We start from the raw sequence: 138,715 nt of genomic DNA on the forward strand, positions 1-138,715 counted from the left end.
AGATGGTGCCTATAGTAACAGTGGATAATAGTCTCTGGGAAGGGAGTGTGACTGTGGGATAGCAGGTATAGTAGGGAGAGATGGTGCCTATAGTAACAGTGGGGATAATAGTCTCTGGGAAGGGAGTGTGACTGTGGGATAGCAGGTATAGTAGGGAGAGATGGTGCCTATAGTAACAGTGGATAATAGTCTCTGGGAAGGGAGTGTGACTGTGGGATAGCAGGTATAGTAGGGAGAGATGGTGCCTATAGTAACAGTGGATAATAGTCTCTGGGAAGGGAGTGTGACTGTGGGATAGCAGGTATAGTAGGGAGAGATGGTGTCTATAGTAACAGTGGATAATAGTCTCTGGGAAGGGAGTGTGACTGTGGGATAGCAGGTATAGTAGGGAGAGATGGTGTCTATAGTAACAGTGGATAATAGTCTCTGGGAAGGGAGTGTGACTGTGGGATAGCAGGTATAGTAGGGAGAGATGGTGTCTATAGTAACAGTGGATAATAGTCTCTGGGAAGGGAGTGTGACTGTGGGATAGCAGGTATAGTAGGGAGAGATGGTGTCTATAGTAACAGTGGATAATAGTCTCTGGGAAGGGAGTGTGACTGTGGGATAGCAGGTATAGTAGGGAGAGATGGTGCCTATAGTAACAGTGGGATAATAGTCTCTGGGAAGGGAGTGTGACTGTGGGATAGCAGGTATAGTAGGGAGAGATGGTGCCTATAGTAACAGTGGGATAATAGTCTATGGGAAGGGAGTGTGGCTGTGGGATAGCAGGTATAGTAGGGAGAGATGGTGCCTATAGTCAGGCCTGGATTTGTGGAAAGGCCACCTAGGCCTGGGCCTAGGGCAGCTGGAATTAGAAACGTTTCTCACATCTTTCCTAAGCAGAAGAACATTAGAGCAGCCTCTTTCTTTCTCCTGACAACTTCCCAGGGCATTATAGACAGATTGCGGGGGACCTTTTTCCCCATAGAAAAAACAAAATGATTATACTTTAAATGCAAGAAAGTTACTTAAAGGAAATATGAAGATATGGGTATGCTAATGGTCAAAATATTGCACCTAATACATAGACAAATTTACCTTTTATTGACTCCCCAATGACCTTGTGGGTTAGGTCAGTGACTTCAGTCCAACTCTTGCCCTGATCTAAGCTTCTCACACAGCAGAGACGTGCCGCATTCTGTCCAGTATTGATCTGATAAGATTCTGTTGTCCTGCCTAGGACTGCGATGAAGAAGAGGAACAATTGTCCAGTGACGTCATCATAGACTGGACAAGGATTCATGGAACGGTGGCCGGGCAGGGAAGCTCTCTCCACTACATGCATGTCCTCCCACTGTAAGGAATACACAATGATTTGGCTTACTCCTTAAGGTGGCCATATACGTTAAAATCCTTAGATCTTTACCCGATATGCCCACCAATTGTAGGGCGATATTGAGTTAATCCGAACAATCAGCCCTAGGGTCAAACGATTGAATTACAATGAAGAGAATGGGCACCAACAGGACAAGGACCGCATCTACTAGCCAATGAGGTCCTTGATGTCCAGATATCGATTGGGGAGACCCGCTGCCGAATCGGTCTAAAGGACTGATATTGGGTGCTTTAATCTGCCCGGGTATGGCCTTCTTTACTTAGTGCTTATACCGGTGCACAGGGCACAGCAATGCTAACAAAGTCAATAGCACATTTTGAGAGTTAAATATGAGACCTCCTTTTTGTTTTCTTCCTACAATTCACCTGAACCTTGAAAGCAGTGTTTGTTTAGCCTTCCCTGTTCTCTAGATCTGACTTAAAATAAAGTAACAGAAATCAGGTCCCCTCCAGGTCTTTTAAGAAGCTGACTTGCAGCAATGTTTCAGTAGTCAGACAGATGATGCTTCAACTGCAGTAAAAACCAAGAGGAGAAGGGTGTAATCCTGTTTAATTTTATTTATACTACGACATTTTTATTAAATGTAAAAGAAAAAAAACTCCTGAAATAATTCCATATTTAATTAGGCACCTAATGCTGACCTCCACATAGTTGCGGTAAAATATTCCACGTCGTAGGACAAGCAAGTTAGCATGGGCATCATCTGCACTTAGCCTCTCCTCTGCAAAGGCCAAGAGGGTGAGCCAGCGTGGGATGTACAGCAGGGCTGGTACACGGTATGTCACTCCATTTTTCTCCTTCTCAAAAAGTACTGTGCGTGCAGGGACATGGCGGGACCCCATGGGCAGTGGCTGTGGATAAAGACTGGTACATTTAGTTGCAGTATACAGCTGACCGTAGGATTCTGAGTCGTGCAGTCCAACAAGAGCCAGAGAATACATACCTGCTTATGCACACTGAAGGTCAATTGTTATACCCTGTATGTGCTGTGTAGTCTCAGCTAAGCCACTTTTTTATGGAAAAACATACTGGCCTTCCTGTATTTTTATGTTTTTTTAATGTTATAACATTGGCATCAAGAAACATTTCTAGTGGCTAGGCTGGTAAAATACAGACTAGGTGGCAACCCTAACCCTAGCTAGGAATGGCTCCCAACTTGCTACTGAACAAAACACACTAGAAAGCAAAGTTCTTTTCTCCATTTTCCTGATGGCTTTTATTTATTTTATTTTATCTTATACTTATTAGCTTGACATGGATGTGAGCTCACTCTCAAGTATCTCTAGATATGCTCAGACTTGCTCAGCATAAGCATCTCGCAGCTGCAACTGGGATGCTGAATGGTAGTCCAGCAACAACTAGAGACCCTCAGGTTGAAGATCAATAGATGATGCCCTTTGTAGTAGTGATGTGCAGGTCAGGAAGAACTCGCACCTGCCCTAACCCACGAAGTGTTCATTGTAGGGCCCACGCCCAACTGTACCTGCGTCATCTTGCTTTGCCTAATCTGTATGTATGTGGATTCTGTCTTTTCATCTTCATCTTCATTTCAATCTCCTCTTATTGTATCGCTCCCAGTCCCACACTTATTGGCTAGGATTCTTTATCCTTCCTAACCAACATCTACTGCCCAGTTGATGGCTGAGAAGAGTCTCAACCAATATGTATGGCCAGTGTGTTACTCTTCCCCCTCTATATGTCAGTTGGTTACTACCCTTGTGTCCCTCCCTACAAAGTTCCAAGACTCCTTGTACTCCTTGTACAGCTCTGTGCAGCTCTGTCCTTGAATCCATACCCAGTCAGTACCTGAGTGCAATGATCCAGATGCCCTTCTCTGTATATCTTTTCAGCTGGTTTCTACCGACTCATGCAGGGTCTCTTCCTAAACATCCTCTGTCTTCTGTAGGTTTAAACCTCTCTGTTTAACAACCTCCCTGGCATTGCTTTATCTTCTGGGGCTTTCTACCTACCTAGATCATGTGAGCTGACATACAAAGGACGCTGCTAGTGACCCAGAAATTCTATCCCAGTCAGCAACCACAGCCTGTCACTGTATCATCCTCACAGAGCTGTTTTTGTTAGGCTTGTTTAGCATTCTCCCCATTGCCCGCTGAAGCTAAAGCTCCTGGGAACACAGCACGATGCCTGTGAATCCATTATACAGCATCTGACTATGTGAGCGGATTCACGATTAGAATGCTTATTGCATATTTGCATCTGAAAGTCACTTTTATAAAGGCGTCTGCAGGTACTTGTTTCCCACACAACCTTCTCTAAGGCAGAATCTACCTCTTTAAAAAACAAACAAACATTGGCGCTAGGGCCCCCATAGAATATTTAAAAAAAAAAAAATGGTGGCCAGGGCCTACATAGTATTAAAGGGGAAAAATAAAGAAGGTAGGTAGCACCGTCCATTGAGAGAGATTTTGTCCAAACTGTGGTGTGCAAGGTCAAATATCATATATAGTTAGTTAGAAGCGGAGAAAGGAAAAGTATGACCCATGGTTTTGCACCATCCCACTCTTTTGATCTGAAGTCCAAATGACAGACAAATAAATAAAACCTAACTTTAATTATTAACCTCTAAAATGAATACCGAACGAAAGAAACGTGTTGCATATATTAAAAACAAGGTTAGGTACTGAAGCTATATAGACACGTAGTCGGTAGCTATTAGACAGTTTTCCAAAAATATGGATAGTTATATGGGTTTCGATTCACAGTAACGACTGTTTACCCACATCTAACTTAATCAGCAGCAAGGTGCTGGTGTTCAGCGATATGTGACCGGACGGAATGGATTGGGTTAAGCCAGAGTGTGGCAACATACAGTTCACAGTAACTATGCTCGTGTACAAATGTATAAAGGTGACCTGACCGTCACAGTGAATTTACAACGAGGAGGGACTGATAAACCCAATGTTCATCACCCTCCCCCACCTCCCGTAGCAGCGCCTCCCTATGTCGAGGCTATAGGGAAGTGGCGGCGTGATCGAATGAAGGAACAAACCAAGTTGCAATCGCCTCCCACACCACCCTTCCTTTACCATTCACCCGGAGAGCTATGCGCTGTTATCCAACTAGCGCCAGGGGTTAAGCCCAAGTAATTTGACCTAGTGCGCCAGGCCACCCTTCCGACCTTCCACCCTTCCACCCTTCCGCCCGTTCGCCCACCAGTCTCTGCAAGTAACCGTCCCTTCCTAACAGTTAAAATTGAATGAAGCGCCTGACGCGCGTTTCGCTCGCAACCTGCGGGCTTTGTCAAAGGCTATTTTTTGGCGCTAAGGAATGCAGGTTTAAGTAGGGAGGCAAGTGCCTCTCAAAGTTTGAAATGGCCAATCATGACACTGGGGGCGGGGCACTATTGTATGCCTTCCAGTAGACCTGTGTTCATCCAGGGAAACTGCTGGATGTGTCAAAAAATGGCAACATAGATTAATGGTAAATTCATACTGACACAAAAGTGTCAAGCTGGATAACTCTGTCGCTGGATTCGCAACATATAATGAAACAACTAACATTATGTTACTGAAGGCGACATTTTGCACAGTATAATGACATGATTCTGTGTACTAGCTATCAAAAAATGTGTATTGTATATAGTTACTGTGAACTGTATGTTGCCACACTCTGGCTTAACCCAATCCATTCCGTCCGGTCACATATCGCTGAACACCAGCACCTTGCTGCTGATTAAGTTAGATGTGGGTAAACAGTCGTTACTGTGAATCGAAACCCATATAACTATCCATATTTTTGGAAAACCGTCTAATAGCTACCGACTACGTGTGTATATAGCTTCCGTACCTAACCTTGTTTTTAATATATGCAACACATGTTTCTTTCGTTCGGTATTAATTTTAGAGGTTAATAATAAAAGTTAGGTTTTATTTATTTTTCTGTCATTTGGACTTCAGATCAAAAGAGTGGGATGGTGCAAAACCATGGGTCATACTTTTCCTTTCTCCGCTTCTAACTAGTATTAAAGGGGACCTGTCACCTGAAATAAATTATTCCAAATCCAATTTTATCATGTTAGTCAAGCAAAATGAACTTTAATTACACTGTATGAATTATTTGAATCTTGTTTCCTCCAGTCTGGGAATTCATACTGTAATTACAGCAAGCAGACAGGAGCCATTTTGTGGACACTGTTATTAAGACAAGCCTTGTATCATCTCAGAATCTTGTTTGTGCACCAGAATGGGGCACCTGATGTCCATCCCCATACCCTGGCTACACAATTAAATATTTTAGAGAACTGGGGGAATGTGGGGACAGCAGCGATTTCTAGGAAGTGCTGAATGGAAAGTGAAAGTAATTGCCTGCCCCACCTCTATGCTTAAGGCATAGAGGAGGGGCAGGCAATATTTGATTGACAGCTGAGATATTTAAATGAGTTTACAACAGCTATGAATGCTTTAATTAAGAATAAGAATTTGGATTTCATGTTTAATTTTAAAAGGACTTTTAATATACAGCTTTTTATGTCTGGGTGACAGGTTCGCTTTAAAATATTACATTGGTGGCCAGGGGTTTAAATAAAAAATAAATAAAAAAACACATTGATGTTCAGTGGAACTTACCTTAGGCTCCTTTCGTGGCTTCAGGTCTTTTTGCGGCTTCAGGACTTCAACTTCGGGTTTTTTGTGGCATCAGGTCTTTTTCGCGGCTTTGGCTCCGTTTGCAGCTTCGGGTCTTCGGCCTGTGCCAGCTGTGTATTAGGGACAATGCAATTTACACAATCCCATGTACTAAGCATTTGGCCTCTTATCATAGCAACAAATAATGAAATATAAATAGGGAATGTTGTCTCCCCTATTGTAAAATATATTGATGTTAGAAGCCTGATGTTCCACCGAGGGTCGCTACCTGTTTGGTTTTGAGCCGAAATGTTTGGTTTTTCTAAGGCCTGTTTGGGTCTCCTGTTTCTGTTCTGTTTTCAGCCTTGTGAAACCCGAACAATAACCTGGCCAATATGAATTAGTTATTATCAAGTGCAGTTATTTTTTTTTTCTATTACAGAAACTAAAAAAATACAAATCAATGAAAAATAAGTTTTTTTTTCTTAATTAGCTTTGCTCTATATCAGAGCTTTCTGGATATAATAGATCACATACCTGTAATTAAAGGATTGGGCTAACTCATCAGACAGAATATAGAAAGAGATAGCATTGCTTCCCAGTGTGGTTTTGAACTGGATATCTCAGTATTAAAAAACTTGACAGAAATCCAGCCAGTTGCATCTAAGTGAGGCAATACTCCGTGCTGGTGTCATAACTCCACTGACATCATTGTGCCATCCTATGATGTCATCATGCCCATCATGCCGGCTGGGGGGCCGACCAATGACATTGGGGGAGGGGTGGAAGATGTTGGGTGGGGCTGATGGCCTGGTGATCAGTGATTGGATAATCGCCTTATCATTTATTTCAATGCCCTGCCTGGATTTTCTAATATGGAAATCCAGACATGCACTTTTCACCCGAACAGCCCTTCCAAAATCCGGGCTGTCCGGATACTGTACTGTCTGTACTTTGCATCCCCTGTGTTGGAACTGCTAAAAAACAGCCTGAATTGGTTCATTGCAAACCTAGAGTAAGATGCTTTCCCAACCTCCATTTCCCTGGAGAAAGCTACTTCCTATGGGCAGCAACCTTACCATCTGTCCATACTGTGGGTGTGTGAATGTGATAGGGAGATTGCAAACTCCACTGGGGCAGGGATTGGTGTGAAGGATGTATAATCTCTGTAAAGCCTTCTGTTGACCTGATATAAATATGAAATAATAATTTATATTTAAAACAAACTCCTTTTAAAGTGTTACTGACAGTCTCTTTGGCTTATTATAATAAACAATATATAATGTGGCTTAAACTGAAGGCATAGAAGGTCCTATAAAATGCTAGCTAGACTATACTGGAAAAGATATTTACGTTATCCTCTGTCAATGTATCTATTTTTGAAAAATAAAAGAGATTATAAAAAAAAAAATGCTAGCTAGAAGTGCAAAAAGTTGTGGATGACCTGTGTTATTTACTGTGTGTTTCACATGACCTGCAGTCACCCCTGCGGGTCCCAGAGGAATCATACTTGGAGCCCCCAGCAGCCACGGCTTCTGCCTCCTCTATAGTTAAACCACTCGGAGTAGTGAAGAGGTTTCCAGTCTGTAGAATGTTGAAGGTGAATTCTGCTAATTTACTATATTGTACTGCATCACAGCAATGGCTTAATATGTCTGAACTCTTGTTTTTAGCTAAAGGGGACAAAATGCTGGACTGAAAACAGGGATCGAAACCTTAGAAGACTTCTGCTGAAACAGTTCCTGAAGCTCAGATCAAAAGTGAAGTGCACCAGTCAGCAAGTGCAAGCTCTTGGACTCTAGGCAGGGACACTCATCTGTACTTACACACACTGCGCACATGCACTGGCTTTGTCAATAGGACAAAACTTGTTAGTGGAATAATATTCACAAAGGCATGGAGAGCATAGTGAGTGCTTGCACAGGGCATGCTGCATAATAAACTGACTAGCACCGTGTAATTCAACACTTTCTGCTTAGGCCACAGTGTTATTCGGTTATACTGTATATGTAGACTCAGTGAATTAAATAGCAAATCATATCCAAGCAGGAATAATAAAATTCTGCACTTTATATTGTGAAAGACATTTGTCTGAGACAATAAAGTGCCATATTAGATATTGTGGGAAAGAATATAAAGTTGTATTGTATGCTTCCCGTGATAATGTGATGGAGAACAATGTGCTGGCAAAAAGAACATAATTATGTCCCAAGCAAATAAAATGAAGTTTGATGTGCAGGTTGGGAGACTATAGTTTTGTCTGGTAGAACATCATACTGAGCTGTGTGCTAAACAGGAGAATATAATGGTGCAATGTCGTATTTCTATTCATACTCGCTCTACTGATAGATCTTTGGAACAGGTGAGATGAAGGGGAGGAGTCTTAAACATTTTTTTATATCTTGTGACAATAAGGATAAATAACGTAAGAAAGAGAAAAATCGCCATTAATACAGAGAACGTTTAAGGACAGACAGCTGATTAAAGTAACAGGGAAGAACTGGGAAACAATTACTTTGTGACAATGATGTGGAAAAGCAGGAGTGTCTGCAGGTAAGTACAAAACCAGATCTCTTTAACTGACCCTCCCAGCAGCACAACATCATTCTCCAAGAACAGGGTCCTGTCATTCAATGAGGACATGCCATAAATTCAACATATTTTGGTGTTATGTGTAATATGGGAGTTTTCTAGATCTATACAGTATTACATAAATTCTCGTTTCGCAAACTTTTCGCGGATTTTTCGTGAAATTTGCGAATTTCATGCCAAACCGAAATGGGACAAATTCACCCACCACTAGCCCCTTTGTCTGCAAGATTCCTGTTTCATATTATACTTTTACATCTTTAGATTGTAAGCTTTTGGGAGCAGGGCCCTCTGGGACAGGTAGAAGCTGTGTAGATTTGCGCTCTGCCTGGCAATCCTTTTTTAATTTTCATGCATCGATCCTCTCACAGAGATGTACCAATCATCCCAGAATATCCACTAAAAAGCTTACAAGAGAGGAGAGCACTCAAACGCAGATTAACTGCTTGTGATTATTTATTCATGCTGCTTACACACCTCTGGGACAGGTGGTTTATTAAAGCTAAATGCTAATAAAGGCCAAGCAAACCACAGTACATTACTGTAATAGCCTCTGTCTGTCAAGGACTCCCTGTATCTCCAGCAAGTTATGTAGAGCTTACATTCATTTATAACAAACAGGAATCTTACAATAACTTAACAAACAAGGACTACAAAGTAAATATAGGATCAGAGGGCCTTGCTCCCAAAAGCTTACAATCTAAAGATGCATAAGTATAATATGAAACAGGACTCTTGCAGACAAAGGGGCTAGTAATGGGTGAATTTGTCTTGTTTCATTTTGCCATGAAATGATCAAATTTCCTGCGAAATTCGTGAAACGTCAATTTAGACCCCTTTGTCAATTCATTGGTGTCAAAATTGTCGCTGATGACAATTATGATGCTGGCGACATTTGACGCGCATTCAATTTAATGGGCATCTGTTAATTGACGCCGGCATTGAAATTGTTTATTAAAAAAAGAAAAAATGTTCTCACATTTATTCGCCGGCGCAAAATGCGTAAATTTGCCCATCACTAAAACGGAGTTGGTAATTATGCTGGGCAATGTGCAAAAAGCAAACTGGGGGAAATTACCATGTTTGTTTTTTGGTTATAATAGACTTTTCTCAGCATTCCAGTTTGATTGGGCTAACTGTACACAAATCTATGTCTGATGATGAAGATCAGCATCAAGTCATGAAAAATGTATATTGCTAATTTTATAACAACAGCGCCACATGCTGGTCAGTTTTCACACTGTGATCTGGTCGGCAAAACCTGTAAATAGAAAGCAAGAGAACAGTTCTGATGTTGCTCTGCACTGGAAAGACAAGATAAAAGTCTGATGTGTCTAAACTCTTTCCTAAAGAGAACAACATCAGAACAATTCTCTTCTTCTGCTGATGGGATCAGAGTAGGAAAACGGACCAGCAGGTGGCACTCTTGTTACAAAATTCATCATATTAGAAGTTTATATTTTACTTAATTTCTTGGAATCTTAAAAAGAAAGAAAATGGACATCTGGTCAAAAATCAGCCAGATATTGATCGATGTTGATTGACTGATTGGCAGGTTTGATTTTCCCTGTGATCAAGGAACTTATCGGGTAGATGATACAGTCATTTTCCTTTCTGCACCCGTATCACATTGTTGTAATGCAATCGTTTGGCCCTAGGGCCGAATGATCGAATTAGCCTAATATTCCCTGCCTTGGGTGGCCATATTAGGAGAAAAATCTGCTCATAAAGCACTCAGCAGGCCTGCCAGAAACAACAAAGATTAAGTTAAGATTAATTGCCCCGGAACACTTGCTATTGTTTAATGCAGTCCAAGGTCAAAGACTTGACAAAATATTTTGGGATGGGCATACACAAAGAACTTAAGGTGGCCATAGACGTAACAATTACAATCTTTCCAAGTAAGATCATAGTTTCAATACACACGTGTAGAGCTGAATCATCAGGTTGAAACAATAGAATTCTACCTGTATCTGATAAATCAGCACTAACAATGGCCGATGTTTGGATACCTTCAAAGGCACCTGATCAAAATTTTCCATCCAGCCCGATCAATGAACAAACAGATTTCCAAGTCTTCTGCCAATATCGGTCGTCTCTTTTCCCACCATACACGCACCGAATATCGTACGAAAATTTGTTTTGTATGATATTATCTGTGCGTCTAAGGCCAACTCTTGTCAGGGCCGGATTCCTGTCTTCGGCACCCGAGGCCTCTTCATGACACAGGGTCCGATCGCCCGGCACCGTCGCACCGCAGGGTCCTAGCAATTTCGAGCTCAAGCCGCTGCAGAAGTGTGTGTGCTAGCCCTGAAGCGCTGGCAATTAGCACCTTTTCAAATGCAACTGGGCAGCATGCTGTCCATTTTAAGACTGCTGTTTGGAATTATAGAAGATTTAGACATTTGTTCCCAGTTGTTTTGTGTGTTGCAAACAGAAGAAGTACACAGTGTAAATATACACAACAGTGTTCTGGTGCAAGTATCAATATTTTGGACATGACTGTACAAATGGCAATTTTTAACTGATGTTCTTTATGCCTTTAGCTTTTTCTCCTTATAAAAACCCCTTGGTTCCAGACCAGACGGTTGAAATACACATGGATTTTTTTGTGATGGCTTTTGAAATTTTGTAAAGCTTTTTAGTTTCAATAAACAAGTTAGAGTGTGTCATGAGTTTCCTATTTTGTTGCTTATTTGCTAGGGCACAGTCCTTAAGTAACCCGTCCTCATATTCCATTGAACCATTTTACTTTGAAAGTACACTGTAAACTAGGGATGCACCGAATCCAGGATTCGGTTCAGGATTTGGCCAGGATTCAGTTGAATCCTTGTGCCTGGCTGAACTGAATCCAAATCCTAATTTACATATGTAAATTAGGGGCGGTAGGGAAATCAGGTGACTTTTCGTAGCAAATTTTTTTCCACTTTTTCCTTTCTTGACCCAAATTTGCATATACAAATTAGGATTCGGATTTGGTTCGGTATTCGGCCGAATCATTCGACAAGGATTCGGGGATTCGGCCAAATCCCAAATAGTGGATTCTGTGCATCCCTACTGTAAACACACTGTTGATCAGTGCTGAGGGTTATCAATGGAAATGACTATAATGTAAAACAAGGAAACCTTGTCTAAACATCATAGAGACTTTTGAGACTAGGAAAGAAATTATTTTAGGAGAGATGCACAAGGCATGGAACATAGGGCACTGAATGTATTTAGGGTTGCCATCTGGCCAGTATTTTACCGGCCTGGCCGGTAAAAATGATGCTTGATGCCAATGTTATTAATAGAAAAAAATGGCAAGAATATAGGAAGGCCTGTATTTTTTTCCAGAAAAGGTGGCAACCCTAAATCTATTGGACCCTTATTTGCTTCATAGGACTCAATTTACTCAATCCTCACATTTGAGATGCTGGGACTGATTTACGTACATAGCTGCTAAATTCCAACTGTGAAGCCACCCATAGCAACCAATCAGATCTTCGCTCTAACATGTAACAGACTGCCTAACGTTAAGTGGTGATTGGTTGCCAACGGCAACTGCACCCGTGCAATTTAGTACCTATGTTAGTAAACAAGCTCTTCTAGCTTTCGATACTCAGCACAGAAATGTACAGCACGTAATGAGTTTGTGTCTCTCTCCTTTCCAACAGAGAACAAACACTTCCCTGATATTTATGGCTGACTTTGTTAACTGGTATAAAAAGTCACACAGTCCCAGCTACTTAAGGTTAATCTGAACTTAATCAGATAATTTATTCAGTACAAGGAAATGTACATGCCAAGGTAACATTGCAGACCTACCCGTGTAACTGCTGCATAGCAGCTTATAGCATTACCCGCCTGAGCAATACACGTATGTTACCATTCTGAATAATCAGTGTTGTTTGTGATTTCACACTGTCTTAAAGGAGAAGGAAAGCTACCAAAGCAGTTTATTGCCAATAGATTAGCCACAATAGTGCAAGCTATAACACTATATTTATTCTGCAGAATGCTTTACCATACCTGAGTAAGCAGCTCTAAAAGTGCTCGCTGTTTGTTTAGGATAGCAGCTGCCATATTAGCTTGGTGTGACATCACTTCCTGCCTGAGTCTCTCCCTGCCCTCTCATAGCTCTGGGCTCAGATTACAGGAGGGAGGGGGAAAAGGGAGGTGGAGAGGAGCAAACTGAGCATGCTCAAGCCCTTGCCCTGTAGGTTTATGCTGAAAACAGGAAGTCTGATACAGAAGCCCATGTGTACACAATAGAAGGAAAGAAATGTGGTGTTTCTTTTGACAGAGGACTCAGAGCAGCTTTACTTTGAGGGTTTACTAGTGTATTTATATAGACCTTTATATAAACCTAAAATTACTCTAAACAGTTAATAACATACCTTTTCCCCTGGATTTAGATTTATTTTATTTCTCTATTATAGCCAGTTCAACTGCAGCTCTTTTTATTTAATTCCTTGTCTAGTGTGAAGCTCCTCCAATTTTGCTTTCTAAGCAGTCCATGTCTCTCTCTGACTATGAAAAAGAGGTGCCTAGTGTGCATGCCTGATTGATTTCCATTAGAGCAGAGGCAGTGAGCATGTCCAGCAGGCGCCTCTTTGAGGTTTTCATAGTCAGATAGAGGAGTGCTTAGAAAGCAAAAGGGGTGGTGCTTCCTGCTAGACATGGAAGTAACTAAAAGAGCTACAGTTGAACTGGCTGTAACAGAGAATCAAAATAAATCTGAATGCAGGGAGGAAGGTATGTTACTCTAGGGGCTTGTTTAGAGTAATTTTAGAAATAAAGTTTACTTATTTGGTATATGCCAATTGTGTGGACACAATTAATGGCAGTCAGCATTTCCAAATGACAACTGTCTGGCCTGCGAGTGCATAAACCTATAAGGCAGAGACACATGGATTCGGGGAGATTAGTCACCTGGCGACAAATTTCCTCTTCTTCTGGGAAACTAACTCTCCCCAAACTGCCTACCCCTGCCTTTCCACCGCTTACAATGTAAATCGCCGGCGGGATGGCACCCTGATCGATTTGTTTTCCAAAGTCGTCCAAAGTTGCCAAATGAGGAAACTTTGGGCGACTTCGGAAAATGAAGCGTTCCGAGTGCCAACCGGCCGGCGATTTACATTCTAGCCGGCGGGGAGGCAGTTCGTCGAGATTAGTCGTCCTGAAGAAGAGGAGATTTGTCACTGGGCGACTAATCTCCCTGAATCTGAGCGTGTGTCTTCCTTTACACAACACAAAACCGATTTGCATCTAATGAGTCACACACTGATACTGTTCTGTGAACATTGGCGAGGCAGAAATCATGTCATTCCCACTGATCAGCACCCCCTTCACCTGCTTATCTGTCCTATGTGGGTTCCAGGGGAGGCTGCAACACTAGTGAAAAAACTGAAATTCAGCTCTTAAAGGTACCAGGAGCAGCTGGTAAACTATTTGGCGGTACCGTCAGACGCACATTTTTCAACTCTTCTCATTGGAGCAGTGACCCTGTCGGATTCTCCTAAAGCATATTTTGTCCAAAATGCAAAGAACAAAAAGTAGATATTTTTCATTACATTTGGTTATGTGATTAGACTGCTATGGAAAAGTATTCAGTCAAACATTAGGAATATTATCCACTCAAATATTAGATTACTCCCACAGTTTTCTTCATTGGATCTTAGAGATTATCTTCAAGTGAAAAACAGAAACTCACCTCCATCTTTTTTTGATAATGTATTGAACTTGAATTTTTTTATTGAAGCAGTGCGGCAAATTTTTGACCGCGTCCATTTTTGCGGCAACACCCCCTAATTACCATGTTCATTTTACAAAATTTGGCAGGTTAAAGTTTGAGCATATTTCTGTGCTTTTCTTCAGTAATTACAGTTTTGCTAATGAAGGTGAATTGCCCTTTAAGCTGTGAGTCTAACTTCTCCAAAGAGACCTGTTATCTTATATTGTTACAATTACTTATTTGCTTATCTCAAAATTGTTACAAAAGTATCTCATCTGCAACTGAGGTTGGTCTGGGCTCTCTGCCAAAGCCAATTAAGTTAAGAACATTGTTTCTTTTTCTGGCTGTTCAGTGCAGAGAAAATCTGGACTTTCCAGTACAAACGAGGGACTGCGGGTTGAGCTGTCAAAAGAGGGACTGTCCCTCTAAAAACGGGACAGTTGGGAGGTTTGACCATTGATTATAGAAGGCAGCCCTCTAAATAGAAATAAATACCAATTTCTTTTTAGTGTTTGTCAATGTTTTTATTCTAGAAGAGGTAAAAACCTTAGTTAAAAACAGAGAAGAAAAGAGAAAGGTTTATGTATATTGAGGCAATGAACCCTGTTTGTGTTGTGTTTTCAGGAGCACTGTTTGCCTGAAGCTGCTTTGTGTTGCTCTGATTGTCACTGGGGTTGTATTTACCACATTACAAATTCTGGATGTCAGTAAAAAGAAGAGGTGAGTGACGAGGGCTACTGAAAATGGGCACCAGGGTCAGAGTAAGAGATGAGGGGCCTTCGCAGTGTCGGACTGGGATGCCTGGGGCCCACCAGAAAACCTTAGACTGTGGGCCCACCTTAGACCATGGACTCACTTTCCAAACTATTATTCCCACTTAACCTCTTTATTATCCTAGTCTTTTATATCTACTTAATATATTCTTCTATTAAGCATTTGTTTCCCATAAAGAAATAGGGGATGACCATAATATATGCTAAATGGTTAGAAGCAAGAGGGCCCACTGATATCTGGGCCCACCAGGAGTTTTCCTGGTATCCCGGTGGGCCATTACGACACTGGGACTTCGAGCCAATTAAACAAGGCTATAACCCGAGTGTGGGGCAAAAGGTGACCCAAGATGGAACAATTTTGGCTGTCAAGATCCACTGTCACAATGTCCAGTTTCAACAACAATGTGGCTGTTTGGAATTCACCCTCCCAAGATCCTGTTTGACTCTTGGCATTATAGGAAAACTATACCCCCAAAATGAATATTTAAGCAACAACATTTTCTATTTATGATTACCCAATGGCACATACTACTAAAAAAGTATATAATTATGAGATTTATTTACATGAAGCAGGTTTTACACATGAGCTGTTTTCTGCAATATCTTTTTATAGAGACCTACATTGTTCGGTGGTCATAGTTTTCCTTTAACCACTAGGTCTCTGCCTGACACGGACCAATCCTAATTAGTATTTCAGCCTTTAAAGGGGACATAGGCCTTCTCTAAATCTTTTATTTGCTCCTTAATTCTCCAAAGTAGACACCTCAAGTTTAATTACTGATGCAAGAGATTTCTCCAGTGAGGATCATCCTTACTACCACTACGTCAGTCAAATCTAAAGTTGGCCATAGACGTAAAGGTTTAATAATACTAATCTTTGTTTCATGCTATTTTGTGTGTGGAGCGTCCCGTCATTTTTCATGCCACGTCGATCGGTTGTACAGACGATCGACAGTTTAGAAGATTTCTGTCAGCTAGTGATAATCCTCTGCAGGTATTGTCTATCTGACAATATCAGTGGGAGACTGTCATCTACTTTTGTCGGACATAACTATCGTACGATTGCTGTCAGGGGCAGAACATCGGCTGATCTGTTCTTTTACTACTTTATTTGATCTGAATGGTTAGTGGCAGGTCGGGAAATTGCACCCCGTGATCGTTCGTCCGATATTGAAGATATAGCTGCATGTCTATGGCCAGCTTTAGACATGCTTTCCTTGTGGTTGCTGTACTACAGTTCCCATCATGCTTCATCCTGCAGAACAGTAGAAGTTAATTGGAAAGAGTCAGCACAGAGGAACACAAGGGGAAACACACTTGTTTAAGAGCCCTGATGGTTTGGGGAGATCTGTTACCCCAAGTATGTACCTTACATAAGTTACAATACTAGAAACTTTCCCTTAAACAAACGTACAAGTAAGGCTTAGGCCAAAATATGTATGACTAGACCAGTAATCCCTGACCAGTAGCTCGTGAGCAACATGTTGCTCTCCAACCCCTTGGATGTTGCTCCCAATGACCTCAAAGCAGGTGCTTATTTTCAATTCCAGGCTTGGTGCAAGTTTTATTGTATAAAAACCAGGTGCACTGCCAAACAGAGCCTCAATGTAGGTTGACAATTCACATAAGGGCTACCAAATGGCCAATCACAGCACTTATTTGGCACCCAAGAACATTTTTCATGCTTGTGTTGCTCCCCAACTCCTTTTACGTCTGAATGTTGCTCACGGGTTCAAAAGGTTGGGGATCCCTGGACGAGACTATGAGAGTACAGGGCTGGGACTGTACTAAGGCCTTCCCAAAGGGACCTGCTAGGAGGGCTGCAAGCATGGTGTAAGGGTGAGACTAGGGTTGCCATCTTTTCTGGAAAAAAAATACCAGCCTTCCTATATTCTTGCCTTTTTTTCCTATTAATAACATTGGCATCAAGCATCATTTTTACCGGCCAGGCCAGTAAAATACCGGCCAGGTGGCAACCCTAGGTGAGACCTCTGCAAATTTTGCTTTGAGGCCCATATGTCCTTATCTGTACCACTGGCCCAAACCTTAAAAGCCCCTGTAATGCAATTTAAAATGCTACAAACAAGCATATTTATCTAAGTTGTTGTAGACGTATAGTTTAATAGGCACGCAGGGGCAATATAAGGGCCCTCCTGGCAATGCTGGGGATCCCTTCTAAATCAAGGATATCCAGCTTGAAGCCTTCTACCTGTTGTTGAATTTGTAGCATATATATATAAATATATATATATATATATAACAGCTGAGGCTGTCGGGATGCTGGTAGATTCACTTCAGCAGCAGCTACAAATACGATAAAATAATGATTTTACATTCCCACATTTTACACTGATTTATTTTTCACATTATCCAGAAGGTTCTGAATTAAGGGAAGGTCATCTCTCATTTTAATCAAATAATTAAATGTTTAACAAAATAGTTTAGTTTAACAAACTAAGATATAAATGATACTTATTGGAGGAAAAACAATCCTACTGGAATGTTTAAATGGTGTTTTAGTAGACTTAAAGGAATTGTTCAGTGTAAAAATAAAAACTGGGTAAATAGATAGGCTGTGCAATATAAAAAATGTTTCTCATATAGTTAGTTAGCCAAAAATGTAATGTATAAAGGCTGGAGTGATTTCATGTATAACAAGTCAGTCAGAGCACTACTTCCTGCTTTTCAGCTCTCTTGGTTTACACTGACTGGTTGCCCTGGCTACCAGACAGTAACCAATCAGAGACTTGAGGGGGGGCCACATGGGTCATTTCTGTTGCTTTTGAATCTGAGCTGAATGCTGAGGATCAATTACAAACTCACTGAACAGAAATGTCCCATGTGCCCCCCTTCAAGTCACTGACTAACTCAGAGTTATAGAGCTGAAAAGCAGGAAGTTGGATTCTGGCTGTTTTATTAGACATCCAGTCACTCCAGCCTTTATATATTACACTTTTGGCTAACTAACTATATTAGAAACATTTTTTATTTTGCACAGCCTGTCTATTTACACAGTTTTTATTTTCACACTAAACTATTCCTTTAAAGGGGAAGTAAAGTCTAAAATAGAATAAGGCTAGAAATGCTGTATTTTGTATACTAAATATAAACATGAACTTACTGCACCACAAGCCTAATCAAACAAATAATTTATGCTTTCAAAGTTGGCTACAGGGGGTCACCATCTTGTAACTTTGTTAAACATCTTTGCAAGACTAAGACTGTGCACATGCTTGGGTCCTGTGTTGTCATGTAATTTAATATGGATTTTATACTTTTTGTATTGTTTAATACAAACTTTCTCCAACTCTGCAGAACCAGTGGCTGCAGCAAAATAATCCTCCAAATAGAATCCCAGTTTATCTGTTTAAATCTGGCTCCATGATCTTTGTCCCTGCAGCTGGAGTTGGAAACAGTAAAGGGGATGTAAAGGCAAAAATAAAATCTAATACAAATCTCTAAACAGTCGCTGACTGCTCTACAGGGAAACAAGCACAGCTCCCCCTGCTGTACATAAGTATGATTGTTTCCCTGCAGAGAAGTTAGGGACTGTCTGATGATTCCTATCCACAGCAGTAAAAGGGGAGAATTTCACTGCATACAGTCAGGTTTCTTATAAAAACTGTACACATTTTAAAATTAAAGTATATTGGAGATAGGTTTCTTTTTCATTAAAAAAAGTAAAAATGGGATTTATTTTTTGCCTTTACATGCCCTTTAATGTTAGGGTCAGACTGGGCTGGAAGTACTGGGTAAAAACCACGGTGTGCTGGAGCACCCGCCCACCCCATTCTGCGCAATATATACCAAATGTGGAAAGCCAAACTACAAATAACTAGAGAACAGCACACAGACCCCTGTACCCCCCTTTGGAATAATATTCATATTGTGGCACATGGGCAATATGAAAACTTGGTCTAACAGAGGTATTTCAGCAATTGGGGTGTCAAGTTATGATGCAAGATTTGTTCAATAAATTTTACCTGACATTAAAAAAACAAACAAAGCCTGGAGCTGCACCTTTTTACAGCCCCCTTGATCTCACCCCCTCCAACCCAATCCCACAGATTGATCAGATTATGGGAAGATCCCTTATCTGGAAAACCCCATGTTCTGAGCATTCTGGATAAGAGCTTCCATACCTGTAGTCAATAAAGGCATTAGCAAGAACAATGAAATCAGCAGGGTGAGCCTCTATATAGCCAACTGTCTTATATACGTGAATGCTGTACAGTCATCAGCAGAGTATTTTCAGTTGAGTACTTGGAATGTGCATGAATGAGTAAGTGTAGGGTGCTGTTCTATGGGTGCCACCTCTATCACGTGTTATTGATAAGATAAAGCCTTCTAGACATTTCACTTTGCACAATATATTTTTTTGAATAGGAGGATTGAGCAATGGGATCCCCTCATGACCCAGTATGTGCCCATTCTGTACCCTACAAGTGCAAGCAGGGGAGAGCATCCGAATAGTGAGAATAAAGACAGAGGGACCGACTCCTGTAAGGCCCAAACCAACATCTTTTTTCTAAAAACCCACAAGACTGCCGGCAGCACCATCATGAACATACTGTTCCGCTATGGAGAATTTCACAACCTGACGTTTGCCTTGCCCTTACAAACTAAATCACATTTCTTCTACCCAAAATATTTCACTGCCGCATTAGTGGATGGATTCTCAGCAAAGAGCAACAAGACCTATGAGATTATGTGTCATCACATGAGGTTCCTGCTCACTGAGGTATGTCTCTATGGACATGGGGGCTATTGGCACAACTTGGATGGGACCTTTTAAGAAAATAGTCTAATTATTAACAGAAGTATTAGGCTAGATGCCCCCCTAAATCTTTATATCTTCATGTTCCTATTGGTGGCATCACACAGCACGCAAAAAACACAAATAATAAAAAATGAAAACCAATTACAAAGTTTCTCAGAAAATCACTCTATACATCAAACTACAGTTAATACCCTTCACCCCTAAGGGCCGAAGAAGAAGTGATTTGTTGCTGGGCGACTAATCTCCCGAAATAGCAGTGTGTAACATTACCCTAGGGTCCCCTGACTTCCCCCGGCTAAAATGAAAATTGCCGGCAGGATAGCACTCGGAGCGTTTAGGTTTCCGAAGTTGCTTTACGAGGAAACTTTGAGCGACTTTGGTAAACAAATCGATCCGAGTGCCACCCCACCAGGCGACTAATCTCCCTGACTCGCCCTGTGCGCCCTTAATGGCAAGCATGCAGCACTCCTCCTTAAGGGCTAGTCCACACGGGGAGATAGCGACGCGTTTGCGGTCGCGGCGACAAAGCGCCGCGACAGTCGCCGCGACCGGCGCAGGCGACAGTTTTGTATGGGCGCCTATGTAAAAACGCCTGTGCTAACCACACGAGGCGATGCGCTTTTCAACAGTCGCCTGAAAAAGCCTGGCGAGGCATTTTCAGGCGACTGTTGAAAAGCGCATCGCCTCGTGTGGTTAGCACAGGCGTTTTTACATAGGCGCCCATACAAAACTGTCGCCTGCGCCGGTCGCGGCGACTGTCGCGGCGCTTTGTCGCCGCGACCGCAAACGCGTCGCTATCTCCCCGTGTGGAATAGCCCTAAATGCAGCAAAGTCCATTCAATATGATGGGACACATCTCCTAACAGTGTAAGTCATTCCAGAGGAGCTTCCAGGAGATATTGAAAGTTATGACCAACCAGAGGGTACATATCTCCAGATAAGGTCCAGTACTATAGCAGATAAAGTAATAATCTGAAATAAAGTTACATTTAAGGCAACGGAAACTTCTATTATAAGAGCAAAATCATAATCACACCAAGTATCCAATTTTATGTTTTGTTTCTGTAGGTGGAAAAGGTGATGCCCAGTAATACATTTTATTTCACCATTTTACGAAATCCGGTGTCTCTCATGGAATCGTCCTTCTCTTATTACAAATCTACCGCCTCCTTTATTACAGCCAAAAGCCTGGAAGATTTCCTCAACAAAACATCTTATTACTACAAAGGCAACAGCTATGCCAGGAATATTATGACTTTTGACCTGGGCTTCGATCACAACGGGAAAGAATCCCCAAAGCACTTTCAGCGGGCTGGGAGAATGGTGGAAGCCATATACGACCTTGTATTAATCACGGAGTACTTTGATGAGTCTTTGGTGCTGCTTAAAGATGCCCTGTGCTGGACACTTGATGACGTGCTTTCATTTGCCCTAAACATGAGAACTAACAGCACTAAACTGGCTATTTCTCAAGAGACACAAGGAAAGATAAAAAGTTGGAACCAGCTGGACTGGCAGTTGTACATTTACTTCAACAATTCCTTCTGGAATCGAGTGGAGAAGTTTGGAAGGGAACGGATGCAGCGTGAGGTGGAAGAGCTTCAGAAAAGAAGAACACAAGTTGCTAAAATATGCCTAAAGAATACAGTAGAGATGAACAAGATCCAGGACAAATCTTTAATACCATACCAGTCTGGCAAAGCAAAAATTCTCAGTTATAACCTGAACTCTGGCTTAGGAAAGGCTGAGCAGCTCCTTTGCCAGCGAATGGTGACCCCAGAAATACAGTACACAAATTTATTATGGGCCAAGCAGAGAAAGTCTAAATTTAGTTCCAGAAACTCAAAGATAATTCAATTTAGAAAGCAAAAGTAACACAAATTGAAGTGAATACTTGTTATCATTTTAAGGAACTATATTCGTACGTGATTCCTGACCATATCCTTCCAGAAGAACTAACCAAAAAGAGAAGTGCAGTGCACAGAGCCTGCTGAGCCCTTTGATGTAATTCCAGTTGTGGTTGTAGGGTTGGGCCTCAGAATCAAACCAGAAATTCTAGTAAAAAGACACATTTCATTGGGTAACAGCTGCTGAGATCATTTCATTTGTGTCTCATAGAAATGCTTTAAGTGGTATAGGGTTCCCAGTTTGGCCACATCTCAGTCTTCCAAAATCCAATGTGACTGTAAAGATTGGGACAACTGAACACAAATTTGAATATAAAAATGGGGGCTGGAATTCAATTCAGTGGATTTTTTTGGGCATGAGTCTGTATTATAAAAAGTATGTATTCGTTTAATCTCTAATTGTTTTTTTTTGTTAAGGAATAGTTCATTGTTACACAGAAAGGTAGGTCCACAGTCTACCCAAAGTGGGTTGGTTGGATGCTGTTAATAATCGGAGCTTTGAAAACTAAAGATGGAAATAGAGACACAGCGCAGGAATCGATCCCTGCCGTCCCAGCACAATTACCAGAACTTGAAGAGAAGTTGTGACCAGGGCCCTGTAGAGAAGCTTCAAAGAGGAGCACACCTTCAATGGGTAGTGTTGGACTGGTCCTCCTAAGGCCATGTAATAAGTGTTCTATAAGTTTATGGTGGAAATAGGGATGGGCTGATTGACACTGGCCTTGTCTTGTGCCCTCTAGGGCCAGGGTTCTGTAGGCCAGTCTGACCTTGCAAATAGAAAACCTGAAAGTGCGGCACTCATCAGACCCATTTTGCAGGAGAAGAATGAGACTTTTCACTTTCCCACTAGCACCCCACTTTCTGTAGCAGCCAGGTAGTGGTTTGGTGGCAATTAATAGGAGAGAATCCGCATAGATACATTACAATAAAATCTACCTGTAGGGTTGTCAGTAGAAATCATGTGGCCCCATAAAACTAAATATTTGGGTCTGCCGGTGACCAGTGCAGTGGGGCCTTGTAGGTGTCACAGGGGCCCAGATATTGTCTCACCTGTCCCAGAGTGAAAGAGGTGTTGGACTTGGACTTTTGACTTTAAAATAGCAACACTGATTGGTATCCCTGTATGTATGTATATATATATATATATATATATATATATATATATATATATATATATATATATATATATATATATATATATGTATTTAATCCTTATTTAGCCCAAACTATAGGTAGAGGTCTGACGATGTCAGATGAAATAATCTTAATATTGTTTAAGAAAAAAGAAACCCCACCAGATAGAGGGTTACTATATCTATACCAAGTAAACTCACAACAAAAATTACAAAACCAAAATAATCAATGAGGATAGTAATTCATTCATAAAGGTGCTGACTAATAAATTAAGTAAAGTGCTAGTGCAGTTAATTAAAGTGAAGCCGAACAGTCAAAGGACTGATAACAATTAATTATTCCTGAATCAAAAGGGTATATTACCCCACCAATAGATTCCAAAAATACCCCTTAATAAATAAATTCATTAATTAGTTGATATATAAAGTGTAGTAAATCCAAATAGATTAGGCGAAATGGTTTTGCAATGAATTACACCAATAAAGTGCAGTGCAATAAATAGGCTAAAAAATGAGGCTTGGTAATTGATTAAATGGTTAAAAAGGATTTGGTAAAAAATGGCCATATATAAGAAATCCTTTCTTCTGGCCATTTTTTACCAAATCCTTTTTGGTAAAGCGGAGGCAGGGGACGGAGCTCTTTACACATACTGTTCTTTGCCGGTATTGCTCCCATCCCAGCAGCTCCACGTATCTTTCACTGACAGCAACGAGCAGGCAACTTAGCTCAGTCTGGGGACTTTGGCAGCCGGTTTTGTATTTCTCTCTGCGGGGACCCTCAATGCGACTAATTGTCCTAGAAGCCCAGGTCTGCAGGGAGCAAAAGAAGCAGACAATCAAATACACACGCTAGGATTGTTTGCCGTTATCCGCATTGTATGAAGCGATGGGAAGGATTTCACACACAGACAAGTATTTTACACTGCACTGTCTGCTTCTTAGAGCTCCGTCCCTGCCTCCGCTCACACCGACTCCTAAATCACTACCCACTCTGTGCCCCGCAGCTGCTGGTGAGGAGAGCGAAGGAGGGAAGTCGATCCATGGGGAAGGAGAGACACAGCTGTTGCTGGACGCCGGGAGGAGGAAGATGCCTGTCAGTGAATATCCAGGAAGGAGAAATCGATTGCTGCAGTGTGGATGGTCGCCTTTTCGCCGTTTCTGAAGAGGACAGGAAGTGGATTTTCTGTAAGTTATTTCTTAATAAAGGCTTTGCTTTTTAAAAGATTTATTTGTCTTGGTGTTTATTTTTCGTTGTGCACTAACGAATTTTTAAACATTTTTTTTTTATGTTACTGGTCCTTTAAAACCCTCATATTGTTGGCGTTACTGTTCCTTTAAATGGAAGGACCTTTAATTAGAGGAAGGCAATTATTTAATTTGTCGCTATAGCTAGACAATTGTCGTTGTAGGTGGGCAGAGGAGGAACTGGATGTATGGACACCATCAGTAAAATCCTCAAAACAAATGAATATAAAATTGCTCTTTTCTAAACACTTCTGCAGTTTACATTAATTTTTTTGAACTATTCCAGATATTACCCATAGTTACCCAGTTAATAGGAAGAATTTGTAACAACAGCGCCACCTGCTGACCATTTCAGCCAATTAGCTACAGCTACAGCAAGAAAAACGTGTGAAAAGGTCACACATCTCCTGCTATAGATGAAACCTTATCTCAAACGCAAGTAAAGGAGATAATGCCTTCCTGTTTACACAAATATATGTACACGTACATGTAAGTATCTACAGGTGGTTACTCTTCACAAGGTTCACCTTATCTAATAGTTATGATAAACTCAATTGATTATGGAAACTAGTGACTGGAACAGTGCCGCTGCTATGAGGCAAGGTGAGTGCGGCCAATAACAAGGAGCAGCAAAAAAAAAAGCCGCCTCTTGTAACTTTAAAGGAATTGTTCAGTGTAAAAATAAAAACTGGGTAAATAGATAGACTGTGCAAAATAAAAAATGTTTCTAATATAGTTAGTTAGCCAAAAATGTAATGTATAAAGGCTGGAGTGACTGGATGTCTAACATAATAGCCAGAACACTACTTCCTGCTTTTCAGCTCTCTTGGTTTCCACTGATTGGTTACCAGGCCGTAACCAATCAGTGACTTGAGGGAGACTTGAGAGATATGGGCCATAACTGTTGCTTTTGAATCTGAGCTGAATGCTGAGGATCAATTGCAAACTCACTGAACAGTTATGTCCCATGTGGCCCCCCTTATAGTCACTGACTAACTCAGAGTTAGAGAGCTGAAAAGCAGGAAGTAGCGTTCTGTTATGTTACACATCCAGTCACTCCAGCCTTTATACATTACATTTTTGGCTAACTAACTATATTAGAAACATTTTTTATTTTGCACAGCCTATCTATTTACACAGTTTTGATTTTTACACTGAACTGTTCTGGAAATTCGGCTCCGCTAGTGCAGAGAGCGCCATTGTGTTCATTACACTAGCGATGCAGCCCCCCCTTGACCCGCTCTGATGTTGATTTTTGCGCGGGTGGGCGGCAGCAGCCCCAGAATCTCCCCTGGACTGGAACGCAAAGGTATACACTGTGTTTATGTCCCCTGAATTATAACTGTGAGAGGCAATCCCAGAGAGACATGCTTGTAACAAATAAACACAAATTAAACAGTGCAGCAATATTCTAGTGTTACTGTCATTTGAAAGGTATAAAATGACTTGTGAGCTGCTGCTAAACACAGTTTAATACCAAACATACAGGGGCAGATTTATTAAGGGTCGAATTTAAAATTAGAGCTACCAAAATATTTTATGGTCAAAACTGTCAAATTCGACTAGGGAATTATCCAAAAGTTTTTAAAAAAATTGTAATTTGATTTTCGAGATTTATCATACTCTGGCCCTTTAAGAATTCGAATTTGAATATTCGCCACCTAAAACCTGCTGAATTTCTGTTCAAGTTTATGGGTCAATGTTTGCAGCCTTCCTGACACTAGAGGTTTTTTTCGGAGTAAAAACTCGAGTAGAGTCTGATCCAATTCGAGTCAGATTTGATTCTAGTTTTCGGGTTTAAATTCGTCCAAATTTTAATAATTCGATTAAATTAATGAATTTCGACAGGTCGCATTTGAATTAATTCGAATTTAAGAGGGTTAAAAAAAACCTCATTTTGAAATTTGACCCTTGATAAATGTGCCTCTTAATCGATGTCAAAAAGGACCAAACATAACGGTTGTTGCAAGCTCTGTTTATCCCTTTTATATCAACAACATTCAACACTTCATGCGGGACCTGTAGTTACATATTTCTAACAATAAAAAAACAATAGCAAATCAATACTTTCTGAAAATCAAAGAGATTCATTCCCTTCTTCCAAAATTCTTCCAAAAGGATGTTATGACTCTTATGTTTCATTCTCCCGTCATCATCCCTCTGATGTTTAGCTGCTTCGTTTCTGAGCTGGTAAAGTCGCTGCTTTCCTAGACACATCTGGCGCAGCTTTCTTCTCAGGTGCTTTTCTCTTTTGAGGAGATTTGAGATTATCTGAAGCTTTTGCTGTAGAGGCTTGAAGGGCTTTTGTCTTTGGAGTTTTGTATTTGCCCTTCTGGGAGTACAGCAGGTTTCTCTGAAAGAGCAGGGGGATGTTGCCTTGATACAGAAAGAGGGCCAGCACCATGCCTGAAAAAAGAACATTCAACTACTTATTATTATGTCAATATTCATGGTGCAACATACAGTGCCTGTTCTCCCCATCAATGGGGCATATTTACTAAAGGGCGAAGCGAAAATTTGCCAGCGTGGCATCATATTGTTGATTTACTAACGGTCGCCAGTGTATATTCGCTAGCGAAGGAGATTCTAGCGGTACTTTGCTCCCTAACGCCTGCCGAATTTGCGCTCTGGTGAATGGACGTAACTACACAAATACACTAAGATGCGGATTTTACTGAACGTTACCTCTTGCGCCAGACTTGCCTTCGCCACGTCAGACCAGGAGAAGTGCAATAGAGTAGATAGGACTTAAACAATAGTTGAAAAATGTCCTAAAAAACGCTGGCGTCTTTTCCTTTTTTTAGGGTGATAGGCTGCAAAAGAGCAGCCCTACATTTCCTAACATGGAACATAAACTATACACTGGGCTCATGTGTAGGGCAATATACACATCTTCTGCTATAGAGTATAAATCTCGAAATTCGAATTAAAACTCAAATCAAGTTTGGGTGATTCACAATTCAAATTTGAGAGTTTTGACCATAATTTTTTTTTTTTCGAAAATTCGATTTCAAATTTTCAATTCGACCCTTAATAAATCTGCCCCTTAATGTATATTAATATTTTTAAAAACAGTTTTGTAGTGTCAGTATCACTTAAATGTCATAAAATGTAATATTCCCTTAGCTATAGTTTTGAAGCATATACTCCAGATTGGGAAACCCCAAAAGGCACCTATGAGATGTCAGAGCCACCTACAGTATAACACAAGAAGGTCCCAAAACTATCTATGACCTATAAAGGTTACAAGCCACTAGTTCAAACTGCTGCGTTCATGAATAAAACTTACATGTGCTGTAGTACTACCATTTGTGCCAGCAATTGTCTGCCAGGCCAATGGCACGAGGGCTTTTGGGTTTTAGGACAGATGTGTTTTCCACCTGATAAAAAGGTTAAAAAAGCTCCCCAAAAGTGGCATTTTAAGCGTCTCTCTGTTGGAGGCAGTGTGCAGAGAATATGAATTCGGCAGAAAAAAAACAGAGCAATCCAAATCCTTAGGTTCGCTTTATGTACCATAGGTTTAAAAGTGCTCTTACATAGACATACATCAACTGACACAGTAGATATTGGTACTATATTAAAATCTGATCAGAACATTTTTTGATATCCATGTTGATGACCAAATCTCAAAGTATCTAGCTGGCAATCTGTGGGTTCTGGCAAATGCCGGAGGGGCTGCCATAGGAAGCTACTATTTAGTGGGCTGGTGGGGATCTGATTGGGCCAGAGCCGGGCCACACTGGGCAGGCGCCCTAGGCTACCAGGGCCGACGCGGCGCCGGCTGAGTGTACGCATGCGCAACTTGACGCTGGTGCACATGCGCAGAATGGTCAATCGGCGTGCGCACATACGCAGAACCATCAATCGGCGTGCAGGAAGATGGGGAGTGAGAGGACCGGACATGGGGTAGGCGACAGAGCAGGTACGTGCCTAGCGCCCCCCCAGCTTTGCGCCCTAGGCACGTGCCTACTCTGCCTACCCCTAGTTCCGGCCCTGGATTGGGCCTCTCTGTACTTGGAATGCCAGGGCCTATTTTGACTCCCAGTCCAGACCTGCTGTTAGCCCAGCATGAATTAATGTAAACGTAGAGTAGAAATAAAATCTACAAGAAAACTATTTGTATTCTGTTATTCAGTCTTCAGAATTCTTTTGAAAAACAATCGGTAATAACCAGCTACGGCAAAATACTCACCAGTCAAAGGGCCACAGCAATACACCAGTGAATATTCTGTCAGGGTGTTCCCAGAGCATTGGAAGGTCAGTGCGGCCGCCAGAGTGGGGTTAAAGAAAGCTCCAGTGTACGATCCAGCTAAACCAAAGAATTGGAGTAAACTGTGAGTAACAGCTATGCACCGATGTTCAATAACAATGTTTATTTGGAAATAGTAATTGATTGAGTCTTGGCTAGGGCCACATAGACAAGAATTCAAAAAGGCTGGCAAGCGTAGGTCTTATCTGATGTTATTAGCTCTGGTTACTTCTAGGGATGCACTGAATCCACTATTAGATTCGGCTGAACCCCTGCGAAAGATTCAGCCGAATACAGAACTGAATCTAAATCCTAATTTGCATATAGAGGGAAAACATTTTTTACTTCCTTGTTTTGTGACAAAAAGTCACGCGATTTCCCTTCGATCCTTGATTTGCATATGCAAATTAGGGACGGGAGGGAAATCACATGACTTTTTGCCAGAAAACAAGGAAGTAAAAAATGTTTTCCCCCTATATGCAAACTAGGATTCGGTTCGGCCGGGTAGAAGGATTTGGTGCATTCCTAGTTACTTCTAAATATACCCATTTTAAAATATAGAGCAAATAACTACAAAGAAGAAAAGGGTACAATTATACATAAATGCTACATACTGGGGAGATGTCAACTAACTCCATAACCATAAGGGGATGCAGATGCAGTCCTAGATTTTCTATAATGTAATTCTTCTTCACCAAAAATGTTAGCATGATGTTCTCGAAGTGGATCTCTGTCACCTTAATGGTGGCACTTACCTCCAAGCTGTGGGCCGTGCATGCTCACGTAAATGTTGATAAATTGTGGTGTGCACAACGACATATGTGTGAGAACATATACTTTTGTAATTAAACTGTCCTGCACACACCAGTTATTTCAAAGAATGCACAGAAGAATTCCTTATGCACACAGGAGGAGAGACATTGGTTGGTGGACAACTCTGCTTAGAAGTTAAAAGGTTTGTATACAAATACTACCAGGATAAGGGTGTAAAATGGGCAAAATACACAATTATCGAAACAAAAGTTATTAAGAGAGCCCAACACATACCACCCCAAATTATGTATTTTGTGTGGAATTGAAATTAATAATGTAGCCATGGTTTAACTGGACCTGCTACAGGGGGTACAAAGATGGCACAGGGGGTACAAAGATGGCACAGGGGGTGTGCAGGGATGTAGGCAGTATTAATGGAAGCAGATTTGGAAAACCAACATATGGAAACACGGGGTCAGTTAACTGTTTATGCTTAACCTTTACCTACTATAAACATGGCTCACTGGATAGAGAGGCTCCTTTATAATAGGTGGTTGGCATTTGCGTCATTACAGTAAGTTATTACTGTAAATTGTACTGTAAGTCAAAGAACCATACTTTTTTTTGTTAAAGGAAAAAAACAGAAGTTCTCCAACCCACAGTAGGTGACTGAAGCAAAGCTAGCGAGTCCCAAGTGCAATAGTGTTTAAAGGAATGACAATTAAAAATATGCTAGGAATTGGGCATTCTATAACATAGTAAACCACTCCTTTAAAGGAACAATAACACCAAAAAATGAATTGTTTTAAAGGAATGACAATATAATGTAGTGCTGCCCTGCTCTGGTAAAACTGGTGTGTTTGCTTCAAAAAACTACTATAGTTTATATAAACAAGCTACTGTGTAGCCATGGGGGAAGCCATTCAAGCACAGTACACACAGTAGATAACGGATAAGCTCTGCAGAATCCCATTGTATACTACAGTATGGGACCTGATATCCAGAATGCTCAGGACCTGGGGGTTTCAGGATAAGAGATTCTTCTGTAATTTGGATCTTCATACCTTAAGTCTACTAGAAAATCATGTAAACATTAAATAAACCCAATAGGCTGGTTTTGCTTCCAATAAGGATTAATTATATCTTAGTTGGGATAAAGTATGGTTTTATTATTACAGAAAATTTTTTTTTTTTTAAAAAAATTGGATTATTTGGATAAAATGGAGTCTATGGGGGAAGGCCTTTCCATAATTCGGAGATTTATGGAGTTTCCAGAAAACTGATCCCATACCTGTACAGAGCTGATCTATTATCTGCTGTGTATCCTGAGACTTTTCTCCTTTTCCAGCTTGAATGGCTGCCCCCATGACTACACAGCAGCTTGTTTATATAAACTATATTAGTGTTTTTAATAGCCTTTTGCAAATAAGCTTTCCAAATATTCCCCCCCCCCCCACAATTCTAGTTCTGTATTTGGTTCCAATGAACCTCAAAGCTATTACAAAAAACAAAAGCTGCTATAAGTTGTGAACCATGGCTGTGATCAACAATTGCCATTTACCATTAACCTTAAAGGGGTCGTTCACCTTCAAACAATTTTTCGGTTCCGTTGGTTTCAGATAGATCCCCAGAAATAAAGACTTTTCTCGATCACTTTCTATTTGTGACCGTTATTCTAATATTGAAGTGGAAAGTTTAATTCAATTCTTCACCTTCTGAAGCAGCTCTGGGAGGGGGGTCGCCGACTCTTTAACTGTTTAAATTGATCCATTTAGTTGATGCATATGTTATCTTTTTCCCTGCTGAGCAGAATCAGAGTTTCATTAAAGGCAGCTGTTAGAATTGATGCAATAGTTGCTGATATTCCACAGATGTATCAACTAATTGTAGCAACTAATTGTAGCAACTAATTGTAGCAACTAAATGTAGCAACTAAATGTAGCAACTAATTGTAGCAAATAATTGTAGCAACTAATTGTAGCAACTAATTGTAGCAACTAATTGTAGCAAATTGTTACAGTTCAGATGCTCCTGAATCACTGAGCTGCCTGACTGAAACACTAGAGACACGAACATTAAACTTTAAACTTATATTTTGGGGAAACAGTAAAAAATAAAAGATGGAAAGCATTTGAAAAAAGTGTTTGTTTATGATGAACAATCTAAAACAAATTAACTGGAAAAAGTGTTAGGAAGGCGAACAACCCCTTTAAATATGTGTACAAACATTCGATTTATGTAACAGGCATTATTAATAAATAAATACACAACATTATTTTTTATAACTTGCCATTATAAGATGCCAGAAGAGTTCTTACCGGTGTAAGACAGGAGAGACACAGTAAGTGCAACTATAGGAACCCTGTAGATCAGCCTTGTGCTCTTGAAGCGAAGGATCACCAAATGGAAGCAGAAAGCGCACAATCCTTCAACAAAGACGCCATGAGCAACGGAGGTTTGCAGAGACGAGCTGCAGTCCTGAGCCATCAGATTCTGAATCATGTGGAATTCTGTGAGCTCCAATGCCCAGTATTGTTTCGTTAGAACTTTTGCAGCTTCCATGCCCATGTACTGTGCCAGTAACTTAGCCACAGTGTCTAAAAGAGGAGAGTCACGGAGAAGGAAATCCTGCAGTGACACTGCAGAGTTGCCTGATGCTTTATTAAAAGTGAATCCATGGGCAACGAACAGAAGAAACAGCAGTGTTGTGACTACATCAGGGCCATATCCACCTCCCCACATACCAATTTCCAGCAGCATCCGCAGCTCCAGACAGCAAGCACATAACTGAAATGAACTGGCCAACTCACTGGCCGTGCACTGATAGAGCCGATCAGGCAGGAACCTTCTGCTAGCCCAGCGAAGAAGCTGGCACAGGGCTACGGTTGATGCAAAGAAAGCCACCAAGATGTTGAGTCCAGCCATGGCTGTACTGAAACACAAAGCAGCTGTGAAAAAGAATATGAACCCTGTGCTTCTCTTGTTATATACGTGTGCTGGAAAGTAAACGTGGCCAAATCTACAGCCAGTTAGTGCAAGGTCACATCTGGGAAACTGCAGGTGAGCAGCTCTCTTCTTCCACCAGCACCTTAAAAGTGTGACTCCTACAGTTATTTTGGCAATCATTAATGGTCACTTAAAAGATACAGTTGTGTTCAGTATAAAAGCAGTGTGACATCACTAACCAGATCAATCACCGTTTTTGGTAGAAATGTTTCTACATGGCAAATAATTGACTAGTAGGCGTAGTAGAGTAATAGAAACCAACAGACATGACATGCACTCTGCTCATTGTGCCATTGATTTAATCATTGAGGCTTGTTCCAAATAACAGCAGTGGTCAAAATAATAATAATAGCTTGTTCCAAATAAAAGCAGTGTGGAGTTCAATTAGTGAGAGCATTTATTGTGTGAAAAAACAGGTGTCAATTCCGGCCCTTATATTAGGAAGGAAGGAGAAAATGTTGCGTGTGGTTATAGTGCATTTCTCTCTGAAAATCGGAGTAAAATAGCTCGTTCCAGACATTGTTCAGTAGAACAGAGTACTTTGATTAAACAGTTGATTGGAGAGGGGAAACATATAAAGAAGTGCAGATAATGATAGGCTGCCCAGCTAAATGATCTCACATTTTTTAAAATGGCAACCAAAGCCTGAAAGATGAGGAAGAAGGAAAACGACTATTGGAATGAATAGAAAAATAGCCAAAATACCAAAGACTCAGCCAATGATCAGCTCCAGGAATATCAAAGAAGGTCTAAAGTTACCTGTGATACTGTTACAATTAGAAGTTGAAACAAAGATGTGCTGAAGAGCTTACAATTTGCCAAAGAACACATTGACTGGCCTAAAGAGAAATGCGACAAAATTTTGTGGACTGATGAAAGCAAGATTGTTCTTTTTGGGTCCATGGGCAGCAGATAGTTTGTCAGACGACTCCCAAACACTGAATTCAAGTCACAGTACAGAGAGAAGACAGTGAAACATGTAGGCACAAGCATCATGATATGGGGATGTTTCTCATACTATGGTGTTGGGCCTATTTATCTCACATCAGGGATCATGGATCAGTTTCAATACATCAAAATACTTGAAGAAGTCATGTTGCCTTATGCTGAAGAGGAAATGCCCTTGAAATGGGGGTTTCAACAAGACAACGACCCCAAACACACCAGTAAAAGAGCAACACCTTGTTTCCAGACCAACAAGATTGACATTATGGAGTGGCCGCCCAATCCCAGACCCTTATTCCAATTGAAAACTTGTGGGGTGACATCAAAAATGTTGCTTCTGAGGCAAAACCAGGAAATGCATTAGAATTGTGGAAAGTAACAGGTGCCAGAAGTTGGTGGACTCCATGTAACACAAATGTGCAGCAGTTCTCAGAAACACTGATTATAAAACCAACTATTAGTTCAGTGATTCAAAGGAAAGCAAAATCTTGAAACATTTTTCAGATTATACAGTGAATGTTTGAGTTTGTAAAGAACAATACACTGCTACTTAAAAAACAAAAACCTGCCTAATATTCTGTTTTCTTCCATTTCTGTAAAGGAATAACACAAATTTGATAGATGTTCCATCATGGGTTGACTTGGAACAGAATGTGCAATGTTTCCAATGCATTAGCATGAATGGAAATACAGGTTATTTTAAGGATTTTGAGTTTAATTCTCTTTTAAACACACTGTTATTATTCTGAACACAACTGTATCTGATTCTTGCAAGGATAATATTTTGCTTCAACACAATCAAAGAAATAATGTGAGATTAGCTTTGTTTCATGTAAAGGTGCGTTTCACCTGTATCATATATTGCTCTTCCTATAGCAGTGGGTTCCCATTCATTGTTGGCACAAGGCCCCCCTTCCTAGCACTTACATTGCTCTGCAGAAGAGTGCAGCCATATGTGTGCAAAACAATCATGTCCTAAAAGTGAAAAGGGAGTGTAGAGAAAGAGCAACATGCACTTAAATACAAAATACCCTCCTTTTTGACATAACCTCACTCAGCTGAGATCATGTAAAATGGTGTATAAACACCATCACTGCCAAAAAGGTAAAGGTCGCGGATACTGCTGCTGAAAGCCGCTAGGTACAGTGGTGCTGTGAATTCTCTGGCCAGACCCTTGATGCTCCCAAAGCATTTGCCCAGGGTTCAACTGGCCAGCAAAGTCACTGGTAGACAACCTGGTTGGGGCCTTCTAGCCCTGATACACAGGGAACCACTTCCCACATTCCGCGCCACTTTGCCAGTCACAAATTCATTATCACTATGCCAATTCACTAAAACGAAGTTGCGTCTCAGCAGCCGAATTTTCGCTAGCGTTACTACAGCTGGGCAAGCATTTCATAGCAAGTTTTCGCTAGCATTTATGTCATAGTTTATTTTCGCTAGCACTCTTAGGTTAATTTGAATAGGACGAGTACCTAAAAGTCGCATAGTCGTCTTTATTAGTAATGTTGGTGCACCAAGAAGTGGCCACTTTTTTTTTTTTAAAACAAATGTCCAATGAGCCATAATAAAGACAGAAGAGATCCTCTAGATATGAGCCCACCCTCAAACTAATGTGGCATGCCCTCAAATTCGTTTTGAATAATTGTTCACACATAAATCTTTAATAGACTTTTGAAGGCAATCCCGCTTTAAAAAAATGAAGTCGGCAGCGTATTTTTTTTTTTTTACAACTTTAATGCATTTCCTGCAGACAGGATATGATGTCACTGACATAAGATTGAGGAGGATGCAGCTTCATTTTATCAGTTCACCTGGTCTGAGGTGCGAAGTAAACGTTGGCGAAAGAGTTAAAGGAAAACTATACCCCCAAAATGAATACTTGAGCAACAGATACTGTCAAATTACTGTATATACTCGAGTATCAGCCGAGTTTTTCAGCACCCAAAATGTGCTGAAAAAGTCTACCTCGGCTTATACTCGAGTCAGTATAAATATATACCTAGCTGATCGACGCGAATGGCTGCGCTTCTGACCGGAGTCCCATGCCCCTGATCGCCGGGTTCTCCATGGCGTGTTGCGAGTGATGTCACCGGCTGCGCATTACGTGTGACATCACCGACCAGTGCATGCTTGTTTTCCATTCGATTAGCCCCACACGCACTCCCAGGTAAGCCCTGCGCCCCACTCTCACACAACAGGCTTATATTACAGCCAACCTACTGCATGTCAACAGTTGCTGAAACAAAACTCCCAGCATCCTGTCGTGGGTTTCTAGGATTCTACTTGTTAAACATTGATATAATATCTTTAATTGCACTGCTTTCAACTTTCCCTGCTATATCAGCTATATCCCGCAGTGCTTACCTTGGCTTTTTGGCACAAAACAATGCACATTTTTACCATGGTTTTGAGCATTCACTTGCTCTTTCAGCTAAAAACTGCTGCATTTCTCACCCTAGGCTTATACTCGAGTCAATAAATTTCCCAAATTATATAGGTAAAATTAGCTACCTCGTTTTATACTCTAGTATATACGGGGAAGTGGCATATTAAAAAATCTAACCAAACTGGTATATATATTTAAGTAAATATTGCCCTTTTACATCTCTTGCCTTGAGCCACCATTTTGTGATGGTCTGTGTGCTGTCTCAGAGATCACCTGACCAGAAATACTACAACTCTAACTGTAACAGGAAGAAGTGTTTGAGCAAAAGACACAACTCAGTCTGTTAATTGGCTCATGTGACCGTGAATTGTAAGATCCCAGGGGGCAGCCCTTCATTCTTAAAATGGCAATTTCCTATTTATGATTACCCAATGGCACATACTAGTAAGTATATTATGAAAATGGTTTATTTACATGAAGCAGGGTTTTACATATGAGCTGTTTAATGCAATATCTTTTTATAGAGACCTACATTGTCTGAGGGGCATAGTGAATCTTAGTGAATTTGCGGAGTAACGACCACTCGCCAGAGCAAAAATGGCGATAGGGTGCGAACAAATGCTAGCAATGGTCTCATTCGCTAGCGAATTTTCCTCTACGCCAATGGCCCTGCGGATGAGATTTCTGGCGAATTGTCGCTAGCGAAAGCCACTTTGCTCTTTAGTGAATCTGCCCCATGGACAACACAATGCCAGAAGAAGCTGGGAAGGCAGTGAGCCAGAAACATTTTCATTTCAATACAGTTAAATATTCTTCATGATGATTGTCACGTGCGCTGAAGAAACACGATTGATCCTGCGAGGTATATAATACCAACTGCTTGTATTACAAATAAAATGAAACCAAAATGATTCTAGTAAAATACAACAAAAAAAAAGTTTATTTTAAGCCAAGACAATGCAACACAAATGATTCAGTAGTAATTGCCGTAAAATTAACAATTAAATAAAAGGATGGGGTTAAATTAAACAGACGGGCAGAGTAAGAGCAGCAGAAAGAGAGAGAGAGAGAGTCCCATGAAAATATAAAACATCAGCATGCAAGGAATACACCGACCGAGAAAGAGGGACCTGAGGAGAATCCACATAGAAACAAATAGGCAAGATGGAATAGCTCTGCTTCTGCAGTACAGATCCTGAGCTTGCACAGCTGGAAGGGTTTATCCAAACAGTAACATTATACATATATATATTTACATCCATTTCCCCATAAATCGATAGTAAAGTACAAGGCAATCATTAATTGTGCACATAATGCTTTTATACCAGTGTTTTCATATACATACCTATACATGTGTGCATTGGGGGCTGCCATATTTCATGCCTTGGCACTCTCCCCAGACTGTAATTATTACAGCTGCCACAAAGAAAATAAAGGTGGAGATAAATACAGGGATGGGACTCGTTATCTGGAAACCCGTTATCCAGAAAGCTAATTTCCCATAGACTCCATTTTATCCAAATAATCCAAAAACTTTTAAAATTATTTCCTATTTCTCCATAATAATAAAACAGTAGTTGATCCCAACTAAGATACTGTATAATTGGAGGCAAAACCAGCCTTTTGGGTTTATTTAACGTTTACATGATTTTCTAGTAGACTTAGGGTATGAAGATCCAATTACGGAAAGATCCATCATCTGGACAACTCCAGGTCCCGAGCATTCAGGATGACAGGTCCCATACCTGTATCTAGTATCATAGAGCATGCCACAGTAGGGGTAAAACATAATAAAGCTCCCACTCACATGTATAAATACAAATATGCAGAAAACAAATGTTCTGCCAAAGCAACAGTCTTATACTGTACCGTCGATTTAGGGAAGTTGTTGTGCTACGTCTTGAGAAACAATTTGGATATCCATGACAAGGGCCAAACTCATTTTCCCATCAAAAGAGCAAGTTTTTCAAAGCAAAGAGTAAATGGCGTTCTGCTAAAGTGGAAGTTCACCGTTATATAAAAAGTTATGGATTGAACTATTCAAAGCAACTTTTTACTTGGTCTTCGTTATTTTGTTAATAAAATGAACACAAAAAAATACTATCGGTGGTTTTTGAATTACTAGCCTATTATTCTGCTCCTTTGTGGCCTGTCGGGTCACTGACCCCAGCAACAACAACAAGCAGCACACATAAGCAGTAAGGCTTCAATTGCTCGGTTATTCTTATATTGTATTCATGCCTCTACTAGTCATCTTCCATATTGAGTTCCAAACTGCTCTCTGGTTGCTAGTAGGGATGCCCTGAATCCACTATTTTGGATTCGGCTGAACCCCCGAATCCTTCGTGAAAGATTCGGCCAAATACCGAACCAAATCCTAATTTGCATATGCAAATTAGGGGTGGTAAGGGGAAAACATTTTTTACTTCCTTGTTTTGTGACAAAAAGTCACACGATTTCCCTCCCGTTCCTAATTTGCACATGTAAATTAGGATTCGGATTCGGTCCAGCCAGGCAGAAGGATTCGGACGAATCCTTCTGAAAAAGGCCGATTCCCGAACCGAATACTAGATTCGGTGCATCCCTAGTTGCTAGTGTAATTAAGATAAAGCAAAACAAAAATAAAAGTTCCAAAAACAGAAAACAGATTGACTGCATATTGTCCTAGAATAACACGGTCTACAACATACTTAGTTAATTTTACGGTGAACCTCCCCTATAAACTAATCCCACATTGCTGTGTTCACAGCACTGGTTCCGTTGAAATTTCTAACCCAGAGTTTCTGAAGAGCAAACGATAAACCATTCCATACAAGACACTTTCCTTGGCTGCACCTTACACTTAAGGGAGGGAGAGGGCTGAATATTCACAACTATACACATCATCAGGATAACTCAAAAACCTCTCCTCTTCCCTTGTTAAAAAAAAATAAAGGATAAAAGACTTCACAAAGCAATGCCCCATTAATGTTAACGCTTCCTCCAATCGCAACCACTAGACTATTGAAACTAATCTTGAGTTTGTACGTTCCTTTATTCACTAATAGAACAACTGCTTACAGATCAGCCAGGTCAAACTGTCACATAACTGTCACTCTCCTGGCCCATGAGAGAACATACCAGACATAATACCAGACATAAATTTATGCAATCTATAAGACATTGGAAAGGGGAGATGGTATAGTCTTTAAAAGAAGACATGACCTTGGCTTACAGTTTTCCTTTGAAGAAAGAAGCATTTTATTGACCAACAAACGTAAGTCATCTCGTTCAATAACAGATTTGGTTACTATTGATTTGGATTGGGGGAAAAAAAAGACAACTTGAAATATTATTGTGGTATGAAGTAGGGATGCACCGAATACACTATTTTGGATTCGGCCAAACCCCTGAATCCTCCGCAAAAGATTTGGCAGAAAACCGAACCCGAATTCTAATATCCATATGCAAATTAGGGGTGGGAAGGGGAAACCATTTTTTACTTCCTTGTTTTGTGACAAAAAGTCACGAGATTTCCCTCCCTGCCCCTAATTTGCCTATGCAAATTTGGATTCGGTTTGGCCAGGAAGAAGGATTCGGCCAAATCTGAATGCTACTGAAAGAGGCCGAATCCCGAACCGAATCCTGGATTCTGTGCATCCCTAGTATGAAGTAAATGTGTCAGAAATAAGCAGGTGCCATGCTTCTGAAAAACACAAAAAGAAATAGTTGCAGCAATGCCAGGTAAGATGCTAGGGCAGTCCTTTATGGGCATGGGGCAAACTATCCAGTGCAGGGCCCCCAAATTGATGAAGCAGTCAATAATAAGCAGCCAATTGTGATATCAGCATGTGGGAGCTGCTCCCATTTGCCAACCCTATAATGCAGGTACAGGATTTTATCTCTGAACCCACTAAGGAGTAAATGTCCTTGCCCCTCTGGTACTAGAACTTTGTGGAAGCTGCCCATGAGTAAAGAGGTGATTTACTATAAAACAAGGAGCCTGAGCAAATCTGGGCATGTATGGCTATAGCTTTAGAACTGCTCTGAGAGGTCACAAACAGCTGGCAGGCTACAAGTCACTTAGGCTAATCACAGCCACACTGCCCAAACATCTGGGACATCAGAAATGTTTCAAACCAAGAAAGGAAGTAAAGATTTCCAGTTATTCAGGTGGTCTACAAGAACACAGAAAACAACAGAAAAGTCACCATAAAAATGTATGGCCACTTGTATAATATTAGTTTGGCCTACGGGCCAATCGAGGCGAGTACCATAAAGGGGCGGCTTGATTATGACCAATTTAAGCTTTCGTCCCACTCCAACTTTACAGTAGTGATGTCTCATCTGCTGCCTACAGTGTTCTCTGCCTAAAGGAGAAGCTACCAAAGCAATTTATTGCCAATAGATTAGCCACAATAGTGAAGCTATAACACTATATTTATTCTGTAGAATGGTTTGCCATACCCGAGTAAACAGCTCTAGAAGTTCTCTCTGCTTGTTTAGGATAGCAGCTGCCATATTAGCTTGGTCTGACAACTTCCTGCCTTAGCCTCTCCCTGCTCACTCATAGCTCTGGGCTCAGATTACAGCAGGGATGGGGGGGAAGGGTTGAGGAGCAAACTGAGCATGTTCAAGCCCTAGCGGTTTATGCTGAAAACGGGAAGTCCATGTGTACACAATTGAAGGAAAGAAATGCTGTGTTTCTTTTGACAGAGGAATGGGAGCAGCATTACTTTGAGGGTTTACTGGTATATTTATTTTTTCCTTTCTGAAAAAAGCTTACTTAATTTTAGCCTTTCCTTCTCCTTTAAAGGAAAAGCTAAAATTAAGTAAGCTTTATCAGAAAGTTCTATATAAATACACTAGTAAACCCTCAATTAATGCTGCTCTGAGTCCTCTGTCAAAAGAAACACCGCATTTCTTTCCTTCTATTGTGTACACATGGGCTTCTGTATCAGACTTCCTTCTTTCAGCTTAAACCTCCAGGGCTTTTGCTTGAGCATGCTCAGTTTGCTCCACTCTCCCTCTCCACTCCCTGCTGTAATCTGAGCCCAGAGTTATGAGTGAGCAGGGAGAGACTCCGACAGAAAGCTAATAAGGCAGCTGCTATCCTAAACAAACAGAGCTTGCAGAGCTGGTTACTCAGTTATGGAAAAGCATTCTAAAGAATAAAAATGGCGTTCTAGCTTGCACTATTGTGGCTAATCTATTGGCAATAAACAGCTTCAGTAGCTTTCCTTCTCCTTTAAAATCAACAGGACACACAGAACATTGTACAGTGGCAGGTTTTTAGCTGGAGGAGATGCATCTGTTCAGTGTGGAACCCACCTGGAATAAGCAGATTCTTTAAGCAAATGACAGTTAGGTTTAGGTGAGAATACACCCTGAGTGCCATATATATGTGTGCTTTGATTAGAGAAATTCTTGAAACTGGATGATCTTCTGTACATTTATAAAGTAATGTCAGTTTACAATAATTTTTAGCAAACAAAAATTAGCACAGATTGTGGATGGTCTTCATTTGCAACAGTTTTGGAATTATGAATCCTTGTTGTGTGCCATTCTAGCTTGGGGTTTAAATTACTCTGTCGCTGCTAGGCCGAGTGATACAACAACCAGGCATTCTAATCCATGAATAATAGAACAGGAGTGTGCTGGAATAAAGACAAGCTGTACATACAGTTTCTTGAAAATCCAGCTTCTCAATCTATCTTTGAATTTCCAAGGCCACTGTCCCTGGGGTATTTTGTGTTTAACTTTGTAGAGAGTCAGAAAAACGAAGACCACCTTAGATCAACAGCATCTACAACACAGGAAAATGAAGGAACTTCCCTTTAGAAACTAAAAAGTCAAGAACAAGAGATATGTGAAGAGTGTATAATATACCTGTATTTTAAGAGGTTTTCAGTGCATAAAGCATTATCAATACTTCTATTGTGCACTTCAAGTTCATCAGATAACCCCAATGATTTCCAACACAGTAAAAGAAATAAGACGTGACTATGAAATGACAAAGTAAGACCAGGAAAGAAAGTGAAACCAATGCAATTCTAACTCCAGAGTAGCAGTGCTGATGATGACTTGGCTTCTCTATTTTAAAGGTACAAAAGATGTTGCAAAGCTAATTTCCTCGGTATCACTGCTTAGTTCCAGGAGCAGGTATCTCATGGTAAATCAGCTCAGGTTAGACGTTGTATAGTTTTGTTCTTCTTAAACACACAACTTATTTAAAGGAGAACTAAACCATAAAAATAAATATGGCCAAAAATGCCATATTGTATATACTGAACTTATTGCACTGGCCTAAAGTTTCAGCTTGTCAATAGCAGCAATGATCCAGGACTTCAAACTTGTCACAGGGGGTCACCATCTTGGAAAGTGTCTGTGACACTCACATGCTCAGTGGGGTCTGAGCAGCTGTTGAGAAGCTAAGCTTAGGGGTCGTCACTAATTATCCAGCAGAAAATTTGTTTGGTCTGTAATATAAGCTGATGCTACAGGGCTGATTATTAAATTCTGATGCTAATTGCACTGGTTTCTGTGCTGCCATGTAGTAAATATCTGTATTAATTACTAATCAGCCTTATATTGTGACATTTATATTCTATGCGTTCTGTATATTGTGAGTGGGTCCCTAAGCTCAGTAAGTGACAGCAGCACAGAGCATGTGCAGTGAATCAGCAGAAAAGAAGATGGGGAGCTACTGGGGCATCTTTGGAGACACAGATCTTTTCTGCTAAAGGGCTTTGGTTACCTTGGGCTGGTACAGAAGCCCAAAACATAATGTACAACATTTCTAGCTACTTTTTCAGTTAAGCTTTAGTTCTCCTTTAAGCAGAAGACAAATGTGGTTTACAGAAATACTGCAAGAATAAATGAAGTGAGTGTATGATCTCTATGGGAACAGCATCTCAAACCTGAACACCAGGAGACAAAACAAAACAGATCTACAAGCCCAGAGCTTCCAGTTCAGAGAGTGCTGGCAGTCACATTTAACTTCCCAAAGCCACATACTCTGGTCTGTCACCTTAGCTCTAGCTTAAGAAAAAACATGAATGTGACATCACAGACTTACATCTGCTATAGATTAAACCATTTGTATTAACATAGGGCCTTTTATACTGAAAAATCTGCCTTTCACAACAAGGGACTGTATTTCAAAGCACTGGAAATATACCATGGTCGGTCAATAAAAAATGGAATATGTTTAGCAACATCCTTAGGAAGGGACTATAACACCCCTTCTGTACAGATATCTGCAGAAATAGAAAGTAAATAATACCAAAGGCTCAGGAATTATTTCAGCAAAAAGCATAAATACATTATGAATGCGATGGTATGAGAAATGACACTACTATTCCCTTTTTGTATAGAAGGCAAACTTTGGTGAGATCTATTAAGAACAAATAGACTGGATGGTGACTTGGCAATAATAGACTCATCTCCAGATAACAGAGTATTCATTTTTAGTACTGTTTTTTTGTGAATTCTTAGCAGTATACATTGATTCATAAACTTTTAAGAGCATAGAGTCCTGCAGCAGGTCTGGTACCCGCGGGTACATGTAGATTACCCGCAAAAATTGCAGGTTTTTGGGTGCGGTTATAGATGTGGGTTGTGTTGCGGGTCTAATCTATATTTTTTAGCTTACGTTATATTGTCAATATTTTACTCCTTTTAAAATTTTACAAAATGCGTCTGTCTCTGTCCACTTTTGATGATGTCACTTCCAGTTTGTGGCAACAGCACTTCCTGTTTAATGGTGGTCGGCGGGTTGAGGATCAGGTTGTGCACAAAACAGCTGTGAACCGGGGTCGGTAGCAGATCCAAGTGGCTAAATATGCGGGTTGCAGTCTCAAAAATTGGTTCAGTGCAGGACTCTTCCTTAAGTTGCACCAACAACAGGTGCATAGCACACAAGAACAGCGGCAATCCAGGCCCAGACAGTTCTAAGCTTGTTGAAGGCACTTTAGTCTTCACAATACTTTATAGAGGGGAAAAAAAAGTAACGTTTTGATTTAGCACTTTAGTTGGCAATCACTGATTAATGAAACAGGACAAAACTACAAAAACAGCACTCTAACTTTGGCACTACTTCCCTTCTGACGACATGGGTGTTAAAAAAAAAAAAAAAAATATCCAAATGTTTTGTATTAGAAATATTAGTGCAGTTTTTACTGTTAAGAGCACTTATTGAACCGTCCATAACAAAAAGGCACAGAATTTACCTCAGTACAAAAGAAAAAAACCAAAACACCAGTAATGTCCCATGAAACTGCAGCCAGCTTCTCTACCGTTATTTGAACCCTTTCTCTAGTAAAGAATACAAAAAGAAATGAAATCAGGAGCAAAAGGCTTCCAAAAAAAGTGATTCAACCCTTACTGAAAGGGTCAGCATTTTATTATATGTTGCTGGCCCCAATAGAAAAAAAAAAAAAAAAAAAAAAGTCGACAGATATATCACAGGGTGGCACAAGGCAGTTGCCTGTGCTTCTACACAAGGAATTCAAACAGATGTGCACATTTCTTTCCTGTATTAAACTAACAGATCCAGGTACATGGAAAAAAAAAGTGAAATCGGAGGAGCCAGCACAGAGCCAGAAGACTAAAGCTCTTCTATTGATGTGTAAGTTATTCAAGTATCAAGAGAAGGCCAGGGAACAGAAACACTTAGAGCACAGAAAGAAGACCTAAAAAAATACAAATGTGAATTCCCATAAAACAAACCCTGGATAACAGGGATCTTGTAGGGACACAAAAAAAACGTTCTTTATAAAAGGAAAAGCACAGAAGTTGTGTGTTCTTCATGGTTATTTCCAGATGTACAGTCATGATTAGGTCTTGGCTTTGTCTGTACAAGATGCTGTTTGCTCTTCTTCAACACGTATCAGTGGCACTTGTAGAATATAAAGGCGGTTATGAAGTAAGATGACTGAGACATAAAGCAAAAGGATAGAAGGGTTGATGTTAGCGGTTTCCCTTCATTGCTTCTTTGGCAGCCAGGATTAGCGGTGTTAGGCTGGACAGTGGTTTTGCAATTTTCAGGAACGGGTGCTGTGGAGAAAAACACTTTAAGATACTCAAAAAAAAAAACCATGGTTTGTTACCAATTTCTACATAAAATTTCAGGAGTAAAAAGCAGCTTCAAGGATTACAGAAAAAATATTAGGGATGCACAGAATCCAGGATTCAGTTCGGGATTCGGCCTTTTTCAGCAGGATTAGGATTCGGCTGAATCCTACTGCCCGGTTGAACCAAATCCGGGTTTGCACATGCAAATTAGGGGCGGGGAGGGAAATTGTGTGATTTTTTTGTCACAAAACAAGGAAGTAAAAAATGTTATCCCCTTCCCACCCCTAATTTGCATATGCAAATTAGGATTTGGTCTAGTCTTGCACAAAGGATAAGGCCAAATCCAAAATAGTGGATTCAGTGCATCCCTAAAAAACATTAACCATTTTCTTGACAAAGATTCTACCTCAGTAGGTTGCAGAATACGACAAAACTAGATGTAATAAAAATTCACAAAAAGATGACAAATGTTAGCACTGGTGCAAATGAAAATGCATTTTCTTTTTCCCCCCCCATAGAGTGATGAAGCATGATGGGTTTACCACATAATATTAACTATGTTCATAGTAGAAATTTTTATTGCATTTTTTTTATGTATTACACGCAACATTACAACTATATTTCTACATGCTTTTCAAATGGGAAATTTGCTCCCAGAACGGTCGTGGTGGGTTATGCACAATTTTAGTTCACACTATGTTAAAGGGGATATATCGCGGGAAAATGAAAATTTAATATAAGCTTCATCATACTGAAATAAGAAACTTTGTAAATACAATCGATTACATATCCTGCATTATTTCTGATATAAATAATCAAGTTTATGTTCACTATCCCTCTCTCAGCATCTGTTTCTCTTCGTTCTGTCTTAATGCAGCAGTTGGGTGTCAGATATAAATTGACAGTTAGATCCAATATATCTTATAGGGGGGGCTCCCTTTCCTAGCCTAACAAAATAACTGCCTTTTGCACAAATCCTGCATGTAGAGAGACATGATGTCTGGTGATTTTAATAGAGTGAGCTCTAATACATCTTCTAGGCAAAAGGAGCCCCCCTATAAGATATATTGGATCATTCATCTGACACCCAACTTCTGAATTAAGACAGAATGAAGAGAAACAGATGCCGGGAGAGGAATAGTGAAGATGAACTTGATTATTGCAGAAAAAAATACACACAATTTTTCATTGATTGTATTTATAAAGTTTCTTATTTCAGTATCCTGAAGCTTATATTAAATATTCATTTTCGTGATAGTTCCCCTATGAGTTAACAAGATACACCATGCTGCTCTAACCCAAGAGTCAAATATTCTCACAGACTTATACTACCAACCACTTTTAACTGACCTGGAACCTGCAGAGCTCTGCAAAGGTAAGTGTATACATAAGATGCCTCACATATAAGGAAAATATAACAAATTAAAAAGTAGGCATTAGCTGTACTTTTAGCTTAAATTGACTGTAAATGGTCTGGTCAAGGGCTAACAAATTTTTTGATGTACAGGTATGGGACCTGTTATAAAGAATGCTCGGGATATTTCGGTAATTTGGGTCATCATACCTTAAGTCTATTAGAAAATCATGTAAACATTAAATAAACCCAATAGACTGGTTTTGCTTCCAATAATGATTAATTATATCTTATCAAATTAAGGGTACTGTTTTATTATTACAGCGGAAAATTTAATTCTTTTAAAAATTTTTTGATTAATTGGATAAAATGGAGTCTAAGGGAGATGCCCTTTCCATAATTCGGAGCTTTCGGGATAACAGATTTCTGGATAACAGATTCCATACCTATACCGTACTGTAGAAGAACCATTTTGAATTATAGAAGAGATTCTGTGGTGAAAAATCTGTGTGCAGTGGCAGACGTGCATTGCAAAGGATTCAGGGGGTCAGCCGAATCCAAAATAGTGGATTTGGTGCATCCCTAATTTCTGGTGTCAGTATCTCTTTAAGAGAAATAAGACTGCTTTTCAAGCTAAAGGCCACTGGACTAAACCATGTCCACCTACCTGCAGGAGCTCTCTAGCAGAACCTCTCTTTTCTACATCCATCTCAAGTGAGCGGTTTAAGAAATCCCGGAATATCGGTGAAAGTTTTTCAGGTTTCTGAAGTTCTGGAGTGCCATTAGTAGCAATCAAATACAATGCCTGAAATACAATGATATCCAATTGTTTACATGCAAAATTGTTTACTTTGAGCATAAACACTTGTGTGTGGGGCCTCTTTGTAAATGAACAAGTCTCTCCAGTGCAGAACTTACTCTTAAAGGATTTTCGTTGAGGTAAGGCGGTTCCCCTTCCACCATTTCAATAGCCATAATTCCAAGTGACCAGATGTCCACCTTAGGGCCATATGCTTTTCGTGTAACCACCTCTGGTGCCATCCAGTATGGTGTTCCCACCATGGTACTTCTCTTGCTTTGTTCTGGGGTAATTTGTGCACAGAAGCCAAAGTCGGCTGTGGAGCAAAATAGAAGAATGCAATTATAAAATGCTTAAGGTGCTGAAAAGTGCTCTTGCGGAGGTACTCAATATTATAATTAATATTACAAATAACAGCATTTCATAATGTACTGGGATCATGTCTGGAACAAAAGGATTCGGTAACGGCAAAGAGCAGTGAAAGGAAAGGTATATAAACTATTTGGTGTGAATTTTCTGGCTAAAAGCAGTTCCATGTGGACAGTAAAATGTGGATTCCAGTCCTGTCCGTAAACACAGATAATGGAGTGGAGTTCAATCTGTTTTCTCCAATGGCATTAAAGCAATGTGTGTCATAGGCCTTAAAGGGATACTGTCATGTGAAAACTTTTTTTCCCCCCAAAACGCATCAGTTAATGGTGCTGCTCCAGCAGAATTCTGCACTGAAATCCATTTTTTAAAATATTATATATTTTGAAATCTGACATGGGGCTAGACATATTGTTAGTTTCCCAGCTGCCCCCAGTCATGTGACTTGTGCTCTGATAAACTTCAGTCACTCTTTACTGCAAGTTGGAGTGATGTCACCCCCTCCACCCCCCCAAGCAACAAAAGAAAAATGGGAAGGTAACCAGATAGCAGCTCCCTAACACAAGATAACAGCTCCCTGGTAGATCTAAAAACAACACTCAATAGTAAAAGCCAAGTCCCACTGAGACTGATTCAGTTACATTAAGTTGGAGAAATAACAGCCTGCCAGAAAGTAGTTCCATCCTAAAGTGCAGGCACAAGTCACATGACTGGGCAGCTGGGAAACTGACAATATGTCTGGCCTCATGTCAGATTTCAAAATTGAATATAAATAAAAAAGTTTGCTCTTTTGAGAGCAATGTTGCAGTGTTTCTTGAATATTAAAAGCAATACAGAGTTAAGTTCAGAGGTTACATATCTGAGGTCATCCAGCTGGATATAAACCACAAGTCTCCATAACCATTGACAGTTATTACCGCTTTTCATAAGGTAAGAGGGTCAGAAAGAACGGAAAGTCAAAAAAAGTTGCCATTTCCTTGTTTATGTGATGAAGTCCCATGATTTGAAGGATTCAAATTCGGCCAGGCATTTGTATTTGGCAAATTCAAAAAGAGCTGAATCCCGAACCAAATCCTGAATCTGGCACGCCTAATATTTTTTGTATAAATTTTGTATTTGTCTCATCAGTGCTGGTTATACGTTTCGTACATAAGTTGATGTTTTATGGTATAGTTAAATGACTCACTCAGTTTGACAGAACCATCCATTCCAAGAAGTACATTATCACTCTTTATGTCTCTGTGAATGACCTGGTTCGCATGCAGGAATTCCAACGCTTGCAGACACTGCCAGAGAGAATAAAATACATAAATACTTTAAGCCAACATATATGTTCTTTACCTAACAACGAACAAACCATAATATACCAATAATTCAGAAAAATAACATTTATTTGTGAGAGACTATATTTTTTTGTATTTTTTAAGCTATACACGACTATACATCCATTGCCCCAAAATGTTTAAAAGAGCAGTATACACCTACATATGGATTCATTTCCTGTCACCTCACACCTAGAGGCCCCTTTATCAAAGGCCAAATTTCTAATTCATGTGACTTTTTTTTTTAAATTCGATAATACTGATATACAAGATGCTCAGGACCTGGGGTTTTCCGGATGACAGATCTTTCCATAATTTGGATCCTTATACGTCAAGTCTACTAGAAAATCATGTAAACATTAAATAAACCCAATAGGCTGGTTTTAATTCCAATAAGGGTTAATTATATCTTAGTTTGGATCAAGTACAAGGCACTATTTCGTTATTAGAGAGAAAAAGGAGATCATTTGGATTATTTTGATAAAATGGGGTCTATGGGAAATGGCTTTTCCATAATTCAGAGCTTTCTGGATAACGGTTTTCCGGATAACTGATCCCATACCTGTAGTCACCATTCTACTGGGAGGTTATTTAAGAAAAAATGTCTGATATTGAATCGAATGGTTCCAACCCAAAAATTCGAATAATAATATACAAATCGAGTATTTCTCCGGAAAAAAAAAAAAAAAAACACGTCAGGAAGGCTACTAACATCTCCAAATGGCTCAACAGACCTCTGCTACTGACTTGTACATGAACTCTGCAGGTTTTAGGTTGTGAATATTCAAATTAGGACAGTTTCCATGGTTGAGTTGTGATAAATCTCACATTCGAATTTACATTCGAATAGGGGGTTTAAAATTTATAGGTGTGAATTCAACAGTGTAGACAACTGAATGTATTTTTTTTTTTTTTTACAGCTGATGCAATATTTTAATTTCAAATTCAAATACAGAAATTAGGGCTCAGTTTTGGTCTGGCATCCATGCTTTTTGTATTTGTCTAAATACCTAGTCCTCCAAAAAGACCCATTTTAGCGCTATAACCATAAAGATACATTTAGATGGAATATAATTCTGCCTTACAATTCAGAGGTCATCTTTTACATTTGAGGTTAGAAAAAAAAAAATGGATGTGTTGCATGCAGTTCGGCAGCAACTGCACCCCAAACAACGGCTTGTTGGTAATTTATTTTTTGAAGATGATGGCATCAGTAAGTAAAAGTTGTATATCTCACCTCTCTGCAGACAGCTGCTATCTGTGCCTCATCCATGCAGGTTTCTGTGACCACGTCTGTTAGGGACCCTCCAGCCAAATATTCCATTACAACATACAGTTCCTCATTCACTAAGAAACTGGAACAAATATTAGTTTTTATTAAAAATGGGAAAACTGAAAGCAAGTCCAAAACAAGACGAATGCCTGAAACATTCAGCACTCTGCTCAGAAGGACAGCAGCACCAAAAATGTAAAAGTGCTCATATAATACATTTTTACTGAATATCTATAAACTTACTGTTTTTAGGCAGTTCATACAGGTAAGACATTGTTGTCATGAAGTGTTTTAAGGGGGTGGGGTGTTCACCTTCAAATAATCTTTTAACATGCTAGTTTAAAAAAAATCACTAAAAAAGAAAACCAAATGCAAACAAAGTATCCATGTACGCATCATACTAATAGTTAATTTTATACTGAACTATCCCTGTTGGGAAGCAGTATTAAACAATAGCGGGGCAGACCCAAATAAATTCTTGATTATGCAAAGAAAAACACATTTTCAGTGGATTAGAGACCAATTCAATTGAAAAGTTACTGCTGTGTAAAGCCAAGAAATTTTCTACAACTGTGAGGTAGCACAGTGGCAAATTATTCTTCATTGGATCTGTGGAGGAGCTAGTGGGTAGACAATAAAACAGATACTGGTCAGTTTAATTGGGCAGGTTTAAATAAGTCGTATACTGATGCATCCTGTAAGCCAGCACATGGTGCATCAGCAGATGAAGTAAAGAGAAGTCTGATTCAGAAGTTGATATAGGGTCCGTCTGAGGTTTGGTCTCCTAGGACCCCAACATGGGGCAATAATCATCTCCCTCACTTTGACGGGCTACAAGACATGACCAGATGGGCACAGTTGGGAGTCAAAACCTTAAGGGACATGGTCAATGGTGGTGAATGTAAAACTTATGACCTACTGAGACAAGAGATACACACTCCCCCTAATATGTTTTTTATGTTTATGTTTCCGCAGCTGCGTCATGCTTTTAATATACAATTCCCTGCAAGTCCCATAAGGTTAGCTGAAACTACCCTAGAGACCTACCTCCACAGACAAGACCTGACTAAACCACTCTCCTGTTCTACATAATATAGTCAACAGCAGGCCCTTCGCCCCTGGAAAAATTTAAGACCAAATGGCAGAGAGACATCCCTGAGTTGGATGATGAAATGTGGTCTGATGCTCTCAAAATGGTTCCAAATATACATGCAGGTAAAGTTTTTAAACAGAGCGTATCTGACTCCATACCACTTAGCGAAAATATACGATAATGTATCTGAGCTGTGCCCTAAGTACAGAGATGAGATAGGTACTCAGTTCCATGTATTTGGTCCTGCCCTGTGATACAGGGATTCTGGGGTAATGTGCTTAAGTTCCTGAATGAAAATCTAGTACTCCCAAATATTCGCTCCCCGGAACTCTGACTACTTGGCCTAACTGGTGATGTTCCACTCCAGACTCTATTACCTGCAGCTTCTCTATTATGCTAAGAAAGCAATTCTAATGCACTGGAAGTCCCTGGACGCCCCTCCCCCCTCTCATTGGAATATTGGCAAAAGCTGGTAGATGACATTCTTTCAAGTCAAAAACTGACATACTTGGCCAGAGGGTGCCCAGAGAAATTTGAAGTCATATGGGGCACCTGGTTGGATATAAAGTAGACTGAAAAAATGGTTATAATCCTGTATATTTGTAATTGATGCATTTGCCTCACTTCTCTCCTTTTCCTTTCTGCTTCTTATTTTCATTTTATTGTTGTTAAAAATTGCAAAAATAAAAACTTCAAAAAAAAAAAGTCTTTAGAGTTTAGTGTTTTTACCTGTCCAAGAAATTTACTATATTGGGGTTCTTCAATTCTTTCATCACCAGAATCTCATTGATTATCAGTTCTTTCTTGGGCTGCTTCTGAAGATTTATCTGCTTGATTGCAACCTGCAGATTCGAACCAGTTAATATTATGAATAACCCGAGATACTAACTGATATTGTCATACCACCTATATTATTATGATAAACATAAGGTCCAGTTAAATAACCCTTGCCAAATATTAAATTATTTCTAGGGGAGACCAGGAGAAACAGTGATGTTTACTGCAAAATATAAAGATTGTGGGAAAGGTGCAAAAAAACAATTACAGCTCTGCATTTTCTACAAAGTTGAGGAAGACTCAATGGAAAAAAATGGGAGTGTGTGCTGCCACAAGAAAAAAATATATAATGTAAATGGTACCACTCTAAATACCAAAAAATGTCATGATTAAGTAAATAGCAAGGAGATTAACTCACAGTTCACCTCAGTCCCAAGGTGCAAAATCCAAGACACTAAATCCAAAAGGAAGAATGTGAGGATCTCCAAAAATCAAAAACAAATATTTAAAAAAGTAGAAATTTAATAGGACATAGTGCCTGATAGGGCACTTACTCATAGGCTGCCTATGAGTAAGTGCCCTATCAGGCACGAAACGAGTTAGGTTCTATGTGCTAATAAATTTCTACTTTTTTAAATAATATTTGTTTTTGATTTTTGGAGATACTCACATTCTTCCTTTTGGATTTAGTGTCTTGAAGACTCAATGGAGTCTACACTGAAGTGATATTGGTTTATATAAATATTACAGCTTTCTAATGAAAATACTTATTCAGAAATAGCTATCCAAAGGCTGCCAACATCAAATCATGGGTTATGAAATGTAGCTATATGTGTCTATTATTGAAAAACTGACAAATTAATGTTTACCATATATAAATATTTGGTGATAAAACATAAAGGCCATTGAATGCAAACACAGCAAATCTTACCTCTTGTCCTGTAGCTACATCAATAGCAGTAAATACAGTTCCAGAGGCCCTGTCAGTTTAGAAACAAATGACTGATTAGCATAACCATGCTGATAAAGATTAACATTTGACATTTAAATATTAACATAGTCAACTATATATTCACAAGTTATACAATGAGACTTTGATGGCTGGACAAATGCAGAAAAGGGTTTGAAATTAGGGATGTACCGAATCCAGGATTCGGCCTTTTTCAGTAGGATTCTGCCGATCCTTCTGCCCGGCCGAAACGAATGCTAATCTGCATATGCAAATTAGGGACGGGGAGGGTAACTGCGTGGTTTTTTTTTTCACAAAACAAGGAAGAAAAACATGTTTTCCCCTTCCCATCCGGTATTCGAATGAATATTTTGCGAAGGATTCGCCCGAATCCAAAATAGTGGATTTGATGCAAGCCTATTTGAAATGTGCCCCCATTTGATATGATGGACTGAATAGCTGATCTGTAACAATAAAGTTTGTTGTCTGAGAGAGACATTCGAAACTACATGACAGAAGCCAAATTTGCCAAGTGCCCCCCAAAATGTTTACTCACCCTTGTCCAATTTTTTCATATCTAGTATACTTTTTCTTGGGATCTCCTATGCTTACTATAGTTCCTAGAGAAGAAAAAGCAAATGTAAAAAAAATAAATAAAAAGCACTGTTAATAAGCAGCAGTTAAATTAATATCTAACTATGCAGGCCAGTCAAGTGGTGCTTTTGTATTGAACAAAAATAAATCAGTAAAACATTTGCTTAAAAATAATTTACTTATTTAACATACTAAGTTTTTCCATAATCTCTTCATCGCTCATCTTGGTTTTCTTTTTCTGTCTGTCTCCAGTCTTTGCAGCACTGTCTGAATCTCCAGGGGGTGGAGGTATTGGGTCAATTACAGAACGTGTATACATCTATTAAATGATGAGACTCGTTAGTAAAATAAATTATTACATTTGTAATAAGTTTTATATTAAAAAAAACACATAAAAGGCCAAACCAAAAGTACAGAAAGTATGCAAGTGAAATAAAAGGAGAATTAACTTACTGATTTTGTGTGTTCAGGTCTTGGAGCAATAGCAGGAGGAGGAGCCTTATCATCATCAAAATCGTCATCATCTGTTGCTGCTGTTGAAGGTTCAGAGCCTTTTGCATTAGGCTGAATAAAGAAATAGTAAATAATTAAGTATTGCATGTATCTAAAAACAGTATATAACAAACATTTACAATTTAATGATATCACAATGACTAAATAATACAATTTTGGGACATTGGATTTATTATATGTCTATGCATCTAGAATGGACCAAACTCTAAAAACATACTAAAAAGGATTAAAGAGAATAACACCATCAAAGCATTTTAAGTTGGATATTTTTGCTGCAATTACACGAGTCTGTGTACTCAAACAACAAAAAAAACTGGATATACTTAAAAGAAACTCAATACTCACTGCAGGGGACAGACCAGAGGGGAGCCCATCTTTATCTAGAAAAGAAACGTTTAGTTAATAAACTTCACTGAAAATTTAAAACGTGTCATTTTTATTTTCTTGCTGAAGTTTCTTGCTGAAAGCAGTAACTTATGCTTACGCATATCAAAATCGATTACACCCCTCACTGATTTTTTTCAGAACCTGTTGATATTTTTTTATTGCCAAGTATGCAATTAAAAGGGCAGTAAACTACCTTTTTGTGGAGGCCGATTTATTTTTATTATGCTAGTTGGGAAGTTAGAATGTGACTTTACTTTCAATTTCAGATTATGCCCTATTTAGTGCAATCATTAAATCATTTAATCAGACAAAAAAACATCATTCAGTACTAGATATTTCTCTAGGTATTGGAGGGTATAGAGGCCTTTTAATATACAGCACACATAGTTAATTAAGACATACAGTATATTACTCTTCCTTTGGCCAATGAAAAACCCTAGCATCTGAAGTTGGAATTACATGAAACACAAAGGATTTGTTAAAACAGTATAATGCTATAAAAAAATTTTTTAAAGGTTTCTTTGGTAGCAATCTGCTAAACATGGAATTAAGGTAGATGAACTTTCAAACACCTTTTTCATTCCAGTGAATTTAAATGTATTGTTAAAGGGGTTGTTTACCTTTAGTTAACTTGTATTATGATGTAGAGAGTGGTATTCTCAGACAATTGGTTTTAATTTTTTTTTTAAACTGTGGTTTTTGAGTTATGTAGCTTTTTATTCTGCAGCTCTCCAGTTTGCAATTTCAGCAACCTGAGCACTAGGGTCCTAATTAACCTAACAACCATACATTGATTTGAATAAGAGACTGGAATATAAATAGGAGAGGCTCTGAATAGAAAGATGAGTAAAAAAAGTAGCAATAACAATAAATATGTTGCTTTACAGGGCATTTGTTTTTAGATGGGTCAGTGACCCCCTATTCGAAAGCTGGAAAGAGTCAGTAGAAAAAGGCAAATAAGTAAAAAAAAATGGTAAAAAAAATGTAAAAGTTGCTTGGAATTGGCCATTCTATAACATACTAAAAGTTAAATTAAAGGTGAGCCACCCCTTTAACAGCTGACTGTAACAGAGTCCAGGAAGCATGATGAGTAGGGCTGAGGATAAGGAATGTATTAACTAATGGAGCAGCTATTACTGAGCTGCTAAAGGATAACATGAGAAGGTGTAAACTGCAAAGTTAAACTCAAATCTTTGAAAAAATGGTCAAGAATAAAAACAAACATTTCTTGTGTACGGTTTGAAAATGATGACATTAAATAAGTGTCAGTTGTAACTGGTTTTCTTTTTCATGTTTCTAAAACATTGTTCTCTAAGCAGCCTGTGATTTAAAACTATAAAAAATTATAAAAATTTAAAAAGATTCTCTTTATTCTGTCTTTATGCAGCAGTTGGGTATCCAGGATTCGGCCTTTTTCAGCAGGATTCAGCCAAATCCTTCTGCCCGGCCGAACCGAATTTGCATATGTAAATTAGGGGCAGGGAGGGACACAAAACAATGAACTAACAAATGATTTTCCATTCCCACCCCTAATTTGCATATGCAAACTAGGATTCGGTTCGATATTCGGCCAAATCTTTTGTGAAGGATCCACGGGTTCGGCTGAATCCAAAATAGTGGATTCTGTGCATCCCTAGTTAGAACCAATATATCTTATAGGTGGGCTCCTTTCCTGTTGTATTAGAGCTCAATCAAATAACTGATTCCAGTACAAACAAAATCTAAAAATAACTGCCTTTTGCACAAATCCTGCATGTAGAGACATGTTGTCTGGCGATTTTAATAAAGTGAGCTCTAATACATCTTCTTGGAAAAAGGAGCCCCCTATAAGATATATTGGATCATTCATTTGACACCCAACTGCTGCATGAAGAGAGAATGAAGAGAAAAAAATGCTGTGAGAGGTATAGTGAAGATAAACTATTTTTTTCAGAAACAGTACAGAATTCTTAATTGACTGTATTTAGAAAGTTTCTTATTTCAGTATGATTAAGCTTATATTAAATTTTCATTTTCACAATAGTTCCCCTTTAAAGGTGAAACACCTCTTTAACAGTTGACTGTTAGAAAGCATGATCAGTAGGGCTGAGTTAAGGAATGTATTAACTAAAGAAACAAACTTTTCTTGTGGTGTACGGTTTGAAAATGATGAAATTAAATAAGTGTCAGTTGTAACTGGTTTTCTTTTTCATGTTTCTGAAAGAGACCGCCATTGTTCTCTAAGCAGTCTGTGATATAAACTGAAGACAACAATGCGGAAAGTCCTTGTCACTTTTACCTGGTGCAGAGAAGCTCAGATATTTCTGCTTGTCAGTGTGTTTGGAGTCATAAAACTTTAAAACGTCTAGGACAGCTTGTGGATTCTTCTTCTGTTCGAGTTTAGTGATGTTTGAGGTCTGCAGTAATCGTGCCCATTGCTCTGGCATTCCCTACAACAGGTTAGTAAATTACACAAAACTATCAATGTGCTACTAGCATAGCAAAACATATAGCCTACTGCCAAGAAAATGCTTGACAAGCAATACATCTTGTTAATTGAATACATGTATTGGATCGAATTTGAGAAATGCTTGGGTTTTTCGGGGAATCCTTCAGTAACATATAGAGGCACATTTATCAAAGGTCAATTTTCGAATTCATGCGAGTTTTTAAAAACTCCCCTAAATTCGAAATTCGACCAATTGAAATTTATTTAAAAAATCTAATCTTTTAAACTCAGATGAATGTAATCGACCCGAAAACTCGAATAGAATTTGATTTGAATTTTAAATAATTTGAAATTGAATGCAAACAACTCAGAATTGATACCTGGACGTCTCCCTTTGACTGTGTTTTTTAAAAACTCGAATCAAATTTGAATAACCCACTAGTCGAATTTGACAGTTTTTAACATAAAAAAAAACTAGAAAATTCTAATTTTGAATTCGACCCTTGATAAATTGGCCCATATTGTGATTTAAAAGTGGTTGAACTGCGTCACATTTCTGTATCTGCCACTAGGATACTATCTGTTCTGACCCACTGCTTTATCCACCCAAGCAGTACTACATACAAAGCTTTCTTATTTTTATGATTTTAACTGCTTTTCATTTGTACACTTGCAAACTCACATCACACATAAATCATTTACCACAGTGTTGTTGCCCCGCTGGATAGTGTGACTACTTAATTGGATGTTTTGAGGACACTGTAAACAGTTCTAGATTAGAAAGTATTAGCTAATTTAAGATCATGTCGTATGTTTGGGGGTTGGCTGTTGCAACAACGTGGAAAACTCAGAGGGGCTCATTTATAAAAGTGGGCAAATTTGCACCTGGGAAGTAACCCATGGCAACCAATCAGACGATTGCTTTCAGTGTTCAGCGGATTGGTTGCTATGGGTTACTGCCCAGGTGCAAATTTGCCCACTGTTTATAAATTAACTCCAGAATCTGTTAGAACTAGCATTTGAGAAAAAAATAGCAATAAATGCATGTGCCTTATGTGCCCAAATGATGTGCGTCAACTGTATATAGAGTTTATTTTGAGGAGTTTTGCAAAATATACATTTTTATTAGTTTGTTGTAGAATATATCCACATGGTCAACAGTAATAAAACTCACAGTGAATTCCCCAGTGACAGCATCGAAGCCCACATGAATTGTGTGCTCAAAATCCGATGGCGGTGAAATCTCTGGCCTTTCTTTTTTTTTGCTTCCTGCCAAAAGATATTTAAAAAATGGTTTAAAACACACACACACATCACACAAATGTATACAAATAAATAAATTACATTTCATGGCTGTATGGTTAGAAATACATTTTAGTTATGCTTATGTCATGCACAGTAATTAGCAGAGTAGTAAATTCATGCAGAGAGCTAGAAATAGGATTGTTTGTCAAGGACATGTAATCTATAAAATTATCACAGGAAACAGAATTATTCAGCCCTGTAAAACCAGTAGATATTTATCTACATTTGTGGCTTTAAGGCTGAGGGTACTCAGAGCTCTCTGCTCCCTTCCCCAGCTCGGTTTATCTGCACTGTAAAGTGCATGCAGGCACACGAGGCAGAAGTCTGCCCAACATTTTCGGCCCTTTTCCTGCAAAAAAAACAAAAATCAAACAAAACTGCATGTCCCACCACAGCCAACACTCCTTTTGCCCTCAGTCAAAGAGGCAATGAAAAAATGGAAAAGATGAATACAATAATGAAAACTTCAAATCATCCCACATGTATTTTTAAATTATAAGGGGGCTAAAAGCATTTGTATTCAGTGGAGTTTAACATTCTGGATTGCCAGTGCCAACAACTGTGGCAACCTACAAATGAATGAGAAAAATGTAAAAATAGAAAAGTGGAGAAGATCAGAAGTCTCAGATGCTCTTTCATGTCTAGTGACTGGGGGCAGCTGGGAAACTGACAATACGTCTAGATCCATGTCAAATTTCAAAATTAAATATAAAAAAATCTGTTCTCTTTTGAAAAATGGATTTTAGTGCAGAATTCTGCTGGAGCAGCACTATTAACTGATGCATTTTGAAAAAAACATGTTTTCCCATGACAGTATCCCTTTAATTTAAAATAAGGGACACAAAAAAAATTAATCGAGTTTTTGAAATTTGAATTGAATTTGATTCAAATTTGATTCGAGTTTTCCAGTTGATTTAATTCATCCGAGTTTAAACAATTATATTTTATTAATAAATTTCGATTTATGGGAGTTAAAGGGAAATTTTAAAAGCTCACATGAATTCGAAATTCGTCCTTTGATAAATGTACTTCTTAATATGTGCAAAAAGCAGTAGCATGTGAAGAACGAGTCTGCCCTCAAAGACATAGGTGATCACTGACCTCTGGATCACATGACAACACTGGTGCATATGTAGTAAGTGACAATATTCGTGACAAATATTTAAAAAATTGGCTGGGTCTTTTACAGTGCCGTGGCAATTTTTTTTTTTTGAATGCTAAAGCAAGCGAAGGAGGCACATAACAGGGGAAACAAGATAGCAACTAAATAGAGCTACACATTGTTTGTTACGTGGGAATACTGAAATAATGGCTTTCCTTGTCGTTATCCAGAAAGGTCTAAATTACAGGAAGACCGTCTCCCGTACACAACAATTCAGAATTGTTTAAACATGTTTAAACAATTTATAAAGGTGCAAATTGAAAATTCTAATTTGAATTTTCAATTTTTTTTATGGTCAAAACTGTCAAATTAGACCAGGTAATTATCCAAACTAGAGTCGAGTTTTCTTAAAAAATTCAAATACATTTTAGAGATTTATCACACTCTGGCCCTTTAAAAATGAGAATTAAATTATTTGCCACGTAAAATCTGCTGAAACGATGTATAAGTCAATGGAAGAGGTCCAGTGACCAATTTGGAGATGTTTGTAGCCTTCCCGACATTTGAGTTTTTTTTCAGAGAAAAAACTTGAATCGAGTTTGGTTGAATTCAAATGGAATTCGATTAGAGTTTTCGGGTTGGTAAAATTTGTCCGAGTTTTAGATATTCAATTTTTTTTAAATAAATAACCTCCAAATCAAATTTCGAGTAAAAACAAATTTATTGGAGTTAAAAAAAAAAAAACACTTGTGAATTTGAAATTCAATAAATGTGCCTCCCTGTGTTTATAAAATATCATATGATATTATTAATAGGGAGTTAGGGAGTTATTTACTTAAATCCAAATTCATCTCATATTTTAATAAAAGAAAAAACACGACCAAACTACCATGTTTGATTTGACCTTATTTTTCCAAGAACTTCTAGTAAAAAAAAAACTCAATTTTTTTTTTTTTTTCATTCGGACTTTAATAAATAATCCCCTTAATGCTTTAATCATTTTAAGTAGACTTTTCAATTTATGGAAAGATCCTTTATCTGCAAAAGGCTAGGTGCCATGCATTCTGGATAACTGGCCCCATACCTGTACTAAGTGCTATTTAAACATTTACTGATGCACTATAACAACCACACCTGTACTGGATAGAATATAAGCTTCAATATAACCTTACTTACCAAAAGCTAGGCTTTCAAAAAGCTAAAACTGAAGGCATGAAAACAAGAGCAACCCTGTTATGAACATAGGTTAGAACTCCTGATGTATTCTTAGATTGCTGGCAGCAAATTAAACATGAATAGACACATAATTGTGCCTGCAGGCCTGTACTCTGCAGACTTAAGTAAAATTAAATGTTTCACTGGAAGAAGAAATAGAAATGCAAATATCTGTTGCAAGTGTTGTGGAATTTGTCTGCACTATTTAAAGCATAACAATAATACAGGGAGCCAAAATAATACACTGAAGCTCTTCCTGAACATGTCTGTAGTACTTCATGACTCACAAGAAACATTAAGGGGCATTCGAAATGTGAATTTGAGGGGGTTTTTTTTGGTCAAAACTTTCAAGTTAGTTATTCAAATTCAAATACAGTTTTTCCAAAATGTAAAATTTATCATACTCTGCACCTTTAAAAGGAAAATTCAGCAGGATTCAGATTCCGCCAAATCCTTCTGGCCAGCCGAACCAAATCGTAATTTCCATATGCAAATTAGGGGCGGGGAGGGAAATCACGTGATTTTTTGTCAGAAAACAAGTAAAAATGTTTTCCCCCTTCCCACCCCTAATTTGCATATGCAAATTAGGGTTCGGATTAGGTTCGATATCCAGCCGAATCTTTCACGAAGGATTCGGGGGTTCGGCCAAATCCAAAATAGTGGATTCGGTGCATCCCTAAAAAGAAAAAAAAAAAAACCCTACCCTACATAGACCCCCCTCCCTCCTCCTCCCCCCAGCCTAAGTGTTACCCTGGGCAAATGCCCCTAATGTTTACTTACCTCTCGGTACAGATTCAGGCATTGGAGTTCACAGGCGCCATCTTCAGCCTTTTTGGTAATCTTTGGAATGAGACCGGCGCTTCGGCAATTTTTGTGAGTTTCAGTGAATGTGCAGTTGTCAGGAAACCGAAAATTCATCCAACTGCGCCGACACACTGGCTTCATTCCAAAGATTACTGAAGAAAAGAAGATGGCGCACGTTAACTACGCTGCCTGAATCTGCACCAACGGGTAAGTAAAATTTTAGGGGCATTTGCCCGGGTAACACTTAGGCTAGGGGAGGAGGGGTCTATGTAGGGTAGCAGGGTAGGGTTTTTTTAACTTGAGGGTTGAATTCTCCTTTAAGAACTCAAATTCAACTCGACTCGAAAATTGCTGTTTAAATCAACGGGAGAGGTCCAGGGATCAATTTGGAGTTGTTTGCAGCCTGACATTCGAGTTTCTTTCAGGGGAAAAAAAAAAAAAGTTTTTGGGTAGATCCTATTCACCCAAGTTTAAAAAATCAGAAAATTAAAAATAAAATGTGAGTTTAGGAACATCAGAAATGGGTAACTTACCAAAAGTTATAAAGTGATCCTTCTGCAAGAAAAGTTTGCCTACAGCAGACATTGCAGGGTACAACATCAGTGATACAGGCATCTGCTACTGCCATATGCGAGATACTGAAAGTTGATCCTTGTCCAGGCTTGGCAATATCTCCATAAATATGTGATAATATCGTAATAGACTGTTCTGTGACTTATCAGTTTATATAGTGTCCAAACACACACGAGGAAGTATCTAGACTACAGCACCACATAACTGAACAGCGGGATTTGTCTGCCCATTGCATTGCCTGCTATTGATTCATTTCCTTTTCACTGTAACTTCAGCGTAAAAGGGAAGTAAAGACCTTCATGTTTTTTTAATTGAACTTTCAGTATATTATACCTCTATCTCTCTCTATATTCTTTCACATGTTCAAGTAAGAAGTGATTGTAAAATGTAGCAATGCTCATATGCTTATACATGCGATCAGCATGAAGTGTTAAAGATTGTGCACTGTGTCTACAAAGCTTTAATTTATTTGGACGATTATATGGAAACCATGTCTGCTCCAATATATAACAAACTCCCAAATCTAAATAATTAGATGTAACGTGGTTCTAAGAGCGCTTTAGTGCAACCATAATTAACTTGCAGGTACCTGTTCTATATCAAAATATAGGGGGCAAACACCAATGACTTACTTATTAGCACATAGCTAATAAGTACCCTCCTGGAGAGGGTACCAGATTAATGATGGTATTACAGCGTGGGGTGCAGGTTGAAAAATTTATCCACCTGCATATCACTGCACAAGATAAACCGTACGGAACCTTAAAGGGATCCTGTCATCGGAAAACATGTTTTTTTTCAAAACACATCAGTTAATAGTGCTACTCCAGCAGAATTCTGCACTGAAATCCATTTCTCAAAAGAGCAAACAGATTTTTTTATATTCAATTTTGAAATCTGACATGGGGGCTAGACATTTTGTCAATTTCCCAGCTGCCCCGGGTCATGTGACTTGTGCCTGCACTTTAGGAGAGAAATGCTTTCTGGCAGGCTGCTGTTTTTCCTTCTCAATGTAACTGAAGGAGTCTCAGTGGGATATGGGTTTTTACTATTGAGTGTTGTTCTTGGATCTACCAGGCAGCTGTTATCTTGTGTTAGAGAGCTGTTATCTGGTTACCTTCCCATTGTTCTTTTGTTTGGCTGCTGGGGGGAAAAAGGGAGGGGGTGATATCACTCCAACTTGCAGTACAGCAGTAAAGAGTGATTGAAGTTTATCAGAGCACAAGTCATATGACTTGGGGCAGCTGGGAAATTGACACTATGTCTAGCTCCATGTCAGATTTCAAAATTGAATATAAAAAAAAAAAATCTGTTTGCTCTTTTGAGAAATGGATTTCAGCGCAGAATTCTACTGGAGCAGCACTATCAACCGATTCATTTTGAAAAAAAATGTTTTTTCCCATGACAGTATCCCTTTAAAGGGGATCTATGTAGAAAATTAAAATTTAATAGAAGCTTCATCTTGCTGAAATAAGAAACTTTCTATATATATTGAATTAAAAATTCTGTACCATTTATAAAATAAGTTACTGTTAACTCTCCCCCTCTGAGCAACCTGTCTCTCTGCATTCTGTCTTCATACAGTAGGTGACCGTTAGGTCGAATACATTCTTTGGGGGGTTGCACCCTTAAAGAGGACCTGTCACCTTGAGACATCATTAATATAAATCTTTTCCCTCCTTAGGTTTTTGTCTATATCTGAAATGTATTAGAAAATATCCTACATGTATAAAGGGTTTCATAGGCGCTGCCATCTTGAAACAGGACCCCTCTGTTTTCTTGGTGTGGGCTGTGCCAAACTGCCAATGCTTAGCCATAGAGTATGCTCGGTGATAAGACAGGCTCTGCACCACTCAAGTCACACCAGGACTTGATATTCTGTTTGGACTGTTTGAAACACCTTCTGTATTAGTACATTGTGTGGGCTACTATTAAAAATTTAAATAAACTAGGACATTTCCGAAACGCTAAAAACTACTAAGAATGTGCAGTCCTTTGGGGCTCAATTATAAACAAAGTGTACAAAATAAAAAATAGCAATCTTTAAAATGTTTGTGTAAAAGTATAAATGTAATGTAAGTGTATGTAAGTGTGTAAAAACTTGCACTTACTGTTTCTTGGAGCAGGAACTTGGCCCTGCAACATGACAGCCCCCCAGCCTCATTGCCCAGGGGGCTGTTATTCCTCCCCACTCTCTGCGGAAGCGGCAGAAGCCACCGACGCAGAGAGAACAGCTCGGCTGCTGAAGAACATACAGAACATCAGAGCATTTGCCTGCTAGCGGGCAAAGGGTTAAAAAAAAAAAAAATATATATATATATATATATATATATATATATATATATATATATATTTTTTTTTGTATTAAGTAGATATTGATATTCTGAGACAATTTGCAATTAGTTTTCATTATTTATTATTGTGGTTTTTTAGCTTTTTATTTAGCAGCTTTCCAGTTTGCAATTTCAGCAATCTGGTTGCTAAGGTGCAATTTACCCTAGCAACTATGCACTGATTTAAACAAGAGACTGGAACATGGCTAGGAGAGCATCTGAATATAAAGATGAATAAAACAGTAGCAATAACAATAAATTTGTAGCCATACAGAGCATTTGATTTTTAGATGGGGTCAGTGATATCCCCAGCCCTGTGTACTATCAGTCTTAGCTGCTGTAGGTGTGTGGCTCTTGTGGGAAAGAGTGGCATACAATATGAATGAATCTGTGTGAATCTTTGTGTAATATAACAGAAACAGATAAAAACACTGCTGGGATTTAGGGTTAAATACAAAAATACAGCCACCAGGAGGGAGTGTGTGAATGGTAAATTAAGCTATAGTCAAGATTACAGTAATTTAACATACTTAGTAATTTTACATAAAGAGCAGAAAGCAGCAGCTCTGTGGTTAAACTTTACTCCTGCTCTGTAATGCAGCAAACAAACGTAACTCCTTATGTGAAACCTGACACCCCCACCCTCCTAGGTGCCGATAGACATACCGGTGTCCGTGCTTCCCTGCTGTTTGCTGTTGTTCTTGCTATGGCTGACTCCTAAACTACGATAAAATTCACACATGGAGTCCAGCAGCCCCCTGACAACTGCAGAAACTGGGGATATCGCAAGAGACGTCTGCAGGGCTGATTCTACCCATAATGCATTGCTCTCACGACTTTCAGTAAAGTCGGGCTTCAGTGAGGATCTTGTTGACATTTTCAAAAGTAGTTCTAAACTGGTTTTTAGTGAGATTTGATTGAAATAAATGTGTTATAAATGAGTTTTGTGGTTCTTTTTAATAGTCTTATTACCTTCCTTGTGTTAACACAATGGTGACAGGTTTCCTTTAACCCAGGTGCTCACTCTTTAAAAATAACCGTCTCTGATGTAAATCCTGTTTCTCTGCATGCAGGGTGTTTGCCACAGTGTTATTTTGTTAACTTTTGTTTGTGCTGGAGTTAGTTATTTGAGTTATTCTGCTAAGAAAGGGAGCCTCCCTAAAAGACACATTCGACCCACTTGTCAATCAAAATCTGACACAGACCTCAGGTTGTGGAGAGTGAGATACTGAAGAGTAACTTGGTTATTTCTTAAACCATACAGAATTTTTAATTGATTGTATTTAGAAAGTGTTTTATTTCAGTGAGATGAATCTTATATTTAATTTTTATTTTCGTGATAGAAAAGATAGATATTTTCGTTTGAAGTCTTCTGAGCGCTTGACTTCTAATACGTGAAAAAATACTGGTAGTTGAAGTATTATACCACAATGACAGACTGTTAAAAAGTATTATTGCACACACAAAATCATAATACTTATCTTTATATTTACATAAGCAATAGAAATGCACTGTAAATCAGTAAATTCTTTTTTTTTTTTTGCTTTAGACCAATAAGGAGATAACCCCAACAGATATATCCTACCTTTTTCTGTGCCAGAAAACATTGAAATGATTTTATTCCTGGGTTTTTCAGGGATCAAGGGTAAAGGCTTATGACTGTGGTTGCTGGTCAGAGTATCTTTTGTCCCTGTGCTGCTAATCCGAGCTGGAGGAGCTGGTGGTTTATCCTCAAGCTCCCCGTTATCAGACATGATTCTGGCAGAAAAGCCCCACCTAGACAGAAAGATAAGAAGTGTTGCAGAGTGCTGATTTTAAATTCGAAGAAGATAAAAAATGACAATATTATGTATTTATATACACATACATAAACACACACCCAGGTTTCAAAATGATTGCAAAACGAGCAGACATAAATTTTTCCCTCCTGTTTTTAAAACCAGTTAAAAACAGAGAACATTTCAAAGTTCAAACAACTGGCCAGGTTATCCCCACAAGTTTAGTCTGAGAGCAGAACACAAAATGCTGAATGAAAACCGCCCAAAACCTCAGAATTTCATCATGGAACCAAGGTAGCCCTCACTACTACTGATATCAAAATGCATTACCATTGGAGGCTTGACAAATTAGATTTACATCATATGCAATCACAAAAGATCAGGGCAAAACTATAATTTGCCCATGAACACAAAGTCATAGACCAAGCTTGTAGAACAATGTGCTCTAGGCAGATAAGCCAAAGCTATTTGGCTACAGTACCAGAAGAACTGACTACTAACTGTAAAACATAGTGGAGAAAAGTTTATAATTTGGGGCTGCATCAGAACCTGGGCAGCCCACCATAATAGAATTACCTACACTCAAATGAGGGTGGACAACATGACAATGAGCCTAAACTTTCCAGTAAACCCATGAAAGAATGGCTGGGGGAAAAAAATAAAGAATTTGATGCTTCTGGAAGGGCAAGTCCCAAACCTAAATCCGACTGACATGCTTTAAGAAGATTTAAAATAGGCTTTGCATGAGAAAAAAAATTCTTCTTCAAACATTGCACAACTAAAAAAATTCTGCATTAAAGAGTAGGAAAACATTTCAGTTCCAACTATTTTGGAACTGGTCAGTAACGTGCACAGTTACATAAAAAAATGTACAGTGCTGTCACATATGAAAGTACAGGTATGGGATCCATCATCCGGAAACCTGTTATCCACAAAGTTCCAAATCTCCCATAGGCTCCATTTTACCCAAATAACCCACATTTTTAAAAACGATTTCCTTTTTCTCTGTGATGATAAAACAGTAGCTTGTACTTGATCCTAACTAAAATATAATTAATCCTTAATGGAAGCAAAACCAGCCTATTGGGTTTATTTAATGTTACATGATTTTCTAGTAGACTTAAGGCATGAATATCCAAATCTGGAAAAAAGATCCATTATCTGGAAAACCGCAGGTCCCGAGCATTCTGGATAACAGATCCCATACCTGTACAAAAACCAAACAGTAATATTGTTCTTGGTAGCCAGAAATCCTGATTTTGAATAGAAAATTATGCTTGCATAAAATCAAAGCATAAATGGAGGCATCACATGTTTGGGGGTGGACTATAATCATACAGATCCATTATCTATAATGCTTGGACCAGATGCTGCAAGCCAGGCCCTTGAATCCTGTTTAGTAATTTACTGCATGTCCATTTTGTTATAAATGTTATTGTAAAAGTAGTGGTAACTTATTGACACTATAAATAGATTTTAAAGATGTTATGCAAAATATTTTGCCATGAAGAAACCAATTTACATGCTACTTAAGTTTAAAAAATGTTGAGCAAAGAAACACCCATTGACTTCAATGCATCTGGCAATTGAAAATGGGTCAGATTTGCCAATCACTAGTCATAACCCTTAAAACATCAGCAGAAGCAAAGGACAACCGAGCGCTTTGTTTTAGGCCATAGTAACAGACTGACATAAGAATATACCAGTATAACTTTAGATTTCAGCCCCTTGTTCTTACACCCCTTTACCTTCTGTGTTCTCTTGTACGGCTCCCATTCATTTGGGATTAACCAATTTACAGTGTGTAACCACATTGTGCAGGGATGTTTCTTTGGACCAATACCCTGCACCTATTACACAAGAACATGTCCCATGGCTTTAGAAATCTATTTGTCCTAAAAACATGGGCATCTTAACATGGATATATTAATAAAAACTTGGGCACAGTTTCTCCTAAAAATGTATAACCCTACTCCTTTAAAGAAGTAAAGCCTAACCAAAGAAGTCGCTCAAAATGTTGTACATATTGTTTGGGCTTCTGTCGCAGCCAAAGGCAACCACAGCCCTTTATCAGGGAAAAATCTGTGTCTCCTGCAGTTCCCCATCTTCTTTTCTGCACATGCTCTGTGCTGTTGTCACTTACTGAGATTAAGGACCCACTCACAATGTACAGTACACATAGAATAGAAATGTCACAATATAAGGCTGATTAGTAATTAATACAGATAATTACTACATGGCACCACAGAAACCAGCACAATTAGCATCAGAATTTTATAATGTAGCATCAACTTATATTACAGGCCAGCCACATTTTCTGCTTGATAATTATCGACGACCCCTAAGTTTAGCTTCTCAACAGCTGCTCAGAGCCCACTGAGCATGAGTGTCACAGACACTTTCCAAGATGGTGACCCCCTGTGACAAGTTTGAAGTCCTGGATCATTGCTGCGATTGACAAGGCTGGTGCAATAAGTCCAGTATATAAAATGGCATTTTAAGCCATATTCAATTTTAGGGCTTAGTTCTCGTTTAAGGGTTACATACTTTTGCCTATTACAAAAAAAAAAAAAAAAAAGGAGGTATAGTTCTTCTTTAAAAGGGAAAACAAACTCACTTTTAACACAAGCTCATTCTGTTGTGCTTTTAATTACACAGACAGACAAACCCGATTCAGATTGCGAGGAATCTATGACAGTCGGCCTGTGATTTGCGGAGACATTTCCCCCACTGTCCCTTTGGCTAGCAGAGTCTTTTCAACCCATCCAGAACTTCTTGCATGCACTGACAGATTTTGGGACTTGAAATTCCTCTGCTTTTTAAATTTGTGCACCACAGCAGAGAAACACAGGCTCCAGAATCTATTGCTTTAACAGGGAAAATGGCCTGGACTATGATAAATGGGGAGAGGACAGGCTGTGATGTGAAAAGGTAAGTATCAAAGGTAAGAAGGCGCACACTCATGTCAATACAAGGTGCTGATCCAACAGGAGGCTGCCTAAAACATCTCCATTGTGTGTACAATTAAATTATTAAGTTGGATCGCATACTCTTATTAGAAAAAAGTTTATCTAGAGAAAAGAAAGGATACAGAAACATGATCATTTGTCCTACGTTTCAACTGGTATTCATCAGGGGAACATAAATAAAAATGTAAGAAAAAGATAAATTTACCAGCAAGTAGGGATGCACCGAATCCAGGATTCGGCTTTTTTCAGCAGGATTCGGATTTGGGCGAATCCTTCTGCCCGGCCAAACCGAATCCGAATCCTAATTTGCATATGCAAATTAGGGACAGGGAGGGAAATCGTGTGACTTTTTGCCAGAAAACAAGGAAGTAAAAAATGTTTTCCCCTTCCCACCCCTAATTTGCATATGCAAATTAGGGTTCGGATTCAGTTTGGTATTCGGCCGAATCTTTCACGAAGGATTCGGGGGTTCGGCAGAATCCAAAATAGTGGATTTGGTGCATCCCTACCAGAAAGTACATACGATGTGAAACCCTATTGGGGAATGGTTTCTCTGCATTGGTGCGTTATGCTCAGATAAAAACAGAAATAAATTCCCATGTTTAAAGTTGTGCCAAGGTGTGAAAAAGCGTAGAGAGACTTACCAGTGCTATTATACACTCTTGCATATACAACTAGTGTATATCTTAGCCATCATTTGCCATTAATACAATAACCCCAGCTTGACAGGAAAAGGGATACGCTTTTCCAGTAGAGTAAGAATGTGTATATAAAAGGAAGTTCCGTCCAGGATTTCCTACTGGAGAAGCGCTAATGCACCCTGTGAATTCTTTCAGAGTTCTAATTAAACTTGCACATGATGATGATGATGGGACCATTTCTGTACTGAAAAGAAACAGCTGGAAAAAAAAAAGATCTTTTCTACATGGAATCACAGAGGACTTCAAAGACCAGTGAAGGAAATTTTAGGAGACAAAAGGATAGTTTACAAGCAATGCCTACCCAGTTTGCCAGTTTGGTGGTAGAATACAAAGAAAATACCATTGGCAATACAGAACAGGGTGGGCAGGCTTCCGATTGGCAACAACTTACAGACTACAATTAAAGGGGAACTATCGTGGAAATGAAAATTAAATATTTCATCATACTGAAATAAGAAACTTTCTAAACACAATCAAGTAAATATTCTGCATTATTTCTTAAATAATCAAGTTTATCTTCACTATCCATCTCTCTACGTCTGTTTCTCTTCATTCAGGAGTTGGGTGTCAAATGATCATTGGCAATTAGATCCAATATATCTTATAGGGGGGCTTCCTTTCCTAGCAGATGAATTAGAGCTCACACAAATAACGGATTCTAGTACAAACAAAATAACTGCCTTATGCACAAATCCTGCATGTAGAGAGACAGGATTTCTGGTGATTTTAATAGAGTGCACTCTAATACATCTTCTAGGCAAAAGGAACCCCCTATGAGATAAACTAGATCTATCTTTCAATGAACATCTGACATGCAATCTTCCATGAAGACAGAATGAAGAGAAACAGATGCTGAGAAACAGTGAAGATAAACTTGAATACTTCAGAAACGGTACAGACTTTTAAATTGATTATATTTAGAAAAAATCTTATTTCAGTATGCTGAAGCTTATATTAAATTTTCATTTTCGTGATAGTTCCCATTTAATAAAACAGGAGTGATTCTAAAGACAGCCATCCATGTACAGATATTTTGTTCAAATACAAATTACAATATCTATACACATACAATGAATCTCAATATATCAATAGTATTAGCTTTACAGATGATGGCATCCAAGATAAAAACACAGCTAGTGTTTGTGTGCGCATGGCCTGTCTCACAACAGATCTTTTCTACAAACTATGATATTTGCAAGAAAACAGGCTTCATGTTAGTGGTTCACCATTTCATATAACTATTGGTCTTACAACATTATCTATACATGTATGGCTAAAAGCTATGGAACATTGTGCCTCTCAGACTGGAGCAATGTGTCCGACCACAAACCACCTCCTAGGATGGCTATTCACTGGAATGGGAAATTTGAGAAAACTCTGGGTTAGCCTGCAAAGCTTACAACAGCATTTTAGGCAAGTCTTTTTTGCCAAGTCAATTTGTAGCCAGTACTGACACTGCCAAGGAATATCATGAATACTTTTAAAGGAATACTATAACCCCCGAACAATGTAGGTCTCTAAAAATATATTGTATAAAACAGCTCATATGTAAAACCCTGCTTCATGTAAACAAACCATTTTCATAACAATATACTTTTTTGGTAGTATGTGCCATTGGGTAATCCTAAATACAAAATTGCCATTTTAAAAAAAAATATGGGCCGTCCCCTGGGATTGTAGGTTTCTCGGTGCACACAAACAAACCATACATGTTAGGTCACATGAGCCAATTAACAGGCAGAGTTCTGTCTTTAGCTTTCATGCTTTTTCCTGTTACAGTTAGAGTTGTAGTATTTCTGGTCAGGTGATCTCTGAGGCAGCACACAGACCATCATGAAATAGAGGTTCAAGGCAAGAGATACAAAAGGGCAATATTTACTTAAATATATATTTCAGTAAGTTTTGGTAAGATTCTTCAATATGTCACTTAATATGACAAACTAGAGTCCTGCAGCGGGTCGGGTACCTGCAAAAACCTGTGGTACTTTGTGGGTTGAGGGGAGAAGTTCTGGGTGCGGGTAAAGACGTGGGTCGGCGGTTCTGTGGGTCGCGGGTCTTCTCAATAGCGATATTTACTCCTTTTTTCTTGTCACAGCTACTTCCAATGACGTCACTTCTGGTTTCCAATGACAGCACTTCCCGATTCTTGATGGTCCGGGTTGCGGATAAGGTACTTACGGGTAGGGTCAGGTAGCGGTTCCAAGCGGGTAAGAATGCGGGTTGTGGGTCCGGGTTGCGGGTATGGGTCCCAAAAAATGGACCCGCGCAGGACTCTAACAAACGGTTGCTTAAGTATTCATCTTGGGGGTATAGTTTTCCATTAAAGGAGAAGGAAAGGTTAAAACTAAGTAAGCCTCATCAGTAAGGTCCACCTAAATATACCAGTAAGGGCTATTCCACACGGGGAGATAGCCACGCGTTTGCGGTCGCGGCGACAAAGCGCCGCGCCAGTCGCCGCGACCGGCGCAGGCGACAGTTTTGTATGGGCGCCTATGTAAAAACGCCTGTGCTAACCACACGAGGCGATGCGCTTTTCAACAGTCGCCTGAAAATGCCTCGCCAGGCTTTTTCAGGCGACTGTTGAAAAGCGCATCGCCTCGTGTGGTTAGCACAGGCGTTTTTACATAGGCGCCCATACAAAACTGTCGCCTGCGCCGGTCGCGGCGACTGGCGCGGCGCTTTGTCGCCGCGACCGCAAACGCGTGGCTATCTCCCCGTGTGGACTAGCCCTTTACCCTCAAAGTAATGCTGCTTTGAGTCCTCTGTCTAAAGAAATACTGCATTTATTTTCTTCTATTGTGTACACCTGGGGTTCTGTATATAGCATTCTAGCTTGCACTATTGCAGCTAATCTATTGGCAATAAAATGCCTCTAACTTTCCTTCTCCTTTAATTTGTAAACAATTATCAGCCAATTCCAATAACCAGATTGAATAGCACAGCAGATATTTTTAAGTTATTTGCATACACAGAAGACAATTTATGTGCAGGCAAGAGGCTAAACTCTCCACTATGTCTGATTTAACCCTTTCCCTGCCAGCCGTTTTGTCCTAGATGCGAACATCTACTGCCAAGCAGTTTTTAGATATTTTGCACTCTTTCACTTTTAGGCCCCTTCCTGGGGCGGTCTTTTAGTTTACCCAGGAAAACAATATATTGTTTTTTTCAGGACAACCTGAACTTTCAAAATATGCAAGAATTTTGGTGTAATTCTACTTCTGTAAAAAAATATAGGCTTCTAAGTGTCCAATAAAATGAAAAAAATCATGTTTCACAAAGAACAATCACATATATCAGAAACATTATTTACTTTATGTATGAGAAAACAGCTGATTTGGAAAGGTCTGTGTCTCCTGAACGCGGCAATACCAAATATATATAGTTTTATGGAGATTTCTCACTTGTATAGATCAAAATCTAAAAGCAGTACACTAGCAAATGTCCAAAGCACCGCTCCCCAAACGGCATACTTCTGATTTCAAGGCCAAACATTCCACTAACAGTAGGTTTACCCTAGAAAACTACCCATTATTAGAAAGAACAGATTCTGGTGAATCAAAAATGGGTAAACATATCGTTGTACTCCAAACTCCCAAGTTGCAATTGTTTCCTAAAGTTATAATGTTTTATAGAAATTGGTGAATTTTTTGAAAAATGACCTCAAAGCTTCCAATCTACAGAATCGTATCTCCCACACATCATTAGGTATCAATGTAAAACACCCCAAATATGAAAGCCTGGGATCCACTGAACAGTTTGATGCCCAATATGTATAGGTGTACCCAAGCACGTGACATATAGGGGCCCTAAACTGTAGACACCTCATTTGAGCTATCAGTTCTGTAATTCCAGATACTGCAAAATCAGCACATTTGCATCGTTTTGGGGTGGGGTAAAAGTAAAAAAAATAAGTTCATCCCAGAAAACCATATATTTTCGGAAAGTACACATTCCCACGAATCTAAATTGGGTATGCATGTCTTTGTACTACAAAGTACCAAGCCGCAAACGATTCCTAAATTTGGTGATTTTGGCGACATTTCCAAAAATCACCTCAAAATTTCTACCCTGCAGCATCGTATTACCCACATACTTTTAGGTATCAAGAGAAATCACCCCAAATATGAAAGCCTAGGGTCCTCTGAACAGTTTGATGCCCAATATGTATAGGTGTACCCAAGCACGTGGCAGACAGGGGCCCCAAAAGGAAGACCCCCATATGGTCTGTCATTTCAGGTACTGCAAAATCAACACATTTACATCGTTTTGGGGGGGTCAAAAGTAGAAAAAAGTGGGTTCACCCCAGAAAACCATATATTTTCGGAAAGTACACATTCCCATGAATCTAAATTGGGTATGCATGTGTTTGTACTCCAAAGTACCAAGCCGCAAATCATTCCTAAATTTGGTGATTTTGGTGATACTTCCAAAAATCACCTCAAAATTTCTACCCTGCAGCATCGTATTACCCACATAATTTTAGGTATCAAGCAAAATCACCCCAAATATGAAAGCCTAGGGTCCTCTGAACAGTTTGATGCCCAATATGTATAGGTGTACCCAAGCATGTGGCATACAGGGGCCCCAAAAGGAAGACCCCCATATGGTCTGTCATTTCAGGTACAGCAAAAGCAACACATTTACATCGTTTTGGGGGGGTCAAAAGTAGAAAAAAGCAAGTTCACCCCAGCAAACCATATATTTTTGGAAAGTACACATTCCCACGAATCTAAATTGGGTATGCATGTCTTTTTACGCCAAAGTACAAAGCTGCAAACCATTCCTAAATTTGGTGATTTTGGTGATATTTCCAAAAATCACCTCAAAATTTCTACCCTGCAGCATCGTATTACCCACATACTTTTAGGTATCAAGAGATATCACCCCAAATATGAAAGCCTAGGGTCCTCTGAACAGTTTGATGCCCAATATGTATAGGTGTACCCAAGCACGTGGCATACAGGGGCCCCAAAAGGAAGGCCCCCATATGGTCTGTCATTTCAGGTACTGCAAAATCAACACATTTACATCGTTTTGGGGGGGTCAAAAGTAGGAAAAAGTGGGTTCACCCCAGATAACCATATATTTTCGGAAAGTACACATTCCCATGAATCTAAATTGGGTATGCATGTGTTTGTACTCCATAGTACCAAGCCACAAATCATTCCTAAATTTGGTGATTTTGGTGATACTTCCAAAAATCACCTCAAAATTTCTACCCTGCAGCATCGTATTACCCACATACTTTTAGGTATCAAGAGATATCACCCCAAATATGAAAGCCTAGGGTCCTCTGAACAGTTTGATGCCCAATATGTATAGGTGTACCCAAGCACGTGGCATACAGGGGCCCCAAAAGGAAGGCCCCCATATGGTCTGTCATTTCAGGTACTGCAAAATCAACACATTTACATCGTTTTGGGGGGGTCAAAAGTAGAAAAAAGCAAGTTCACCCCAGAAAACCATATATTTTTGGAAAGTACACATTCCCACGAATCTAAATTGGGTATGCATGTCTTTCTACGCCAAAGTACAAAGCTGCAAACCATTCCTAAATTTGGTGATTTTGGTGATATTTCCAAAAATCACCTCAAAATTTCTACCCTGCAGCATCGTATTACCCACATACTTTTAGGTATGAAGAGATATCACCCCAAATATGAAAGCCTAGGGTCCTCTGAACAGTTTGATGCCCAATATGTATAGGTGTACCCAAGCACGTGGCATACAGGGGCCCCAAAAGGAAGGCCCCCATATGGTCTGTCATTTCAGGTACTGCAAAATCAACACATTTACATCGTTTTGGGGGGGTCAAAAGTAGGAAAAAGTGGGTTCACCCCAGATAACCATATATTTTCGGAAAGTACACATTCCCATGAATCTAAATTGGGTATGCATGTGTTTGTACTCCAAAGTACCAAGCCACAAATCATTCCTAAATTTGGAGATTTTGGTGATACTTCCAAAAATCACCTCAAAATTTCTACCCTGCAGCATCGTATTACCCACATACTTTTAGGTATCAAGAGATATCACCCCAAATATGAAAGCCTAGGGTCCTCTGAACAGTTTGATGCCCAATATGTATAGGTGTACCCAAGCACGTGGCAGACAGGGGCCCCAAAAGGAAGACCCCCATTTGGTCTGTCATTTCAGATACTGCAAAATCAACACATTTACATTGTTTGGGGGGGGGGACAAAGGTAGAAAAAAGTAAGTTCACCCCAGAAAACCATATATTTTCGTAAAGTACACATTCCCCTGAATCCAATTTGGGTATGCATGTCTTTCTACTCCAAAGTACCAAGCCACAAACCATTCCTAAATGTGGTGATTTTGGTGACATTTCAAAAATCACCTCAAAATTTCCACCCTGCAGCATCGTATTACCCACATACTTTTAGGTATCAAGACAAATCACCCCAAATATGAAAGCCTAGGGTCCTCTGAACAGTTTTATGCCAAACATGTATAGGTGTACCCAAACACGTGACATATAGGGGCCCTAAAATGAAGACCCCCCCCCATATGGTCTGTCATTTCAGGTACTGCAAAATCAACACATTTACCTTGTTTTGGGGGGGGGCAAAAGTAGAAAAAAGTAAGTTCACCCAAGAAAACCATATATTTTCGGAAAGTACACATTCCCACGAATCTAAATTGGGTATGCATGTCTTTGTACTCCAAAGTACAATGCCGCAAATCATTCCTAAATTTGGGGATTTTGGTGACATTTCCAAAAATCACCTCAAAATTTCCAACCTGCAGCATCATATTTCCCACATACTTTTAGGTATCAAGATAAATCACCCCAAATATGAAAGCCTAGGGTCCTCTGAACAGTTTGATGCCCAATATGTATAGGTGTACCCAAGCACGTGGCATATAGGGGCCCCAAAAGGAAGACCCCCATATGGTCTGTCAATTCAGATACTGCAAAATCAACACATTTACATCGTTTTGGGGGGGGCAAAGGCAGAAAAAAGTAATTTCAACCCAGAAAACCATATATTTTCGGAAAGTACACATTCCGACGAATCTAAATTGGGTATGGATGTCTTTGTACTCCAAAGTACCAAGCCGCAAACCATTCCTAAATTTGATGATTTTGGCGACATTTCCAAAAATCACCTCAAAATTTCTACCCTGCAGCATCGTATAAGCCACATACTTTTAGGTATCAAGAGATATCACCCCAAATATGAAAGCCTAGGGTCCTCTGAACAGTTTGATGCCCAATATGTATAGGTGTACCCAAGCACGTGGCATATAGGGCCCCAAAAGGAAGACCCCCATATGGTCTGTCATTTCAGGTACTGCAAAATCAACACATTTACATAGTTTTGGGGGGGGGGCAAAGGTAGAAAAAAGTATGTTCGCCCCAGAAAACCATATATTTTTGGAAATTACACATTCCCGCGAATCCAAATTGGGTATGCATGTCTTTGTACTCCAAAGTACCAAGTCGCAAGCCTTTCCTAAATTTGGCGATAAAAGCAACGGTTTTTACATTTCTGAAAATCGCCTAAAAATATTGCAATTGGCCGCATTTATCTCACCCAACTTCTTACATACAATTGTAAAACACCATAAATACTGATGCCAAGGGTCTACTGAACAGTTTTATGCCCAATATGCATTGATATACCAAGGCAGCTGGCATGTGCGGACCCCAAATGTAAATAGTGAATATGAGTTTTCTCTGCTGCCGATTCGCCTTCTGTAAACATAGACCATTGACTTCATATTATGTGCCTCAAGACCCTCCTAACAGCAAAGACCCCCCAAAACCATATGTTTTTGGAAAGTACACATTCTGACGAAAACAACCAAGATAAAGACATCTTTCTACAGCAAAGTACCAAACTGCAAAACTTTTATAAACATAGAGATTTTTACATTTCTGAAAATCGCCTAAAAATGTTGAAGTATGCCACATTTATCTCACACAATGTTTTACGTACAAAGAAAAATCACCCCAAATATGGACATCAGAGGTCTACTGAATAGTTTGATGCCCAATATGTATAGATTTACCAAAGTATATGGTGTGTACGGCCGCAAATGAAAAATGTGCATATGAATTTTCACACTGGCCAACTAAGCTGCTGAAAAGAGAACCCCAACTGTGCGTTATGTGCCGTAAGACCCCCAAACTGTAAAAAGACCCCAGAAAACCATATATTTTTGGAAAGCATATATTCTGACGGATCAATCTAAGTAAAATAATATACCAAAGCACCAAACAGCAAAACTATACTAAAGATACATAAGGAACAATAATCCAGGGATAAAATTGCAATAAAACCACAAAAATTGTGCAAATCAATGAAATAACAAAATAACTGCACCGACAGCGTAATTAGTGGCCGAAATCGATTATCCAATAGTCACGCTGCTGAAATAAACAGTTTTTATGGGTAAAAAAAACACAAATTGGTGAAATGAAAAAGTAAAAAAAATAAAATGTGTATACATGTGTGTACACTTCCAAGAATTGTGTGACAGTGTATAAGTGTGTATAAGTGTGTATATAAGTCCATATAAGTGTATATAAATGCATATAAGTGCATATAAGTGGAAAATTAAAAATTAAAAAAAACGTTTTTTTTTTTTTTTTTTTTTACTACTAAAATATGTGTGTATGTGTGTATAAGGTAGGTAGGTGTATGCAAGTGTGTAAAATAAAGGGCACTTACCGTTTTTGGCTGATCTAAGAGCTGGAGAAGAGAGATCTGCAGAGTTACAGCAAGCAGGAAGTGTGTGGGCGTCGCTGGAACACGAGGTGAGCAGGAGGAAGCAGAGCAGCAAGGCAGACACGCGATTTGCTGTGTCTGCCTCTTTTAGGTCGGCCCTGCGACAATCCAGTCGCAGGACCGACATGACAGCCCCCCAGCCTCGTTGCCCAGGGGGCTGTCAATGCTGCTAAACCTCTGCAGAGGCGGCTAAAGCCGCTGATGCAGAGTACAGCATGTAAAACTGCAAGCACGTACAATGTACGTGCTTGGCAGTTAAAGCCCTTGCCTGCCAGAACGTACGGTGTACGTGCTTGGCAGGCAAAGGGTTAAATATATCCACTCTAATCCTATCAACACTGCAGCTCTAAATAACTAAAACAATGCAAACAAATAATAAACGATTTCCAAACGTAAGAAAAAACACCTAACCACCCATGCAAATCGTTTTAAATAACTGCTATTTTGGGAGATTAGTCGCCAATCGACAAATCGATTCTTCTTCGGGTGACTAATTTCCGAAGTCGCCTCACGAGGAAACTTCGGGGACTTTGGAAAGCCGAATTGATCCGACTGCCGTCCCCCGACAATTTACATTCTAGTTGGCTGGAAGGCAGTTTGGGCGGATTAGTCGCCTAAAGTAGAAGTGATTTGTCGCTGGGCAACTAATCTCTTGAAATAGCAGCATGTATCCTTACCCTAAAGAGGTTGTTTACTTTTAAAATGGTATGGTGTAGAGTAATATTCTGAGACAATTTGCAATTGGCTTTAATTTTTTTATTATTTGTGGTTTTTGAGTTGTTTGGCTTTTTATTCAGTAGCTCAACGGTTTGCTATTTCAGCAATCTGGTAACTAGGATCCAAATTTACCTTGCAACCATGCATTGATTTGAATAAGAGACTGGAATATGAATAGGAGAGGGCTTCAAAAGAAAGATAGCAAATAAAAAGTAGCGATAACAATACATTTGTAGCCTTACAGATCAGTTGTTAGATGGGGTCAGTGACCCCCATTTGAAAGCTTGGAAAGAGAAGAAGGCCAAAAATTCAAAAACTATATAATAAAGACACATTGAAATTTGCAAAACGTGAAAAATTTGCAAAATGTCGCCGGGCCCTTTTTTGACTCCGGCGATTTTTAGCAGTCGTTTCGCAAATTTATTCACTTGCGGCGAATAGCGGGAATTCTCTGCAAATTTGTGCCCGGCGAATAAATTCGTCCATCACTATTTCTTAGAATTAGCCATTTTATAACATACTAAAAATTAACTTAACGGTGAACCGCACCTTTAAACAGGATTTAGGATTTTATACCAGAATAATGTCGTTTGTATCTCTCTGACAAGCTATTGCAACATCGGCCAACTAAAGTTGGCCACACAAGGGCAGATAATGACAGATAACTTGGGCACCCCACACTAATTCAACAACAGCTTATTCAGCTGACTGGCAGGCTGCCTGACCTAAGTGGGTGAAAAATCAGACATATGTTGATCAAGAAGTTTTGAATATACCACGTTGATGTGGTATTTTCCCAATGGATCTTCAAGGGCCTTCAGTATGATCTGGAGCCAATGAGCAGTTCAGAATATTTGACCCAGCACATGGGTGGTCAAATAAGAAAAAATATCTGGCACCAAAATGTACAGTCAGTTTTAATCACCTATGTGGATTTCCTTTGGATGAATTTGTGCAACAGTAATTCAGGCACAGATTCTAAACCGTTACAATTTTTCAACATTTAGTTGATACATTTCTCAGCAGCATCTCTGGAGTATTAGCAACTATTGTATCAATTCTAACAACTGCTTTTAATGAAACGCAGGGATTATGTTCAGTAGGGACAGAGACAAGAAATGTATCCATCAATTTAGAACAGTTTAAAGGGTCGGATACTCCCCCCCCTCACAGAGCTGCTTTAGAAGGTAAGAAATTACACTTAAATATTAGAAAAACTGTCACATATAGAAAATAGACCGTAATTAGAAAACATTTTTATTTCTGATGAAATGTCTGAAACCAACTGAGTTGAAAAAAGGGTTGGAAGGTGAACAACCCCTTTAAAGCAAAAAGCAAAATTCAATAACATACCCAACATTCCAGCATGCCCAAAAAAAGGGCAAATACTTTTACTTTGGGGGATTTTTATGTTTAAAAAAAAAAAAAAGAAAGTTGTTACGCTTTCTGAAAACGCCTGCAGGCATCAGATAGATGTGGAATTCACTTTAGAATGTGCAAGACGTGCACAAACAGGCCAAAAATGGTGAGCTGGAAGTTTTTTTGATGGAAGAAGCACAGAGAACGTCATTGCTTCTTGATCTCAGTGAGACACCGAGCTTAGTGTGCGAGTATCTCTCTAAAGTAAACCATATTAAAACATTATAGAATAGCCTAGCACCAATATAAGGGTACAAATATAAGAGTTTGTTACAAACTGTAACGATCACAGCTGATCTTTTAGTACAGTTTTATTATAACCTGCAGCATGACTTAAAATAGATCAGAAATTTGGGCCATAAAGTGCTGGTTAGTTTAGGCTCCATCGCGCCCCCCCTACACACACAGAGAAAATTTATCAACATAAGGATGAGAATCGATCCTGAATTATGCAAACCAAAATGTGGGACGCCAAAGCTATTAAAAGCAGCACCATTCAAGCATTTACTCCAGTATCATTCAAAGGAAGATCAACAGCTTTGATCATTTCCACAGAGAAGCATTGTAAGTTGTTTAAAGGCACAGTATGCCTAAATAACTACCCTTATTTACACTAGTTAGAGGTAGAACCAACAAGCAGACTATAGTGTTAGTAATATCCCTCACATAAGCCACTTAATTTGTTTTAACTTAAAAAACATCCATTGCTAGAGTTTTAGGCTCAGTTTTCATGGTCTCAGGATTTGTTTTTTTATGTTCTACAGCTCTCTGATTTCAAACGCTATCTGGTTGTTATGGCTTAATTACCCTAGCAACAAGGCAGCAATAACCCAGACACTCACAATCCATGTCTTACTACCGCTGAAGAGGGCTTTTCCAGTTGCAAGCTGGAAAAAAAGACAGACGATGAATTTTAAATAAAGTCAAAAAAAGTTGCTTAAAACAGGTGGCTCTGTAACATACTAAAAGTTACAAGTTGAACTTCCCTTTATGTTTAGTAATTTATAACAACCTTCTGACTAAAGGACTTGTTCATCCAATCCAAAAACCATTATAGGAAAATCAAGAAGAAATCCAACCTGTAATATTTTTTGCCAAATAAAAGAAAACGCAATTCTAAGCAACTTTGCAATATACAGTCATTACAATTTTCTTTTATTGTTTTAAAGTTATTTGTACAGGTTTCGGATCCGTTCTCCGGAAACCCATTACCCAGAAAGCTCTGAATTATGTAATGGCTGTCTCCCATAGACTCCAATTTATCCAAATTTTGAAAATGGATTTCCTTTTTCTCTGAAACAATTAAAAGGGAGGTTCACCTTTAAGGTAACTTTTATGTAATAGAATGGCCAATTCTAAGCAACTTTTCAATTGGATTAATTTATTTATATTTTATAGTTTTATAGTTATTTGCCTTTTAAATTCTGAATCTTTGCAGCTTTTAAATGGGCTACAAATGTATTGTTACTGTTTATGCCATTCAGTCCCTCTCCTATCCATATTCTTATTCAAATCAATGCATTGTTGGTAGGGTAACTTGGACCCTAGTTACCAGATTAGTTAAAATGCAAATTGAAGAGCTGCTGAATAGAAAGCTAAATAACCTTTAATAAGAAAAAATAAAAACAAATTGCAAATTGTCTCAGAATATCACTCTCTACATCATACTAAGGGGCCCATTTACTTAGCTCGAGTGAAGGAATAGAGGAAAAATAGTTTGAATTTCGTATGTTTTTTTTGGCTACTTCGACCATCGAATGGGCTACTTCGACTACGACCATCGAATCAAACTATAAATCGTTTGACTATTCGATAGTCAAAGTACTGTCTCTTTAAAAAATTCTTCGACCCCATAGTTCGCCACCTAAAACCTACCAAGGGCAATGTTAGCTTCCTAACAACTTTCTGATCGAAGGAATAACTTTCGATCGAACGATCGTAGGAATAGCGGTAAATCCTTAGTCGTCGAAGGATTTTACTTTGATGGTCGAATATCGAGGGTTAATTAACCCTTGATATTCAACCCTAGGTAAATGTGCCCCTAAAAGTCAAAGGTTAACAACACCTTTAAACAGTACATATAAACTAAGATATTATCAAACCTAACTGGAAACCAGCCTATTGGGTTTATTAATGTTTACATGATTTTCAAGCAGACAAAGTATGAAGATCCAAAATATGGAAACATCCGTTATTCAGAAAACCCCAGGTCCCGAGAATTCTGGATAATAGGTCCCATACCTGTATATGTAATGCAACTGAAAGCAGTTTATGTCCCTTTCTATTATCTGCCCTGATGGCTCAGACTGTTGATAAAATATATGAACAGAGCTGATTTTGTAACATTGCTTGAAAAGTAACAACCAGGAGTTACGCAAATGCTGCTTTTCAAGGAAGTTTGTTTTTACAAATAACTTTAAAAGCACAGAAAAGTGTAATAAATATATATTGGAAACAGGTTTTCTTTTAATTAGGCATTTTTTTTATTTTGGGGTTGACTTGCCCTTTAAGCAATAGATATTTTAAGCAAAGAAACCCAACACAACTGCGGAGATAGCAAGCTTTCAGAACATTTTAGTTCCTCTTTCAAGCGGATTACGTTTGTTACATGCATCATATTGTATACACACAGCGATACCGAAATGCGCTAGTGGGTACAAATCCAGGCCCCGACTGGCAATCTGTGGGTCCTGGCAAATGCCAAAGGGGCCGCCATAAAATGTCTCTATTTATTGGGTTGATGGGGTGCTGATTGGGCCTTTCTGTACTCGGAAAGCCTGGGCCTTTTTTGACTCCCACTCCAGACCTGTACAAAACTCACAAAGAGTTCAAAGATTTCATATAACGTTTTACAATGAAAAAGGCTAAACCACTAGTGTAGAAAAAAAGAAAAGTTCTTTAGGGCTCCATATGCTGCTGAAGGAGGTCTGAGACACTGATTCCAGCCTGGCAGCTGGGGGAAATGATTTATAGACACAACAGGAAGTGATCCAATTAACTCATGCCTTGCCCATCTTCTACTAATGATAAAGGCACATCAACAAACCAATCAAACACTGATTTTCTAGTATTCTATCTGAGGCTCTCCAACATGTAACACAGCACAGCTGCTGATGAGGGGATCATGTAGTACCAGGGCTTCTCTCTTCCGTTCCAGCACAGGATTCTAGGAAATTCCGGAAATGTAGGAACTGCAGTTGTTAGAAAGTTAGTTCCGTCCCACAATGAATATCAATGCCTCCCTGTAGCTGGCGTGCCGGCCGCACACTGTCTCTTACCTCCTCTCAGCGCCCACACACATGACGGTGTTACCCCTCAGTTTACCGGCTACACCGCACAACAGGCCTCCCCATCTTCACATAGCGGAATAATACAAATGTATGAGAGAAAACCGAGTTAGTAATTACCGTGTGTTCGAATGAGGTGTTGTGACCTGTAACCCTCCACCGACGCCGGCTCCCTCTCCGCTGGGCCCCTTCTTTCGCTGTTTCAGACCCTCCTCTTCCTTACTTTTTCCGGTTCCGGGTTGCCACACCTCCCCGTGTCCCCCCCCCTCCGGCGCCTGTCACAATTCAGTATACCAGCGACTGAGCCTGACAAGCGTGTCACAAGGGAGGAGTCTGGCCCTGAGAGGCGCTCGGATCTGAGTGAGAAGCGCGTGCGCACAAGCAACCACGATGCTGGGGGCGTGGTCCCTACTGAAATGGAGAAGTCACGCAAGCGCAGCAAGTTCTGGGGTTGTGGTCTCTACTGGGAGGGAGAAGTCACGCAGGCGCAGAAAGTTCTGGGGGGGCGCGCGAGTCTGAGTGAGAAGCGAGTGCGCACAAGCAACCACGATGCTGGGGGAGTGGTCTCTAGTGGGAGGGAGAAGTCACGCAGGCGCAGCAATGTCGGGGAGTGTGGGTTGTACTGGAGTTTGTACTGGAAGGGCGAAGTCACGCCGGCGCAGCAAGTTCTGTGGGTGTGGTCTCTACTGGGAGGGAGAAGTCACGCAGGCGCAGCAAGTTCTGTGGGTGTGGTCTCTACTGGGAGGGAGAAGTCACGCAGGCGCAGCAAGAGAAGGCTGAATGCTGGTTATGCCGTGGTATTTCCTAAACAGATGAGGCAGGGTTGCCAGGTTGGTGGTTTTCCTGCCAAATTGGGCTACTAATTCGAGGCCCATTCGGGTTTTGAAAGTACAAAGTAGCCAAGGTACGGATTTGGGCTACTTTTTGGGTTTTTGGCTGGTTTGTACTTTTAAACCCAGCCAAAGTTTTTTTTTCAAGCCTATGATTAACGGAAGGTGTTCCCGAAATGCGTAGGGCCAATGTATTTCTACAGTACCCAGCAATAAAAACCTGTTTTTTTACCGGAGTGCCGTCCTCCTGTTTGTGTATCTATTGTTGGCAGTGGGGACACTGCGGACTGAGCACCCGGCATCAGGCCCGGACTGGCAATCTGTGGGTTCTGGCAAATGCCAGAGGGGCTGCTATAAGGTCCCATAGAAAGTCAGTATTTAGTGGGCTGGTGGGGGCTGATTGGGCCTCTATGTGGGCTGATTGGGCCTCTGTGTACCTGAAATGCCAGGGCCTATTTTAATTCTCAGTCCGGACCTGCCCGGCATCACAGGGGAGCAGCCAAGTGGTGGTGAGTTGAAGCGGTCCTAATTGGTTTCGTAAAGTTATTCTTGCCCTAACGTGCTATGCCTGCTTCTCCCAGTGCATGTTGGGTAATGTAGTTTATGTTTAACAGTTTGCCTACTGCCAAGTTTAATGTAAGATGACAATCCCCAGCATGCAATGTGTAGAAGCATTCTCGCATTTTCCTGCGACTTTCCACAATTTCAGACAATTTTGGCCATCAAAATGTCTAGAGGTTAACCTGTTAAACCAATATTTATTGAAATTGTATATGTATTAGGGCCTTATGAGGCCCCTATAACTCCTGGGCCCCCCTCTGTGGTTATGCCCCTGGTAGTGGGTGAATCTGTCCCATTTCGCTTGATGGAAAAATTTGCGAATTCGTGAAGGCGTATTTTCACATATATTCATTTATTATTTAGACTTTTTTTCATTGCACATATTATGCTAGTTTGGGCTACTTTTGAAGTAGTTTTGGGCTGAGTTTGCAGCAGACTTTGGCTGATTTTGTAAATTAAACCTGGCAACTCTGAGATGAGGTCTAATGCCTGGTATGTGTGAGGAGTGTGGGCGTGATGCTACGTGGGCACTAGTGATGTGCGGGCCGACCCGATACCCGCAGGTTTACCAGTGGGTTGGGCGGGTTCGGGTCGACCTCGAACTGCTCCTCGCGGGTGCTGGTTGAGCTCTTCTCCTGCTCTCCCTGCCCGCCACCCTTCAAATGCCGGGTTTCTGGTTTTATAGTCTCGCGTCTACTCGTCCTGCGCCTTTGGGGACGTCACTGTGACTTCATAGGCGGGTAGGCAGGTCTATAAAAGGACCCCGGAAGCGCGGGTGTGGGCTGGAGCAGGATGTGTTGGGGTTGGGTGCGAGTCAGGAAAACCCTGACCCGCACATCACTAGTGGAAACCTGGTCTGTTTTAAAGGGTTTCAGCATGGGGTGCTTGAGATAGTGGGGTTTCCGGATTGGTGGCCCCTGGGATGAATGCTGAGCCTTACATAGGTGTGGGATATTAGATAAGTCCTGGCATTTCAGCTAAACCGATGCCTAGACAGCCCCCACCAGCCCGATAAATAGTGACTTTTTATGGCATCTTACAGCAGCCCTTCATGTGTTTGTCAGAACTCTTCAAGTTCCATATGCCTCAGCCACTCTCCCCACACAACTATATTTGGGGTAGAAAAATTACCCTAGCAATCATGCATTGGTTTGAATAAGGACTGGAATAGGGGAGCCCTGTAGAAAGATGAGTAATAAAAAGTAACAATACATTTGTAGTTTGTTTTTTAGATGGGGTCAGTGCTCCCTTTTTTTCGAAAGCTGGAAAGAGTGAGAAGAAGAAGAAGGCAAATCATTGAATAACTTTAAAAAAAATTCTACAAAATACTAAAAGTTAACTGAAAGATGAACCACACCTTTAAAGGAGAACTAAACCCCCCATTGTGATAAGTCCTCATTGGCCCCCTCTCCTGGCCCGCCTCCCCCCTGCACTTACCTTACCTTACCCCTGAATTCTTTCCCCTCTAGAAATAGTGACTGCACATGCAAAGTGAGCACAGCGAAGCTTACAGGCGCCATCTTCTTCTCTTCGGTAATCTTCGTGTCTTCTTTCTCCCCTTCGGCAGTTTCTTTCTTTTTTGGCAGATGCGCAGTTGTTGCGAACCCGAAGATTGCTCCAACTGTGCATGCGCCAATACTCCACTCACTTCACGAAGATAAGAAGATGGCGCCGGTGAGCTCCGCTGCGCTCACTCTGCATGTGTGGTCGCTATTTCTAGAGAGGAAAGAATTGAGAGATAAGACTGTGCAGGAGGGAGGCATGGAGGGGGGCCAGTGGGGACTTATCATGATGGGGGGTTTAGTTCTACTTTAGGGCCAGTATCTTAACATCATGGTGCGTTTCCAGCTGGTGTAAACAATGTAGTTTTGAGCATTAAATCACCTTGTATGTGCAGTGATAGGTGAAAGGAATGTGTGTCAGTGCATTGTAATAAGTGCCAGTGGTACCAGATTTCTGCAGTTGATTTTATGCCAGCTGGCAAAACATCATAAAAGTGGTCTATGGGCAGGGACACTGCTGCCATGAGGGGAGTTGAGAAGCTTCCTGCTGTTAATGTAAAGATAGTAATATTAGTAATAAAGGTAGTAATTTTAACTCTTCTAGTGCAGAGAGCCCAATTGTGCTCTGTGCGAGTGATACAGCCCCCCCCCACGACCCACTCCATCTCGAAAAATCTATGTGAGAGGGGTGGTATTATTTCTGTGCAGCACAGGGTCCTAAAACTCCCCTGGCTAAAGGTGGCCATACACGGATAGATCCGCTCGTTTGGTGATTTCGCCAAACGAGCGGATCTCCCTCCGATATGCCCACCTTGATCGGATCCTAGCGTTCGCCAAACGGGCGGTCGGATCGCGGGACCGCATCAACGAACAGATGCGGCCACGATACGACGGGATTTTTAATCCCTTTTCGGCCAGATCTCGATCGGGGAAGCCCGTCGGGGGCCCCCATACACGGGCCAATAAGCTGCCGACACGGTCTGTCGGCAGCTTTTATCGGCCCGTGTATGGCCACCTTAAGGGTCTGGATTCAGTTTAGTCAAAACCTGGAGTGTGATTCCAAGCAGGGCTGCCATTAGAAACAATGGGGCCCTGTATAATTTATATGTCTGAGGTCCCAACTGCCCTGGAGGAAGTAATAAAACTGACCCCTCCTGTCACAAATGCTGCTGCTCACTTGCCTCCCGCACCTCTGCCTGCGGTCGCCATTGCCTGGCACATGGGGTATCCCAGAGATTTTTCTGCGGCTTTACTGATCGTCAACGCTAATGCAATCACATCAGGTACACTCTGATGCGGTCGCACTCTGCCAGGCAAAGGCGGTCAGTTTCATTACTTCCCCCCGGGAAGTTGCAGTGTGAGACGGAAGTGGGGAGGGAGCTCATTGTGCGCCGATTGCCAGTGAGGACTCGTGTCTCAGAGGTATGAGCTTAGCGCTGATCCTGGACTCTAATCCTTTCCTGTAGCTCCTGAGCTTGGATTCAGGCAAAGGCGACCACAGGCAGCAGAGATCCCACTCTAGGAGGATGAAGAAGAGCTGGAGAAGAAGATGGGGCAGAGGACACGCTGTCCGTATAATAGCCAGGCAGTAGAAATTAAGCACAGCAGGAACGATGGTCGCACTGTCACCTTTTCTTAAAAGGAAGGGAAGCAGAGTTTCTGTAAATTATTTCTTAATAAAGTCTTTGCTATTTTAAAGTTTAATTTGTGTTGGTGTTTTTTTTCGTAGTATAGTAACAAATTTTTTAAAAACATTTTTTTGATGTTACTTTAAAAGCAAACAATAATGACCCATGTGCCCCCTCCTCAAGTCACTGATTGGTTCGTAATTATCCTATGGAAGGATCGCACCGCCCCCAGCACAACATCACTGACAGAACTACACAGAAGGTCTTTTAGCAGTGTCGGATGGTCGGGTCAAAGCAGGTTCGAGGGGCTGGGGGTGGCTTTGAGGGGGACTTTCGGGGAAAATATTCCGGGTGCAGCAACTACTTGATACTGACATGTTCCTATGATTTTTAGAAGAACGTGTCGGTATCGCTTTAAGTCTACTAGAAAATCATATAAAAATTAAATAAACTCAAGAGGCTGGTTTTGCTTCCAATAAGGATTAATTATATCTTAGTTGGGATCAAGTACAAGCTACTGTTTTATTATTACAGAGAAAAGGGAAATCAATCTTAAAAATCTGGATTATTTGATAATAATGGAGTCTATGGGAGATGGCCTTTCTGTAATTCTGAGCTTTCTAGATGACGGGTTTCCGGGTAACGGATCCCATACCTGTACTAGTCTGCTTCAGGACCTTCTGCAGTGTAGATGGTATATTCAGCTTTATTTAAAAAAAGGGAAAACTCATAAGGGTTTCAGAACAATGTACATACTGTAACAAAGTCTAAATTGAACTATTTCTACCCCAGAGCACTAACTCTTGGGTGATGGCAGAGCTAACTATTTTGTTTACACTCCTCTTAGACTGGGCTCACTTTTAAAATGCAGCTGCCATTCCTGCTAGTAATTCACCTACCATTTAATTAAATATAACAGCAGTTGTCCTTATAAACCAGGGAGAGTGATACCCCTGTAAGGAATACATTATGGCATTTCAGAATCCTTCAGAGAACATGCAAATCTACATTGTATCTATCTATGAACTAAAAATAATTGGGTATATTTATCAAAGAGTGACGTTAGCGATCGCCACAGTTTGCTAGAGTGAGATTCCGCTACTCTCCATTCATTTCTATGGGATTTTTGTGAATTTGAAAATTCGCCTTTTGATAAATATGCCTTTCAAGATGATATAGAAATGAATGGAGAGTGGTGGAATCTCATTCTAGAGCACTGTGGTGATCGCTAACTTCCCTCTTTGATAAATATACCCCATTGAATCAATACTGAGATGTCACATCATGTCCTTTTGAAAAAAATATTTCTAGTTAACAGTTAATCCTCATACTCCAGAGGGTAAATTATTCAATATAACACTGTTTTCAGTGGTGACAGAAATAACTTTTATTTGCCTACAATAAATAATACACAAGAGCCATGAATATCCTGCAAATGATATCCTTATAAATGGTGTAATCTCTGTCACATGAGCAGGGTCGGACTGGGCCCCCTACTGCATTGCGTCGAGCTTTGCGCGACTGTGTGAATGCGCCGCTCGATGCGCATGCATGAACGGCGCCATGCGCGAGTGGCGGTGCGCATGCGCAGAAGGCGCTGCTCATCCCAAAATTTAAATATCGGCAAAGGGGGTCTGGCCCGGCGGGTTTATTCCCGCCAGTCCGACTGCACATGAGTCAATGAAACTTGTGTGTTATAATATACAAAGTATCCCCTGTTGTAAAATATTAGACCTTATTGCTGTGGTCTGTGACTTATAATATTCTTATATTTTACAATAAGGGGTACTTTATTCACTATAAAAATGATGTTTAGTGATTGTAATTGCAATTATGGGATCTGTTATCTGCAAACCTGTTATCCAGAAAGCTCAGAATTACAGGAAGGCAGTCTCCCATACACTAAATTTTATCCAAATAATCCAGATTTTTTCAAATTACTTCCTTATTGAAAGCAAACTCAATCTATTGGTTTTATTTAATGTTTATATAAAGTCCCGAACATTCTGCAAAACAGGTCCATTACCTGTACAGCTTTATATTGATGCCATAAGTGTCTCACTGAAACTTGAGTATTGTTAAAAAATGCAGACCCTGTTATAAAATGGGATTTTACATGCCACTTTGAAGTGAAGAGAGAAATAAATGAATACCCTTATTTACTTGAGAAACAGGGGGGGATGAAAGGTGCGCTGGGGATACCTATAGAGGAAGGAAAAAACAGAGCCTATCTGGCGTAATATCCTCTGTGCACTTTGGCCGATATTGAATAGTCGGACCTACTCACATTCGTGGTATATTCATATGGCAAAAAAGGAATCTGATCGCATGTGCCTTCAGTCTAGGGTTGGTTTGCGGCTAGCGTGTCTCGTCAGGTTTTGTCTGCCTGTTGAGTAAGGATGCCGGATAGTGTAGTACAGCTAACAGAAGGGTAATTAAGAGCTGGTAATGCGCTTACCTCGAGTACGTGTAAAAATGGCTTAATAGACCGCTATCTGGATCGCGGTCCTGGATCGCAATTGGATCGATCTCTGCGTGACACTTGCTGGGGTTTAGATCTGGTCGCGGTCCGGTATTCAAAACTGGCAGTGTTTCGATGTTTCCCGCAAATTACACTAGTCGGCGTTCTCCTCCACGAGGTCTTCACTCTCGCCTCGGGGTGTTGTCGGCTCTGTTAGTTCTGTCTGGGGCTTTGTCCTTTTCTTCTTGAATGAACCAGTCTTTCCTAGCCAAGCTTTGTTCAGCAGCAGCGGCGTTATCTTGCAGCTCAAATGACAGGAGCCACTAAGGAGCATTGATAGCGGATACTGGAGCTGCTGCTGAACAAAGCTTGGCTAGGAAAGACTGGTTCATTCAAGAAGAAAAGGACAAAGCCCCAGACAGAACTAACAGAGCCGACAACACCCCGAGGCGAGAGTGAAGACCTCGTGGAGGAGAACGCCGACTAGTGTAATTTGCGGGAAACATCGAAACACTGCCAGTTTTGAATACCGGACCGCGACCAGATCTAAACCCCAGCAAGTGTCACGCAGAGATCGATCCAATTGCGATCCAGGACCGCGATCCAGATAGCGGTCTATTAAGCCATTTTTACACGTACTCGAGGTAAGCGCATTACCAGCTCTTAATTACCCTTCTGTTAGCTGTACTACACTATCCGGCATCCTTACTCAACAGGCAGACAAAACCTGACGAGACACGCTAGCCGCAAACCAACCCTAGACTGAAGGCACATGCGATCAGATTCCTTTTTTGCCATATGAATATACCACGAATGTGAGTAGGTCCGACTATTCAATATCGGCCAAAGTGCACAGAGGATATTACGCCAGATAGGCTCTGTTTTTTCCTTCCTCTATAGGTATCCCCAGCGCACCTTTCATCCCCCCCTGTTTCTCTTCGAATTGTTTGTGGACGAGTGGATCCATAGATTGAAATTTGGTGCAGCTTCCTTTCCCACGTTCTGGACAGAGCGCAGTCTTCACCCCATTGACCAATTGACCCTTATTTACTTGTTTAGCAGGAAATCCTATCTTGAAAAAATGAATTACTTGCAAACTAATTTTTAAGGAAAAGTACCCCGCCTATAACCAAAGGGATCCTGTCATCGGAAAACATGTTTTTTTCAAAATGAATCAGTTAATAGTGCTACTCCAGCAGAATTCTGCACTGAAATCCATTTCTCAAAAGCGCAAACAGATTTTTTTATATCAATTTTGAAATCTGACATGGGGCTAGACATTTTGTCAATTTCCCAACTACCCCCAGTCATGTGACTTGTGCCTGCACTTTAGGAGAGAAATGCTTTCTGGCAGGCTGCTGTTTTTCCTTCTCAATTTAACTGAATGTGTCTCAGTGGGACATGGGTTTTTACTATTGAGTGCTGTTCTTAGATCTACCAGGCAGTTGTTATCTTGTGTTAGGGAGCTGTTATCTGGTTACCTTCCCATTGTTCTTTTGTTTGGCTGCTGGGGGGAAAAAGGGAGGGGTGGATAACACTCTAACTTGCAGTACAGCAGTAAAGAGTGATCGAAGTTTATCAGAGCACAAGTTACATGACTTGGGGCAGCTGGGAAATTGACAATATGTCTAGCCCCATGTCAGATTTCAAAATTGAATATAAAAAAATCTGTTTGCTCTTTTGAGAAAATGGATTTCAGTGCAGAATTCTGCTGGAGCAGCACTATTAACGGATTCATTTTGAAAAATTTTTTTTTCCCATGACAGTATCCCTTAACAATCAAGTATCAAGTAATCACTAGAAGAATAATTACTCACCACTCAGTAATAGACACAGTGTGTACCTCTGTTATTTGTATCTGCAAAATTTCCCTTATGATAGAGAATTGAACTAAAATGCGGTGCAATTAATCCAGTTCATAGACAGATAATTGATTAAATGAAACCAATTAATTAAGTATAAAGTGCCAACTAAAGCGTATATCAATTCATTATATTACGATCAATGAGGTTATAAATTCATTCAAGATTCATAGCTTAGATGAAATTCAAATACAATTTGCCACCTTTAAGTGTCATGACCTGTATAAAAGAAAATTTGCCTGCAGCCCCATGTTCACGTGATCATAAAACTGCTCTAAAACTTCTAATATATATATCCGTATATTTTACAATTGTATTATTATATTTATATATATAGATATATATACTCACATATGTATATACATCACTGACTGTGATAACTGTAACTGATAACTGTATACGAATATTAACTTACTAAATTGACTGTCAAAGTAAATTCCCTGGTCTCTGGGTACCTTCATTTAAGCATCCAAATAAATGTAAAGGTCCCCATAGACGCAAAGATTTTTCTTGCGGAACGACCGATTTTAGCGGAGTCCGACCAATCCTTCAAAATTATTGTGCGTTTAGTGGGATTCGAACGATCGTACATCTTACGATTTTTCGGCCGACATCTGTCAGAAAATTGATAGGCCGGGTTAAAAAATCTTTTATCGGCCCCAGTGCAATCTATCTATGTCTGCAGGGCCAAGCAGGCAGCTACTCTTCAGTTTTGCTGGCAATATCGCCTGAAATGGTCTTTTTAGTTGATGGACACATCATACATTTAAACGATCGTTTCAAAATATTCGTGGACTCACGATAATGATTGGATCTTTTGAAAATCTTTATATCTATGGCCAGCTTAAAACTGAAGTCTCAACTTGCCTTAAAATCAGACATTAAATGAAGTATACAGTGCCTTGAAAAGCTGCCCAAAAAGCAAAGCCCTTGTCAGTAGCAGACAAAAGTGCTAAAGATTAAGAAGATCTGTTAAGCATTAACATTTTGGGGCAGATTTATCAAGGTTCGAATTAAAAATTCGAATTTTGAATTTTTTTATGGTCAAAAATCTCAAATTTGACTAGGGAGTTTTCCAAATTCGAGTATTTTAAAAAAAAAAAATTAGATTTTTGAGATTTATAAATTCGACTATTCGCAACCTAAAAACTGCAGAATTGATATTTAAGTCAATAGGAAAAAACTATTTTTGAAAATATTAATATACAAATAAATTTTTTTTGCAGGTGAATAGTCCGTATTCGTTTGAATTCGTCTGAATTAAAATCGTATGCGAAGTAATAGTGCATTCGAATTGTACGATTTTAAAAAAATTAGTTTTTAATAAATTTAGATTGGTCGAATTTCGAATTCATGGGAGTTTAAAAAAACTCAAATGAATTTGAAATTCGACCCTTGATAAATGTGCCTTTTGTACTTCTGGGTTGCAGAATAGAGGGGCAGCTTTAAAGCCCCATGTGTGCCACTGCCTCAAATGTCGCCCTGCTATCTTCGAGCACATAGTGGCCCTCCTCCGGTTCCTGTACTTCCAGTGTCTTCTGCCTGCATGCAGGGCCATATTTACCATATAGACATTCAAGGACCTGTGCTGCGGACGGCAGCTATAAGGGGGCAGCACTCGGACGCCTATATGACAAATATATTTTTTGCACAAAAAAACCCTCTTCCCCTGCCACTGGATATATTCCTACAAAATCTGGCAGCAGATGTTGGGGACATTGGGTGTGGATCACAGCAGCGGGTAACATCACCAGCATGCACGATATGTTGTGACATCACTTCCTTCTACATCATTTGTGCATGTGAGGATGGGTCGTGGCAATGGACCAGAATACAGTTAGCCTGTATGTACCCAGGTAAGTGGCACACACGCCTGTTTTATTTGTTTGTTTTTTTGAGGTGGAGCTTTTGCACGCATACAAGTGTAGGCATATGCACATTTTTTTAAAACTTTTTATGTATTGTGTTTTCTTACCCTATAAATTGTTTAGGGCTATTACATATAGTATATAACCTTATATAAGTAAGGTTTATGAAAACTTCATTTGTAGTTGTAGTTGTGCTAAATATGGATGCTAATGTTGCACATGCAGGCGCGGACTTCTGATGAGGGCGCCCGGAGGCCAGTGTCCTCTGGCACCCCCTCCCTTCTGCAAGATTTTGCGCATGCGCATATTCTCTTAGTGGAGTGCTAAGCGTCTATTGTGCAAATACACCTGCAGGTGGGCGGCATGCCTCCCCTAAATTTTTGCTGCCCTAGGCCCGGGCCTTTGCGGCCTCACCGCAAATCCGGCCCTGTGCACATGTCACTATTAAAGGAACTTGTGTTCCATACTTGCACTATAGTTGTGCCAAGTGTCAGTGGGGAAAATTCACAAGGGTGAATTTTTGTCAGCGACCGCTTTACCATACTTTGCGCCACTTCGCCAGGTGCAAATTCGCTACAACTATGGTAATTCATTAAAATGCGAGATTGTGTTTCAGCAGCCAAACCCTTGTGAATGTTCGCTAGCATTACTTCAGCAGTGCGAGCATTTCATAGCGAATTTTCTCTATCGAAACTCTAATGCCCTAGACATGAGCCCATTCTAAAACAAATGTTCCATGCCCTTCAAATTAGTTTAAAAAATTGTTCACACATAAATCTTTAATAGTTCGGACTTTTGAAGGCAATCCCACTTTAAAAAAAATAAAAGTAGACAACGTTTTTTACAACTTGAATGCATTTCCGGCATACAGGATATGATGTCACTGACATAAGATTGAGGAAGATGTAGCTTCGTTTTACCAGTTCGCCTGGTCTGAGGTGGTGAAAGAAACTCTGGCAAAAAAGGTAAGGTTCTGTAAAATTCACACAACTGAATATGCAGAGTATAACAACCTTTCGCCAGAGTGAAAAGTCGCCTGGCGATAGGGTCTGAACAAACGCTAGCGACGGTCTAGTTCGCTAGTAAAGTGTCCTCTACGCCCGTTAGTAAATTGGGGATGTCCCTGTGGATGTGATTTCTGGCGAATTTTCAACCACTTCGTCTTTTAGTGAATCTGCTCCTAAGTCTTATATCCCATTTGGTCATTTTTTACTCTTTGCAGGTAGTGAAACAGTTAAAGGGGTTAATTTGCAAAGAATTTGCTTAGCTTTATCCTATAGCAATCTGTTATCCTGAAAGCTTTGAAATAAGGGAAGGCCATCTCCCAAAGTCCCCGTTTTAATCAAATAATTCAGATTTTTTTAAATGATTTCTTTTTTAGCTGTAATAATAAAATGGTACCTTGTATTTGATCCCATCTAAGATATAATTAATCCTTATTGGAGGCAAAACAATCCTATTGGGGTTATTTAACATTTAAATGATTTCTTAGTAGTCTGAAACTCTATTTTCTGAAAACCACTCCTACCAATTCCGCACTGACTTTCCCCCCTATTTATCAACACATTTTCACAAAAATTTCTTGTGCAGGAAGAGATTAGATAAAATCGTGAAAAAATCCACGTGGTACGATTTCTTTAGATTTGTCGCTGAAAACGGCAACTTTTTCAGACCTGTGCAACCTGTGATGTTTTTGGATTTGGCATCCGAAACCACAAAATCTTCGGATTATTGAATGAAACCCAGAGCAGATCAGGATATCTTCAAAATGTGAATGGGAAATCTGCCATTGATTTTTACAGGAGCTCGGCAGGTCTGAGTTAGTGTACTTTTTTATTTGCACTTTTAACACCATCAGAGTTTTTTTTTTTTCTACAAAAAAATTGTATTTTTTTCCTTCAAAACCCCCTTTATGTATGAAAATCCAATTTTTGGAAAGTTCTGTTAGACAGAAAATCATATCTCGGGAATTCTGAATAACAGGTCCCAAGCTTGTACCAGATATCACTGGGATATGGCTTATTCTTAGGGATTTCAATGATCTTTCCACTGTATTGTTTAAATTGTAATGATCTTAGTTGGCACATGTGTGGTGTTATTTTTCTGAACTCCCTGTGTTTATTCCTGTTTGTACATGACCGTATTTTACACCCTAATAATCTAAATAAGGCTTTACAAAAGGCTATTATTAATGAACTGTATATTGGTAATGATGTTCAAGGAACAGAAACCCAGTGTAATAGAAAGCACATGTAGGCATAACGTAACCTGTGATGTGAGCGATTTATATTTTCACATTTTCTCAATTTACTTTGGCCACACGGTGGTGCTGTACAAGCAGGTTACTGCATTTATTTTTACCTTTTGTTTGGGATTTGGTTAGAAACTCTATATATTAGTCATATGCATTATTATCAGACAGATATTTTTTTTAGGGCTAAAAAGTACACATGCTCCAAATTCCGTTACAGATGTATACATAGACTATGGGGGGGAATTCTATGAGATTTTTGTTCTTTAATATCATACAAGGCATGTCATTGGAGGGCTGCATGTGCAATACATGTTCATTCATTCTTCCCGGAGTGAAAGTGTTTCACCTGCTCAGGTACTAGGCCTTGAGGTATAAATGTAGCTTTTGAACAGTCAGGATTTGCTGGGAAGGGGGTGCCTGAAACATAATGTTTAATCATATGAAAATAAACAATTATCATCATGATATTTATACATGGGAAGACAGCACCTTGATTAAATTAAAGAATTTGTGTGCGTACCTTCAAGAATATTTCCTTTATTTCTAGGGGCAGGTGCAGTGGCGTAACTAGATTTTACTGGGCCCCATAGCAAATAAATTTTAAGGGCCCCAACATACCCATAAGTTGTCCTTTTTTTACCAATAAATGTTGAAATTAGGGATGCACCAAATCCACTATTTTGGATTCGGCCGAATCCCCAAATCCTTCGAGAAAGATTCAGCCGAATACTGAAAAATGTTTTCCCCTTCCCACCCCTAATTTGCATATGAAAATCATAATTTGCATATGCAAATCAGGGGTGGGAAGGGGAAACCATTTTTACTTCCTTGTTTTATAACAAAAAGTCACGCGATTTCCCTCAACTAATTTGCATATGCAAATTCGGATTTGATTCAGCCGTGCAGAAGGATTCGCTCGAATACAAATCCTGCTGAAAAAGGCTGAATCATGGCCGAATCCCAAACCGAATCCTGTGTGCGTCAATTTTTTTTTTTTTGTGGAAGAGCAGAAATTCGCTGCGAATCTATGCAAATTCACCCATAACTTCCGTTTATATTCCCTATTAGACAAGCCAACCCTTATTACACCAGCAAACTACAGATGATAAAGAGGAAGATAAGCCTATGTATGTTAATTTCCTGTTGGACGTGCATGTTTGCAAGGGGGCAGAGAAAGTACTTCTCCAATTATTCTCTAGGTCGGATATGCTTTAAAGAGCACTTCACTGTTGGTTGTGTGTCTTTTAAGGAGAGCTGTCTCACAATATAAGTGACCTTTGAAGGGATCTTAAATTTGGCACATACATATGAGTAAATTGTTCTTTCTCTTTTTTTTTTTTTACATTGAACTTTCATTTTGTGATGTTCTGTGCCACTCACTAATCACTTAACAGGAAATAACACAGGCTACAACTGTAACAGGAAGTAGCACTGAATAAATACACACCTCTGTCTGTTCATTGGTTGTAATCTAGCAGCTGTGTGTGGCCTTAGTTTGTGTGTGAGTAGTGCCAGGCCATGTTCTTTTGGCACCCAAGTCTAGGAGCTAAACTATCCTGCCACCAGTTGCTCGCAACTCCACTCTTTCTCTTGCTATCTGGCTTAAAGGAAAACTATACCCCCAAAATGAATACTTAAGCAACAGATAGTTTATATCAAATTGAATGACATATTAAAGAATCTTACCAAACTGGAATATATATTTACATAAATATTGCCCTTTTACATCTCTTGCCTTGAACCACCATTTCGTGACTCTATCTGTGCTGCCTCAGAGATCACCTGACCAGAAATACTACAACACTAACTGTAACAGGAAGAAGTGAGGAAGCAAAAGGCAGAATTCTGTCTGTTAATTGGCTCATGTGACCTTACATGTGGTTTGTATGTGTGCACAGTGAAACTTACGATCTCAGGGGGCGGCCCTTATTTTTTAAAATGGCAATTTTCTATTTATGATTACCCAATGGCACATACTACTAAAAAAGTATATTATTATGATAATGGTTCATTTACATGAAGCAGGGTTTTACACATGAGCTGTTTTACTCAGTATCTTTTAATAGAGACCTACATTGTTTGGGGGGTATAGTTTTCCTTTAAGCACATGTGAATCAATGGACCTTGAGCAGATGCCCCATTTGCCCATTTAGTACAGCTGCCCTGGAACTATTCTTTACGTCATAACATAAAGTTGATTCAAGATTATACCTTCCATTTATTCAAGTGTATTTAAGTGAAAATGTAGCATTTACTGATTTTAAGAGCTTATGGTCACTGTGTGTGATCCTAGCCCAAACAATACTACCACAATATATTGACAGTTGTTTGATAGCAGATCAAGACTAACCTGCCAGGGGATCTCCCAGTCCCAGCTCCTACTGGATCCCATTCCAGGTAAAATGTATTTTAGCCTGTTGTTATTTTATGCCTTTAGCCTATATAGCACATACTGTTTAGCATGTGGATCCTGGAATTCATGTTCTCTTCTTGGTCCTATATGTTTGATAGACTCTCATTGTCATTCAACAACCTCTAAAGAAATACAATGGATTTCTAGTTGTGTAACACAAATGCCTCATTTACTTCTGAAGGGCCTAGGAGCTCTAATAATGGGGTATGCGAGATATGTAGATGGGACAGGACTCTGAGGGGAGTAGAGCACTGTCTATGTGAGGAACAGGACTGTTAAGCTGGCCACAGACAAAAAGATCCGATCGTATGAATCAATCGGACATCTCCCGACCTGCCACTAACCATTCATATCAAAGTCATTCTGACCAAATAAAGTAGTTAAAGAACAGATCAGCCGATGTTCTGCCCCTGACAGCAATTGTACAATAGACAAAACTAGTGACAGTCTCCCACTGAAAATCGTACAATCGGCAATACACGCAGAGATATTACCCGCAGCCGACAGAAATCTTCTAACCTGTCTGATCGACCAAGCGACCGATCTCCGCCGGATGAAAAATGTCGGGACTCTCCACACACGTTTGTCCTCGATTCGTACGATGAGATCTTTGCGTCTATGGCCAGCTTTAGGGGAATAGAGCACTGTATGTGAGGAACAGGACTGTGAGGGGAGTAGATCGCTGTGTATGTGAGGAACAGGACTGTGAGGGGAGTAGGGCAATGTGTATGTGAGGAACAGGACTGTGAGGAGAGTAGGACAATGTGTATGTGAGGAACAGGACTGTGAGGCGAGTAGAGCACTGTGTATGTGAGGAACAGGACTGTGAGGGGAGTAGGACAATGTGTATGTGAGGAACAGGACTGTGAGGGGAGTAGAGCACTGTGTATGTGAGGAACAGGACTGTGAGAGGAGTAGAGCAATGTGTATGTGAGGAACAGGACTGTGAGGGGAGTAGGACAATGTGTATGTGAGGAACAGGACTGTGAGGGGAGTAGAGCACTATGTATGTGAGGAACAGGACTGTGAGGGGAGTGGAGCACTGTATATCAGAGGATACAGCATTTATCCACCCCTCCCCTAGGTTCCGGTTGGGCAATAGCAGAAGGTCATGAAGACATCACATACCCCCAAGAAAAGGAGAAGTGAACACCAAGAAGCTGTCTTGCTTGCAGCCCATTTCTCTCCCTCTGCCTTATTTTAGTAGAAGCGGAACTGAATAATCATGCAAGCTCCCCCCCACATTGCAAACTATAACATATAGTTATTCTGCATGTAACCAGATGCCACTGAAAAACAAAGGCCACACTTCACCTAAATGCAACAATTCTCAGCAACACCACAATCACAATAGCAACTTAATTATACCAAAACCTAAATTCCGGACTGAAATATTACACTGAAAACTCCACCCCTGACTAATATAAATGTTCCGGTCAGTAAGAAGTAAATAGCACCCTGTGCAAACAGTGCATTGTCTTCCCTGTAATTTGTTTCTGGCCAATCTGGTGCCGTATTTCCGATAAGCTCCCTGTGCATCACACTAGTTGAATAGCCCCAAAAACACACCCCTTAATTTATTTGCCTTCCTGTCACTGCTTAGTTTAGTAGAATTATTGTACATTTGAGTTAACAAGAATTAACTCAACGTGAATTATTTAAACCGAAAGAACAATCCACTGAGGTTACAGATAACCATTTGTTGGTCAGAGACAACATTGCAGGTTGACCATTAGTGCTCCAGCTCTCTACGGGGCAAATTTACTAGAAGGCAAAGTGACTAACGTTAGCAAAAAATCGCCAGTTACTTCGCCGATTTACTAACAGGCGCTGCCGTAATTTCGCTAGCGAAGGAGATAAACTCTAGCGCTACTTCACACTCTTACGCCAGGTGAAGTTTTGCTCTGACGAAAGAGCGTTACTTCGCAAATTCGTTAAGATGTGCATTTTACTGAACGTTACCTGTTCCGCCAGACTTGCCTTCGCCAGCTCAGACCAATTTTCAATCTTCAATTTTTAGTTCAAAAAGTCCTTAAAAACGCTGGTGTCTTTTAGTTTCTCAGGGTGATAGGCTGCAAAAGTCCGTAAATTGTAAAAAATAAAAATTGGGTACCTGGCTTTCCCCCTACATTTCCTAACATATGGCACATAAACGATACACTGGGCAGATGTGTAGGGCATTATAACAACTCTATTTCATTGTATTAAAGAGGAAGGAAACCTAGTCGGCGCAAACAAACGGGAGGGGGGGTGAGGGGTTTGCGCCGACAAGGTTTCCTTCCCCTTTAAGGTTCCCTGGGCTTGTGTAGTGTAATGTATTTGCTGCAACATATACGTCCATTCAACTTTAACTTTCCGCCGTATGCAAATTAGCCAACACTAGTGCTACTTCACTTTGCTTGGCGCAGTAACGCTAGCGCAACTTCCCCAGAGTTCGGCACCCTGGACGCAACTTCGGATTTTAGTGAATTAGCGTTGTCCTGGCGAATCTACACCTGGCGAAGTGTTGCGATGTGAACGAAGCCGTCGCTGCTGAATTACGGAGGTTAGTGAATTTGCCCCTACTTGTGTGTGTAAATGTACATGTGTACATATTTTTCTGCTGCACATGTTTAGTGTGCAATCAGGGATATTGTTGTGGCTGAGCTACAATTGTCAGAACTCTGCCGACAATCGTCTGCAACATGCAGAAATAAACATAAAATGTGCAAACTACTTTATATGCATAGATTCTGCAAGAAGCACTGAGTAGAAGGAGGTGAGGAAGATTCAGAGATAGAATAGGACCAGGTTCTCAGAGTGTGGTTTCCTGCTGAAAAGCCTTTCATACAAACTACAAGTTGCAGATAAAAGTCAAAGAACAAAACTCCACTCTAAGCAAGAGTGATCTACTTAGAAGACTGAATTCACTGAAAACAATGACTTCTGCTTTACTGCTGCTTACCTTCTGCAGAAAAGGTTTGGGGACAGACCTAGTCCCACAGGCAGCCTGCTCTACCCTAACTGGTTTGTGGATGCAGTTAAATTACGCTTGGCCGCCACATTTCCCTTATTTGAAAATGCAAATGTCAGTGTCTTCAGTCTATCTTGTAAGAAACTGGTCTGAGGTACACCAGCAAAAGTTTCCCCACATGCTTAACACTGTTTGAAAGGAAGACAATTACCTCTCTCTCTATATTCGACAGACTATGATAGCTCATTGTACAAGTTGATCCAGGGACAAGTCCGATTGCCATTTTGGAGTCAGGAAGGAGAGGCTTCAGATGGGGTTTTTTGCCTTCCTCTGGATCAACTGGCAGTTAGGCAGGTTAAAAAAAAGTTAAAAGGTTGAACTTGAAAGACGTGTGCATGTGTAGGGTGTCTTGGGTGGCTCATTTCTTCATTTTGGCTGATTAAAGTTAGTGCTAATGCCCCATGGGATAATTAGCCAAATCATTTTTATAAGCAACACACGGACGATTATTTAGTTCAGTTGAAAATCAATCAACCTGCATATAGATATGTGCATATGACCATTGCTACAAAAAGCAATACAAAGTGTTTTCCCATATCTGTCAATACATATAAAATCAGGCTTTAAATATGCTATACAATGCAAAACCGAACTACGGTTTTCTCGATGATGATTGGCAAAATTAAAATAATGCAACTGGAACGTGACATAATGAAAGGGAATTAATAGAAACACAAATATTTGCCAAGAACATATGGACAGATACTTAGAATCAATATGCTGCACACGGCAAAACACAACTACTGTTTTCTTTACAATGATTGGCATAATGAAAATAATTCAACTGGGGTTGTGACACAATGAGAGGGAATAGTGATGGGCGAATAAATTCGGCTGGCGTGAATTTGCCGTGAATCTCTGCGTTTTGCTGAACTTCGGCGAAAATTCGTCGACGTCAGAAAAAAATGGACGAGCGTCAAAAAAGTCGTTAAACCGTTAAGCGTTAACATTATTCAGATGGCCATTGACTTTAATGCCGGCGTCAAAATTAACGCGAACTGACACATGCGTCAAAATTTACGCAGGCTTCAAAATTCTAGTTTCATAAACAATTCGCCGTTTCGTGAATTTCGCAGGAAATTCACAAATTTTTCGACAAAGCCAAATGGGAGAAATTAACCCATCACTAGTAGACACAAGTAGATTTATAAGTAAATTAGAGCATACAATCCTATGGATGTGATAATGATTGTCATGTGAAATTGCTCCCGAGATGCCCTGACATCCATCCAAAGGAACAGTTCAGTGTAAAAATAAAAAACAGGTACCGTAAGCAGATTCAGTAAGTTTGCAATCGATCCTTAGCAGTCAGCTCAGATTCAAAAGCAAACAGTTATGGCCCATTCTACTCCCCCCCCCTCAAGTCACTGATTGGTTACTGCCTGGTAATCAATGGAAACCAAGAGCTGAAAAACAGGAAGTAGTGTTCTGGCTATTATGTTAGACATCCAGTCACTCCAGCCTTTATACATTACATTTTTGGCTAACTAACTATATTAGATACATTTTTTTTAATTTTGCACAGCCTATTTATTTACCCATTTTTAATTTTATACTGAACTGTTCCTTTAAGATGAATTGTTAGTAACCTGTAGTGAATTTTGGCATGTACATGTACCTGGTAGGTTGGCTAAAAACCCCACTGAAATGTGTGATGCATGTTGCCTTTCTCTGAATATCATGCTAATGGAATAATAATAAATCAAAACCATTGCAATTGAGTTTCATGTGAATCCATGGCAAGTACTTGTGTTTGCACTTGCAAGTGATTTCTATGGCACTCCTATGGGTCATGGCACATGACTAAAAAAGCATGCAAACCACTTAAACGTGATCCAGGTGATATTGACTAAACTGGTACTGCCATTTATATTGTGATATGTTTGATCTAAAGTATTAAGGACTGATGGCTCTTGCCAGAAATAAAAGAGAAATTGTTACACTCCTTTATGACACCTAAAATAATAACTTTATCACAAGTTCATACATTACTTTGTATATTTTTTCAGGTATAATAAGACACTTTCCAGTGTGATAACAGCATCCCTTTAATGCTTTTATCTATACCTAAGGTACAGAAAATTCTACCCTGTTATAATACAAAAATCCCAAAGCTATTCTCTCTTGATTATTACACGTGCTGAACACAAGATCTCAGTAGCTAGTGGATCTCCTGCACCGTCTTTTAACTGTCTGTAAAAGTGTTTGCTTGAAAGTCAAAAATAGCAAGAGAAGAGCCACAAGTAAAGTCAGGCACACCGGCAGTGTGAGCAGCAAATACAGCCAGGGTCCACCATTTTTCCACTGGCAGCTATGATTTATGGATGCTGGAAGATCCCGTACTGGCAAATATCGATTGGAGAAGTTGCAAGTCACCTTCTGAAGATCGGGAATGCTAATGGAACTGATAAGTACATTCTTCCAACCCAGTTCACAGCACTCAAATGGGTTCTCACTTATATATAAAGTTTTAAGGCTCCCAAGCAGACGTGTATTATACAAGGGAAGGGAAATCAGTTTATTGTTGCGGAGGTCCAAGTAATGAAGTGCCAATCCATTTAGAGAGGCAGGGAATGTAGTGAGGGCATTTTCGGATATATCAAGGACAGTCAAACTCATAAAAGCAGAGAAATCAACAGTGATGTTAAATGCTAGACAGCCCCTTAGGAAGAGAGACTGTAGCATTCTTGCAGTGTCATCTAAAAAGGTAATGCCTTTGATACTGTTATAAGAAAGGTCCAAATGTGTTAATGTGTTTCCATAGAAAACCCTGTGCAAATTCAGTTCCATCCCACAACCAGACAAGTAAAGTCGCCTGAGGGATGGTACATTTCTAATATCTATGCATTTTCCTTCACCCATTCTCAGCTCAGACTGAGAACACAAGTGAAGCGGATTATTGCTCAAATCAATTGTATGTATCCTCGTCATAGATGAGAAGATATTCCTTGGGAGATTGCATAAGTTGTTGTTGCTCAGGTTAAAATAGCTAAGGCTCAAGATGCCTGGAGAGATGTTTTCTGCTTGTAGCTCAACCAGCTCGTTATTACTGAGATCAAGTTCATCAACTAAACTCGTAATGTCTGATGGTGAAACGTGAAATGCCTGCAAACAGTTCCAGTTAAGTTTTAAGTAAGACAGTGAGCTCATGTTGGAAAAAAATCCATGAGGAAAGTAAGCAAATTGGTTATGGCTCATATCAAGGTAATGTAATGCGGAGAGATTGCTATGTATATCATCACTCCAAAGGTCAACTGTAGTGACAGATGTGATGTTATCTTCTACAATCAGATAATCAGCAGTGGAGGAGTTTGTGCCAAAAATGTCACCGTAGAACCTCATCCTATTATTGGAGAGCAGCAATGTGTGCAGATGGTGTTGCCTGGGCAAGAGTGGGAAGAAGAGCAGCTGGTTGTTGGAAATGTCCAACATCTCCAGGTGGAATTCAGTATCAGTCTCTTGGGACTGAAACCATTCAAGGTTGTTGAAGCTTAAATTGAGCATCTGGATTTGTGTTAGTCTATAGTCATCAATGCATGGCAATAGGTTATAAGCCAAATCTAATTTCTTCAGTTTCACAAGTCCCTCAAATGTACCACATTCAATTTCATAAATGTAGTTCCACCTCAAACTTAACTCTTTTAAATAAACTAGGCCCTCAAACACAGTTTGGTCCAAGCGCATGATAATATTGGTGTCCAAAAAGAGGTTCTCTAGGGTTGTCAAGTTCTGAAGAAGCTCTGGTACCATATCCATTGTAAGCATATTCCTAGACAAATCCAGTTTCTTAAGGGATGTGGTCAATCTTAAAGCTGCAGATGTTAATTCATATTTCATATTTATAGTGTTGTTCTGTAGTGAGAGGACTTCCAGTCTCCTTATGCCATTAAAGGCTCCTGGCTCCACAAATTCCATTTGATTCGATTGCATGCTAAGGCTTGTTAGGTCATGATATCTTAGAAAGGAATTTTTATGCAGAATCGTTATTTGATTGAAATCCAGGAGCAGCTCTTGAATATCAGTAGGCAGGTTCTGCGGAACTGACAAAAGCTGTAAATGGCTACAATCTGCAACCCTGTAAAACTGAAACAATAATAGTATGTTACCAAATGTATTGGATCTGAATGTGAATGTATGGATAAAGTGCAAGATAATGGGAAGGTACAGTCTAAATCATTCGGTACTATACAGGTAATTCTAAATTATATATTACAGTTTTACCCACTGAGTTCTAAAATATCCTTAAAGATATAAATTTTAGTATGATGTAAAGATTGAAATTCTGAGACAGCTTGCAATTGGTTTTAATTTTTTATTATTTGTGTTTTTTGAGTTATTTAACTTTATATTCAGCAGCTTTCTATTTTGCAATTTCAACAATCTGGTTGCTTGGATACAAATAACCCTAGAAACCATGCAGTCATTTGAACAAGAGAATGGAATATGAATAGGAGAGGCCTGAATAGAATGAGGAGTGATAAAAAGTAGCAACAACAATAAATCTGTTGCCTTACAGATGTTGAAAACTGGAAACAGTCAGAAGAAGATGGCAAATAATACAGAAATGTAAAATAAATAAATAATGAAGACCAATTGAAAAGTAGCTTAGAATTGGCTATTCTAAAACATATTAAAAGTGAATCTAAAGGTGAACCACCCCTTTATATGCACTATATATATATATATATATATACATACACATACTGTATATGTTCTGTAAACATGTTAATTAGAAGACAAATATGTTATAAAACCTACCAATCTGCAGCCACTTTCGGAGGACAATTTTCCTTCAGCGACATTATATTTCCAAGGTAATGTTACGTATATGAAAGCCAGTAGAAGCCAAAAGGACACATTGGCCATAGCATTAAAATCACTCCTAAAGGAAACACAGAAAATGCAGTCATTTTTTTAGCTGTAAAAGTTGTCCCTTGCCATTATCATAACAAACAAGGCCCAATCTACCATCTAACTAAAGCATTTCATGGAGGAATTAATTCCCATGACGTAGCAACAAACGCAAGTTAAAGTGCAACAAGCAAAATCACAAACTATACCCAAAGGTACTTAAGTCTATTCACATTTCTGGAAACAATGTACAGGGCACATGGACATAACAGAGCCCAGGAATTCACATCAGTCTTGAAAAGGCTCTACTTTCAGGGTTCTCTTGTGTATTGCACCAAAACACAGCAACTTTGCACCTCTAGTCTGAGATTATGTCAGTGTCTCCTGGGACATTTGCTGGTGTGACTATGAATATTACTATGAATAAGGGGTAACCAAAGGGTCTTAAAGCTGCATTTCAAGCAACTTTCTCATGCTTTCTGAACACACGACTGTTAGAGCACTGCTTTTATCAATATAAATACATACTGTATAAGCTACTTAAATACTTTGCAGATTGAAATATAATGGAGCTAATAAATGTCATCTTTGTATTCATATATAGGTGTGTTATTTTAATTCAGTCTTGATATTTGAGAGGGAAAAAAAATGACTGTGCAAATCATATATCATGTGCAATTGGTAGGAGGTCAGCTAACTCTTTGTACATTAGGGCATACTCACAATTTTTTTGAACCTTTAAGGTGACCATATAGAACTGAATCGTCAGCTATACAGATAGAAACAATAGAATTCTACCTGTATCTGACGATTCAGCACTAACAATGGCCGATGTTTGGGTACCTTCAAAGACACCCGATCAAATTTTTCCGTCCAGACCTATCGACGAGCCAACCGATGTCCAAGTCTTCTGCCGATATCGGTTGGCTCTTTTCCCACCATACACGCACTGAATATTGTATGAAAATTGTATGAAAATTACTTTCATACGATATTATCTGTGCATCTATGGCCAACTTTAGGTATCATCTCCTTTCCACAAGGTATCACAACACTCATTAAAGGACATTCAAACCCATTCGTATACAGTGTATATAAGTTGGACATATCCCCCCCCCCCCAAACCTCATTGTTTGTACTGCATATAGCTCTCCCTTGGCCTGCTCTTTCACATTTTGCTAAAAGAATAGCAGCTATCACCCTGCGCCATTTTCCCTCTGAAATGTCATCAGTGACATTTACATCTGCAAGCAGCACACATTTGCTGTAAAGTTCATGCTATCAAGAATGCAGGCTTTCCTAGGCAGAACTTATTTTGATAAAAAGTCCTGCTGGGACTGAGCACTGTAAAAGAGAGCAGGTTAGGAGAAAATACAGGAGCAGGCAGCTAGAGCACAGTTTCTATGGGAACCAACAGTAATGCCTACTCTTCATAGGTTGCTAGACTGGAGAGGGTTTAGTAATCTGAGCTAAGAAAAACTGAGCATGCTCAGTAGCCAACAGCCAAGGGTTAATTCCCAAGGGAGTGGGTTAGAGGAGGAGATGGAATCCCAAGTGATTAAGTGGATGCTTACTATTAACCTGTTAATAGCTGGAGTTGAAGGTATTTAAAAATTTCAAAGTGGACGTTCAATGAATTTTTTGTGGCTGTTTACATGTCCTTTAAGGGACTTCTGACAGCAAGAGAGATTGCCTGTTACTGCCCTAGATAATCATCACCAGTCTGATAGCAATGCAATTTTGGGGAGAATGAGTCACTTAAAATATAGCCTTTTGCAAATGAGAAAGGGCCTAGTAGGCTCGAAACGTTGCCTTTTTGCATATGGGCTTAATAAAATAATTCTTTTTGAACACAACTGCAACCTGACTCAGTGTGCTACTGGCTTTCTTTTGCAAATAGAAGGCATGATAAAGGGCATTGTTTTCCAGAATCAAAAGTTCAATTGGCAAATGCACTTGTCAATATAAATGGCTTACTGTTAAACTGTATTTTTGTCTAAGTACATTTTTTTATTCTGTACTGGATTTTCTATGAATATATTAATGTTCTGCATGTACATTTACCAAAGTTAAATAACTTATTAAAGGTACGACAAACTGAGGGTTAGCGAGCGAGCACCGAAAAGCACAGCAAGTATATATATATATTATATAATTAATAATTATTTATTCCACTGTGTATATATATATATATATATATATATATATATATATATCAGAACAAATATTGCTTGTGCCAAACTAAAGTACACCTCAGTTTGTAGTGCCTTTAATAAGTTATATATATATATATATATATATATATATATATATATATATATATATATATATATATATATATGTGTGTGTAGATCCTTTGTACTTTTATCTTGTAGTCCATAAGTAGCATGCAGGATACCCTTACAAATTATATATATATTTCATTTGTTATTTAAATATTTACATAATCTATATCAGGAATCCAGCTGTTGTTGAATAGCAATAAAAGAGCATCTCTCTGGGAGTAGTAGTTCACTAACAGCTGAAAGGATACAGGCTGGATATCCCTACTTTTTCCCTCTCAGATGGTATCTGCAGTATATTTGCATAGGCTGTCACTCCCCATTCTATGTCCAGCCATGTTGAGGCTGGTGCATTAACTTTAAATAAAATCTTAATATGAGGCTTATGACATGGAGTTGTTGTAGTATAATTTCCATTACATCCTCCAGATACCAGTCTTTTTAGCCTTGTGCAATTCACAAAAAGAAAATGCTGTTTATTGAAAAATGTAATAATCTGATATTTTATCTGGGGATTTTCAGGCTGAGGCTGGGAACCCAGGACAAATACCCTCTGTATCCCACACCCTAAACTAGGCTTGTATATTCTTTTAGTCATTGCATTAATGTGTTAGGAAAATTCAGACATTTTGCAAAGAAAAGGATTATGCTTTTAACAATCTATGTTCAAAGTCAAGTTGTTCCGTGCCAGTGGCTGTAAGGTATGTGAAAGTATTGTTTTAGAGCATCTTTTGGGGTTTTATAGCCCACACTCCAAAGAACCCACAACCAGAAACAGAGCCACTTACCGCACTTAGATGAGCGCATAGCATCATGGGTATCACTTTAACTGACAGGATCCAAAACGAAGGAGGTAACGTTTCGTACCGACACAGGGAAGAAACATAGGTTTCTATGAAAAAACAAAAAGCGACCAAATTAAGCCGAGGTTGCATGAGATCAAAGAGAGAAGACACAATGATAACTCAAATACAGTTCAGCTGGGTCACTAGGTCAGAATGAAAACCAGTTTAGTAAAGTCAGACTAGCAGAGACTAGAAGGTATGAATGAGGTATGAATGGTGAAGCCGCAGTGCTGGTGACTAACCAAAAGTCAGCGTGGGCTCACAACTCACATTAAGAAGTGAAGCGAGTCCTGGTCACTTGGATGGGAGGAGCGGTGTGGTGAGATTGGCACATGTGCATCCTGAAACAACTCAGCAGCTTCTTCTCTCTTATTTTTTTTTCTTCCTTCTAGAGGTTATTTTAGATCTTGCGGAAGGAAATAACGGAAGCTGCAGTCACATGAAGCACTGGGCCAGCACAGAAAAATAAAAAACCCTTCAAAGTAAGTCACCAGGCTGTACGTCATTTTCTGATAGTTCTTCTTTTTTCTCTATTCCAGTAACATCCCCAACTCTCTCCCTCTCTCGTGGGGCAGTTTATAACTGCAAATATATAAGGCATGTCATTCATCTGCAAGGTTAAAATGGGATAACTGGTGGAAGGATTCAAGCATTGTTTAAAATCCAAGTCGGCTGGTGTGAACATTGTTCTTTATTACATATACTCACAGTACATTAACATTTATGCATAAGTACCCCCAGATACAAAGTGAATTTCTAATGTTGACACCTAAGGGACACTTTATGGGTGCTGCACCATTGGTAAAGCAGGAAGTCTGGGGTTCCCATTTGTATATTTCTATTTAGTCCTTCAAGTATTCAAACAATACTTTAAAGGGGTTGTTCACCTTTGTGTCAACCTTCAGTATGATGTAAAGAGTGATATTCTGAGACAATTCCTAATTGGTTTTGTTTTTTTATTATTTGTGGTTTTTGAGTTATTTAGCTTTTTATTCAGCAGCTAGTTTGCAATTTCATCACTCTGGTTGCTAGGGTCCAATTTACCCTAGCAACCGTGCATTGATTCGAACAAGGGACTCTAATATGAATAGGAGATGGACTGAACAGAAAGATGAGTAATAAAAAGTAGCAATAACAATAAATGTGTAAGCCTTACAGAGCATTTGCTTTTTAGGTCAGTGGAAAGAAAGCTGGAAAGAGTCATAGGGCTCTCAAGGGAAATAATTAAAATACAGTAAAAGATAAATAATGAAGATCAATTGAAAAGTTGCTTAGAATTGGCCATTCTACAGTATAACAATCTAAAAGCTAACCACATCCTTAAGAGGCACAGGGTAAAGGTTCCCCATTTATCTTTATTACCTGGTATTTATATAGCATCAACACATTTCTGCAGCTCTATACAGAGCTTATACATCATTCACATTAGTCCCTGCCCCAGGGGAGCTTACACTCTAAGGTCCCTATCACAGTTAGGGGGCTTACACAGTAGGCCCAATTTTTATCAGGAGCCAATGAATCTGTCAGTATGTACTGTATATGGAATGAGTACCCAGAGCACCCGCATGCAGACACGGAGAAAACATGCAAACTCCTTTCCCATCCTTGTAAAACAGTCCCTGGTGGAGGAGGGAGATCCTTATTGGCTCGGGATATCGGATTGGTTCAGTAGTCCATCATAACAAGAGGATCACATTCTTTGAACTCCACATACTGAAGGATGGTGGAGAGTATCATGGTGCCTGAGCCAGGATTCAATGGGATAAGGATAGGAATAGCAAGTATGAGGGCCAGATTCTTGTATCGCTCCCTCCAGGAGTAAGAATTGGTAGTAGAGCAGATGGAGATTCTAGGCATCAAAGCAATATAGGGCAGATATTCTCCGGTTTAGCCGTATTCTACTACTAGTACCACTATGAGTGATTTGTAATTTGGGACTGGAACCTGTTGGGTAGGTATTATTATTGGAAAGAAAGCAGGTACTTACTGTAACTGTTTTTTTACCTGGCTCCCAAGTTAGTGAATATCTGTAAAGTTTTTATCAGGCTGCACAGCATTTCCTTCAATGCTACATTGAAGGCCTAGTGAGACTTGTGTTTAACCTCAGTGTCTTTGTCTAAATAGTGTTAATGGTGTCTTTATTGCCGTTATATGAAAGGTGGAATCATTTTAGTAACACAATTTGTACCAGGTTGTGTGAGATAGTATTGCATTTCACTGGTCATACCAGGCTTCTTCGGGCAAGTTTAATTTTCTAATCTTGTCCCCAAAAAGGGACATATGTATGCAAAATGTATTTAAATTACAGCAAGTAAAAGGGATCTTCACCCCAAACCAGTTATTTTTTTGTATGCACAATGAAAGAAAATGTAATCATAAGCACACTTCCGATATGGAATATATATTATTTAATTGTGCAAAACAGTTTTTGGGTGTAGATACCCTTTTTAAAAAATAAACAAACTAGGGATGCCACCTTTTCCGATCGGGGAAAAGGGTAGGGGGAGGGCGGATGATGTTGGGTGCCGGCGGATTACATTGGGGGGCGGACCAGTGATGTAAAGGGGTGGGGAATATGACATCAGGGGCGGGACTGATGATGTGGCGATCAGCAATTGGCTGATCGCCATGTCATAAACATCAATGGTTGTCCGGATTTCCTAATTTGGTAATCCGGACTGGCACTTTTTCACACGGACAGTCCTTCAAAAAACCAGACTGTTCCCGTGAAATATGGACAGGTGGCAACCCTAGAACGAACTCAGCTGCTGAAAAGCTCCAATTTAATGATAACAGAAGTCAAATCCATATTTCTTCTAATGGATTTGTTTCACTGCATATCTGCCACTTTCACCCAACATGAAGGCCACTAACAATAGACTACGGGCCAATGGACAGATGTGGAACTTGATGTTTTTTATTTTCCAAAATCTATCTCCATCTTGTACGTCTAGCCTCATTGGCAAAGCCAGAAATTCAACACCCAATCCCAGCTTGCGGTATTCTCCAGAATCCCACTATTGGAACGCCACTGACAGACCTAACTATACAAATCGGTTTTCATTGACCTGCTATATCTGTACCACATTTTCCAACTGATGGCTGTTCTACCGATTGAGATCCAAGGGAGGCACTATGCTGAAACAACCTCTAATGTTCCTATAGATACCTGGACGATGAACAGAAAGGCTTTAATTAATCTGTGCCTATAAGGTCATTTTTTAACCTTGGAACCTACAAGCTAATTCACTACAAAGATGGATGCAGTATATATTTTAATTATTTGATGAATACATTTATATTATGAAAAGCATTGAAAGCCCAGAGTATTTCATATTTTACTGAACTACTTGTAGCAGCCTATAAGCATTCAATTTGATTTCCATCCTACAGATTACTGTGGTACTGATATGTGGTATTCATATGGTTGGCCTCATAGAAACCATAAAATCTCTTTCTAGATAGCTTTGTCTTATTCACTTGTAATAATGGGATTCTATAGCAGTGAATGCCCAGCTACGAATGTATTCATTATTGTAACTCTGCATATATACACATTAAGATTCTGACTAAAGACAGAAAGCATGCAGAGGCAAAACCAGAATAATAGAGTCATTTCCTTCAGTTAAGCTTTTATCAACCTTATGCAAATATGTGGGTCTGTTTTGGTCAATGACACCAGAGTGCACTCACTTCCACTGCATTAGCTGAGGCACGATAGAACATCCCTTAAGACATCCTGGTTTTATGGTGGAACAGCAAGAGATTTTATTTTGTCTACACATATGAGAGGCTCTTTGGAGACAAGAATATTACTTTTAGTGCTGTGTAGATTATTGGACTCTGAATGCCTGCACAAATCAGGGAACCAATTTATCTATTTATATATGGTCATTAATTAATTTTACTAACTACAACTACAATCATATGGGAGAATTATTCTGATATACTGTATAATTTATTAGCACTGCACTTTATTAACTTAAAATGAATTATCTAGAAGTCATTGGATGAATTGCAATCCAAATACTCAAGCACTTTATTAAATTTGTACCCTTCGGAGAATCAATTAATTTATTTATTGGCACTGCACTAACATATATCACCTATCAATAAGATATGGATTAATTGCTAGTAATTCATATCAGCACTCTATATAGCTATCAATTAATTTGTATATAATTAATCAAAGGTACTAATTGATTGACTCAATAGCACAGGCACTTTAATTGAATTAAATGATTATAGACTGGTGGTATTTTACAGTTGAAAATGTATTTGTCTTAACTCTGGTGGTTGTTGTTTTTAGAAGTAAAAAGAGAATTTACTCTGGAAGATCATTTGTAGTACTTTATAGAAGTGGGATTCTTTCTTTTCTCTAATTGAAAGCATTTATACACCTATGAGCTTGTTTGAATTCAATAAAATGCTCTTTGGATCGATGAAGAGTGGAAGCAGAACATTGAATTGGACATGTTTCCACAGAATCTGCACTCTGCAACCCTGGTAGATGAAATTTACACCTTTGGTGAATGCCAGCAATTCTAGATAAGGAATTGAATGAGACAGAGAAAGCAACCTCTGTATTTGAACAGTATCAGAATATCCCTCTGGGCCCGAACTCGATTGAGATAATGGAATAAGCTACAGGTGCAGTAGGATCTTTTGTGCCTCCACAGTTAGTAGTGTAAAGAACTACATGAAGCCTGGCAAAATAAAGTACCGGGAGAATAGTTTGTGCCAATTGTGATGTTGTGATGGCAGATTCTATTAATGCCTTATGAACAAGCATAATATCCAAAGTTTTTGTGATATCAAGCACTTCAGTTGGTCTAGTACCGGTAGTTTATATATGTGAGAGTATAGATAGGTCTGTATAAGTAAGTGTTACAAAACAGGTTCAGTTCCCTTAGTTGCTGGGCAGAAGGGAATGTATCTAAATAATTATATTTGCATCTGGATGCTAATGGCTAGCAGGTAGGGTGACCACTTCCTGCCTCACTTTGATATAATGCTGGGAAAGTAGTGGCACTTCCTATTTGCCTTCCACCTTAAGAACAGAGTGGAGGTCTGCTTTTGGCCTGGGCATGGGCCCAGTTAAAGTCAGGGTACAGGGACCTGTGAATAAGGCATTAGATAGTGGCAGGTGTAGCAAGTTCACTCTAGGAGTGTAAGTTAATTTGAGTTGAGCTAAAAAGAGCAGTTCTGAGTTCCAACATGGCAATTTTAGAGGTATCTCTCCCAGGTCATATTGCCCCTAGCTCGCTCTGTTCTGTTTTATTGTTTGCAAGAACCTCTGGTGCCCTCTGTCTTACTTTTTAGTTATAGTTATAGCAGCAAGAGAGGTGTAGTTGCACAACACTCTTACCTTCCTCTTCCACTGTGCAGAGGCTCACTCTGGGTGAGAGAGTCCAGTGTACCTGTGGTATGCTGGTACTAGTCTGGGAAGGCAGATATTGAGCCGAAATAGAGGTTACATACATGTAGATAAATACAAACATACATACATACACTGAGGTTCATTTGGAGGGGATGAACTTGATGGATAATGTAATATAACAATGTATTGCCATATAAATCAATGTAAACCTGTCAGTATAAATAGGGGTGGTGATTGAACAGAACCCCCCCCCCCTCCATTTCTCACTGAGAAGTGGTCAGACAGCAGTGTGTGCCATGATTCTTAATTTTCTTTTCAGGCTCTCTCCTATTGATCTAGTTTGTCACTTCTGATTGAATGCCGGTGTAGGGGATCAGCCATACCGGTCACCTGTTCTGCCTGTGACATCACCAAGCCCAGTTACAGGCAGGGAAGTGACCAATCTACTGGAAGTCCCAGAGGATGTCCAGAAAGAGCCTGGGTTTGGAACCAAATCCACAGGGTGGGCAGAGGGAGCTTATAAAAGCGCCCCTGCTGCAGCAGAGATGGCTGAAAGCGCTGTTCGGTTGGAGAGAGCTGTGGTATGCTCTGCTTTGGAAAAGCTTTTTGAGCTCCAGCCATAAATAGAGCTCTTTTTCTGTTTTCCTGCATGTGGTTACTTTAGCCATGTTTCAGTCCCTGGTGTGAGGACAGGTCTTTCCCGAGTACCTGCCATGTGGGAGCGGTTACTAACTCTACTTTGGGGCAGGTAGCGCTACCTGGGGACATAAAAGCTCTTTGGCAAGGGGCAAATTGCCAGGAACTAAACTGTTCTAGTTTGCCTTTTTGTACACCTGGAGCAAAGTGTGGGACTGTGGCATTGCAAGACTGTATCAGGGGTTGGATAGTCCACACATGGCAGGGTTATAATTTTGTGAACTGCACTTACATTTTTTTTCTCGTTTCAATTTTATATATAGTGAATAAAGTATCCCCTCTTATAAATTATAAGGATATTATAAGTTTCCGAGGAGTTTCATGGCCATATAAAAACACGAGGCTGAAGGCCGAGTGTTTCTATACAGGTCATGGAACTCCGAGGTAACTTCTAATATCCTAATATTTTTCAACAGTGGCTACTTTATTTATTATAATACACACGTTTCAGTGAATCGTGAAATCAGAACTCACCGTTTATAACTGATGACATCAGAACTCACCGTTTATAAGGATATAATATTCAGGATATTCATGGCTTTTGTGTATTAGAAAGTTATATTTGTTTAATGCAAACTGGATTTTTTATTTGTCCTAGTTGAATTCCCATGAGGTGTAATTCCTCAGTGCCCACTAGATGGAGGCAGTTTGATTGAAAATCACATTTCAGTATCTTTCATGCAAAGAGGTCTGCCTGAGTAGCTTGAGGAAAGGCTGTTGTCGGCCTGAAACGTTGCTGTATTCCTGTCCTGTATTCTTATTCAGTGGAAGTGGCTGCCTGAGACGTGCACCCCAGTTGCAAAAGGTTTCCGTTGTTGAGTGCTTGACTCCTATTACACTTTGCAAGAGGTCTGCCTGTCATGAATTGAGCTCCAGTAAAATAGAGTATACTAGCAAAGGGTTACACTGGGATAAGTAATGTAAACTACCAAATTGTAGAGCTGCAGAAAAAATACTGATTTAAAAATCATACCCAATAATAGTAGGTGGGAAAAATTAGCAGAGGATCTCCCAGTTGGCCTAGCCCTTAACCCTTTCTTATTTCTACAAAGGCTCTATTTAAAACCTGTACGATTCAACACTGTCTACATTGGATTGTTGTAAAAGTGTATCCTAAACGTTCTTTGGTGGACCCTATGATAGAGTCCTGCGCGGGTCCATTTTTTGGGACCCGACCCATACCCGCAACCCGCAATCCGCAACCCGCACCCGCAACCCGCATTCTTACCTGCTTGGACCCGCAACCCGACCCGCAAGTACCTTTTCTGCAACCCGGACCCGCGACCCGCTGACCATCAAGAATCAGGAAGTGCTGTCATTATAAACCGGAAGTGACATCATCGGAACTAGATATGATCAGAAAAAAGGGAGTAAAACTGGACGTGCTGTCATTGTGTACCGGAAATGACATCATCGGAAGTGGACTTGACCAGAAAAAAGGAGCAAATATTGATATTGAGAAGACCCGCAGCCTGACCCGCAACCCGCAAACCCGCAGAACCACCGACCCGCGGGTATACCCGCACCTTGTACTTCAACGAAAAACCCGCATGGTACTGCAGGTTTTTGCGGGTAACCTGCGGGTACCCGCGGGTACCCAACCCGCTGCAGGACTCTACCCTATGAGACCCAGAAATGATAAAGAAATAATTAAAAATAAAGACCAGTGGTTGTGTAGTTGTGCAATGCCCTGCTAGGTGATTTTGTGATAACAGATTCTATTAATGCCTTTGACAGTGGGTTGGATGATTTGTTGAACAATCATAATATCCAAGGCTATTGCAATCTTAAGAGCTACAATTAGTTTAGTGTAGGTATCGGTATATATATTGTTAAAGGGGTGGTTCACCTGAGTATGTAATATTATGCCTTATTCCTAGCAACTTTGCAACTGATTTTCATTTTTATATATTTAAAAAAAAATTATTTCCATTGCTTTCCTGCCTTTATCTAGTATAACCCTATTTTAACATTCTCTCTTAAATAACGATTAATCTTTTGAAATCCAGGGCCCTGAATTCTCTTTGTGTATGAAAGATGCTAGAACTGGGATTTAAGTGCAGTGCCTCCACCTAGTGGGCACCGATGATCACACCTCCCCATAACGGTGTTTATTAGTCAAAAATAAGAATTAACGTTTTGGCTAGCACTCTAGCCTTCCTTTTGAGAAAGGCTAGAATGCTAGCCAAACCGTTAGTTGTTCTCTGTAAGGACGCACTCATGGAAGAAAAACCCATCTTCCGCGTTGTCATTGCGAGAAAACGGATTATGACTGTCCAAGCATCTTTAAGTTGATAGGTGACATTACGTGACCTTGATCATATCACTCTGAATAGCTGTTAATATGCAGCGCCTGTTCATTGCTGAGGCTTCACTTTGCCTGGAAGGGGAGTGTACTTTCAGTTCCGGTGGTTAGCTCTCAAGTGGTAACGGATTTTACTCTTGTGTTCTGAACCATTACTTAAACCACTTCAAAACACGCAAACAGCACTACTCGAAAAAAAAAGTTTTTTTTCTAAAATAATAATGCGTTATGAGTGGTTGTCATATTTATGGGAAAAGGGAGCTTTATTTTTATTACTATTCTTGAAGGTCGTGTTCTTCTGACAGAGGATTCTGGGAGTTGTAGTTTTACAACAAAATACTAAAATTACTTCAAAATTGTTATACAATGAAAGCACTTGGAAGCACCAACATTTCTACTCAAGGTGCCCCTATGAAAGGGGGAGAGGGACTGGCAAGGGAAAAACTTAAAAATGGATGAAAAATGGAGTGCACACTGACAAAAGTACTTGTCCTATACATATTCCCTGTGGCTACCTGCATGGACATGAGCAAACCCTCTATAGGATATATATGTAAACTGGGATTGGCTCAATCCCTACTGCTTGAATGGTTGCTGCAACTTGTATCACAAAGATAGGGAAAACAAGGTGCTCCAGAAGATAATGCAAAAATCTCAGTAGTGTGTGGGTTTTTTATTTTGGTGTGGGGGTCTAGGGTGCGGTCTATGGTGGTGACCGATGCCCAGAAATTTTTGTCATATGGTGCCCCATGATTACTGATGGAGGCCCTACCTGCACCTGACCCATACCAGCACCATCTTGTTACATACACTACTTCTGTGCATGCCTCTGGTTCCAAAAAAAAAGAATCTTTGTGAGTAGTGGAGGAGTGCACTTGCCCAGTCTGACTTGCACCCAATCCTAACACACAGTGGTTGGCCAAATTTCAACCCAAATCTGCCCGACCAGTGGTCAACCCAAGGGTTATGCAGGTTTTGGTTCAACCTGTACATCACTACAAAATACTGGTGAGGAGAAAAAAAAAACAGCTCAGGAGTCACTGCTGGTAAATATCTGGCACACACCCAGGTTGCGGAACAATGGTAGGAAAACATTATTAGTTCTGACTTTTGGGGAACTGCCTTAATGCAGGAAATAAAGGTTTCAAACCCTCTATAAGGATTGACTGCCCATTTGTTCCTCTTTTTATCCCTATATTCTAATTTATCCATACCTCCCAATATTTTGGAAATAAAAAGAGGGACAAAAAAGGTGCGCGTAGTGTGCCGAAATTTGTTTGACCGCACACATTTTTGTGGCCACACCCCCTAATTACCATGTTCATTTTACAAAATTTGGCAGGTTATTAAGGTTTGAACATATTTATGTGTTTTTTTCCAATTATTACAGTTTTGCTTATGAAGGTGAATTGCCCTTTAAGCTGTGAGTCTAACCTTTCCCAAGGGACCTGTTATATTATATTGTTACAATTACTTATTTGCTTATCTTGAAATTGTTACAAAAATTTCTTATCTGCAGCTGTGGCTGTTCTGAGCTCTCTGCCAAAAGCCAATTAAGTTAGAAACTTTGTTTCTTTTTCTGGCTGTTCAGTGCAGAGAAAAACAGGACCAGTACAAATGAGGGACTGTGGGTTGAGCTGTCAAAAGAGGGACTGTCCCTCTAAAAATGGAACAGTTGGGAGGTATGATTTATCCAAAGCTCTCCCAAGATAACATGTTAATATAAAAAATGTTGCATTTGTACTTTGAGTGCGGTGAGTGAGCTGCAAGAGGTGCTCAGATAAGCACATCCCAATCACTGTGCTACTATACTATAACACACATTCTCATGTACACTGAAGTACTGGGGTAGGTAAAAACTTTGGGTGCTGAATAGGGATGAGCGAATTCATTTACCAGCCATGGATTCACAGGGAATTTCCGAATTTCGCCATTTCCGTGAAACTGCCACAAAAAAACGCCCATTGACTTTTAATGCATCTGGAGAAAAAAAAGTCACCATAGACTTCAATGCATTTGGCAAAATTTCGCCGTTTAGTGAATTTTTTTGCAATTTCGTTGATTTTTCTAGCGAAGTGAAACGGGACAGATTCGCTCATCACTGAGCTGGATAATGTTTTTGTGGCTCAGAATGCCTCCAGTTGCTCAATATCAGAATACAATATTCAATACGCTGCTCTGAAAGAAAAACAAGAAACCTATTTAGCAAAGTCTGAAAAGGGAAAAGTACAATTTTCTCTTAAACAACTTTTTCATGTATTGTCCAATGCCTACTTTACTGAAAATTAAAAATATGTAAAATGAAAAAAAAAAAATCAGTACAAATGTAATTTTTGTATAACTGTTTAAATGCAGGCTATTTCCCCCTAATCCCATAAATGACAATTTATGACCTGACTTTCATAAATGCTTTTTCTCTTTTAAAGGTGCTGCACTCTATCAGGACCAGAAATAGTGGTAAGCAGAGTACCTAGGGCGCAAAGCTGTGGGGGCGCCAGGCACATACCTTTTCTGTCAGAGAAGCCTATTTCTAAAGCTGGCCATAGACGCAAAGATCTGATCGTACGAATCGAGGATTCGTAAGATTTTCAGCCCGTGTCTGGAGAGTCCCAACATTTTTCGTCCGGCGGAGATCGGACGTTTGGTCGATCGGACAGGTTAAAAAATTTCTGTCGGCTCCCGATAATATCTCTGCGTGTATTGCCGATCGTACGATTTTCAGTGGGAGACTGTCACTAGCTTTGGTCAGACATAACTATCGTACGATTGCTGTCAGGGGCAGAACATCAGCTCATCTGTTCTTTTACTACTTTATTTGATCGGAATGGTTAGTGGCGGGTCGGGAGATGGGGGAGTCCGATTGTACGTTGATTCGTACGATCGGATCTTTGCGCCTGTGGCCAGCTTAAGTGTCCCAGTGACAAGAAATGCCTCAGGCAAGAGATGTTTGTACAATAAAGGTTTACATTTTTATTTATCTTTCGGTATGATCTATTTGTGGTATACTGGAGTGTCTTGTACCAACATTTGTTTGTTTACATACCTTCTCTGTCGCCATGTCCAGTCCCCTTTCACTCCGCAGTTTCCCGGTCGTGTGGCGCTTCTGCACATGCGCACTTTTATTTGCGTATACATGCGTCATTTCGAGCAATGTGCACTGCACAATGCCAGCACCAGGACTGGTCATGTTGCATAGGGCATTGTAATTGGAAGGGGTATAATTGATGTTTTTTAGTGAAGACAAAGTTACAGCCTCAGATGAAGTGAAACTGTTCACGAAACGTGTTAGGCCGAGGACTTCAGTTTTAAGAGTGAGTGGATACTATATAATGTTATAAATTTTAAACCGCATATTTGAGTTCCTTTTTGTTTTGCCCGGAACGGTTTCCCAGCCGGCAGCGCTGAAATTGGCTATCTATGCTGAGTGATTCTCTGCAGCTGAGCTAGAGTATCCAGGAAGTGCATCAGCGTGTGTGAGGGGAGTGGAGCGAGAGGCAATCAAACAGAACGAGGACCGAGCTACGCTGATTTGCGCTTGAATTTGGAAGAATCCTGTGAGTATTAACTAAGCAGGGAGCCTGCGCTTACTTTGGGACAGTGTGCAACTGTGTCGCTCTTACTTCGACCGCAAATAGCCAAATTCGATGAAAAAAACCCTCGACTTCGATAGTCGAAGTAATTCAATTCAATGGTTGAATTTCGAAGTATTTTCAACTTCAAAATTCGACCCTTGATAAATCTGCCCCATAATCTGGTAAAAAAATTTGGGGAGGAAGCGCATACAGTGTTTTATCTTTATTTAGGTTGCCTAGGACGCCTGGCCGGCCTCTGCACTCTATTGCATTTAGAGAGAAACTACTTAGTCAGCAATAGCTAAGTGCCCTGATGAAGCCAGTCATGGTGAAACACGTGTAGGCGACGGCGTGGAGGGAATAATTGAGCGCCCAGGACTAAAGCAGCAGTGAGGAGGAACCATGCAGAAGAGACTTCACTAAGTACTACAGTGTTCGGTAAGACTGAGAACCTCCAGCAACGTGGACACAACCCGAGGAGTGGTGGGGTAGAGTATACTTCCTTGCGGTTGATGTGCCTACTATTTCCACTGCGCATGTAATACAGGGACTTGCTTCTAAGCAGTCCACTCATAGAGATAAACACACACAAGCTATATGGCTTTCTAAGACTGGTTCAGTTTTTATGCAAAGCACTAAATAGTGATTCACAATCATGACAAAGTCTCCCTACGAAAGAAAGTGGTGTTGCACGGTGGACTAAATTAAACCCCTCTACTGGATGAATCATTTATAAAATTGGGACCAAGTCGACTTCTCCATCAATCTGGACTACATTCACATGGGGAATTTTCTGCTGCTAGTAATCATGGGATATTAAAGATCATATTTCAACCTCCAGGATTTTTTTTTAACAGTAAACTGGCATCAGCAATTCATTACCAACAAATTAAATTTTTAATCTGGTTTATGACATGAATTAATCCATCTACACAATTACTTGATAATGAATTTGTATTTGATTATTATGGGTAATTTATTGTACATGAATTGTTATAACTAATATCTTTTGTCTTTGATGTGGTAGATACATGCATTTGGTGGTTTGATAATTAATTAAGGAGACTAGTATTTAATAAAATTTCATGAATTGAGTGCGAGTATGGAGATTTTGGTCATCGTTTAAAATACTCTTTATATAAAGTGTCAGACTGGGGTGGTCAGATCATGGACCCCCTCAACGTGTATGTTCTCTTCCTTGTCATAGCTGCTGCAATCTAATCTCCCACACAGAACAGTCAGGGGTCTGCTGGGTTTTTAAGTTCAAATCCTAGTAGGGTTGCCACGTTTTCTGGAAAAAAATATAAATATGCATCTTTTCCCCTATTAATAACATTGGGATCAGCCATCGTTTTTACAGGCCAGGCTGGTAAAATACCGGCTAGGTGGCAACCCTAAATCCTAGTAAGGTAGCACACACTTCATGCACACTAGAGGGCCGAACGCCACGAGGTGATCTGAACTGATTTGTCGCCAGGCGATGACATGAATACGACATGTTGGATGTTCAGAATATAATGGGACTGAGTGAGAAATCTCAGGTATAAACTACATACATCAGTTGGATGTGAATGCTGCACACTGCGTCTTCATCCAATAGTCGGATACATGTAGTATCAAATTTTATCTGATCCTCTATACAACACTGCTCAACGCCATGCAACAGCACAAGCGTTTGTAGGATGCTACAAAATCTGAAGCTCCTAGAGCTGAACTCCATGGTGCAGCTTGTTCTGATCCGACACGCTGAGAGGAAGCGCATGCGACGAGACGGATGCACCGAATATAATGTAAGTAATAGAAATGTCGGACTGTGCAGCTCTATGCATCCAACACGACACGACTGTTGGATGTAAACGAGGCATGTTGCATCTTCCACTGACAGTTGTGTCGTATGCACGCAGCTACAAGGTCCGACATTTCTATTACTTACATTATATTCGGTGCATCCGTCTCGTCGCATGTGCTTCCTCTCAGCGTGTCGGATCAGAACAAGCTGCACCATGGAGTTCAGCTCTAGGAGCTTCAGATTTTGTAGCATCCTACGCATCAGATCGGAATAAGCCACACAGTGGAGTTCAGTCCTTAGAGATGGATCTACATCTCCCAAAAGCCTTCTGAAGTTGGAATTTCGTAGTATGCAACACTCCATATAATGTATAATACAGTTAAAACCTATTCCTTGTAAGAACATGCAAAAGTACGCAGTGTTTCTTATACTATTTTTCTGGACGAATATTTGCCTTCAAGGAACAGTAAAAAAATTAAAGTGTATTAAAGTATTTAAAATGTAACTAGTAAAACTGGTGCGTTTGCTTCAGTAAAGACTACTGTAGCTTACATAAACAAACTGCTGTATAGCCATGGGGGCAGCCATTCAAGGCTCAGGTTACATAGCAAATAACAGATGCACTCTGTACAATACCACTGTATTCTTTGCTTTCTTGTCTGACTTGGGATTCCCTGATTTCAGATTGTTTGATGTTATGAAGAACCTGGTTTGTCAGTTTCTGCACAATTGTGGATATAGATTTAAGGATTCCTTCATCTATGACATCAGTTCTGATATTTGTCCAGATGAACTTCCAGCTGCTTCCTCCAAGCATATTGCACATAATCTCTTCTGTGGTTACGCTGGTGCATCACAGCCTGAACATTCTCTTCAAGCTGACTTGGATCTGTGTTCTTCCTCCCTTGTAGGTGAACTCCTATCAATAAAAACACCTCTCAGTACTCACTCGCCCCCTGGTCCCAGAGTAGGAGCATCTGAAACTCATGATTAAACCTGGAACAACAACATGAAATTAGAATAACTCAGGTAAAAGTATATTGAATGCAGGGATGCATTAGAGCATACTTACTCCTGTACCCTTTTCAAACAACCAGTGCACTAAAGGACTTTCTTACCAAAACAGCCTTGCAGCAGCCTCTCCGGGGGATAGAACGTTAACTTCAGTTTGGCGCTGAAACGCATTTCCTGCTGCAAAATCTTTCCACACACAACTCCAATCAGTGCCATCTTGGAAATAGCATGTTTTTTTCGCACACGCTGAAATCTGCTAATCTAATAGTGACAAAGGCTGCGAATGGCCATCAGCTCTGCAGTTGTCTCCAGGGTCCCCCCATAAGGACGCAATCTCTGACCCGGAGCTTCAGAGGAGAAGTACTAGCCTGGCATCGCTAGGGGAGCACAACAGGAGGAAAGTTCTGTACAGATCACATGGCAGGGGAATTAAACTATTCACTGTCCATGTGCCAGAAAAGAGGTTGAGCTCTGCTTAATTCCCACAAATCCTTGTATGCTTAATGCACATAAAGTCCAGTTCTTCTGACCAGCTTCCGCTGCGGCCTAAGACAGTTGGCACCATTCTGCTTGAACGCAAGCTATTCTGGGAGATGTAGCTCTCTGCTAGGTTTATGCCTCTCAATACCTCAATTCCTCTTTCTATTTGTCTACCATCTTGCTTCTGTTTAAGGAGTTCTCAATACAGCCTTCAAGTGGCAGCAACTGCCATTCCTATAACCTTTACACAATTAGCAAGTCATACTAGCCACCTTCATCATCTGGATTGCGTTCCCTGTGGATTAGTTATTTATGTCTTGCATGCATGAAGGCTTTAAGCCTGCACTGTGAGGACAACATCCTGAAAAGTAGTAAAAAGAAACACCCATTGCTTATTTGTACTGGGACACAGGAAAATAACGAGATCAGTTCCCATTAAATCAGAGAAACTGTTTTTTTTTTTTTATCAGGCATCCCTTTAAAGGACCTGTAACATCATTTTTTATTTTTTTTTAATTCGTTCATATACATATAAAAAAAAACACAAAGACAAATGAAACTTTGAAAGCGCTAAGTCTTTATTAAGAAATAAGTTACCGAAACTCCTCTTCAGAAAAGGCAACAGGGCGACGATCCATCATGTGACACTTGATTTTACTTCCTGGCTATCTCCTATAAGGAAGGCAGGGAGGAGAATCAAGTGCCGCACAATGGATCGCCTTTTCTGAAGAGGAGCACAAGCGGATTTTCGGTAAGTTATTTCTTAATAAAGACAGCGATTTCAAAGTTTCTTTTGTCTTTGTTTTTTTCCGTTGTATACTAACGAATTTATATAAAAAATTTTTTTGATGTTACTGGTCCTTTAAGGACTCTGGTGGCCATGGGCTGCTACAGATGTACCATGTGATCTGTAGCATGTATGTAGACATCAGAAACCTAAGATGACCTTTTTCGATCACTTACCTGAGCAAGGCAACATCAGAACAGATCCTGGGTCTTCCTTTTGAATGGATCACTCTCGAGAAACTGACCAGCTGGTGACACGTTTGCAAATTAATTATATGAACAGTTAATAAAATTAAATTTTTGTTTCAAAACGGTTTAACCTAACTTGCAAAAGTGCTTGAGTAATTTTGCATATTCTTAAATACTAAAGTCGAAATCTGGCTGGACCATTTCAATAAACACCCAGCAAAGAGCATGGTTGATAATGGCAGAGTTTATTTAGATAAGTTAAACACAGATTGCAGCTTACCAAACATTTACAAAGTTAAAGAGCTGGCTGTGCAAAAAAGATTTTTTTTTTTTGCTGCCACTTTTGCCTGTAACATTTACAGTTGTTGCTAGAACTGGCAGTGAGAACCTGAGGTCATCTTATAGGGTTTAAAAAAGAAGAAGCCCATTCCCTTTGCCTTCCCACCCACTCAGTTCCTATTTGCTCCCATTAGAGCCGACATTGCTGACCGCAAATGAGATAGTAACAAAGGTAATACAATGGTATGTTGCATTTCTTCTGTACTACAGGGTTAACCAACAAACACAAACACTTGTCCCTTTTATGAGTGGTCCCTTTATTTTACACATGAGGAAATGAAGGAATAAAAGCATGTTATTTGCCATACCTTATGTAAAGGTGAGAGAATGGATAATAAACTTTAGGCTAAAGGCACAAAGGACTGCCACCAGACTGAGAAACAAAGCAGTAACAAGGCCAGTGTGCCTTTAGCCTTAGACACTTAATTAAGTATAATGGAAATGCTCAATACACGGCAACTACAGGGCATATACACTATACTGTAATTGCAGCTAACCGCAATATGAATTCAGGTACATGACCCACAGGAAGACATGTCTTGTTCTATTATTGTGTGTCTGACAGACATACCAGAGTCCACATAGCTGTTATTCGTCATCAAAACCATGTGTATATCCCAAAACAATGTGTTTATTACACCATTTGCGACAGAACAGAAATTGTACTTTTGCACCTTTTGTCTTCTTTAAATAAAGCTTTATAAATTGGCTGCAATATACAGGCCCCGCAGCTGTTGTGCACTGAACATACTCAAGAACCCTTTAGGGAGCAATAAATACACCCAGAGATTGATATTATATGTATATATATATATATATATATAAAGTTGCTAAGACAAAGCCGCACTCACAGGACTTAAGAAGCAATAATCAGATTTAATTTTGTACTACTATACTTTTGATATATATCTATATAGATATAGATATATCTATCTATTTAAAGATATATCTATCTATCTATCTATCTATCTATATATATATATATATATATATATAGAATAAATCGGCACTCACCATTCAATAAGTTGTTTGCCGGGTGCTAACCAAATTCCTCAATAGTAGTCCAATGAAAGCAGCAAATGAACTGCACTCACTGGTCTCTTATAAAAAAAAAAAAAAAAAGGTTTTATTCCAACGTTTCAGCTCTTAGACTCGAGTCATCATCAGGGAGCCGAAACGTTGGAATAAAAACATTTATTTTTGTTTACAAGAGACCAGCGAGTGCAGTTAATTTGCTGCTTTAGATATTTATCTGTATAACCAGCACTCAGGCATTTGACATATGGGTTTTTGAGTGCTTGGAGAGTGTGTGTGAGTGTGTGTGCATAAGCTTTTTGGTCTGCCAGATGTAAACTACAACCCAAAAGTCATTGCCAGTAAGCATCAAGAACCATTATTGTGAAACATGTAACAGTTTAGTCTTTAAAAAGAAGAAACAGAACTAAACAAAACAACCTATTAAAATAGCTCACTATATTAAAATCACCTGACATCATGTCTCTCTACATGCAGAATTTGTGCAAAAAGCAGTTTTTTTGTTTTTACTGGAATCAGTTATTTGAATGAGCTCCAATTCATCTGCTTGGAAAGGAAGCCCCCACATAATATATATTGTAACTGTCAATGACTGACACCCAACTGCTGCTTGAAGACAGAATAAAGAGAAACAGATGCCGAGAGAGGGACAGTGAAGATAAACTTGATTATTTCAGAATTTTAAAATTGATTGTATTTATAAAGTTTCTTATTTCATTACAAGGAAGCTTATATTCAATTACCATTTTCAAGATAGTTCCCCTATACAGAGGAAAAGAACTGCTCCATGTTTATAATCTAGAGCAGTGATCCCCAACCAGTAGCTCGTGAGCAACATGTTGCTCCCCAACCCCTTGGATGTTGCTCTCAGTGGCCTCAGAGCAGGTGCTTATTTTTGAATTCCAGGCAAATTTTGGTTGCATAAAAACCAAGTGTCCTACCAAATAGAGGCTCCTGTAGGCTGCCAGTCCACATAGGGGCTACCAATAGTCAATCACAACCCTTACTTGGCACTAACTAGGAAAAATTTTCATGCTTGTGTTGCTCCCCAACTCTTTTTACATCTGAATGTTTCTCACGGGTGGAAAAAGGTTGGGGATCCCTGATCTAGAGGATGAACATTTATCATTCCTGTGTACTGAATGTGCAGCAGCTCTTTTATCCCTACAGTCGGTGGCAACATGATATTATAAAAAGTGAGAGAGAGATCACTTTCAAGTGCCACCAGAGTTTCATAATGTGGATTTGCATAATAAACACCATTTATGAATAATAACTGTACAAAAGCAAACTTGCTGGGGTAGGTGAGATAACACCATAACCTGTAATTTGGGGGTGGCTTTGATTTTAGGGATTAAAAATAATATTATAGTAGACAGTCTTTCAGTAGGCTTTCATAGACAGTGGCACGTCTAAACTAACAAAGTCCTGTGCCATACTTTAAGAAGCCAGTGCTGTTATCTTGTGTAGTGTCTGCTGAGCTGCCAGAATGCTTTGCAATGACTCGGGCTTGTGAGAAGTGAGCACTGGATACAAGCAAGGCAAAAAGAAGCCACAACTAGGGAAGCAAATGCATATTACTGCAGTATTGCTGGTCAGTGCTGCCTTGTATAGAGTGTGCTACAGAATTTCTATTCATGCAAGGTAGGTGTTTGGTGAGAAAGATTTGTTTATGGCTTACCCAAATGTACCATGCACACACAAAGCAGCCCTGTAAGCCTGGAATAATGCAGCGGCCCAATATATAGCCCAGGGTTAGTGATGGCTTCTTTCTAAAATTCATGCAGCTCAACTGCTTATACCACTGCACAATTTTCCCTGGCCAACTGAAAGGACAAGAGGTATGATATGACAGTGCCTTTACAATGAGTATATGTCACCATGCATAAAAAATACAGGAATAAATAGATTTAGCAAGCATTAATCCATATACTGGGCATATTACCATTAATCCACGCAACTACAATTGTTTCATACAGAAATATACAGTGCACTATAGGCCACTGTATCACAATATTTATAGCCCCCCTCCCTGTTGAATATAAATTAACTCAATATTAGGCAAGGACATGGCTGTAATTCTATGCTATGCAGTTTACACACGCACACCAGATAAAGGAAAACAAACTTGTACTTTGCAATTCTGTTAATTTAGTGATGCTTTTGGACAATTTCAGAATTTGAGAAAACGACAATTCCCTGCCTTGCCAGTCTTCACTTCATTTAAAATTGTAATTTAGTCAATTTTTTTTTAGCAGCATGATTTTCGGAGTTATGGGATACATGTCGGTAGAACAACGCTGTGTAAATAGGCCTGTGTGTCATTCCTAGACGTGACACTATTCAGAAATATTGACCACACTGCCCGAATGTATTGGCATATGTTTTGCTCCCTGGCATGGAGGACAGGAGGGGGCAATTGTAACAGACCATCCTGCAACCCTACTAGAGAATGGTCAGTCTGCTGCTGCCCTTTCTGTGGTGTGTTGATGACATTTTGGCAGATAAGAAAGTGAGAGGAAACACAGATCCCATCTTTCTCTCAGATCCATTGGTCCTCAAAAAAAATAAAAATACTACAATGTGGCCATGGCTGCCAAAATCGCACAGTATTTCATCAGACAAAAGGTCTTGCCCCACTTGTTCCCAAAATCTTTAACACCTTAAAAGGGTCACTTGACCCTCTCTATTCACTACATTTGGTATAATTTAAGAATGTACTCTGATGGCTTTTGGGATGCAAGTTAAAAGCAGACATAAATTAAAAGACAGCAAGCACAAAAGCAGGAATTGCTCTGTTTCTTCTAAAATCAGTAGTATCTGACTATTTTTAAGATCAAGCCAGACGAGAAGGTCCAAACTTTGGTCAAAGCCCCCTTAAGCTCATAAAGTTATAGATATAGGAAGGCATTGGTTAATCAGTCATTCCGCTATAGCAGTGATCCCCAACCAGTAGCTCATGAGCAACATGTTGCTCCCCAACCCCTTGGATGTTGCTCTCAGTGGCTTCAAAGCAGGAGCTTTTTTTATTTGAATTCCAGGCTTGGAGAAAACTTTTGGTTGCATAAAAAACAGTTGTACTGCCAAACAGAGTCTCCTGTAGGCTGCCAGCTCACATAGGGGCTACAAAAGAGCCAATCACAGCCCTTCATTTGTGTTCTCGGGAACTATTGCTCCCCAACACTTCTTACATTTCAATGTGGCTCACGGGTGAAAAAGGTTGGGGATCCCTGCACTATAGTCTTGTGATAATAAGACATCAAATAAGTTTTAACACTTATTCTCAATCTAATAAACATTTAAGATGGGCTTTAAGGGCAGAGACACACTCGAAGATTCAGAGAGATTTAGTCGCCCCGGCGACAAATCGCCTCTTCTTTAGGCGACTAATCTCCCTGAACTGCCTCCAGCCGGCTAGAGTCCAAAGCACTGCACTGTGCATCTGAACTGACCCCAGCAGTATAATACTATTTCTTTGCACAACCATCAAACCAACACAAAAACACAGACAACACTGGGGATACAAATAAAAGCAAAAAGAGACCCTTCATCTCCATTCACATTGTGGCATCCCCAACTGGATATTCTTAGCACTCAACCAGGGGATAGGCTCAAGAGTCTTCCAGGATGCAGAACAAGCAGGGTCCGTGATATATGCCTTATATCCTTTGAGTATCCTCCTAATGGGTGATGCCTCCTGCTAAGTCACATGCAAAATGCACCACTTGGTTTAATCCACAGTTGTTTCTAGTAGTTATGTTACCCATCCAGAGGTTTGCCTAGGTACACCAAAGTCACTTCTGTGTTCCCATATACGGCAGATACTGCTGGGTATAAGCAGGCCTTTGGCAGTCCCCGAAAAGCCACCCCTAAATACTCATAGCCACGTTCAAACGCCAAGGTTTTGTCTTCCATATCCAAGATCACTCTAATCCTTTCGCCTATCTGTGGTGGGAAGAAAAGTTAAGAAAATGTTGGCAGTCTTTATTGAAATAAAAAGCATATGAAGTACTTCAATAGCGCTTGGGAAGTACTAGTTTTTTGGGGGGCCTACTGTTTTTGGGGTTTTTTTTGCAATAGAACTAAACACTGCACAGTAGAGGAAGTTAGAGTAAGAGGGAGTTAAAACCTTACAGAGATAATTTTTTGGCTATATATGAACATGCATTTATACTTCTTCATGGATAGAGATCTGTTGTTCCAATATTCTATCTCAAGTACAATTGTAAATTGTATTTTTTCTTTTTTTAGAGATGGTTAACTCCCCTTTAAAAAGACACTGTCTTCAGATCAAAGCATGCACTCTTGCAAGGGATAGTTCACAGAACGTAAATTTATACGGTACATAAAATTCTTCTATTCACTGTCAGTTTTAAAAATGAATTAGTTGTGGTTTCCCCTCTTGTGTATCCAAGTAATAGTGCAGTAAAGCCAGATTGGCATCTTTCTAAACTGTAACATACAGTGAATAATGTACCCCCCACTGTAATTTATTGTTACCGTTATTACTGTATTAACAGTATTAACTACTGTGGAGTTAATATTATGTGGCCACATCCAGAGTGATGTTATACAGGTCACGTAACTCCAAGGTGACTTCTAATATTGTTATAAATTTTAGTAGGGGGTACATTAATCATTATAAATTACAGTTAAAATGTTTTTAGTATGCCTTCAGAGAGCTCTTGCTCCAGCTTCTTGGCAAACTCAACCCTCCTTTCTGTGCTTCCTGCAAACCAACCATGTCATCTGTTCTGTCCCACCTGTCCATTTCTCTCTGCTGTCTTCTGCCTTAGCTCTGCTCCTTCCAGTTCATCCTTTCGATGTCTGTTCCCTCCCTTTCATCCATTCAATCTCCTCTGCTGCCTTTGCCCTAAGCCCTCCACCATTGCTCCGTCCTGCTTATCTCTGCTCCCTATCAACTGCTGCCAGTTACCAATTTGATTTTACCCAACCCTCACATCTCTGTTCCTTCCCACCGGTCTACTCAGCATCTTTTTCCCTGACCTGCCCATTCTCCTGTGCTGCCTACTGTAGATTATAATTTATTGCATTACAGTATTTTGTAGAGAAGTGTAAAGCAACAGTTGCTGAATGATAATAATAATAAAACCTTTCACTACTCCAGTTGCTTTAGACGTATATCTGATAGACACTATTTCAAGATCTGAATGAATGAAGAACTGCATAGATATTTGATACATTAGTCATCAGCCCCCACTTAGCATATTCCAGAGTCTTGATAGTCTGTAACAATTAGGGATGCACCGAATCCAGGATTCGGCCTTTTTTCAGCAGGATTCAGATGAATCCTTCTGCCCGGCCGAACCGAATCCTAATTTGCATATGCAAATTAGGGTGGGAAGGGAAATTGCAAGACTTTTTGTCACAAAACAAGTAAAAAAATTTCCCCTTCCCACCCCTAATTTGCATATGCAAATTAGGATGCGGTGAAGTCTTTCGCAAAGGATTCGCTAGTTCGGCCGAAACCTAAATAGTGGATTTGTGCATCCCTTGTAACAATGGAACTATAAAACCAGTAGTTGCTTTTTTTTTTTAATGCTGCTGAAAAACAAATCAATTAAGGCATCAGATTTATCAGTTTAGGAAGTCAGAGACTAGCACATAAAGACTGACATGAAGTATGATTAAACAAATTCATTTTTAAAAAGGAAAAATCAAAAAGGCAATTGAAAAGGGTAATTTCTTAGGATATACTATTTGAAAATAATACAACTACCCCTTTAAAATCATGAGTAAACAAACTCACCTGGTATTTTGGGGCATTATTGCACTGGGGGAAGCTACCATTTACCTCCCCATTATGCAACAAATTATTATCCACCAGATTCCAGCCCCAGCTCTGGTCATCACTGCCCAGGAGTGCCACATACCCCTGACACTGCATTGGTGCCTGTTTTGTAGCTATTCCTATTACAGCAACTGTACCCAAAGGACCTTCCCACCACACTTCCCATGCATGGCGCCCTTCGCTGAAGCCAATTTTGGTGCGTGCTCCATCAGTACTCTGCGCTATGGGATTTCGGTGAAGAGTGAAACCATTTTTCTTAATGAACACATTTCTAGAGCAGTCACTTGAACTAAGTCCATGCTGAAAGGCCCGAACCTGCATTTAAAAAAAGATGGCGTGTAAAAATGCATTCATAAAAACACACAAGAATCAGTACAAGTGTACATTAAAGGGGATGTTCACTTTTAAACTTTTGGTCAACCACTCATGAGGTCTGTGCTCTCTATTCAGCAATGGATAATGTAAAATGCTGAAATGCACACATAAGGAGCTACTGAAAAGCCTCATCTGCTGTGTTTTGTCATTGAATCAATTGGCTAATTTGTATCAGCCAATGGGATCAATGACTGGAAATGCGCAGAAAGTTTTATTCCTGTACTTTAATTCTCCTGTCAGTTTGCTGGGTAGGGCTGCATTCAGAGCCAGGATAGAATCATTTGTATGACCTTTAGGCCAACCATTGGCCATGCAGACATTCTAGATGTTTATTTCCCTGAAAGCCCTGCAGATACTCACTATAACTGGATCTGTTAAAATGAATAATTTATTATTAATTTTTTTTCCATAAAATGTTTTAATATGAACAAAGTATAATTTTTTAACAAATCCAGGTTTTTCTCTGGTGCTGTTATGGTAAGTATTTGTGTGGATTAGTCAGCTGTCGAATTACATCTAGCAAGGAGCAAAGTTTAAGCCGGTACATGGCTCCTATATTCTAGTGGTATTTTGTTGCTCGCTAGACATTTGGATCCATTTGCAATTGCGACCTTCCACTTTAAAGGAACAGTAACAGTATTTTTTTTTAATAAATAATTCCCCCCAAAACAACTATAGTAATAGGTAAGGCTTACTTCCCCTTGACTTTTTTTCAAATCTTCATCTTGAATTTGACATGCAAAGTGTCCCATAAGAGAAAGGGGATGGCAGCTTGAATTTCTCTGTGTGCAGAACCTGAAGTCAGCTTTGCAACGATGACGTAAAGCACGTAAGCGTCTGCAGCTTGAAAATATGCTCACATCATTGCTCCCAAAGGAATAGAAACATACATTTTATGATGCAGACACTGAGAAAAAGCTTAGGTGCTTTAGGACATCGGTGTGAGCGCACAAAGGAATTCAAGCTGCCGACGCCTTTTTGCCTTTCAATTTGCATTAGAGTCCTGCAGTGGGTCGGGTACCCAGCAGAATGAGGGTAGGATTTTCAGGTGCGAGTACAGATGTGGGTTGCAGGTCTCATCTTATATGGTCTATATTTTACTCCTTTTTAAATTTTACAAAGCTTGTTTCTGTCCCCGCCCACTTTTGATGATTGTCACTTCCAGTTTGCGGCAACAACACTTCCTGTTTGATGGTGGTCGGCGGGTTGCGGATAAGGTAGTTGCGGGTCCAGGTAGCGGATCAAAGTGGGTAAATATGTGGGTTTGCGGTTCGAGTCTTAGAAATCGGTTCTGCACAGGACTTTACTTTGCATGCAAGCTGAAGATTTGAAAAAATGCTAAGGGGAAGTAAGCCTTACCTATCATTTAGCTATTTTTAAAGGGAAATAAGTATTAAAAAAAAAACGTGAAGTTACTGGTCCTTTAGGGCAGAGACACACTCTCAGATTCGGGAAGAATAGTCACCCAGCGACAAATCTCCTCAGTAACGTAACTTGAGTGCGGCGGGCCCTGGCACGGGACGTACAGCCGGGCCACAGCCCCCCGTACGCCATTTTCTGCCGCCGGAGTCAGTGGCACGTAGAGTTGCCACCTGGCCGGTAAAACAACTGGAAGGGCCGGTATTACAAATTTACCGGCAATGCAGTTGCCAGTAATTTGTAATACCCTTTAAAAAAAAAAAGCCCCTCCCCTGCCTCCAATTCGCACAGAACTTACCTTTTTTCCCAGCGAAGTGGACATCTCTGTGATATTGCCCCTCCCCTTAGCGGCACGCCACGTAGCTCCGCCCCACTGGCCGGTAATATTTTTCAGTAAAGGTGGCAACCCTAGTGGCACGCGAGCTGCCGAGGGGCCCTGAAGAGGTGCAGGCCCTGGCCCAATCGCACCCCCTGCTCCCCCGGTAGTTACGCCACTGAATCTCCGCTTCTTCAGGACTAATCTCCCCGAACTGCCTTCCCGCCGGCTAGAATGTAAATCGCCCACGGGATGGTACTATGAGCACTTCCTTTTCCGAAGTTGCCTCACGAGGAAACTTCGGGCGACTTTGGAAAACGATTCGCTCCAGGTGCCATCCCGCCAGCGATTTACTTTCTAGTCGACAGGAAGGCAGTTCGGGGAGATTAGTCGTCCAATGAGGAGCCGATTAATCGATGGGCGACTAAATCTCCTCGAATCAGAGCGTGTCTCTGCCCTTAAACACAGACAGGATGATTTCAAGTAATTGTCTCAAGAGAGGGGAACCAAACACCCAAAATACCATTGCGCCTAATTAAATCAGGTAATCCTGTGCAAATTTCTAATAACCATTCATTAGACATTTTCAGTGGTTTGGAAGTGACTGAGACACATGCAATGCCGACTTCTGCTACAGTTTGAGGTCAGAAAGGGAGAAATCAGTACAATTACGTTGACAAATAAGCAGTGACGTATATAAAATACATTTGCATCTGATGAGAAATGAGGCGGAAGGATTAGTGGGTGCACAGAGCAGTGTATACAGGGGGAAGCCATTTATGAGGAAGCAGGAGAATGACAGCCCCACCTTGGCCTTGTAAGTGCGCAGGTTGCACAGTATGTCGGTCCGCAAGGCTTCCTCGCTAACGATTCTGCAGCACAGACTCCTCCACACGTCACTGTTCTTATCTCCGTGGAGACAGCGGTACCAGCGCTTACACACCAGGCCGCAGCTGCGCAGGTCAGGCAGGTCCAAATAGGAGAAAACCAGTTCGAGCACCAAGCTAGGAAACCTATCCGAGGCCTGACCAAGCGGCGGGGGAGGAGGAGGAGGTGCGCTCGGAGCTACCGGAGGAGAAGGTACAGCAGCATTAATAGCTGCCGCCATACCCTCCGTATTCCAGGCAGCGGCCTCCACACAACCACCTCATCAACCAGCGCCGGCCACTGCCCTAAGCATCACGTCATGGCCAGCCAATCAGACGAAGGAGCAGGGGTTACCGATTCCCAACCAATTGTCGCCAGGGTCAACCAAGCTTGAGGAAGCTTCCTGTTTTGTACAGTGTCTCCGCCTGACCGACTTTGCGCCAATCAGCGCTAAGCATGGTCCCCACGTGCTGATGCGCCTAAGAGCTGACCTATGAGAGGAGCTGACTGAGAAGGTTGCTCTATTGGGCACTAGGTAAAAGCCTGATTGATTAATATGGAACGCATTGCTTAGGACAGCGCATGCAGGGCAACGATTTCCCCTGACTATGTCCTAAAATGCGTTCCGTACACATGCTCTGTGCTGCTGTCACTTACTGAGCTTAGGGACCCACTCACAATATACAGTACACATAGAATAGAAATGTCACAATATAAGGCTGATTAGTAATTAATACAGATAATTACTACATGGCAGCACAGGAACCAGTGCAATTAGCATCAGAATTTGTAGCATCAGCTTATATTACAGATAAACCTCATTTTCTGCTGGATAATTAGTGACGAGCCCTAAGCTTAGCTTCTCAACAGCTGCTCAGAGCCCACTGAGCATGTGAGTGTCACAGACACTTTCCAAGATGGTGACCCCCTGTGACAAGTTTGAAGTCCTGGATCATTGCTGCTATTGAGGAGCTGAAACTTTAGGCTGGTGCAATATGTTCACTATATACAATATGGTATTTTTAGCCACATTCATTTTTAGGGTTTAGTTCTCCTTTAAGTTAGCTTTTAGTATGCTATAAAATGACCATTTCTAAGCAACTTTTCAATTGGTCTTTGTCATTTCATTTTTATAGTTTTTTTTAATCATTTGCCTTCTTCTTTTGGCTCTTTCCAGCTTTCAAATGGGGGTCACTGACCCCATTTAAAAACAAATGCTCTGTAAGGCTGCAAATGTATGGCTAATGCTACTTTTTATTACTCCGTTTTCTATTCAGTCCCTCGCCTATTCATATTGCAGTCTTCCATTCAAATCATTGCATTGTTGCTAGGATATTTTGGGCCCTAGCAACCAGACTGCCGAAATGGCAAACCGGAGAGCTGCTGAATAAGAAGCTAAATAACTCAAAAAACAAATATAAAAAAATGAAAACCAATTTCAAATGATTGCAGAATATCACTCTCTACATCATACTAAAAGTTAACTGAAAGGTGGGCAACCCCATTTTTTTCTGTTTCTCTATAGATTTTGTGTACTGAAACCATGCCAGTGAAGTGGACATGCCCCCATTCAAACGCTGTCTTGTGTTTGGCCGTCGGCACAGAAAAAGTAGTTGCTTCAGGGGCAGAGCTGGGGGAATTCACCCTTTGGAATGAGAAAGGACATCATGTAGGCAATATACAACTGATCGGTGGGGACGATGTAACCAGCATTGCCTTCTCCCCACTTAGCACCACTAAGTTGTATGTGTCTCGTTAATTTACAAATGAGGAGAGCACTCCAAGGTAGCAAAAAAATGCTAAGGTTGTGTTTAATCAAGGCTACTACACGACATGTTTCAGGTCATTACATACCCTTTCTCAGTAGTCGTGTAGTAGCCTTGAATAATTTAAATAAATAAATTATCAAAGGTCGAAGTTCAAAGTTAAAAAAACTTCAAACTTTGAATTCAAAAAGACCAACCGAATGGAGGTCGAAGTTTTTTGGGGTCGAAGTGGGCCAAATTCGGCCTACTTAGAATCGTACGATTCGAAGTATCACTACTTCGATCTACTACGATTCTACGTTTTTTTAACTTCGAACTTCGATCTCCCAAACTCCCCCAATTGCCTCTATACAGGTTCTATTTTTTTCACTGAATTTAACTGTAGAGAGTTTCACCTCTATTTTTTTTTTGTGTACCTGCAGACGTTGTACTCACTGCTGAGGTATAGCACATTCCCATGTACATTCATTATGCACAGTCAGTGGGATTTTTCTTGGAATGCTACCTTTTTAAAGAGGTGATTCACCTTCAAACAACTAGTTGGTTTCAGACAGATCACCAGAAATAACGACCTTTTCCAATTACTTTCCATTTTCTATGTGTCATCATTTTTCTAATATTGAAGTGTAAAGTGTAATTTTTCACCTTCTGAAGCAGCCCTGGAAGGGGGGGGGGGGTCGCCGACCCTGTGAACTGTTCTAAATGGATACATTTAGTTGATACATTTGTTATCTTTGTCTCTGCGGAGCAGAATCCCCGAGTTTCATTACAGGCAGCTGTTAGAATTGATACAATAGTCGTTAATACTCCAAAGATGCTGCTGAGAAATGTATCAACTCAATGTTGCAGTCTGCGCCTGAATTACTGAGCTGCCCAACTCAAACACTC

At 39.9% G+C, this 138,715-nt stretch overlaps 6 protein-coding genes across 10 annotated transcripts in view; 1 reads left to right on the plus strand and 5 right to left on the minus strand.

Moving 5' to 3' along the window:
- The window catches only part of neu4.S (neuraminidase 4 (sialidase) S homeolog), a 7,956-nt gene extending 4,277 nt beyond the window's left edge, over window positions 1-3,679 (minus strand). Inside the window, exons 1-3 of one of the 3 annotated variants that reach the window (XM_041565003.1) lie at window positions 3,185-3,679; window positions 2,020-2,229; window positions 1,081-1,336 (exon numbers count right to left, since the gene is read on the minus strand). In XM_041565003.1, coding sequence (XP_041420937.1) covers window positions 1,081-1,336; window positions 2,020-2,220 — 457 coding nt within the window. In that variant the 5' untranslated portion in view covers window positions 2,221-2,229; window positions 3,185-3,679. The other 2 variants (XM_041565004.1, XM_018264715.2) reach the window with 2 other exon arrangements.
- Window positions 3,680-8,485: 4,806 nt separating this feature from the next.
- On the plus strand, window positions 8,486-21,928 carry LOC108717477 (galactose-3-O-sulfotransferase 4-like). The gene is made up of 4 exons (XM_041564135.1): window positions 8,486-8,514; window positions 14,891-14,986; window positions 19,426-19,780; window positions 20,888-21,928. Exons 1-4 carry the CDS (start codon window positions 8,486-8,488, stop codon window positions 21,692-21,694), a joined length of 1,287 nt encoding a protein of 428 aa, XP_041420069.1. The 3' UTR covers window positions 21,695-21,928.
- Window positions 21,929-26,063: 4,135 nt separating this feature from the next.
- Window positions 26,064-32,067, minus strand: aqp12a.S (aquaporin 12A S homeolog). The gene is given in 3 exon segments (NM_001094650.1): window positions 26,064-26,510; window positions 28,297-28,413; window positions 31,425-32,067. Coding segments are annotated over 3 exon segments (963 nt in total). The 5' UTR covers window positions 32,032-32,067; the 3' UTR covers window positions 26,064-26,271.
- A 10,637-nt stretch (window positions 32,068-42,704) lies between these two features.
- On the minus strand, window positions 42,705-83,503 carry pak2.S (p21 protein (Cdc42/Rac)-activated kinase 2 S homeolog). Of its 2 annotated transcripts, none has more exons than XM_041563938.1 (15): window positions 69,082-69,103; window positions 65,276-65,466; window positions 57,533-57,627; window positions 56,209-56,359; window positions 53,889-53,923; window positions 53,484-53,594; window positions 53,223-53,349; window positions 52,993-53,056; window positions 52,419-52,467; window positions 51,440-51,552; window positions 49,582-49,699; window positions 48,209-48,308; window positions 46,773-46,969; window positions 46,522-46,659; window positions 42,705-44,482 (listed from the first exon to the last, which is right to left on the minus strand). In XM_041563938.1, exons 2-15 carry the CDS (start codon window positions 65,442-65,444, stop codon window positions 44,396-44,398), a joined length of 1,554 nt encoding a protein of 517 aa, XP_041419872.1. In that variant the 5' UTR covers window positions 65,445-65,466; window positions 69,082-69,103; the 3' UTR covers window positions 42,705-44,395.
- Window positions 83,504-103,739: 20,236 nt separating this feature from the next.
- nrros.S (negative regulator of reactive oxygen species S homeolog) lies at window positions 103,740-110,052 on the minus strand. 2 transcript variants are annotated; one of them, NM_001127782.1, is made up of 4 exons: window positions 109,958-110,052; window positions 109,631-109,734; window positions 106,468-106,591; window positions 103,740-105,792 (listed from the first exon to the last, which is right to left on the minus strand). In NM_001127782.1, exons 3-4 carry the CDS (start codon window positions 106,573-106,575, stop codon window positions 103,864-103,866), a joined length of 2,037 nt encoding a protein of 678 aa, NP_001121254.2. In that variant the 5' UTR covers window positions 106,576-106,591; window positions 109,631-109,734; window positions 109,958-110,052; the 3' UTR covers window positions 103,740-103,863. The 2 variants fall into 2 exon arrangements, with proteins under 2 accessions (NP_001121254.2, XP_041419808.1); XM_041563874.1 differs by having other exon boundaries at window positions 109,930-109,981.
- An 18,665-nt stretch (window positions 110,053-128,717) lies between these two features.
- fbxo45.S (F-box protein 45 S homeolog) lies at window positions 128,718-136,486 on the minus strand. Its single transcript, XM_041565005.1, has 3 exons — window positions 136,003-136,486; window positions 133,043-133,399; window positions 128,718-131,217 (listed from the first exon to the last, which is right to left on the minus strand). The coding sequence occupies exons 1-3, from the start codon at window positions 136,300-136,302 to the stop codon at window positions 131,032-131,034; spliced, it is 843 nt and encodes a 280-aa protein (XP_041420939.1). The 5' UTR covers window positions 136,303-136,486; the 3' UTR covers window positions 128,718-131,031.
- Between the last annotated feature and the right edge of the window lie 2,229 nt (window positions 136,487-138,715).

This window comes from Xenopus laevis, chromosome 5S, assembly GCF_017654675.1.
Source record: "Xenopus laevis strain J_2021 chromosome 5S, Xenopus_laevis_v10.1, whole genome shotgun sequence".
Classification (NCBI taxonomy): domain Eukaryota; kingdom Metazoa; phylum Chordata; class Amphibia; order Anura; family Pipidae; genus Xenopus; species Xenopus laevis.

Excerpts from the sequence above, each read along its gene's own strand:
- LOC108717477 (XM_041564135.1), top strand. The coding sequence starts at position 8,486 with ATGATGTGGAAAAGCAGGAGTGTCTGCAG. Across the intron at positions 14,987-19,425 it reads GATGTCAGTAAAAAGAAGAG|GAGGATTGAGCAATGGGATC; the intron begins GTGAGTGACGAG and ends TTTTTTGAATAG. Across the intron at positions 19,781-20,887 it reads TGAGGTTCCTGCTCACTGAG|GTGGAAAAGGTGATGCCCAG; the intron begins GTATGTCTCTAT and ends TTGTTTCTGTAG.
- fbxo45.S (XM_041565005.1), bottom strand. The coding sequence starts at position 136,302 with ATGGCGGCAGCTATTAATGCTGCTGTACCTTCTCCTCCGGTAGCTCCG. Across the intron at positions 133,400-136,002 it reads TGCGCACTTACAAGGCCAAG|GTTCGGGCCTTTCAGCATGG; the intron begins GTGGGGCTGTCA and ends TTTTAAATGCAG. Across the intron at positions 131,218-133,042 it reads ATAATGCCCCAAAATACCAG|ATAGGCGAAAGGATTAGAGT; the intron begins GTGAGTTTGTTT and ends TTCCCACCACAG.
- nrros.S (NM_001127782.1), bottom strand. The coding sequence starts at position 106,575 with ATGGCCAATGTGTCCTTTTGGCTTCTACTGGCTTTCATATACGTAACA. Across the intron at positions 105,793-106,467 it reads CCGAAAGTGGCTGCAGATTG|TTTTACAGGGTTGCAGATTG; the intron begins GTAGGTTTTATA and ends TTATTGTTTCAG.
- pak2.S (XM_041563938.1), bottom strand. The coding sequence starts at position 65,444 with ATGTCTGATAACGGGGAGCTTGAGGATAAACCACCAGCTCCTCCAGCT. Across the intron at positions 51,553-52,418 it reads ATGTAGCTACAGGACAAGAG|GTTGCAATCAAGCAGATAAA; the intron begins GTAAGATTTGCT and ends TCGAATCTGCAG. Across the intron at positions 46,660-46,772 it reads TCAACGAAAATCCTTTAAGA|GCATTGTATTTGATTGCTAC; the intron begins GTAAGTTCTGCA and ends ATTGTATTTCAG.